At 43.5% G+C, this 144,179-nt stretch overlaps 3 protein-coding genes across 8 annotated transcripts; 2 read left to right on the plus strand and 1 right to left on the minus strand.

Annotated features, from left to right (window-relative positions):
* The first annotated feature begins 816 nt into the window (after positions 1-816).
* slc2a1a (solute carrier family 2 member 1a) lies at positions 817-39,452 on the plus strand. 6 transcript variants are annotated; one of them, XM_052039356.1, is made up of 14 exons: positions 817-1,012; positions 1,160-1,197; positions 2,519-2,656; positions 6,460-6,558; positions 12,035-12,195; positions 19,353-19,477; positions 21,971-22,123; positions 22,205-22,330; positions 25,767-25,954; positions 27,963-28,073; positions 28,186-28,287; positions 30,994-31,069; positions 38,301-38,428; positions 39,084-39,452. In XM_052039356.1, exons 3-14 carry the CDS (start codon positions 2,612-2,614, stop codon positions 39,312-39,314), a joined length of 1,545 nt encoding a protein of 514 aa, XP_051895316.1. In that variant the 5' UTR covers positions 817-1,012; positions 1,160-1,197; positions 2,519-2,611; the 3' UTR covers positions 39,315-39,452. The 6 variants fall into 6 exon arrangements, with proteins under 6 accessions (XP_051895316.1, XP_051895317.1, XP_051895318.1 ...); XM_052039354.1 differs by having other exon boundaries at positions 818-1,012; positions 2,516-2,656; XM_052039357.1 differs by lacking the exon at positions 1,160-1,197 and having other exon boundaries at positions 2,516-2,656.
* Positions 39,453-45,703: 6,251 nt separating this feature from the next.
* On the minus strand, positions 45,704-61,956 carry ca6 (carbonic anhydrase VI). The gene is made up of 9 exons (XM_052039009.1): positions 61,860-61,956; positions 61,132-61,314; positions 59,459-59,607; positions 57,792-57,887; positions 52,575-52,641; positions 51,520-51,677; positions 50,157-50,280; positions 49,990-50,070; positions 45,704-46,320 (listed from the first exon to the last, which is right to left on the minus strand). Exons 1-9 carry the CDS (start codon positions 61,954-61,956, stop codon positions 45,704-45,706), a joined length of 1,572 nt encoding a protein of 523 aa, XP_051894969.1.
* A 13,972-nt stretch (positions 61,957-75,928) lies between these two features.
* eno1a (enolase 1a, (alpha)) lies at positions 75,929-135,275 on the plus strand. The gene is made up of 12 exons (XM_052039307.1): positions 75,929-76,081; positions 84,366-84,460; positions 97,727-97,822; positions 103,652-103,710; positions 108,410-108,479; positions 109,675-109,808; positions 114,693-114,915; positions 120,663-120,860; positions 126,136-126,337; positions 131,767-131,875; positions 133,644-133,702; positions 135,013-135,275. Exons 2-12 carry the CDS (start codon positions 84,376-84,378, stop codon positions 135,080-135,082), a joined length of 1,305 nt encoding a protein of 434 aa, XP_051895267.1. The 5' UTR covers positions 75,929-76,081; positions 84,366-84,375; the 3' UTR covers positions 135,083-135,275.
* Positions 135,276-144,179: the final 8,904 nt, after the last annotated feature.

The raw sequence follows: 144,179 nt of genomic DNA on the forward strand, positions 1-144,179 counted from the left end.
CAGATATATATCCATAGAGGTAAAGGCTAATTTATAAGACAGCACATTTAGTATTCATCTGTTCAGTCTTAAACTGAATGCCTATGAAGATGTCACATTGTTTGATAGGCAGCCACAGCGCGTGACTTTGCTGCCCAATAGGATCACACTGCCCATGACCGAAAGAAACTGCAGAGAGTTGTGGACACAGCTCAGCGCATCACGGAAACCAGCCTCCCTTTCGTGGACTTCTCGCTGCCTCGGTAAAGCAGCCAGCAAAATCAAAGATCCCACCCACCCTGGACATTCTCTCTTCTCCCCTCTCCCATCCGACAGAAGATAAAAGAGCCTGAAAGCATGTACCACTAGGCTCAAGGACAGCTTCTATCCCGCTGTTATAAGACTATTGAATGGCTCCCTAGTATGATAAGGTGTACTCTTGACCTCACAATCTACCTGGTTATGACCTTGCATCTAACTGTGTACCTGTACTGCACTTTCTCTGTACTGCAACACTTTATTCTGCATTCTGTTATTGTTTTTACCCTGTACTACCTCAATGCACTGTGTAATGAATTGATCTGTATGAACAGTATGCAAGACAAGTTTTTCACTGTACCTTGGTACATTTGTCACTAATAAACCAATTTACCAATTTACGACATAGATATACATAGACACAGGGAAAACAGCATGCTTCATGTTTAAAGTACGCTATACTGGTGTGTTTTGTAACTGACACGTGCTGCAGTCTCTTCCTCTGGTGTTGGGGATAAAAGCACAAACCGTCCTTGCATTAACAACAGTGAGGTCAATGTCCCAAGGTAAAAGTGAAATTGCACATTCCTGCTCCTTCATACATTTGCACAGTTGACAGGATGTTCCGTCTCTATTTCAAAAAACCCCATTGTGAGCTTTTTTGCGATATGTCTCATTGAGACTCATCCAAATTTTGTAATTTTATTTATAAGTCGAACTTTGGTGGTCTCCCACAGAATCAGTTCTACACCAGGCAATGAAAAATTTGAGCACGGTCAGTAAACAGTGTTCTGCAGTTAATGGATTGCTAAATTAATGCAATGTTTACAGTCATTCTAAGTGGGTCAAACAGATCCGTGGAAATGTGGATAATGTTGCTTCCAGTGCCTCGAGAATAACAACTCCCATTGATATTGTCCAGGCTCAGCAAAAGGAGAGGTTCCTGTAATGCTGTGGAAGGTAGGGACTTTACTTATATAATTTTCCTGAGAGTAATAGAGCTCCTATTTAATTGTCTGGTCACCACAGTGGGCAGCTCTCGTCTCTGATTCAGAAGGCTGAGTATTCATGTCCAGCTACAGGGACTTGGACAGAAAAATCTCAGCTAATGGTCTGTTGTGATACTGAGGAAGTGCTACACTGCCGTTGGTGCCTTCTCTCACATTCAGTCATCAATCCAAGCCGCGTCTGCTCTCACAGATTGTGGGATTTCTCCCCAAAGTGTGGGATTTCTCCTGAGAGTGGAGGAATTCTCCCTTGATGTGTAAATTCTCCCAGAGTGAGGGAATTCTCCCCAGAGTCCCGAACAATTTTTATTCATTAACATCACTAAAAGAACTCGACTGGGTACGAACTTCCTGCTGTTTGTGGCAGCTTGCAGTGCACACAAGTTGACAACCAGGTACCAAATCCACTGGAAGAATAAACCCACCAATGTCCCAGACCAACGTGCCCAGCATTGAGGACCCAGTTGTATTCTGTCCAGCTTATTGCTCACATACCTGACACCAGATCCCCACAAGGCACATCCTATTCTGAGATCTGTCATGGAAAGGTGTTACCAGGCAGAACAGATTCAAGGATGTGCTCAGGACCTTCTTGAAGAAATGCAACGTCCCTTGGGAATTCCTTTGACCCCTCCCTTACTAATCAACCTCCGCTTTAAGTATACCCAATGACTTGGCCTCCATAGTCGTCTGTGGCAATGAATTCCGCAGATTCACCACCCTCTGGCTAAAGAAATTCCTCCTCATCTCTGTCCTAAAGGGATGTCCCTTTATTCTGAGGCTGTGCCTCTGGTCCTAGACTCTCCCACTACTGGAAACATCGTCTCCACGTCCGCTCTATCCAGGCCTTTCAGTATTCGGTAGGTTTCAATAAGATCCCCCCCCCCCCCCCAGAGCCATCAAGCGCTCCTCATATGTTAACCCTTTCGCACAGGGTGTGGTGGATATATGGAACGAGCTGCGGGAAGAAGTGGTAGAGGCGGGTACAATTACATTTAACAGATATTTGGACAGATTCATGGTTAAAAGGGTGCAGAGAGATATGGGCCAAGTGCAGGCAAGTAGGACTAACACAGGAAGACACCTTGGTTGGCATGGACGAGTTGGGCCGAAGGGCCTGTTTCCATTTTGTATAACTCTATGACTCTAGGAAATGCAGATTGCTTCATGTAAATCGTTGTCAGTGAAAGGAGTATTTACAGAGCTGTGATTGTTGGATTAACCTGTGATGTTCACCTAATACCTGGCTTGGAACCAATTTTACATATCAGCAGGTGATAATGCGGTCTTCTAGATAACATGTTCAAAGTGCAAGGTACCAACTCTCAAGACAGTTAATATCAGGATTGCTACAGAATCAAGAAATAATGGAGAAACCACAGGCCTTTCAACAGTCTGGGACGAGGAAAGGGGTGAGTTCTATTTCCTTCTGGTCATTTTCTGCCTCGTGTTCCTCAGAGAAGGCCGGATGCTTTTTCTATTCCTTACCTGTGATCAGTATTGCATCCCACAGAACCTCTGTACTACAAAAGCAAAACACTGTGGATGCTGGAAATCTGAAGTTAAAGCAGAATACGCTGGAAACACTTAGCAGGTCAGGCAGCATCTGTGGAGATAGAAGTGGAGATAATGTTTCAGGTCGACGTCCCTTCATCAGAGCCAGAGCATGTTAGAGATTTGACTGTTTTGAGTAAGTGCAGAAAGAATATTGTACACCGTTCCATTCAAGATACAAAGGGCCTCTAATGAGTCAGTTGGTAAACATAAACAGGTATTGTACTGGGCCACTTACACCGGAGAGTCTTGGATCAATACCTGATGTTTGAGTTGAGTGATAGAATGAAGCTGTGGTCGTATATCAGTTTCATTCTACTAGTTAACCAGCACAGGAGCTCTCAGATCCAACAAAGCACTTTTTGAAATGCTGTTTTTTTTTGTTGCTTTACAAAAAATAACTTCTTCATAAAATTTGCAAATATACAATACAGGGAACAATATGTCACATTCACAGCTCAAGACATCTCTTTCCACTTACTTACAAGGTTTAAACTACATCTGCATGATATCAATTATTCTTTTACACAAATTCCGTTAACAATAAGTCCAAGAGGTTTTTACAGGGTCCTTAAACTGTGGCCTTTGCCCCACAGAGTTCAAGTTCAAGTTTTAAGTTTACTGTTGTCAAAGGCACACGTGCACTGAGTATAAATGCCATGAAAGTTACTTTTTGCAGCAGCAGCACAGTGCATTATAGGACTAGGACAAACATAAGTTCACATAAACTTAAATCAACATAAATTATATGTGACTAACACATGTGCTAAATAAGCAACAAAGTAAACATAATGAGACTAATGCAAGTTGAGAGAGAGGAAACAAATTCAAGTCCGAGGTAGTATTAAGGTTTTTCAGGTGGGTTCAAGAACCTGACGGCAGTGGGGAAGAAGCTGTTGTTGAACCTTGAGGTGTGGGTCTTCAGGCTCCTGAATCTCCTGCCTGATGGGATGCAAGTCCATAGCTCCTTGAAAGTGACAAGCCAGGTGGAGAGGGGAGTGAGGAAGGCTTTTCGTATGCTTGCCTTCGTGGGCTGAGGCATTGGGTATGAGGGTTGGAATGTCTTGTTGCTGCTGTATGTAACATTGGCTAGATCGCAGTTAGATTATTCTGTACAGTTCTGATCACCACACTGCAGGAAAGATGTGGTAGCAATAGAGCGAAAGCAGAAGAGATTCATCAGGATGTTGCCTGGAATGGAGGGTTGTTGTTATAAGGAGCGGAGAGGCTGAGTTTATTCTCTCTGGAATGTAGGAGGCTAAGGCACATACCACCAGACTTAAGGACAGCTTCTACCCCACTGTGATAAGACTACTGAATGGTTTCCTTATACGATGAGCTGGACTATGACCTCATGATCTACATTGTTATGACCTTGCACCTTATTGCACTGCACTTTCTCTGTAGCTGTGACACTTTACTCTGTACTGTTATTGTTTTCACCTGTACTACATCAATGCACTCTGTACTAACTCAATGTAACTGCACTGTTTAATGAATTGACCTGTAGATTCAGTATGCAAGACAAGTTTTTCACTGTACCTCGGTACAAGTGATAATAATAAACCAATACCAATACCTAAGGGATCACCTTATAAAGATTTATAAAATTATGAGGGGCATAGATAGGCTAGATAGTCAGAATCTTTTTTTTCCAGAGCAGGAGATTCTAGAACTAGAGGACACAGATTCAAGAAGAGAGGGGGAAAATTTAAAGGAGATCTGAGGGGTAAGATTTCCACACAGAGGGTGGTGGATATCTGGAACAAGCTGCCAGAGGAGGTGGTGCAGGCAGATACAATAAAGGTGTTTGGACAGGTACTTGGATAGGAAATGTGTAGAGGGATATGGGCCTATTGCTGGTAATGGGATTAGAGGAGATAGGCACCACAGTCAGCATGGACAAGATGGGCTGAAGGGCCTATTTCTGTGCTGTACGATTCTACGATAAGTGGTGATGTCATTGAATATCATGGTAAACTAACAGGGAAAAAATAAATTGAATGCTCTCACTTCAGTGTTAAGAAATAATATGCATTTCCAAAGGAAAATGATGAAGGATTTGCTGATGAGTCAACCTTACAATTTTTTTTTCCAGTTTTGGGAGAGGTTTTTCTGACTTATTTAGTTAAAATGAGATTTAATTGAACCTTCAGAGCTTGAGTTGTACATGTACAGTACTGACAGGGTGTGTTCAAACATCCAACATTGCTGGGGTCTGATTACAGATAAATTAAATCAAGAGTTTCCATTTTTGAGATACTTCAATGAGTAGGGAATTGTTCAACTTAATTTCCTCTGTTTTTAAGATGGAGCGAAAGAATAGCTTATTTATTCATTCACTGGCAGAGTGCACCATTGCTCACTTACTGCTCATCCCTAATTACCCCTTAAAGGAGTGAGTAAAACTTCACTACTGGGGGTCTCATGTTATACATATAGGCCAGACTAGGCATTTGGAAGAAAATAGGCAGGTTTTTACAACACTCCAAAGTTTTATTACCATCTTACTGATTGATTGATTGATTCATTAATTAATTAAATTAGTCTCAGATTGGTTAATCCACTGAATTTAAAATTCCCCATGTGGCATGGTGGGATTTGAACTCAAGCTTCCTGATCATAAATCTAGGCTTGTGGATTACTGATTCATAACAACCACTTTGCTGTTTGTACCCTATCTGTCTTCTAGTTTAGGGCTGCATTGTCTAGTGTGGACAGAGCTAATTTGTGTCAATGCAGTTAAGGCAAAGCTGGATGAGCACTTGAGAGAGCCGAGATAGCTACTTGTAGAGTTAGATAAAAGAGGATGGTAGAGACATGTGTGGAGCATGCAATGAGCTAAAAATGTGTACCTTAGGGTAGTGTGGCATCATGGTTCAGTTACTGGATGAGTATTCAATTGATCCAGAGAAAAGAGTTCAACTCCCATGACTGCAGCTGAAGACTTTAACTTCAGTTAATTACATAAATCAGTAATCAATAGCAATTAGCTTAAAGCTGCCTGATTGTTGTAAAACTCCATTTGATGACAGGCTCTCTGATTCCAACCCACCAAGGTGTTTGACTCTTATCTGGTTGCTCTGGTTCTGTACAAGTACGCTTGAACAATGAATTCTGGCAATGCCAGTGATGATGAAATGAATACATTTGCATATTTAAACGTCAGTCATCAGTAAATCAACAGAGAGTTATCAAAACACAGGAAATACAAACTTTTCACCTGTTCCATTCCACTTCTTAGCATAGCCTTGGACTATATTTCTGCCCCCTCCCCGCCCCTCCCCAATCTTGCATGTGTGTAGTTCATTTTGCACACATGTAAGTTATGCATAATTTATGTTAGTTTAAGTTTATGTTAACTTATGTTTGTCCTTGTCTTGAAATGTACTGTGTTACTGCTGCAAAAAGCTAATTTTCATAGCATTTCTACTCTGTGCATGTGTGCCTGTGATGACAATAAACTTGATCTTGAACTTGAACATTGGTAGGGTACAGTACTTCAGATAATAAACTTGATATAATTAAAATAATTTACGTATCTATGCAAATAATTTACTTTAATCCTTCCAATATTTTCTGTCAATTTTTTTTTACCATTTAGTATTATTCTGTCACAAAATGTAGGATTTAATGGTAAGGTGACTCTGTTTTACTACAGCATTTGACCAGTGTCCTGGCTTTGGCTGCTCTTGTGTCAGTTTTTGGATCTTCCTTTCAATATGGCTATAACGTCGCAGTTATCAATTCTCCAAGTTTGGTAAGTTATAAAAAGACTTTATATTTTCCATTACTGCTTGCTGGGTTCTGAATGAAGACTATCTTTTATTAAGTTACAGGGCGTAAGCATGACTAGAAAGGACCTTGAGACGGTGGTGGTGACTTGCCGCCTTGAACCACTGTGGTCCTTCTGACGAAGATGCATTGGGCAGGGAGTTTCAGGATTTAAACCCAGCGAGAGTGAAGAAATGCAATATATTCCCAAGCTAACGTGGTGTGTGAGTTGGAGGGGAACCTACAGGTGGTGGTGTACCCATGGACCTACATTGGTAGAGTTGATAACTTTGAGAATTGCTGACAGTGCACAAACGTATAAGGTGAACTTAACAGACTGGGTATCTTGTGCAATGAAATAAATGACCTTGGCTAATGATAGGGGAGTTAGAAGAATACACGTAGATTTATGAAAGAGAAACAAAGGACTGCAGATGTTAGAATCTAGATGAAAAACACAATGATGCTGGAGGAACTCAGCATCAGAATTTATAAAAGGTTGCATACACTAACAACATTATAGTTAGCCAAAGTGGAAATGGTTGGATAAGTCCCTGTCAATTATTCTTGGCGACCACAATGCTGTATGTGAATGAGATGAATTTTTTAATTCATGCGTGACTGTCTTCTACTTACTGCATTGTTTTGGAGAAATGATCCTGCTTTTATTGGGAAAAGTTCCTGAAGTTTCTGATTCCACTGCTTTTTAAATTGACTGTTTCCTGAATAAATTGTACAACAGACTATCTGCTGTGAGTCACACAATCTGCCCTGCCTCCCGTTCATTGGTTGACCATAAATACAATGTTTTGTATGTTTTCATCTCATTCTTCCGGATAACCCAATCCACGAACAGTTCTAATGACAACTGAAGCAAACAGCAACAATGGAATAGCATAAATCAAACACAGGAAGAGCAGTGAACTAGATTAGAACACAAGTTTACATTCCCCAGAGACCACCGATCCTAGTTTTTAATAAATCCATATCTTGCACTGAGAAGCGGTCACATTATTTACCAAACTGTCTTAACTTTTACCTGACAATCTTTCGTCTTGCACCTCACTCCTCCCCTCCAGTTTTCTCTGAAAATTACATACCCTTTCCCTCTTCCCCCAGGTCTAAGGAAGTGTCCCTGATTCGAACTGTTAACTGGTTTCTCTTTCCACAGATGCTACTTGACTGACTGCTTTCCACCAGTATTTTCTGCTTTTGTTTCAGATTCCAGGACCTGCAGTTTTAGTTGATTTCCATTTTCTTTACCAAGTATTTCCCTTTATGATAAAGACATTACCTTATACTACTTCCATCTATTGTCCCAATATTTTTTTATAGCAGCCAAAATTTACCAGGGCGACATATTATAAATGGGGCCATAAAATCGAATGGACTAATCCCACTAATGGATGCTTTCAATAAATTACGAATTGAGTGAGTTACAGAGTCCTTGTGGGGCCCAGTGCTGATCTGTCATGGAGTATCAACGGCTCTAGCAGGTCCTGCAGAAGAGTGACACCAATCCCAAGTGAATGCCCCAGTGTCATCCGATGCGAAAGAACTAATTCACTGAAGAATATGTCGGATAACTGAATTCCAAAGTCCTCCTCATCTCTCACGATGTTTTCCAAACAACCTGCCCTTCAAAGTTCATAGTACATGCAGTGTTAGTGCAAAAAATATAAAAATCTTTGAGTTAGATAATGAGACTTCCAGGTCGTAAAACTATCTCTTGCAGCACATCTTGTGTGAAATTAATATTTGGCAATGCTCTCTCATTGTAACAAGGGTTTATGACAATGCACCTTTCTCGTTGCATTGAGTTTTGCTGTTCAAACTTCTTCAAGGCCAATAAGATATAGGCAAGAGAGTATTGGTGCTGCTTCTTACTCTTGGAACCGGACCGTTTGCTGCCAATTTCCACTCTGCCCATCTGATCCTTCCCTTCCCATTCTTGACTTAGTCACCTCCATCTCGGGGGATAGATTAGTGACCAGTGTCCCCCCCACGAGCCCGTGGACTCCCACAGCTAATGTGACCACACTCTCGCCCTCTGCTTCCTGTGAGGACTCTGAACCATTCTCCCTGTTTTTCTCTGCCTCCATCACATCTGTTCTGATGATGAATCAGTGCCTTGTAATCAGTGCTTCGGAAATGTCTACTTCAATTGTAGGTTCTCCACCACCATAAATGCCAGAGCATTCAACCATGATTGCTTCATCTCCTGCATTCTGTAATCGCACGATTCCACCCCCCCACCCCCACCCCCGCCCGCCACACACACTTCAGATCAAGGATAGAGTTTCCTTTGTCCTCACTTTCATCGCAAGCATCCGCCACATTGAATGGATCAGCCAACATCTCCACTGTAACGCAGTCACCAGACACTTCTTTCCCTTTCTGCCCCTTTCAGCATTCCCAACTAACTATTCCCTCTGGGAGTCTCTCGTCCATTTTTCCATCTCCACCATTCCCCATCTCACATCAATGCTCCGTCACCGGCTCTTTTACCTCCCTCCCCTCCTATCATCCAGCGACCCCAACACTTCTTCTGGGTGAAGCAGCCATTTGCCCGCACTTCTTCCAATTTGCATTCAGTCCCCACAATGTGGTCTCTGTGACACCGGGGAAACCGAACACCGACCGGGGGACTGCTCTTCCGAGCATCCCTGTTCAGTGTGGAAAAGTGACCCTAAGATTCCAGTTGACTGTCACTTCAATTCTGCATCCTAGCATTGCCTGACCTCTTTCTCTTCGCCCTCCAACACTGTTCCAAAGGAGTTCAACAAAAGCCCGAGGAACAACACTTCATCTTTCATTTGATATATTACCTTCTCCAGATTTCCGTTCAATGATTTCAGATAACCAGCCACTTTGGTCTTCTATCTCCCACTTCCAGTGTTTATCTGTCTCCTCCTCTGGTATTTCAGATTGTATTCATCTCCTATTTACACCTCCCTCAGACATAGTTAGTTCTTTACTTACCTTTACCCTTATGCCCCTCTCAGCCGGCACCACCACCACTTGTGTCAATCAGTTTCTCCTGCTCTGTCCCCTGTCCCCATGGTCCTCTCTGCCTCTCCTCCTTCCTCTGCAACTTAAATCTTGTTTTATTTCAAACTCTTCCCAATTCTGATGAAAGGCCATTGAAATGGAACATTACCTCTGTTTCTCTTTCCACAGATGCTGCCTGATCTACTGAGCATTTCCAGCACTTATATGTTTTTATTTCAGATTTTCAGCATCTGCAGGACTTTGCTTTTGGATACAAAGGTGGCATTGTATGAAAAGCTGGCAAAGAAATGTGATCCCTGTATAATGATGAGGTCTCAAAACTACACGGCATATTGTATATCGTCCAAGGCTTACCCTTGCGTGTGTACTTAACTGTTCTGGCTACAAACCCCACGATCCAAGTCACAATCTTCATTAATACCTCAGTGTAGGACTGATATAGCAGTCAGTAATTGGAGTCACTATCTTTATCATGAGACTGTGAAACTGTTGCCCTAGCTGATGTTTTTTAATCAAAGTGAAAAAAAATCTACAAGTGCAGGAAATTTTCCAAAATCTAATCTTCAGAATTCACTCTAATCACTTCCTCTTGAGGTTCCATGATAATCATTGAAGCCCCGACCACTAACTCTCCAGAGAGCATCATTGACCAGAAACTTTTCAAAAAGGGAGAGAGAGAGAAAGCAGGAAACTGAAGAACTTGGTTTAATATCTGTCATAATAAAAATGTTAGAAGCTATTATTGACGATGTTATAGCAGGGAACTTAGAAAAATTCATGGTAGTTGGGCAAAATCAGCAGAGTTTTGTGAGAAGGAAATCATGTTGGACCGATTTATTGGTGTTCTTTGATGAAGTAACATCTATTGTAAATAAAGTGGAACTGGTAGATGGACTGTACTTAGATTTCCAGAAGGCAAATCAAAGGTTCCTGACAGAAGGCAAAAGCTCATGGTGTTGTACGTAACATTTTGACATTGATAGAAAATTGGCTGGCTAACTGGAAACAGAAAGTATGCAAGAATGGGTCTTTTTCTGGTTGGCAAGACGTAACAAATGTTACGGTTGCTGTTGACAAAACCAAGTCAAAGTTGAGTTTATTGTCATATGCACAAGTACATGTGTGCACAGCTGCAATGAAAGACTTACCTGCAGCAGCATCACAGGCACATAGCATCGTTCACAAGAAAAGCATAAATTAAACACAATTTTTACAAGGATGGAGAGGATTAAATTGTGAAGAGCTTGTAAGGAGAATGCAAAGGGATATAAATAGGTTAATTAAATGGACAAAAGCCTGGCAAATGGAGTGTAATTCTGGAAAATGTGAAAATTGCCCACTTCAAATAAGTAACAAACATTTCACCTAAATGGTGAGAGATTGCAGAGCTCTGAGGTACTGGTGGTGTGCTGGTGTAGCAGGTAATTAGTAAAGCAAACAATTTTATCATTTATTGCCAGGGGAATTGTATACAAAACTCGGAAGGTTATGTTTCAGTTATATTGGGCATTGTGATACCACATCTAGACTATTATATGCAGTATTGTCAAGTCAAATCAAGCTTATTGTCATGTGCACAGGTACGGTGAGGTACAGGTACAATGAAAAACTTGCTTTCAGCAGCCTCACAGGCACATAGGTACGGACAACACACAGAACGTAAACTATACGTAAATTATACAACACAGTGAAGAGACAGAGAGAGATAAAAACTGTGCAAAAACAAGACCTGAGTGCAAAAAAACAAAGACACAATCAGAGATGGTCATTTAAGGGAGGAGGTTAATGTGTTGGAAGCAGGTTTACTCGACTAATACCTGGAATGAATGGTTTGTATTGTAAGGAAGGTTTGGACATTCTAGGCTTGTATCTACTGGAGTTTAGAAGAGAGAAAGGGGACTTGACTGACACAGATAAAATCCTGAGGGGAGCTGGCAAGGTGAATGTGGAGAGGGGGGTCTCGACCCAAAACGTCGACTGTTTATTTCCCTCCGTAGATGCTGCCTGACCTGCTGAGTTCCTCCAGCATTTTGTGTGTGTTGCTCCAGATTCCAGCATCTGCAGAATCTCTTGTGTCTTGAATTAGGGGTCACTGATTAAAAATAAACAGTCACCTATATAGTTCAGAGACAAGGCAATTGTTTCTCTCAGAAGATTGTGAGTCTTTGGAACGCTCTGTCTCAACGGCCAGATCAGCTCAGATCTTGTTATGTGGGGGAGCAGTTTTGAAGAACCAAAGTCTGCTCCTAATTCACCTGTTCCTCCAAAGGAAATAATTTGTCTTCTTCCGATAAGGATGGTACCTCCAGCTGCCCTCTAACCCCAAAAATTCTATTCCCCAACTGAACACTTCATTAGAGGTAGAACCAAATGCAACAGCTCACTCCTGTGTTTAGTGAAGTTGAATGGTCTGAATGTTCTTTGTACCTTGATGATATCTTGTTTTACAGTACATGCAGAGGTTTTACAACCAGTCTTACTTTGATCGATACGGGAAGTATATGGACAGTAGTTTCCAGACTCTGTTGTGGTCTCTCACTGTCTCCATGTATCCACTTGGAGGATTCTTTGGGTCCCTACTGGTTGCCCCATTGGTGAATAATTTGGGAAGGTGAGTAACTAATGATCAGCTGATCAAATACAGAATCCTAGAGCATCCGTAAGAGAGCCATCTGACTGAGGGCTTTAGGTGAAGCTGGCAATCTGTATGAATGTGGCATCGGTAAGCCCTAAATGTGGCCTGGAATAAGAGAGCATTCAACTTTAACTTCAACTGGCTCTCCTTCAGAAAGGCTCTCCAAAAGCCAAATAAAAGCCCGAAAGCAAGTACCTCCAGGCTCAAGGACAGCTTCTATCCCACTGTTATAAGACTATTGAATGGTTCCCTATTACAATAAGATGGACTCTTGACCTCATAATCTATCTCGTCATGGCCTTGCACCTTATTGTCTACCTACACTGCACTTTGTAACTGTAACATTTTAACCTGCATTCTGTTATTGCTTTTCCCTTGTACTACCTCAATGCACTGATATGATGAAATGATCCGTATGGATGGCATGCAAAACAAAGATTTTCACTGTACCTCGGTACATGTAACAATAATAAACCAATTTACCAATTTATCATTGATGAGCAGCTCCCTGCTTGGAGATTAAGAAAGACGAATTCAGCTCTTGTTGGATTGTTCCTAATTCAAGGACACCTAATGCAGCTGTTTACATGATGCCTTTGGCAGTGACATGTTAAGAAATTAGCCCTTTGAAGAGGTAATCAGCTCCCAATTTTCAGGAAATAATGATTACTTGGCTGGACTGATACCACATTCAACGCAGCAGGATCAACCATGGATGAGTCAGGGCTGAAGATCCTTGAATCACCATCGCATCCTTGGCTAAGATAAATGTCCCGGTTCCTGTTGAGTGGCTCTTGCACCTTCCTTAACTCTGTTGTACCCAATAAAGGAACTGTGTCCGAGGTCAGATGTGAAGGGGAAACCTGATCAGAGTAACCAAGGCCACAAGCACCTATAGAACAAGATGTACTGTATATGTTGTCTTTGTACTAATAGATTCATGGATTCATGATTGGCTCAGTGCTAGGAAGCAGAGGATGACGGTCAAGGGTTGTTTCTCAGACTGGAGGCCTGTGTTTAGTCGTGTGCCACAAGGGGTCAGTGCTGGGACCTTTGTTGTTTGTAATTTATATAAACGATTTGGATGTAAAGGCATTGATAGTAAGTTAGTGGATGATGCTAAAATAGCTGGCGTTATGGCATTAGAAGGTTATGAAAAATTACAAGGGGATCTTGATCAGCTGGGTATGTGGGCTGAGGATTGGCAAGTGGCTTTCAATCCTGATAAATGTGAGGTATTGCATTTTGGGGGATCAAACCAGGGTAGGACTTGTAAAGTGAATGGTAGGGCCCTGGGGAGTGTTATAGAACAGAGGGACCTGGGAGTGCAAGTGCATAGTTTGCTGAAAGCAGCATCTCAGGTAGACAGGGTGGTGAAGAAGGCATTTGGCACGTTGGCCTTCATCAGTCAGGGTACTGAGTATAGGAGTTGGAGAGTTATGTTGCAGTTCTATAAGATGTTGGTGAGGCCTCACTTGGAGTATTGTGTACAATTTTGGCTACCCTGTTGTAGAAAAGATGTTATTAAACTAGAAAGAGTGCAGAAAAGATTTACCAGGAAGTTGCCTGGACTTGGGGGCCTGAGTTACAAGGAGAGGTTGCATAGACTAGGACTTTATTCCCTGGAACGTAGGAGATTGAGGGGTGACCTGATAGAGGTGTATAAGATCATGAGGGGCATAGACAGAGTGAAAGCACATAGTCTTTTTCCCAGGGAGAAGGTCCTAAAAACAAAGAGGATAGGTTTAAGATCAGAGACGAGAGATTTAAAAGGGACATCAGGGGCGGCTTCTTCACACAAAGGCTGGTGCGTATTCAGAATGAGCAGCCAGAAATAGTGGTTGAGGCGGGCACATTAGCAGCATTTAAAAGCCATCTAGATAAGTAAATGGATAGGGGAGGTTTAGAGGGCTATGGGCCAAACACTGGCAGATGGGACTAGCTCGCTGGGCAACACAGTCAGCATGGACGAGTTGGGCTAGAGGGCCTGTTTCCGTGCTGTAAGACTCTAAGACTCTATTTAGTTGTACAACCTTAAAATATATATATAATCATATACAGCTCAGGAAGAATCCTTGGGCTAGAAATTCTTATTGCATGCAGCATTTTTTTTATGCACTAGATAATTCAAGGTGGAAAATCGATAACTGCACTCAATTGGCATTTCAACATGAAATGGAATCGCTTGCTCCATTATATGTGATCTGCCTTCTCACGGAAGCTGCTAAATGCTTAGCAATAATGTGAATCAATAATCCAGATATGACCGCAGTGCATAGCATACTCAAAGCCAGGAAATTAGATCCTCATGAAGCCCGGGTGAAGCATTATTCTTTACCTGAACAATTGTTAGAGAGTCTGCCATGGAATCCATAGTTTATTCTCCAGTGTGCAGACGGATGAGATTGCTCTGCACTTCACAAGAAAAGAGTATTGCTGTCTTAGAAGGGTGGTGCCAATCTCTCTGACCTGGCCCCAGTTGTCTACATCCACTGCCACGATGCCCAATCAGACATTGAGTGGGCATCTGAATGCCAACTCCCTGTCTACAGTTCCCTGTAAGCTACAGACTCTTATTGAAATTATGTAGGATGGTGGTGAGACAACACCTGGACTATAGTCTCCCTACCATGGAAAAGATATTCCTGAGAGAGGGAGTGGAATGAAGGTTCACCAGGTTAATTGCTAGGATGGGGTATTGTCCTATGAGGGGACGTTAAACAGATTGGGCCAGATAAATTGGATTGGATCAGACTTGAGAGTTTAGAAGAATGATGGGCGATCTCATTGAAACATTCTTACAGGGTTTGCCAAAGTAGATGTGGGGGAGAAGTATCTTCTGGCTGACGTATCTAGAACCAGGGGTCACAGTCTCAAAATGAGGGATCGTTCAGTCAAGTCTCACTCAGATGTAGTGGATCGTTGGAATTTATTCCGCAAAAGGGCTACGAAAGCTCAGTCACTGAGTATATTCAAGTTAAAGATCCATTGATTTTTGGATATTAAGGGAATCGGGAGATATAGAGTTAGTTCAGGAAGGTAGCATTGAAGTAAAAGATCAGGCATAGTCTCACGGAATGGGGAGCAAGTGTGGGGGACCACATGGCCTATTCGTTCTATTTCTTCCGTCCACATGTCCTTGTCGCTCCCAACGTATCATGCAAAATGCCTCCTACAGAGCTGCCATGCCAAAGGATAACCCATAGCCGCTGTGCGAAGCCACACCAGAAGTCCAGGATTCTCGCTGCCGCTGGGTCTGCATGTTGCATGTTACACACGCAAGAAAATCCCTCTGCTGTGATCCCAGCAAGAAAGTGGTGCATGTCCCCTTCATAGCACCGTTTCAACCTGTAGTTCCATGCACCAAATAATTTCTAACTCCATGTCTTCAGGGAGAAAATTAGGCAAAAGATGATCTGAATCATTTCTGAATGCAGGGACCATCATAGATGTGTGTTGGTATTGGTATTGGTTTATTATTGTCACTTATACTGAGGTACAGTGAAAAACTTATCTTGTATACCGCTCGTACAGGTCAATCCATTACACAGTGCAGTTACATTGAGTTAGTGCAGAGTGCATTGAGGTAGTACAGAGTGCATTGAGGTAGTACAGAGTGCATTGAGTTAGTACAGAGTGCATTGAGGTAGTACAGAGTGCATTGAGGTAGGACAGAGTGCATTGAGGTAGTACAGAGTGCATTGAGGTAGTACAGAGTGCATTGAGTTAGTACAGAGTGCATTGAGGTAGTACAGAGTGCATTGAGTTAGTACAGAGTGCATTGAGGTAGGACAGAGTGCATTGAGGTAGTACAGAGTGCATTGAGTTAGTACAGAGTGCATTGAGGTAGTACAGAGTGCATTGAGGTAGTACAGAGTGCATTGAGTTAGTACAGAGTGCATTGAGGTAGTACAGAGTGCATTGAGGTAGTACAGAGTGCATTGAGTTAGTACAGAGTGCATTGAGGTAGTACAGAGTGCATTGAGGTAGTACAGAGTGCATTGAGTTAGTACAGAGTGCATTGAGTTAGTACAGAGTGCATTGAGGTAGTACAGAGTGCATTGAGGTAGTACAGAGTGCATTGAGTTAGTACAGAGTGCATTGAGGTAGTACAGAGTGCATTGAGTTAGTACAGAGTGCATTGAGGTAGGACAGAGTGCATTGAGTTAGTACAGAGTGCATTGAGGTAGTACAGAGTGCATTGAGGTAGGACAGAGTGCATTGAGTTAGTACAGAGTGCATTGAGGTAGTACAGAGTGCATTGAGGTAGTACAGAGTGCATTGAGGTAGTACAGAGTGCATTGAGTTAGTACAGAGTGCATTGAGGTAGGACAGAGTGCATTGAGGTAGTACAGAGTGCATTGAGTTAGTACAGAGTGCATTGAGTTAGTACAGAGTGCATTGAGGTAGTACAGAGTGCATTGAGTTAGTACAGAGTGCATTGAGTTAGTACAGAGTCCATTGAGGTAGTACAGAGTGCATTGAGTTAGTACAGAGTGCATTGAGGTAGTACAGAGTGCATTGAGTTAGTACAGAGTGCATTGAGGTAGTACAGAGTGCATTGAGTTAGTACAGAGTGCATTGAGTTAGGACAGAGTGCATTGAGTTAGGACAGAGTGCATTGAGGTAGGACAGAGTGCATTGAGGTAGGACAGAGTGCATTGAGTTAGGACAGAGTGCATTGAGGTAGGACAGAGTGCATTGAGTTAGTACAGAGTGCATTGAGGTAGGACAGAGTGCATTGAGGTAGGACAGAGTGCATTGAGTTAGTACAGAGTGCATTGAGGTAGGACAGAGTGCATTGAGGTAGGACAGAGTGCATTGAGGTAGGACAGAGTGCATTGAGGTAGGACAGAGTGCATTGAGTTAGTACAGAGTGCATTGAGGTAGGACAGAGTGCATTGAGGTAGTACAGAGTGCATTGAGGTAGTACAGAGTGCATTGAGGTAGTACAGAGTGCATTGAGGTAGGACAGAGTGCATTGAGTTAGTACAGAGTGCATTGAGGTAGGACAGAGTGCATTGAGGTAGGACAGAGTGCATTGAGTTAGTACAGAGTGCATTGAGGTAGGACAGAGTGCATTGAGGTAGGACAGAGTGCATTGAGTTAGTACAGAGTGCATTGAGGTAGTACAGAGTGCATTGAGGTAGTACAGAGTGCATTGAGTTAGTACAGAGTGCATTGAGGTAGTACAGAGTGCATTGAGGTAGTACAGAGTGCATTGAGTTAGTACAGAGTGCATTGAGGTAGTACAGAGTGCATTGAGGTAGTACAGAGTGCATTGAGGTAGGACAGAGTGCATTGAGGTAGGACAGAGTGCATTGAGTTAGTACAGAGTGCATTGAGGTAGGACAGAGTGCATTGAGGTAGGACAGAGTGCATTGAGGTAGGACAGAGTGCATTGAGTTAGTACAGAGTGCATTGAGGTAGGACAGAGTGCATTGAGGTAGGACAGAGTGCATTGAGTTAGTACAGAGTGCATTGAGGTAGGACAGAGTGCATTGAGGTAGTACAGAGTGCATTGAGTTAGTACAGAGTGCATTGAGGTAGGACAGAGTGCATTGAGGTAGTACAGAGTGCATTGAGTTAGTACAGAGTGCATTGAGGTAGGACAGAGTGCATTGAGGTAGGACAGAGTGCATTGAGTTAGTACAGAGTGCATTGAGGTAGTACAGAGTGCATTGAGGTAGTACAGAGTGCATTGAGTTAGTACAGAGTGCATTGAGGTAGGACAGAGTGCATTGAGGTAGGACAGAGTGCATTGAGTTAGTACAGAGTGCATTGAGGTAGGACAGAGTGCATTGAGGTAGGACAGAGTGCATTGAGTTAGGACAGAGTGCATTGAGGTAGGACAGAGTGCATTGAGGTAGGACAGAGTGCATTGAGTTAGTACAGAGTGCATTGAGGTAGTACAGAGTGCATTGAGGTAGTACAGAGTGCATTGAGTTAGTACAGAGTGCATTGAGGTAGTACAGAGTGCATTGAGGTAGGACAGAGTGCATTGAGGTAGTACAGAGTGCATTGAGTTAGTACAGAGTGCATTGAGGTAGGACAGAGTGCATTGAGGTAGGACAGAGTGCATTGAGTTAGGACAGAGTGCATTGAGGTAGTACAGAGTGCATTGAGGTAGTACAGAGTGCATTGAGGTAGTACAGAGTGCATTGAGTTAGTACAGAGTGCATTGAGGTAGGACAGAGTGCATTGAGGTAGGACAGAGTGCATTGAGTTAGTACAGAGTGCATTGAGGTAGTACAGAGTGCATTGAGGTAGTACAGAGTGCATTGAGTTAGTACAGAGTGCATTGAGGTAGTACAGAGTGCATTGAGGTAGTACAGAGTGCATTGAGTTAGTACAGAGTGCATTGAGGTAGTACAGAGTGCATTGAGGTAGGACAGAGTGCATTGAGGTAGGACAGAGTGCATTGAGTTAGGACAGAGTGCATTGAGGTAGGACAGAGTGCATTGAGGTAGGACAGAGTGCATTGAGTTAGTACAGAGTGCATTGAGGTAGGACAGAGTGCATTGAGGTAGGACAGAGTGCATTGAGTTAGTACAGAGTGCATTGAGGTAGTACAGAGTGCATTGAGTTAGTACAGAGTGCATTGAGGTAGTACAGAGTGCATTGAGTTAGTACAGAGTGCATTGAGGTAGGACAGAGTGCATTGAGGTAGGACAGAGTGCATTGAGTTAGTACAGAGTGCATTGAGGTAGGACAGAGTGCATTGAGGTAGGACAGAGTGCATTGAGTTAGTACAGAGTGCATTGAGTTAGTACAGAGTGCATTGAGGTAGTACAGAGTGCATTGAGGTAGGACAGAGTGCATTGAGGTAGGACAGAGTGCATTGAGGTAGGACAGAGTGCATTGAGGTAGTACAGGTAAAAACAGTAACAGTGCAGAGTAAAGTGTCACAGCTACAGAGAAAGTGCAGCGCAATAAGCTGCAAGGTCACAACAAGGTAGATCATGAGGTCAGAGTCCACCTCATCGTATAAGGGAACCGTTCAATAGTCTTACAGTGATGGGATGTTGCTGAGATGTTCCATTCTTTCAAGTTTTGTGCTGCTGCTCTTTTGATGTGGTTTACATGACATTTGCCAAGTTTAAACCCGATTTCCTTTCCTTTTGGTTTCACAGGAAGGGCACCTTGTTGTTTAACAACATATTTTCTCTCATCCCAGCAATATTGATGGGAACAAGTAAAGCATCAAAGTCGTTTGAAATCATAATTATTGCCAGGATCATTGTTGGAGTGTGTGCTGGTAGGTATCTAACCCCCCCAGCTCCCTGCGGTCACGCCACATCATTTGGAGAACGTTTTTAATTACTCCTCAAGATGGTGATATATGTCAGGCTTGATGACAAGTAGATTAATAAGCCACATCGTGGCTCTGATTGCGTTACATCAGTCGCTCAGTGTGCGGCTTGCTGCGAATGAACTGATCACTGACGCAATCCACCCCCAAGTGAACCACTTCAGTGTGTGGTGAGGTTCAGTCTTGGAATAGTATGTAGCAAATATCTGTCCCTCAAGCTACACTGGGTGAACATTCCCCTACTCTGCACACATGTCCTCGCACTGCCTGGATGTCCTCCTTTCACTCTGGAGAAGTATCCCCTCACTCTGGGTGAATATCTGCTCCTAAAGTGGGTGAATATCCTTCCACTCTGGGTGAATATCCATCCTTTCCCCATTACTGGGTCAATTTACACCTCTTGCCCCAGAGCACCTATGAGCTTATTTATCTAAAGCAATGCAGCAGCTTGCCGCAAATGATCAGAATTCAATTTCACAGCAGTTAACTGTGCCAGGTAATTACATGCATCACAACTACTACATGACACTGTCCAGAGCTAATGAATGCAGTGTGGTCACCACATGGCCCTGGAGTCAGGTGTCTGTAAGGGAACTATCAACAGTTCACGTTTACAGAATTACCGACCCATCCAGTGGGTTCCTCCTTGTCAGTGAAGTGCTGCAGACATCGGAGATAAAACAAGGTGTAAGCCGTTCTGTTGGACGAAACTTGTTTGCCCGGAAATCGGATTTCATCTTTTTACGATGCATAAATCACATCTGGCCCAAATGGATCCCCCACAAATATTTGGAAGTTGACCAGAAATGTGTGAATGTCGGCAGTTTGTACTAAAGTGTGTCATGGGGTTCTCAATGAGAGCTGCACAAGGCATTGACAGAATGCTTTAAAGGAATTTGAGGCATTGAGTTCAAGAGTCAGGAAGTTATGTTGCAGCTTTATAAAACTCTGGTTAGGCCGCATCTGGAGTATTGCATCCAATTCTGGTCGCCCCGTTATAGGAAGGATGTCGAGGCTTTGGAGAGGGTGCAGAAGAGGTTTACCGGGATGCTGCCTGGATTAGAGGGCATGTGCTATGAGGAGAGGTTGGACACACTTGGGTTGTTTTCTCTGGAGCGGCAGAGGCTGAGGGGAGACCTGATAGAAGTTTATAAGATTATGAGAGGCATAGATACAGCCGATATCTTTTTCCCCAGAGTCGAATTCCCTAATACTAGAGGCCACGCATTTAAGGTGAGAGGGGGTAAGTATTTTAAACGGAGAGTGGTGGGTGCCTGGAATGTGCTGCCAGGGGTGGTGGTGGAGGCAGATATGATAGAGGTGTTTCAGTGGCTCTTGGATAGGCACATGAATTGGAGGGATATGGGTGTTATGTAGACAGAAGGGATAAGTTTAGTCAAGCATTTAATTAGTTCAGCACAACATCGTGGGCTGAAGGGCCTGCTCCTGTGCTGTATGTTCTATGTTCTAATTCCCCACAGCAGCCACAGGGCAGCTCCGTAAAGGACTGTCGTGGAGATGGAGGAAAGTAGAGGGAAACATGGAGAACTTCTGTGGGTGTAGGTAATCCTTCCTCTCAACCCACTCATTCACCCCAAGCGAGGTCCCCTGCCGCAAGCGGTCCACCCTATGGATGGATCACAAGGTCGAGGTGGTGGGACGTGACTGTGATGTACGTCAGGTGTGAGGGCAGCAGGGTCAACTAGTGGTGAGCTTTCCAATGTCCTGATCCTGGAAAACTGGCGCTGGCAAACGCTGTGTGCAAGCCATCAACGTCAGAATGCAAACCCTTTAATTGACGTCTCACCGTGCACTCCTATGGAAGGACATGGCTCGCAAGATCTTCTGGCCATAATGGAGCAAACTTACACTGCGGGATGTGTGACGTGACTAGTACACGCCTGGCGTTGGGGAAACGTTAGCCGTGCCGAGGTCAATTGTTCACAGGCCAATTACCCAAAGGACATGATTTTACCTGGAAATGATCCAAGGCACAATCCACCCCTGGTAACTCTCATCTGGCGTGACTTGCATGTTAAAAACCAGCTCCAATGGACCCAACTTGTAGGCTTGTATCTTCTTTAGGATCTTGGTCATGACAGGCAGATGCTGACCCACCATCCTTTTCTGTCGAACTTGGTGGGATCTAAAATAATCCCAATTGCATTCATAAACCTGCTGTCTGTGTTTCACTCTGAAACAGAAAAAGCAATGGCAACCCACCCAATATGCCAACAGTTGCAGGTGTAAATCCGCCTTACACAACCTGAAGGAAGGTTTTAAAAATCCTGCAGCTAGAGAGTTTTGATCGAGGTTACTGGTGGAAGATCCTCTCCCTCTCAGTACTGGGAAGTAAACTGTCTCCAAACACAGGTCATTCGTGATAATTGGGAACTGTGCTTGGTGCGCATTGTCTAGTGTCCTTGTTCTTTCGTCTAGGCCTCTCGTCCAACGTGGTCCCTATGTACCTGGGTGAGCTCTCACCAAAGAATCTTCGCGGTGCCATCGGTGTGGTGCCCCAACTGTTCATCACGATCGGAATCCTGATTGCTCAGACATTTGGATTAAGAAAAGTTCTCGCAAGTGACAGAGGTATTCCTCTCTGGCTTACATGCAACAGATTACAGACAAATGGACAAAGGTGCCTACTTTTTCTCTTGTTTTTCCTTTCAGGTTGGCCATTGCTCTTGGGACTGACTGGAGTCCCAGCCGTTGTGGAGCTAATCTTCTTGCCTTTCTTCCCCGAAAGTCCCAGATACATGTTGATCCAAAAGGGTGATGAAGTCGGAGCAAGAACAGGTAACTGCAATTCAGTAAAGCTAAACCCTGTGGAGATGAGTTCAAGGTCACAGGCACACTGCCACCTGTGCATCAATTTGAAATGGTTATGGCTCATCACTGGCATCGAAGTGGCAGCTGAACTAGACAATAGTTTTAAGGGGCACCTTAAAGGAGGGAGAAGAGGTAAAGAGGTGGAAATGTTTAGGAAGGAATTTCAGAGGTTCGGGTCCAGACAACTGAAGTCATGATCATCGGTGATGGGGTGATAAGTTCGGCAATATTTAAGATTCCAGAAATGGATGTGTGGAGGTAACTCTGAGGGCCTGAGGGCAGGGGAGGAGGTAGGAAAGAGTGACACTGTGGAGAGTCTTCAAAACAAGAGGGAGAATTTTAAAAGTTATGGTGAGGGTGTCTCACAGCCTGTGGATAATTCACATCCCACCAACATATTTCATTAAACTAAGTGTATGCCAATGCATTTATTGCTCCCTAACCTGGTGAAATGGCCAAAAAGGTTACATTAGAGTTTATCAGTCAAAATATTGTCTGTCAGAAGATCAGATAACACATAGCTTGGCTGAGATCAGTTTTAAAGGATTTCTTAAAAGATGTGGAGAATGGGAGAGGTTCAGGGAGGGAGTTAGAACATAGAACATAGAACACTACAACACAGTACAGGCCCTTCGGCCCACAATGTTGTTCCGACATTTTATCCTGCTCTAAGATCTATCTAACCCTTCCCTCCCACATAGCCCCCTATTTTTCTATCATTCATGTGTCTATCTAAGGGTCTCTTAAATGTCCCTAATGTATCTGCCCCCACAACCTCCGCAGGCAGTGCGTTCCACACACCCACCACTCTCTGTGTAAAAAAAACTTACCCCTGACATCCACCTTATATCTTCCTCCAATCGCCTCAAAATCATGTCCCCTCGTGTTAGCCATTCCAGAGCTTAGGACCTCGGCAATGGCCACCAGTGTTGAAGTGATTAAATTCAGGAATAATCAAAAGGCCAAAAATAAAGGAGAACGTATAATTTGTAGGATTTTGAACCAGCAGAGAGTATTGGCAGATGGAGGGATCTGAAAGCAGAGGTAAGAACCCTAGCATTAATGTTTTACTTATCCAGCAGCCAGTGTACGTTGGCAAGGACTGTGGTGATGCCTGAAGGGAACTAAGTGTGACTTAGGATGGGACAGCAGTGCTTTAGATTAAGTTTACACAAGGAGAGCATCCAGGAACACAAAGGGATAGTGGAATCTGAGGGAAAAATAGGAAATCTGGGCTGAAATCATTCTGGGCCTCCCACAAAGCTGTCAGACTCTGACTGAGTGTAACTTAACCGCAGTAACTTTTATAGTTGAATGGTGAGGGGATCATAAAAGTTTGACAAAGGAATTCTGATCACCGCTTTCTTGTTATCTTGTAAGTGGGACCAGGAATGTTGACATGTGGGAATCAGGGTTGCAAAGTCTGCATCTGGTGCACCTTGAGCGTCCTTTTTACAAGGGGAAACGAAACATAGTGCCAGCCACAGTCAGGAGACCATTTGGCAAGTGGCAGTGTGAGCTTCAATCCTCTCAGAGTCCGGTCCGGTCCCAACCTACTACCCGGGATGAGCTCCACCACTTCCGGAGGACATTTATTCTTGATTCCTTTGTCAGTCAAATTAGCAAGTATTGAGCATAAGAACATAGGATCAAGAAGCCATTCAGCCCCTCAAGCCTGCTCTACTATTCAACAAGATCATAGGTTGCTTTACCCATATTCCTTTTACATATATTCAGTGACTGAGCTCCGCAGCCCTATTGGGTGGAGAATTCACACCCCTCTCGATTAAGAAATTTCTTCCCACTTCTGGAGCAACAAGCAATCTGCTTGAGGAACTCAGCAGGTCGAGCAGCATCTGTAGGGGGAAAGGAACTGTCGGCAATTCGGGTCGAAACTCTGCATCAGGACTGTCTCAATTCCTTTCCCCCCACAGATGCTGCTCAACCTGCTGAGTTCCTCCAGCAGATTGTTTGTTTGCTCAAGAGAGTATAGGCCCAGTCTGCTAATACTGTCCTTGTACAACAACCTTCCATCCAGGGAATCTAGGACCAAGGAAACCCTGTGTCCTACACAGATTCCTGGAAATGTTTGAGTATATATTCTTCAATTTACCCAAAGTCCATATAATCTGCAGGGAGAGACAGAAAAACATTTTGTGTTTCTCTAATTATCCCGATCTAAATCCCAGGCTAATTAGGGGAAAACAGAGGGAAATTGCTCTCCAACACTACTTCCCAAACCTCTTAGGTGATTGAGATTAGTTTAGGTGGAATCTGGAGGGAGTTAATGGGGAATGTGGGATTAGTGTAAATGGGTGCTTGATTTTTGGTGTGGACTTGGGTAAGACTCACATAGAGAAGTCCAAAGATGTGCTCATCTTCACGAGCTCATCGGGGAATGTTGCCAGGTCGATGAAGTGGCTTTGTTCAGTTTTCTTCATCAGAGTTAGGGGGAAATGATGCCCTGAAAATGGCTCTCTTATGAGCTTTCTAGGGATCAAGAGATTTAAGACCTTCTCCTCCCTGGTTTCCAGATTCTGCCTTGCCTGGGACTATTGAAATTATACATGTCTTTTTGGACCAATTATTTTTTTGTGTTTTATGGTGTGGTGTCGTACATAGTTTTTCTTACCATATGTTGTCTAAATTACGTAATAAAATTTGCTTTAATTTTTGACCTTGTCTCAACACATCAGATGACACTGCCAGTACTAACTTGACTGTTTTGCCCATTATACTACCTTTGTGGATGGCTTTGTTTGGGTCTTTTTTTGTTATAACTTTTTTTTTCTCACCTGTTTTAACATCTTGTGGATAGTGGTTAGATATGCTATGTAGATGACCTACATTAAAGTTGAAACAGCAACATCGGCGAGATGGGTCTTTTTCCATGCTGTATGACTCCAGGAGAAGATTAATAATGTGCAGTGCCTGCCCCAGAATTCAACAGATACTTCTCCCTCATGGAAAATCTAGAACTAGCAGGCATAGAGAGAGTTGACAGCTGGTATCTTTTCCTCAGGGCTGAAATGTCTAATACCAGAGAGCATGCATTTAAGATGAGAGCAGGTAAGTTCAAAGGAGATGTGCGGGGCAAATTTTTTACACAGAGTGGTGGGTGCCTGGAATGTGTTGCCAGGGGTGGTGGTGGAGGTAGATATGATAAAGGTGTACAAGAGACTCTGAGATAGGTACATGAATGTGCAGAGAATGGAGGGATGTGGACATTGTGTAGGCAGAAGGGATTAGTTTAGTTGAGCATTTGATTACTAATTTAATTCGGCATAACATTGTGGGCCAAAGGGCCTGTTCCTGTGCTGTACTGTTTTATGTTCCAACTATAAACAGAGAAAAGTTAAAATCCAATGTTAAAACAGCAGAGATCAAATATCTTGTGTTCAAGCTTTAAGGCGTCTAAGAGGATCGGATGACGTCGATAACGAAATCGAGGAAATGCGCTTGGAAGATCAGTCCGAGAAAGCTGAAGGTCGCTTGTCTGTACTCAACCTGTGCTCATTCCGATCACTACGTTGGCAGCTGATAACTGTCATTGTTCTGAATATGGGACAGCAGCTCTCTGGAGTTAATGCAGTAAGTAACACAAACAATATACTTATGAACAAATAGTGGATAAAAAGTATGAAGCTGTATTTACAAAATAATAATTTCCATTTATTCAATGGCTTTAGCGTAGTAGATCATGCCAACATGCTGCATAGGAGTGTTATCAAATAAATATTCACACTGAGCCACAAGGAGATATCAGTGACCAGGTATAGGTAGGGTGAATGCACTCAGTGTTTCCCCAGGGATGGGGAAAACAAGAACCAGAGGGCACAGGTTTAAGGTGAGAGGGGAGAGATTTAATAGAAACTCCAGGAACAACTTTTTTTTACACAAAGTGTGGCAGGTATATGGAACAAGCTGCCAGAAGAAGTGGTTGAGGCAGGTACAATAACAACTTTTAAAAGACAGTTGGACAGGTACATGGATTGGAAAGATTTAGAAGGTTATGGGCCAAATGCTGGCAAATGGGACTAACTTGGATGGGCATCTTGGTCAGCGTGGACCAGTTGGGCCGAAGGGCCATTTCCCGTGTTATATGACTCTATGACCAGATTCGTGTCCAAAAGAGGTCAAGGAGTGTTTTAAGGAGGTTTAGTTAGGGAGGGAGTTTCAGAGCTTGCCATTTGGAAGCACAATTTCTATTGCTGGAGCAAATTAGAGTCTAGATTTGGAGGACTGCAACGATCTTGGAGTGAGCACGGCTGGTAGAGTCTGCAGAGATCGGGAGAGATGGGGCTGTGAGAGGTTCGAAAACAAAGATGAGAGCTTCAAATTCAAGATATTGCCAGATTGGGAGCAAACAGAATGGTCAGCAAGTGAGGGCATTGGTCTAGGTACTGGTTGGTTACCAACTGCTGGGTTTGATTGAACCCAACTTTATGTGAGGTGGAAGGTGAGTGGCCAGACACAAGGTCAAGTTCAGGGCCAGTGAGGACATGAATGTGGTTTCAGCAACAGATGATCTGAGGTGGGTTTGGATTCAGCCATTGAAGTGGAGGCAAAAGAGACAGTCCTGGGGATATTCTAGGTTCAGCTATGGACAGTCACCAGGAAGAGCTGTGGAGTTAATGGCTGCCAATGATTGTCATGAAGATAATGGCCTCATTCTTCCAAAAATCTACTTGGTGGAAATTGACAATGACTGACAAGATTCCAGTTGTCACCAGGGTTAAATCATGTATTTGTGGTTGTCAGAGGTCAATCATCCCAGCCGCAGGACGTGACAGCAAAAGTCTCGCAGAGCCTTGTCCCAGACCCAACCCTCTCCCACTGCATCATTAATGACCGTCCTTTCCTCAGCAGGTTGGAAGTGGGGATATTCACTAATGATTACATAATGTTCAATTCCATTCACAACACCTCAGCAGATGTAGCGGCCCATGCCTGCATGCAGCAAGACCTGTACAATGTTCAGACAGGTGCTGATAAGTGGCAAGTAGTAGCAGCACCTCAGAAAGGGGAGAGAGGCTAACTACCCACCCTTGACATTAAATGCTATTACCGCTACCACCACTACCACCAAGAAAGACAAGGGCTTCAGGCACATGGGAACACCATTGTCCACAGTTGTTGCGTGCTTGGAAATATATCGCTGGTTGAAATATTAGAATTCCCTCCCCAACAGCACTATGAGAGCTCTTTCACCACATGGACAGCAGTGGATCGAGAAGGTCATTCACCACCAAGGCCAATTATGGATGGACATTAAATACAGGCCTTGCCAATGATGCCCAGATCCTGGAAATGTATTTAAAACAATGCAGTCAGCTGTTACCTTCTTTTTGAAATGGCCAAATGAGCTATTCAGTTCAAAGGCAGTTAGGGACATGTATTAAATGCTGTCCTTGCCATTGATGTTTGCATTTTGTGAATCAATAAAAGATACACAAATCTTTTATAAATGGAATCAAAATTTCAGAAGTTGGAGATAAGATCTCTGATAGCAGTTTCTAAAGCGAGGACATATTGTAATATTTAATAATAAATAAAGCTGAGAAATCTCATTCAGTATTTACTCATTTTCTGTTTACAGATATATTACTATGCAGACAACATATATCGATCAGCGGGGGTAAAAGAGAATGATATTCAGTATGTGACTGTTGGCACAGGATCAGTTAATGTGTTCATGACCATAGCAGCAGTAAGTCCTAACTAGGATCTCCTGTAATCACCCTTTACCAGATGTTAATACAGTTCGATGTGACTGTGTTGCTTTAACAGGGCTAAACTCATACTGCCATTGTGTTCTACAGACGGCTATAATCGAAAAGGCAGGACGCAGGCTGCTTCTCCTAGTGGGATTTGCCACTTGCTGCATTTCCTGTATGATCTTAACAATGAGTCTGAACCTTCAGGTTGGTAGAAAGCCTCGTCCTCTGTGAATGGCGGTGAATTATTAGGAAATAAGCCAAATTGCAAATAGGGTCTTAAAGTCCAGAATAATAAGCTGCTATTGACCCTGAAATTATGCTGCACAACTAATTTACTTCCACTTTAGCAGAGTTTCCAAGCAGTTTTATTTGAAGCAGACAAACAATACAGCACGCTAACACAATGGGCAAAGCAATCTTATAAGCACAGGAAAATCATATGCTGGTACCACATCACGTAGTTGAAAAGTCTTTGTAATTTTGCCCTTGATTGCGTATTTGTAATAATTATTGGTACTTACTTTTTAATAGTCCAACATTCTTGCATCACTTGCACTTTAGGATGGGTTGACAGACCCCAATCAGGAAGTAAATTGGAAGATGGAGGAGGTAGGGACAAGGTTAAACATGGACTCATCCAGACAATTTGCAAAAGGATTTGAAAACACACGGTCAACTCTTAACTGCCCTTTGCAGTGGTCTATCTATTCAGTTCAAGGGCACTTTGGGATGAGGATTAAATTCTGCCCTTCACAGTGATGCTTACATTCTGTGAATGAATAAATTAAAAATACACAAAGCTTTTCTAAATGAAATCAAAATTTCAGATCATAGATGTAAGCTCTGCAATGGCAACTTCTAAGAAAGGGAACATTGCAACAGCTAATAACAAAATAATGCTGAGAAACTTCATTCTGGTGGCAGGATCGTTGCATTTTAAGATTCCATTGCTTAGGTGAGCTCGGCTGCTTATTCATTTAATTGAAAAGCAAAAAAATCCTGGAAATCTAAAATAAAAAACAGAAAATGCTTGAGATACACAACAGCTTCTGTGGAGAGAGTTCAAGCTTCTCCAACCAGAAACATTAACTTGGTTTCTCTCTCCGTAAAGTTAATTCCAGCACTGCCCTTGAGTTAATTTCCCATTGAAAATAATAAAACTACGCAGATGTGCAAGAAGCTTTTCTTGCTTGTGCTCAAATCATCCCAGTTGCTGTGCTCCCAATGTTTGTTTGACAATGAGAAGAAGAATAAAAGCCAGCTATATTTTATATTTTACCTTTAATACAGCACAGACATCTCATTTCACAGGAGCTATGTAAAACAGAGCCACATAAAGAGATATTAGGACATATGACTAAAAGCTTGGTCATAGTCACAGGGTTTAACGCACATCTTAAAAGAAGTAAGAGGTTTAGGGAGAAAATTCCCGAGGTCAGAGATCAACATTTGAAGGTACGCCCACCGATGATGGAATAAATGCATCGTGGGATACTCTGAAATCTGGATACTTCAAGCTGAAGATGATTACAATGAGGTAAAGTAAGAGTGAAAATGTTTAAACTATGTTTAACTGGAAGCGAATATAGGTCAGGAAGCACAGCGTTAGTGGATGAACTGGACTTGGTGCAAAGCAGGACACACACAGCAGATGCCTGCATTAAGTTTATGGAAAGTGGATGATAGGACATAGAACAGTACAGCACAGGAAGAGGCCCTTCAGCCCACGATATCTGTGCCAAGCATGGTGCCAAATTAAACTAGTCCCTTCTGCCTGCACATGATCTATACACCCCCCCCCCCCCACCCCCATTCCCTGCGTATTCAAGCCTCTTAAACACCACTATTGTATCTGCTTTCACCACTGCCCCTGGAGTGTGCTCCAGGCCCCTACCATTCTCTGGGTAAAAAACTTGCCCTGCACATCCCCTTCAATCTTTCCCCACTCACCTTGAATCTATGCCCTCTATTATTTGTCATTTCCACCCCAGGGGATAAACAGATTTCGACTGTCTCCTCTATCTATGCCTCTCATAATTTTATGAACTTCTAATGAGATGATGGAGGCTGGTCAGGAGAGTGTCGGAATACTCGGGTCTGCGGTCCAGCTCAATCAGTTTCCCAACAATCCCATGTCAATCATCCCCCTGGGCAGGATATCTGGGATTGCCGTTACAGGCACTGCACAGACCGGGTGGTCTGGGATATTTGACTGGGGAGGAGGAGCAGAATTTCTCTGGACCCTGCAACACAGGAAGAAAGTTGAGATGCAGGTCAGCCATCGTCTAACGGAACGACAGAACAGGTTTGAGGGGCTGCAGGGCCCTGAAAGTCATTGTAATCTTTTAATATAGGAAGGATGTCAAGCTGTTCATGCACAGCAAGATCCCAGAGGCATGAATATGATAATGCCTGGTTTTTTTTAGGGATGTTGAGTGAGCATTAAATATTTGACATTCTTCAGTACTTTAACAAGGACAATTACTCCCTTACTGTGGGCACCTGGGAGCAAATTGCAGTGAGAATGACAGACAAATGAAGAAAGTCTACCTTAGCTTTGGAATAGTTTTCAAATGCCGTGATCCAGTGGTACCCACATATCTGGAATGCTCTCCCAATGCTAACGCTAACCCTACCCTCCAACTCCCTCCTGTGAGTTGCTTACTTCCTCGAGTTTGATAAACCTGCCTCAGACTGAGGAAGGTACATCAGAGTTTGGGTCTCCTCGCTGATAGCCCATCAGCCCAGGTCTATACCCAGAAACTCATCTACTATTTAATAAAATGAAGAAGATATCCCAAAGGTTCACAGCTAAACTACATGGGATGCAAGAACACAATAACAATGCAATAAGAATGATTTCAGCATTTTGTGTGAGTTGCTAAAGGAATAAATATGTTTTCTCCATAGGACTCTATTAATGGGATGTCATATCTCAGCATTGTCTGTATAATCGTTTATGTTATTGGGCATGCAATAGGACCCAGTAAGTACAAAAACCGTCCAGTTATTCACTCAGTTTGAATTTTCATCTGTAGCTTTTTTAGTACACCATTGATACAGTTACAGAATGTGAAAATCAATTCAACCTCTTTACAGTTTGTGACCTACACTGGTAAGTTCTTCCTGCAATCAGTGTGCTTCACCTGCTATAGCGAATACTTTGATTTGACCTGCTTGAATGTTGGAGATGGTTTCTGATGTAACTGGGGTAGTGAACATTTGTGTCGGGATATTGGCTGTCCCAGATGATATTAGTAGGGGTAGTCCTTTTCCTTGCATATTTATCCCAATCCACAAAGATCAAATCCCCATTGCATCCCCATCCCAATTCTGGTCGCCCCATTACAGGAAGGATGTGGAGGCTTTGGAAAGGGTGCAGAAGAGGTTTACCAGGATGCTGCCTGGATTAGAGGGCATGTGCTATAAGGAGAGGTTGGACAAACTTGTTTTCTCTGGAGCAGCAGAGGCTGAGGGGAGATCGAAAGAGGTTTATAAGATTATGAGAGGTACGGGTAGAGTAGACAGCCGGTATCTTTTTCCCAGGGTCAAGATGTCTAATACTGGAGGGCATGCATTTACGGCGAGAGGGGTAAATTCAAAGGAGATGTGTGGGGCATGTTTTTTACACAGAGAGTGGTGGGTGCCTGGAACGTGTTGCCAGGGGTGGTGGTGGAACCAAACACAAGAGAGGTGTTTAAGAGGTTCTTAGATAGGCACATGAATGTGTAGAGAATGGGGGGATATTGACATCATGTAGGCAGTAGGGATTAGTTTATTCAGGCATTTAATTGTTAGTTTAATTAGTTTGGCACAACATCAAAGGCTGAAGGGCCTGTTCCTGTGTTATACTGTCCTATGTTTTATAGCCTGACTTATCCTAGAGTCAGCCAGTAGACTCAATTAGCTCAGGATTCTGGGTCAGCAAGAGCACTGTCTACTCACTGCTTATTTCCGAAATAAATTGAAACTTATCTCAAAGTGATCCTTCTCATTTCAATGAACCACTGAAGACATTGGGGGTTGATGTGGATGGAATTTTCCCTATGAGGCAAAACATAGAACCATAGAACCATAGAACACTACAGCACTGAAAACAGGCCATTCGGCCCTTCTAGTCTGTGCCAAAACTTTATTCCGCTAGTCCCATTGTCCTGCACCCAGTCCATAACCCTCCAGACCTCTCCCATCCATGTATCTATCCAATTTATTCTTAAAACTTATGAGTGAGTCCGCATTTACCACGTCAGATGGCAGCTCGCTCCACACTCCCACCACTCCCTGAGTGAAGAAGTTCCCCCTAATGTTCCCCCTAAATCTTTCCCCTTTCACCCTAAAGCCATGTCTTCTCGTACTTATCTCTCCTAATCTAGGTGGAAAGAGCCTACTCGCATTTACTCTGTCTATACCCCTCAGAATTTTGTAAACCTCTATCAAATCTCCTCTCATTCTTCTGCGCTCCAAGGAATAAAGTCCTAACCTGTTCAATCTTTCCCTCTAATTCAACTCTTGAAGACCCAGCAACATTCCAGTAAATCTTCCCTGATGATGTCCTGGCCATATCAAGTCCTAACCACAATAAGCCTTGCCTATATTCTACACCTTATTTTTGAACTACTCTGTTGGCAAACCCATACATAAGTAGTGCTGAGTTACTGCCCCAGCGTTGCTGGATTAACAGCAACACTCTGATGTGATACCAGGATTCTCAGCAAACTGCAGGTTTGTCTCCATCTATATAAGGAATGCATTCCTGGAAAATGTTTCATAGAACATAGAACACTACAGCACAGTACAGGCCCTTCGGCCCACAATGTTGTGCCAACATTTTATCCTGCTCTAAGATCTATCTAACCCTTCCCTCCCACATCGGCCCCCCAGTTCTCTATCATTCATATGTCTATCTAAGAGTCTCTTAGATGTCCCTAAATGTCCCTTAAATGTCATTAAGGCCAAATTTTGCAACTGGAAAAGGCGAGGTGAAATAAATTATGGACATTTGTATTCCTGAAATTGGAAGGTAGCTTACTATCTGTTATAGCATGGAATAAGTTCATAAATTAAGGACACGTACCAGAGAGTTAATGATACTACAGCAAAAATTGGTAAGCCAAACATTTCCAAATTGAGGAATACCTGTACACCACTGCAATGTTAATAAAGAAAAAAACAGTTTTGATATAATACCTTCTCACATCTCAGAATATCCCCATAGACTTGCATCCAATTAACTCAGTTACGAGAGTACTCTATGACCACCATTGTAATATAGAAGTCTAGCTGAAGGTTAAACATCAGTAGTCATGGATTCCCTGCACTTTCAAGTTGTGGTTGAGATTTAGTCTCATTATTTCCATGCACAATTATCCTCCACTCATCCTAGCAAACCGCTAACATTTATCGAGGCAGCATTAGCCTGGAAAAGAAGAGCTTCCATTTACAGAGCACGATTCAAAACCTCAGTCCCTCATCCACAAAGCATTTCACAGCCGAAGCCGTACTTCTGAGGGGTGGTTACTATTGTTATGAAGGAAATTGTGGGCAGCTCACAGCACCAAAGCATGGCATTAATTCCTGCTCCCTGCCCAGTTGATTGAAGTACCCCTAACCCTTGCAATGTAGACAGGGCCTGGTGCAGTAGGTGCAACTCCTGCCCTGCTGCAAATGTGATGGTTGATCAGGAACAGTGTCACAATGCAGCACTTCCTCAGTGTTGTGTAGATTGCATGCTTAAATCTAAGTGTAAGGCTTGGATCCATAACCTTCTGGAGTGGCAGAGAATGTTCAGACAGCATAGAGTCATAGCATGAAAAACAGGCCCTTCGGCCCAACTCATCCATGCCGAGCAAGTTGCCTAACTGAGCTAGTCCCACTTGCCTGCATTTGGCCCATATCCTTCTAAACCTTTCCTATCCCTATACCTGTCCAAATGCCACAATTGTACCCACCTCTACCACTTCCTCTGGCAGCTCAATCCGTAAATGCGCCACCCTCTGTGTGAAATATTTGCCCCTCAGCTCCCTTTTATATCTTTCCCCTCTCACTTTAAACCTGTCCCCTCTGGCTTAGGATTCCCCTACCTCGGGGAAAGGTCTGTGGCTATTCACCTTCTCCATTCCCCTCATGATCTTATAAGGTCACCCCCCCCCCCCCCCCCCCCCGCATCCTACGCTCCAGGGAAAAAATTCCCAGCCTATCCAGTCTCTCCTTATAACACAAACCCTCCAGTCCCGGTAACATCCTCGTAAATCTGTTTGCCCCCTTTCCGGTTAAATGACATCCTTTCTATAGCAGGGTGACAAGAACTGTACACTTATTGTGGAACTGTGCTAAACAATGCTGTTAAATTGGGTCCCACAGTAAAAACAAAATATATTTTACAAAATGAATGTATTTATATATTTATTTCATTTTTCCACCCCTATGAGTAGCAGCCTGTGAGTTTGGACAGTACTTGCAACATGGCCTGGCTGCTCATGAACTTGTCACCAGTGTGCTTTGAGGTTGACTGAGTTTCTAAATAGAGCATCACATTGTTAGCATGTGAAGGACTCTCCACTGATTCCTTGTCAGAGGATCACTGGAATGTGCAGAGAGGAAACAGAGCCACAGCTTCAAAACAGCAGAGAAAATGTTGGAAACAAAATGTCAGACAGATTCTATGATGAAACACTGCATATCAGCGACCTTCCATCAGAACTGAGCGGTGTTAGAGGAAGAGAGAGCCTAGAAATATGTAACCTATGCATGAAAGCAGTTGGATTGTGCAAATGATCATTTAGCACCCATTGGGGAAAATGGTCTGGGCATAAGGCGCAATTCTTTTTACCAGGGATGACATTTGCCCCATGTCCATCAGGCAGGTTACGGCATCACCACATACTCTGTTGTCTCTTCTACGATAACTGAACCAAACTGATACATTAAGGTGCATCTTGCAATCTTTTTAACTGAGCACAAGAAAACAAGGAGCAAACTCCACAAGAATTGTGAATTACCGGTCCCCAGTTCAACATTGATATCTCACCCACCGCCTCTGCAAGGCTCCTTTGTCTTTGCCTGGTGTACCTCCAGCAGCCTCACTGTTTTCTCCCTCGATGAACACAGCATTGCTACATAATGCCCCTCAGTGCAAGATGCTGTGACGTTTGCTGGACTGATCGCTCTGTACCTGGAGGTGGTGTGGGACCAGTCACATCACAAGGTTCGACCGATGCATTGGATTACATTGAGGGTGTCCATGCACACCTTGTAGATCGCTGCCTCCATCCATCCCTCTGTTTTCCCTCGCCTCCATGCCAACCTGTTCTGCAGCTGCTCAGTGGCTGCCAAAGGGAGGTTTGTTGAGGTGGGACACCCCTCCGAGTGGCAATAACCTGGCAGCTCTGACAAGTGCACATGGATTGAACTGAACTCATCCTGCTGTGGCGCATTAATCAGTGCATGAAACACAATGGCACTAATTTAGTAATTTTGCCCAGTTTTGCAAAATCCTTCTGGAGATCCATGTGACATTAGTGCTCTATACTGCACCTGGTTAACACACCAAAGATGGACAAACTCTAATTTCTAGAAATAGCTTTAGAGGAATACAGAGCCAGGGGTAAAGTGAAGTGGTGGGAAATTGTAAAGAAAAAGTATATTAAGCTTTGGTTGGGCTGCACTTGCAGTATCATGTGCAATTCTGGTCACTGCATTACAGGAAGGATGTGGAGGCTTTGGAAAGGGTGCAGAAGAGGTTCAGCAGGATGCCGCCTGAATTGGACGGGATGAGCTATGAGGAGAGGTTGGACAAACTTGGGTTGTTTTCTCTGGAGTGTCAGAGGCTGAGGGGAGACCTGATAGAAGTTTATAAGATTATGAGAAGCATAGATAGGGTGGACAGTCAGAATCTTTCTCCCAGGGTAGAAATGTCAAGTACTAGAGGACATGCATTTAAGGTGACAGGAGGAAATTTCAAAGAAGATGAGTGGGGAAAGGTTTTTTTTTTACACAGAGAGTGGTGGGTACCTGGAACGGGCTGCCGGGGGTGGTGACAGAATCAGCTACAATAGGGACGTTTAAGAGACTGTTAGACAGACACATGAATATGCAGGGACTGGAGGGATATGGATCATGTGCAGGCAGAAGAGATTTAATTTGGCATCGTTTTCGGTGCAGACATTATGGGCCGAAGGGCCTGTTCCTGTGCTGTACTGTTCTATGTTGGTGTAGCGTGAGGGAACGGATAAAGAGTAAATGACACACTTTCTGGAGCTTCGAGGCTGTGCGGCAGTCAGTGCTGCTGCCGCACACCTCCAGTGAGTTAGATTCTGTCCTGACCTCCGGTGCTGCCTGTGTGGAGTTTGTAAGTTTTCCCTATCCAACACACTTGGGACTTTGGTGATGGATCAGCAGATTTTCTGGACCACTGGACGTGACTCCTGTTAATACTTGAACACTATTATTTCACTTTTTAATAACTGGAAGTGTTATTCTGCTACCATATAACATGGGAAAAAAGTGGAATAAATTGTGATAGAGTCGTATGTCTCTGCAACACATTTATTTCACCTTTTTACATGTTGTGTGGTAGCATAATAAATCTTCCAGTGAACCCTGTGAGTTGAAAGGCAGCAGGAGATGCGCAAGCACTGAGGGCCCCAGCTCTGGCCACAAAGCCCGCTTGCAGTCTGGACCCACAGCACCCATTCCGGATTAATGAGTGAGCCGGGTAAAAGCTAGCGGGATTTCCAAACAACAAGACGCTGGATAATCGAAGGTTTACTGTGCTCAATGCAAGTGGGTAGAGTGCAGTGAAAAGTGCGTACACCCGAGGGTTGCAAGCTGCTCTCTGCAGATCTACTCATTACTTCTATTGTAATCGTTCTCCTCTTTTAAATCTAAATTCTATGACTACCTCGATGCCCTGATGTAATGAAATGATCTGTACAGACGGCATGCAAAACAAAGTTTTTCATTGTACCTCGGTACGTGTGACAATAATAAACTAATTTACCAATTTACCATGCTGGTAAGAAATGTAAGTTACTTTCCCAACTGGCCTCGAGCCCATGGATTCCAAACTGGATAAGGATGGCAGATTTCAGATTAGTGAATCTGATGGGTTTTTAAAATGATCCAGTGATTTCATGGTTGCCAATACAGATAAATGCTCTTTAATTTTATGATTTATTTAAGTACTTGAACAAGTTCCCCACCTGCCACGGTGGAACAGAGAGGGAAAACCAAAGAGAGAAAAAATAGATGCCTTCCTTAAATACAGAAGTGTCTCCTCAGACCTGGCAATGAGGTGCTCACCTCCAGATAACAAGCCTTTGTTCAACCATAACTTAGTACCTTTAACGTGGCAGAAGTGTTTCACAGGAGTACGATCAAACAGATATATTGGGAGGTACAACAGAGGGAGGCTGTGGAGAGGTAATGGGGCAGCAGATTTGGGTGTCAGGTGGGGGAAGGTGATCACGACAGATCGTCCAATAAAAGAGGATCCTACCTTTAGGAAAACCAATTCCTCACGCTCCTCCTAGAGAGGGACTAAAGCTGGAGTAGGCTTCACCCTGGGGTTAATAATTGTTCTGGGGTTTGAGGCTATGAACAGATAGTATTCAAGTTGTACATCACTTGATGCCATATAATGTGCTCTGCCACCTCCATGCTTATGGACACCATATTCACAGAGGAGCTGGATCGAATTTACAGATGTACATTTTACACCTTACTTAATATTCGCTCACATAATGCACGGGATTGTTGCACAACCTGAGGGAATTTCTAAGCCAAGGTCTTCAGACACAAAAAGAAAGGGAAAAGCCTTCTCCATCTGTCCTGCTGATAAAGGCTGGCGGGAGAGCACTGGATCAGTACGTTGTGCTGTCCGTATTGAGAAGTATTATTATTGCACTGCACTTTCTCTGTAGCTGTGACACTTTACTCTGTACCGTTATTGTTTTTACCTGTACTACATCAATGCACTCTGTACTAACTCAATGTATACGCACTGTGTAATGAATTGACCTGCACAATCAGTATGCAAGACAAGTTTTTCACTGTTCCTCGGTACAAGTGACAATAATATACCAATACCAAGAGGTAGAAAAAGAGGGAAGATATTCCAACACAGTCTGCTGCATGTGACGGGGTTTGGAATAATCTTGGAGGAGCTTTGCTGGAGATATTGTTACTAAGGCACTTCTCCTGTTTTTCTCCATTATCAGGCCCCATTCCATATGTGATAACAACAGAGATATTCCGTCAGTCCTCCAGACCAGCAGCCTTCACGGTGGCAGGATCGGTTCACTGGATCTCCAACTTCCTCGTGGGTCTCATTTTCCCTTTTCTCGAGGTGCATTTTGTTTAAGTTTCATTTATTTAACAGTTGGATACACCCCTCCGCATCCTGTCCACACTGCGTTTTCACTAGGGTGAAACTGGCAAATGTAGAGAAAGTCGAGCTGTGGTTCTGAGATTTTGGGTTTGGATCAACGGTCCAATTCAATGATGTGGGGCTCGAGACCTTGGCCGGCGCGGTGAGTGTGTGGACTGGCACCACCCACTTGCCCGCCTGATCCAAGGTCTCTCCCACCACCTCCTGTTACACGTGAAGGAAGCTGCTGCCTCCCCAACTCTTCATTTGGCTGCACAGCTCTCCCCAGCTACAGTAACAAGTTAAACAGTCGGTACTGACTCCTGAACAGCTTAAAGGACCAGATGGTCAACTCCTGCTCCTCGTTCTCTTGTTATTTTATGTTCCCTGAGGTTAAGTTGAGCTTCATTGGAAATCAAAGACAGAGAGAGTGGGGCTGGGAGTAAGATTTAAAGTGACAGGCAACTGGAAGTTCAGGGTCACCTTGCAGACTGCACAGAAGTGTTCTGCAAAGTGAACACCCATTTTATTCCCTATCATTTTGATACCATCAGAGGTAAGTAATCATTATCAGCATTAAAGATACAAGCTCATTGTCCCCCTGTCTAAATTTTTGTCCCGATTCTCCTTGCAGAAAGGGATCGGTGAGTACAGCTTCATCATTTTTGGGATCATCTGCCTGGCCACCTTTGCCTACATTTTCGTTATTATTCCCGAAACAAAAAACAAGACGTTCCTGGAGATCAGTCAGATCCTGGCCAAGAGGAACAAAGTGGAAATCCGGGTGGAAAAAGAGCAGCTGGATCTGAGTCTGAGGGAAGTAGATCACGAACAATGGAAGGCAGAGAAGAACACAAAGCTCTAACCGACCCCTGTGTGTCCCTGGGGTTGGAAACGTTTGATGCAGTATTAACCACACACATGTTAACGTTTGTAGGACGCTCCTTTGCCTCCTGGTCTAACAAGGGTGCTAACACATTTACAATAAATAGATGCGTCATTATCATGGCTGGAAGAATTTCATCCCTTAAACCTCCCTAAATCTCTCACATCTAAAAGAAATTCCTGAAAGCCTATATCTCTGCCTAAGCTTTTGGTAATGTCCAAACGTTAAAGATCTTAAATAGTGTTTATTGACATCAATTAATGAGGTCATAGAGTAATACAGCATGGAAACAGGCCCTTCGGCCCAAATCATCCATGCCGACCGTGGTGCTAGTCCCAAACTAGTCCCATTTGCCTGTGTTTGGCCAATATTCCTCTAAACCCCTCCTATCCATGTACTTATCCAAATGCCTTTTGAATGTTGTTATTGTACCTGCCTCAACCACTCTCTCTGGCAGCTCGTTCCATATATGCACCACCCTCTGCATGAAGAAGTTGCCCCTCAGGTCTTTTTTATATCTTTCACCTCTCACCTTAAACCTATGCCCTCTAGTTTTGAGTTCCCCTTAACTGGGAGAAAGACTAAGTGTGTTCACCCTTTTGCATTCCCCTCATGATTTTAAACACCTCTACAAGGTCACCCCTCAACCTCCTACATTCCAAGGAATAAAGTCCTAGTCTGCCCAACATCTCCCTATAACTCAATCCCTCGAGTCCTGGAAGCATCCTCGTGAATTTTCTCCGCACCCTTTCCAGTTTATCGGTGCCTTTTCCGTAACAGAGCAACCAAAACTGTACACAGTACTCTAAGTGCAGTCTCACCATTATCTTGTCCAACTGCATCATAATGTCCCAACACCTATACTCAATGTCCTGACTGATGAAGGCCAGCAAGCCAAAAGCCTTCTTCACCGCCCTGTCTACCTGTGACGCTGCTTTCAGTGAACTGTGTACTTGGACTCCTAGGACCCTCTGTTCCTCAACACTCCCCAGGTATAGTAGTGTTGGTCTTGTGACTCATAGCGAACAGTCAATGCTGAAGTAAATATACCCAATTCCAGTTAAAGTGACCAGAGTCCAGTTAAAGTGAGGTGGAAATAGAAACTCTTCCCAATAAAAGCATTTCACAAGACCATCACAAGATCACAAGACAAAGAAGCAGAAGTAGGCCATTCAGCCCATCGAGTCTGCTCCATGAGCTAAACTAAAACTGTTCCCATCTAGCCCCAATTTCCGGCCATCCCCATATACCTTGATACCTTGACTAATTAGATACCTATCAATCTCCTCCTTAAACGCCCCCAATGATTGGGCCTCCACAGCTGTACGTGGCAAAGAATTCCATAATTTCACTCCCCTCTGGCTAAAGAAATTTCTCCTCATTTCTGTTTTAAACCGGTACTCTCTAATTCTAAGATTGTGCCCTCTAGTCCTCCCTAAAAAGTGCTGTGGCTGGAGGATAATTAAATATAAATTAAATCAATCTCAGCCTTAGCAGAATGGTGACCAAACTCAATAGGGAGGGAAAAGACCCAATCAGCTCCAAAAGCACTGCAGGTGAGTGAAATCTGAAATAAAAGCTGCAAATGCTGGAAATACCCAGCAGGTCGGGCAGCATCTGATGGTGAATGACCTTTCATCTGAGCTGGAAAACATGAGAAAAGAAGACTTCAGGTGCAAAGAAAATGGGTCAGAGGAGAGTAACCAAGGCAAGGTCGGTGATGGGATGGTGACCGGGGAGAGATTAAGTGACACAACTGGTTGTGGTGCCAGCTGTGAGAACATGGCAGAGAAGTGGAACCTGAGTTCTGATGAATGGTCATCAACCTCCGACGTTAACTTGTCTCTCTCTATAAATAATTCCTCACCTGCTCATGTATTTGCAATATTCTCTGCTTTAATCACCCAATCATTCTATTCTAGCTAGCCAATAAGTGCCCCCATGAATTTATAAAGGTGCTATTTAAATGCAAATTGCTATTGTTGAAATGCAGCTGCCAAAATGTTGGTAATTTATCTTAATCTGAGCCTAATTGAAGTTATTAGTAAATACTTAGCCTTGACTATCTAGTGGCTGGGGATGAGATGATTCTTTAAAAACAGAAATATAGGTCCCTGCTGTGCTAATTCCAATATTCCAAATTGTGGGTCTAATATGTTTAGAACAGTCAGTACAGTAACATAGCGAGTACATTACTGGATCAGTGGCCAGAGCTCTGAACTAGTGATTTGGAGATAAGGGTTCAAATCCCATGGCCAACTGAGAATTTAAATTTGGGTAATTAAATAAAAATCTGAGAACTCAGGCCTGGTGAGCATGGGATAGTTGTAAGGACCCAACTGGTGAACCTTTATCTCTCAAGGAAGCCAATCTGTTGCCCCGACCCACTCTGGTCCATATGTGACTCCAGGCACAGAACAAAGCAGCTGTCTCTTAACCTCCCTCTGGAATGGATCAAAAAGTCACCCAGTTCAACGTATTGGTGATAAGTACAACACTGCCGACTTTCTGTCCATAAATTAAAAAAGAGCTCCCTAATATCCTTCACAGGTGGATTTAGAACATAGAACATTGAACAGTGCAGCACAGGAACAGGGCCTTCGGCCCACAATGTCTGTGCTGATCATGATGCCAAATTGAACTAAAATTCTTCTGTCTGCACGTGATCCATATCCCTCCATTCCCTGCATATCCATGTGTCTGTCTAAACATCTCTTAACGCCACTATTGTATCTGCTTCCACCACCACCCCTGGCGACACATTCCAGGCACCCACCACTCTCTGTGTAAAAAAAACCCTGCCCTGCACACCTCCTTTGAACTTTCCACCCCCTCCTTCACCATAAATGCATGTCCTCCAGTACTTGATCATTTCGACCCTGGGAAAAAGATTCTGGCTGCCTACTCTATCTATGCCTCTCATAAACTCCTATCAGGTCTCCACTCAGCCTCCGACGCCCCAGAGAAAACAACCCAAGTTTGTCCAAACTCATACTCTCTAATCCAGGCAGCATCTTGGTAAACCTCTTCTGTACCCTTTCCAACTTCTCCACATCCTTCCAGTAAGGAATTGATTTCCTGATTTAGGCCATAAGACATAGGAGCAGAATTAGGCCATTCAGCCCATCAAGTCTGCTCTGCCATTCGATCATGGCTGATTTATTTTTCCCTCTCAACCCCAGTCTCCTACCTCCTCCCCGTAACCTTTGACGACCTTACTAATCAAGAACCTATCAACCTCCGCTTTAAATGTACCCAATGACTTGGCCTCCGCAGCCGTCTGTGGCAATAAATTCCACAGATTCACCGCCCTCTGGCTGAAGAAATTCCTCCTCATCTCTGTTTTAAAGGGACATCCTTCTATTCCGAGGCTGTGCCCTCTGGTCCTAGACTCTCCCGCTACTGGAAACATCCTCTCCACGTCCACTCTATCCAGGCCTTTCAATATTTGGTAGGTTTCATTAAGATCCCCCCTCATCCTTCTAAACTCCAGTGAGTACAGGCCCAGAGCCATCAAGTGCTCCTCATACATTAACCCTTTCATTCCCAGGATCATTCTTGTAAACGTCCTCTGGAACCTCTCCAATGCCAGCACATCCTTCCTTACATACGGGGCCCAAAACTGCTCACAATACTCCAAATGTGGTCTGACCAACGCCTTATAAAGTCTAGGCATTACATCCTTGCTTTTCCATTCTAGTCCTCTTGAAATGAATGCTAACATTGCACTTGCCTTCCTTACTACCGACTCAACCTGCAAGTTAACCTTCAGGGAATCCTGCACTAGGACTCCTGTACCATATGTATTTCTACATACGTGTTCTGTTTGTACCCATATGTGACTCCTGACCTACAGGAGGACCAATCAATATTTGACCGGTCCTAGCAAGCCACTCAGTTGTACGAAAATGCCACAAAGGGTCATAATAAATACAAATCCAGCCAGACAACCTGGAAGTCCCTGAATGCGGGCGTTATGAGGGTGCTCTCAGCAGATGACATACCTCAGCTCGAGATGCTGAACACACCACCAACTTCTCAAGGACGAGGAGAGATGGTCTCGCCAACATTGTCCACATTCCATGAATGAACTAAAACCAATAACCAGCTAATTCAGGTAATTGTAATTGGTAGCTGGTTTAATATTGTTATGTGTACTGAGGTACAGTGAAAATCTTTGTTTTGCATGCCACCTATAATGGATCATTTTTCAACACCAGTACATTGAGGTAGTGCAAGGGAAAAGCAATAACAGAATGCAGGATAAAGTGTTACAGTTACAGAGAAAGTGCAGTGCAGGCAGACAATAATGTGCAAAGGCCATGACGAGGTAGATTGTGAGGTCAAGAATTCACCTTTATCGTGCAAGAGGTCCGTTCAAGAGTCTTATAACAGCGGGACAGAAGCTGTTCTTGAGCCTGGTGATGCACGTTTTCAGGCTTTTGTATCTTCCGTCTGATGGGAGGGGGGGGAGAAGAGAGAATGTCCAGGGTGGGTGGGGTCTTTGATTATATTGGCTGCTTTCCCGAGCAGTGGGAAGTGTAGGCAGAGTCCATGGAGGAGAGGCTGGTTTTCTTGATGGGTTGAGCTGTGTCCACAACTCTCTTCAATTTCTTGCGGTCTTGGGCTGAGCAGTTGCCGTACCAAGCTGCGATACATCTGAGTAGGACGCATTCTATGGCGCATCTATAAAAATTGGTGAGGTCAATGGCGACATGCCAAATTTCCTTAGCCTATTACAACTGTAAATATCCAAAATGCTGCATTCCTGGTGGGCTTGAGTGGGATTCACAAGCTGGTTATCTTCCAATGCCTTCCACTCACCCCCAACCCCTGGAGTAGATGGGTTCACTTGATGCACCATGATAAACTAACATGAGACCAGATTGAGCATGTATGTACCTGAGACCCTAGGTCCAGTCCGAATAACAAGCTTACAAATTACAACAGCTGTTACCCTCCACACTAGAAGCCCACCACAGCCTCCCAGCTCATTATCCTTGGCAAACTCCCACCCTGAACCCCAATCTGACCCCCACTGCTGAGTTACAGTGCAAGCCTAACCCCACCTCCCCTTACAGAACTCTCGACCTGGTCCTTGATCTAACCAATCCTCCCGCCCCTTCCCCGGCTGCCAATCACACCCCCACCTCAAAGATTCCAGGTCCCCATCCCTCCCCAACGCTCCTATAATCATAACTCCGTTCTCCCATCTCCACCACTCCACCCAGACTGTCCTGATTTCTGTTGTGCCCTGACTCTCACTAGTTTTTATAGATGCACCATAGAAAGCATCCTATCTGGATGCATTACGATTTGGTACAGCAACTACTCTGCCCAGGACTGCAAGAAACTGCAGAGTTGTAGACACAGCTCAGTCCATCACTCAAACCAGCCTCTCCTCCGTCTACACTTCCCACTGCCTCGGGAAAGCGGCCAACATAAACAAGGACCCCTCCCACCCCAGTCATTCTCTCTGCTCCCCCCTTCCATCGGGCAGAAGATACAGAAGTTTGAGGTCATGTACCACCAGACTCAAGGACAGCTTCTATCCCACTGTTATCAGACATTTGAACAGACCTCTCATCCGCTAAAAGATGAACTCTTGAACTCTTGATCTCCCAATCTACCTCGTCGTGGCCCTTGAACCTTATTGTCTACCTGCACTGCACTTTCTCTGTAATTTTAACACTATAATCTGCATTTTGTTTGCCTTTTTACCACCTCAGTGTACTTATGTATGGAATGACCTGTCTGCATGCACCTTTTCACTGGATCTCAGTACATGTGGCAAGACTAAACCAATTCCAATTTCAAATGTGAAAGCACATTGAAGGGTTGAGTCCCCGGCACTACTGTAGCAGCGACCCCTCAAGCAATGTGATCATCAGCTTGCCCTGCACCACTCCATCAAGGGACCTTGACTTGTACCATCCAAATTTCAGGCTCACCTCTTTCCCCAGGCCTGACGCTCTCATGCCACAAAGGTTCCTACGTTACAGTACTGGACCATTGAACAGGACACACATTCGAATTCCACCACATTCAAGGAATTAAACAAATCTGGAGTTAAACGTGGTCTTGCTCACCATGAAATTATTGGATCTTTGCTAAAAATCTGGTTGATTCACCAACGTCCAAACGTCTCTACTTTGACCTACTGAATATGTGACTCTAGACATAGGGATGGACAATCAATGCAGATATCCCATGAATGAGTAAATAAATATACAGTATATAACATACCTGCACTCCAAAAAGGGATATCCTGGGAAGGATGTGAGACTTGCTGGAGAAATGCAAGTCTTTCTTGGAGAAGTGCAACTGGGGACACAAGTGCCAAGGGTCGCCCCTCCAGCCTGCATTAACTACCCAAAGCAACTGCTGTCCTCCTCAAGGGTCACACCGCCAAACAGTGCCACCAAGCTCACCCCCCAACCCACCACATTGCCCTTCTTCCATCCGTACCTGCACTCCATTAAATGTCGAATCTCTGAAGGACTGAGCACATGATCCCACATATTGAGAGTAGTCACATCACCCACAAAAGCATCAGAGTACATGCCCTCAATGCCATCATGGTCTTTCCCCAGGATCAGGGTCCCGCCTGCTTTAATAACATACCCTTTCTTCATGTACCTCGCCCTGGCCGATAGCCCATTGTTCCACATTTCAACAGCTCCTGACTGAGACTTCCACGTTGCACAATAGTGCACCCATTCATTTGTCCGAAAGCTCAAAGGCACATTCACAAACTGGCCTCCAATCCACAACCCCCAGTCGAGCCCCACAGAAATAACAAGTTCGTTGTCACTCTCCTTTGTTGCATATGACAGCAGGATCCTTGGCCGGGAATCCCTTGTCCTAATCCACATACACGTAGTAAATGAAGTGAGGTTCATGCTGCGAAGGGTTCGGATCTCCACATAACTCGAAAGGCTTTCCTTGGAGAAGTGAAAAGCAGGATACGAAGACAACTCGCTGCCTTTGAAATCAATTGAAAAGAGATGTCAATGGTCATTATGTTCAACTTCTAAAATATCTCCTAGCCTCTTTAATGTTAATCTTTGCTTGTTGAAGCAGACCGATATTCGGAAATAGAGCAGTTTCAACTTCTTACACTCTGTGCCAACTTAAAAGTCAGTTAAATACAGAATAAATTCTCTGAACTTTTGCCACAATGAATAGCATCTCCCTCAAGTACAATTCTACAACCTAGAAGGACAAAGGCAACAATATATAGGAATGCTGGAACCTACAACATCCAGGTCTTCCCCAACCTGTATTGGACAATTTCACCATTCCTTCATAGTCCGTGGCATGACCCCCAATGTTTTCCTCAACCTTGAAGACACAAGAGACTGCAGAGATGCTGGAATCTGGAGCAAAAAATAAGCTGCTGGAAGAACTCAGCGAGTCAGGCAGCATCTGTGGAGGCAAAGGGATGGTCAACATTTCGGGTCAGGACCCTGCATCGGGAGAGAATGTAGAGGGGAGATAGACAGTATAAAGAGGTGAGAGGGAGGGGTGAGACAGGGGCTGGTAGGTTATAGATAGAACCAGATGACTGGGTGGGGGGGGAGGGAGATGATGGGCAGATGGAGCCAGGTGGGGCTTGGGGAGGGGGAGCGTTGAGATCGAGACTGGGAGGAGATGGGTGGAAACGTAAGAAAAGACTTTACTCAACCTTTCATGGACAATACTGCACCTTTCCTGCCATCGAGCTTTCCCCTGGAGAGGGGTAATCTCCAGGACTAAGGGAGGACTGTTAGATTTTTGTTGAGGGAGAATAATACTTGGGAATAGAGCAGTTTCAACTTCTTACACTCTGTGCCAACTGAAGTCAAGTTAAATACAGAATAACTTCTCTGAATTTTTGCCACAGTGAATAGACCAAGACCTCAAACCCCACACAAGGTCTACTCGGCAGTAGTGATCCCTCGCGCCCCCCCACCACCCCCCCCCCCCGGACAATTCTGAGACGTGGATTACCCGCAGCAGACAAAATACTGGAGCAATACTGGAGTTACTCAGCGGATCTGGACAGATGAAGGGTCTCGACCCGAAATGTCAACTGTCCATTTCCCTCCACAGATGCTGTTCAACCCACTGGGTTCGTCCAGCAGATTGTTTTTTGCTCCAGATTCCAGCATCTGCAGTCTCTTGTGTCTCCACCTCCAATCATGGGAGATATACACCAACATAGACCGGAAAGATCCTCCAAATCTATCGGCAGGGTCAGTGCACTCTCCCAGGCCAGCATCTCCATCATTGAGGCCCTAACAACACTCATTTGGCTCCAATGGGAAAGCCATGTCCTTCACAATCCCAACATGACATTCCAAAAATAGACACTGTATTCCGAGCTCAGTCAGGGCAAAAGATTACTCAATGGACAGCACAAAGATTCGAGGACATCCTCAAAACCTCCTTGAGACCACTGTCTCTTGTAAATCGGTGTCCTGTGATCACTCAAAATAGAGAAGGAACATTTGGTGTGCCACTGAGAACCTGGAGTCCACGCTTGGGCTGTGCAAGTAGCTGAAAGAGTGCGGCACCTCCTAAACCATCCATCCACCTGCCTTTGTCAAGGACCTCCTGCCCAACCTGTTACAGAGTCTGTGGAGCCCATGACAGCGTCAACAACCACCTCAGGACCCACAGGCTGGAGTGGAAGCAGGACGTCCTCATCACCAACGGACAGCTTTGTCAGAAGAAAATGAAATATTGAATAACTGACGGCTATATTGTTTCAAGGACTGTGGTCTGGTCTTGAGGGACGATGCGGAGAGGAAGGGTGAGTGAGGCTTTGCTGCCACCTTCAGGAGGAGGTGAAGAATTGCTTCATGTTAGCTCAGCTGCTTCAGAAACCAGCCCTATTCCCAACACCACTGATGGGCTAGAAATTAGACTACAGTAGATCACTGTACAGGTAGTCTACATCTCGGTTGTTGGCTCAACACTGCAAACATCAGTAGTGTTTGGGATCTACTGACTTCCTGGGATCTGGGGACAGCTGAGTGTCACTGGGTAGAAGGAGCCACAATCGCAGGCTTGGAGTCATCTATCAGGCAAGTGGCCCAGTTGGGGCTGGTTAGGGGATATCGGTGGAGGGGGTAGGTGATGACTGTGAGGATATCCTGCACGAGGAGCACGCAGGGAACATCAGTTTTTATCAGGTACTGTGGCTGTTCATCTTTTCTTGGAGTTTGTGGGCTCAGGATCCACCCCAGAGACGGTAGTGTAGTGGTTAGCGTAACGCTATTACAGCACCAGCGACCCGGGTTCAATTACCGCCGTTGTCTGTAAGGAGTTTGTGCGTTCTCCCCATGTCTGCGTGGGTTTCCTCCGGGTACTCCGGTTTCTTCCCACATCCCAAAGACATACAGGTTAGGAAGTTGTGGGCATGCTATGTTGGCGCCAGAAGCGTGGCGACACTTGCGGGCTGCCCCCAGAACACTCTATGTAAAAGATGTATTTCACTGTGTGTTTTGATGTACATGTGACTAATAAAGATATCATAGCAAATCAAATCAAAAGTCTGGACTGCCAATCCTGGTACAAGTGCTGAAGAAATGCTACAGTGTCAAAGGTGGCTCAGTTGTGAAATCAGTCTCTATCTTTCTTTCAGGTGGACAGAAAACAACCTTAGAAGAAAATGCACTGCAATTTCTCACCCAAGCTGCTCCGACACCAACTCCCAGCCTCGTGACCTCCACCACCCAGCAGAACATGTGCAGTGGGCGCATGAGGTCACCACTGACTGCAGGTTTCCCTCCAAGTCTCACCATCCTGACTTGGTAGTATATCACTGGGCTTTTTGTGGCTGGGTCTCGACCCTGGAACGCCCTACCCAACAGCACTGTGGCTGCCTCTTCACCCAGAAAGGCTGCGGTGGCTGAAGCAGGAGACTCATCACCTCCTTCCAAAGGGCAATTAGGAATGGGCAATAAACACTGATCTTGGTGGCAATGCCCAGATTTCAGTAAGTGCACCAAGTTGAATGGGTTTACGTAATTCACATCAGTGGAATGAGCAGCACTGTGAACATGCAGCTGTCCCACAGCACCAGTGACTGGGTTCCCATTCTGACCTCGGGCACTGTCGGTGTGGAGTTTGCACATCCTCCCTGTGACCACATGGATGCTCCGATTTCCTGCCACATCCCACAGGCATCCAAAACGTAAGGTTAATTAGCTGCTGCAGGAGGGGGGTGAGCGAGGGAAGAAGTTATAGGGAAAAAAGTGGTGGAGTGGGATTGAGCTGGCACAGACTCAGTGGGCTGAATAGCCTATATTTATGGATATGTACATGTATTTTTTTACTTTTTAAAATTTTAAACAATTTAATTTTATAAATGTGTTTCAAATGCTTCTGATCAAAGGCTTATGATGGGATGAGAAAATCATCAGATCAGTCTAGGGATGTGGTTTCAGATTCCACCTCCTGAGCCCATGTCACCACCTAGAGACCCTTCCATGTCATAGGATCCCCACCTCAGCAAGGGGTTAACACTGGGAGTGAGGTCATTCCGCAAGAGTCAAACAAGAGGCGTAGAACAGATCGAGCACAATCCTGTTGTGGGAGCTTGCTATGCATATTTTAGCTGCCATGTTCACTCTGACGGTAACAATTCCGTGTTCATCATTCCTACCTGATTCCCAATTTTGTAATTTATTCAAAATTCCTTCAATTCTATCCAACTTTCCTTGAAGTGTATCAAGGTGGCAAGAACCTATTAGGAATAAAATTAAATCATCGTGTCAATGGGTTATGAGACACACAGTTAAAAAATGCATTGCTTGTGCTAAGGCGTTATACCTTTCTCCAGGAGAGGTTGAAATGAGGCTTCCACAACTCTGTCGTTGATTGGCTGTGCGTGCCGATAATCATTCCTCAGGGTTTTGTTCTCCCAGTCCATCACAGAGTTTTCCAATAACCGGATCTCCGGAAAGATATCAAAAAAGAAAGGTAACTTATGAACTGTGGTGAACACAAAACAAAAGAGCTGGTCATTGGCTTCAGGAAAGGGGGAGGTGTACATGCACCTGTCTACATCAATGGTGCTGAGATCGAGAGGGTTGAGAGCTTCAAGTTCCTGGGAGTGAACATCACCAACAGCCTGTCCTGGTCAAATCACATAGATGCTACGGCCAAGAAAGCTCACCAGCACCTCTACTTCCTCAGGAGGCTAAAGAAATTTGGCATGTCCCCTTTGACACTCACCAACTTTTATTGATGCACCATAGAAAGCATCCTATCTGGATGCATCACGTCTTGGTACGGCAACTGCTCTGCCCAGTACTGCAAGAAACTGCAGAGTTGTGGACACAGCCCAGCGCGTCACGGAAACCAACCTCCCTCTTTACCTCTCGTTGTCTTGGTGAAGCAGCCAGCATAATCAAAGACCCCACCCACCCGGGGTCATTCTCTCTTCTCTCCTCTTCCATCAGGCAGAAGATACAGGAGCCTGAGGGCACGTACCACCAGGCTCAAGGACAGCTTCTACCCCACTGTGATAAGACTATTGATCCGTTCCGTTATATGATGAGATGGACTCTGACCTCACAATCTAGCTTGTTGTGACCTTGCACCTTATTGTCTACCTGCACTGCATTTTCTCTGTAGCTGTGACACTTTGTACTGTTATTGTTTTTACCTGTACTACCTCAATGCACTCTGTACTAACTCAATGTAACTGCACTGTATAATAAATTGACCTGTACAATCAGTATGCAAGACAAGTTTTTCACTGGACCTCGGTACAAGTGACAATAATAAACCAATACCAATACAAATCCCACAAATTCCCAGGTACACTGCTTTCTTATCAAGTGATCTTAACTGAGGGGTGAATATTGTCCAGGAAAACTCCTTCAAAGCAGCGATGGGGATCTTTTACATCCACCGAGAGAGGTTCAAGTTAAGGTCTCCTCTGAATGAAGGTAGCTCTGTGGAAGTGGTTGACCAGTTGCCAAAGGGCCTGTTTTCGTGCTGTGTGGCTCTAACTGTCATTCTTCTGAACTCTAACAGATCGAGGCCTGGTCTGCTCAATCTCTCTTTGCAAGCCAAATCTTCAATCCCAGTAACCAGTCCAGTGAATCCTCATTGTATATCCTATTTGTGCCTACTGTTATAGATATTAGACTGATCTTTATGAAAACATAATTGGGATCACCATTACCTGATTTGACGAGAGCACTATTGGTGTGTCAAAGATTGTCCAGGTGATAGTCTCAAAGCAAGGTGGAGTTGTCAGGGACCCTCTGTATCTGTAGAAGTTCGAGAGGTTATTTGGCAGCATTGTGCTGATGTCAATTGGTTGTATTTCAGTAAATTGGCCTGAAATAAAAAGGAGAAAGTTGCAAGTTTTCTGAATGATACAGAATAATGTAAAAATCTTTTGAAAATGAATTTCCAAACGTTCATTTTTTGATAACAGGTGACCTGCTCTAATCTACCTTAAAGTATTTAGGTACACATTTACAGAATATAAGCCTCTCCTTATTTAGAGTCAGAATCGTAGAGAGATACAGCACAGAAACTGATATTTCAGTCCACACTGGACATCAACCACCCATTTGCACTAATCCAACATTAATCCTTCTCCTATTCTCCACACATTCTCATCAGCTGCTCCAGATCCTACCCTTCACCTACACACAAGGAGCAACTTAAGGCGGCCAATTAACTTATCAACCCGCACATCTTTGGGACGTGAGAGGAAACCGGAGCACCCAGGGGAAACCCAGGCAGTCACAGGGAGAACGTGCAAGCTCCACACAGACAGGACCCGAGGTCAAGATTGAACCCAGGACTCTGGCGTTGTGAGACAGCGGCTCTACCCGCTGTGCCACTGTGCTGCCTAAACCTTTATCACAACCAGTTTATCTCAACTGCTCCAAATGGGAGCAAGTTGCAAGTTCCCATCACCCTTTAGGTAAAGAAGTTCTTTCTGAATTTGTTAGTAGGTTACTTGGTGACTATCTTATATTGATGGCTTCTGGTTATGCTCTTTTCCAAAAGTGGGTATGTTCTCGTTATAACCCCTATATCAAAACCTTTCATCATTTAAGGACATCTATTGGGTCTTCCATTCCTTAAGAGCAATGAGACCTGGTCAGTTCATCATTTCCTGATATCTATTATCTTCAGTCTCTGGAATCACCCTTGTAAACCATCTCTGGATCCTCTACAGTACCCTTGCATCTATTTTATATAGGACAGAGGACCATGTACCTGCATAGCGGATTTTACTTAGGCTGGATATAAAGTCGCTGTAGTATGTGTTTTCCAAATGTCCATCCTAGAAAAGGGCCATGGAATAAATAGTCAGTCACAAAACCACAACATCATGTCTCCACCATAAGTTCATGACTAATATATTGTAACTTTTCAACATGAACCATGTTCCATTGCTGATAACATGTTGATATCTCACAATACTTTTCAGGGTAGGGGGTTAGTAAACACTGAGCAGAAGGGAATGGCGTTTGGGAGTGAGGGAAGGTTGAGGGAATAACACAGAAGAGAAAGAGTTCAAGGGACATTAAGGAATTTTCCAGGGATATCATCAACATCACAACATTTGGGACATTGTGAACAGTTTTAGGCCCCAAATCTAAAGAAAAGATGTGCTGGCTCTGGAGAGGGTCCAGAGGAGGTTCACAAGAATGATCCTGGGAATGGAAGGCTTAATACATACCGAGCGTTTGATGGCTCTGGGCCTGTACTCAGTGGAGTTCAGAAGGATGAGGGGGGATCTCATTGAAACCTACCGGATACTGAAAGGCCTGGATGGAGTGGACGTGAAGAGGATGTTTCCATTAGTAGGAGAGTCTAGGATCCGAGGGCACAACCTCTGAATAAAGGGATGTCAGTTAAAACTGAGGTGGGGAGGAATTTCTTCAGTCAGAGGGTGGCGAATCAGTGGAATTTATTGCCACGGAGGGCTGTGGAGTCCGAGTTATTGGATATATTTAAGGGAGAGATTGATAGATTCTTGATTGGTAAGGGGGTTGAGGATTACAGTGAGAAGACAGGAGAATAGGGTTGAGAAGAAAAATCAGCCATGATTGAATGGTGGAACAGACTCAATGGGCTGAATGGCCTAATTCTGCTCCTACAGCTTATGGTCTATTCGTTTTTGGCTTAATCACAACCTCATTTATTGTAGATTCGTTTGAGCTGTTGCTTTATTAGTTATTCAGCCTGCTTTCTTTTTCTTGCAGATTCACTTCAAATCATATAGTTCATGTACAATTATCTTGTTATCTGTCCTCCTATCAGCCACACTTTCAGTTATCCACCAGAATCAGAGCCATGAGAATTTTTGCAGGAACCAGGATCTTTGGGCCCAGATAACCAGGGGAACAAGCATTTTATTAAAGAAATGAAGCACCTGAGATACAGAAGTAGCACCTTTCATTGGTACAGCACCTTTTGGTACAGGTGGTGAAAGATCTCACAAGAGTTACCAGGCAACAATTTACACAGGTCCACATAAAGAGATGCATTAAATAAAACAGCCAGAAGTTTACTCAAAGCTGCCTTTAAAGGAGCATCTTAAGCAAAATAAAAGATGGGGGGGGGGGTTTAGGGAGGGAATCCAGAGGGTTGGAGCCACAATGCAGAAAGGGCAGAGGTGGGGAAAGGACTCATAAGGTGGACAATGGGCCAGAGTTGGAGTTTCTCACAGGGTTCAAGAATGGAGAAGCTGTGGAGATAAGGGTGAAGTGAGACAACAAAAGGATCTGCAAATGTGGAGGAGAATTGGCAGGGGGACAGACACATGGCTGATGAATGAGTGAGACTTGGGGAGGGTCAGCATACCGGCAGTTGAATTTGGCATTAAGAACCTTTGCAGTTCCCAGTGCCCAGTGAAAGTTGACACGTATAATTTCTCTGCTAAAGAGGAGAATGATAAGGAACATTTCCCTGTGAATGATCAGACAGAATTCAAGTCCCTTTAAATGAGAAAACATTGTCTTATTGACCACTTGCACGGTGGCAGGTGAATCAACAATAATTTCCTTTTCCATCCTGTTTGGCCACGATTTCTCTGTGGTTCATCTGTCTGAAGGGCAATGATATGAAACTCAGCAAACCAACCATGCAATACTTATTTCATTTGATTGCTGCATTAAATTAAAAATAAACTATTTCTAACTGACAGCTGGTTCAGATGAAGAAAAATGAAAACTGAATGGAAACCCAGCTCAACCCGCTCTCTCTAAGTCCAATCCAAAGGAAGGAATCCTGATCGAAGTTCACTGATGCCGGATCTTCCAAATGGCACAAAGTAACTTCCAGCACTTGGCAGAAAGAGCTCATTTATCATTCACTAATTTAGTTTGTGGTAAGCTTTGGGGAAAACCATCCCCCAAGATCAGTATGAAGCTGCCAGAGGATATGTCCGCAACCCTGCAATTTCCCAAGTGAAGGCTTTACCGCAGCATCCTGCTCAGTACAGCACTGGCTGCAGATTACCTGTGCTGAACTCTTCACACAGCTCAACAAGGCAGTGGCAGCACCTGCCGATAGCTCAGCTCCCAGGCCAAAGAATCCACCTGCTTCTTCCCCCACAGGTTAACCAGCTACATGGACAGGAAGCCCACTGAAATTAATGGAAGAAGTCAGCAGTCGGACAGGAGTAAAGCCTTTTATCCAATTTAATTGTTAATTTAAAAGTTTTCAATTGCTTTTAGCTGTGTGTGTGTGTGTGTGTGTGTGTGTGTGTGTGTGTGTGTGTGTGTTTGCGTGCGTGTTTGCATGCACATTTGTGTGCACACATGTGTGTGTGCATATGTGTGCATGTGTGTGCATGTGCATATGTGTGTGTGGGTGTCTGTGTGTTTGTGGGTGTGTGTGTTTGTGTGCATGTGTGTGTATGTGTGCATGTGTGTATGTGTGTGTGTACGTGTGTGTGTGTGTGTGTGTGTGTGTGTGTGTGTGTGAGACAGAGATAGAGTCATAAAGTTAAACAGCACAGAAAGGAGCCCTTCACCCCATCAAATCCATGCCGACCTTATTTCCCAACTACACCAATCCCATTTGCCTGCATTAGTCTGTATCCTTCTAGACCTGGATTATTTAAGTGTCTGTCTAAATGCCTCTTAAACGTAGTGATTATATTTGATTCCACCATCTCCTCTGGCAGCCCGTTCCATATATTAACCACTCTCTGTTAAAAATACTTACCCCTCAGATCCCCTTTAAAGCTCCTTCCTCTCACCTTAAGCCTATGGCCTTTTATGTTTGATACACCTACTATGGGAAAAATATTTGACTATCTACCCTGTCTAGGCCTCTCATAATCTTATATACCTCTATCAGGACACCTTTGCTCCAGAGAAAACAAACTGAGCTTATCCAATCCCTCCCCGTAACTACAAAGTCCGGAAGTTGATACCCATTTGTAATGAACATTGATAAAAAATTACAAAGCACCCCCAAACTAAACCAGAAATCAAAGAACCAAATAGTTAAAATATAACACCAAGCCTCCTCTGTAATTAATCAAGGTGCTTAATGTAATGGGACCCACATGGAGAATATATTTCTGCAATATAAATTTGACATTGCTCTTACATTTGGAGACAACATGGATTGTTTGCCAAAATGAGGTTTATCATGCTAGGTTTCTGGGGCTCATATTTATTATTGCTTCGAACTATTTATGAACAGCCATGTGATTTGCCACCACTGTTCTTGAATGAGCTGCTCGGCTTGGCTTAACTCAGTTTGCATCTGTGAGATGACTTTCCTCTGCTTTACCATGTCCACTGATAGAAGTGACTCACAGACATATTAATGATGAGCCACAGCATTGAGGAATGACCCACGTTCCTCCCTCAAACAACACCTGAAGAACAACAAGGCATTTCTATATGATCAGGTGTTACATGATTCTATTTAGGCGCTGTATATTTCCAAGAATTATATCATAATCAGATGGTATCTCGGTGCAAACCTTTCTTCCTTTCAATAAGTGACATCGACCAGGAGAATACTACATTTCTCTGCTGAGTGAACAATGATTGCACCAGTTATTATGTGCTCCTCTCTACGTCCATTTATTAAATCAGAGCATCCAATCCTGTAATAGCAATTAGGTCTAAATATTCTGAAGAATTAGTCACATGACTCTGTCTACACTTCCTGCTGTCTCAGTAAAGCAGCCAACATAATCAAAGACCCACTCACCCCAGATAGTCTCTCTTCTCCCCCCTCCCATCAGGCAGAAGATATAAAAGCCTGAAAGCACGTACCACCAGGCTCAAGGACAGCTTATAAGGTTATTAAACGATCCCCTAGTACAATAAGATGGACTCTGACCTCACACTCCACCTTGTTGTGGCCTTGCACCTTATTGTCTGCCTGCACTGCACTCTCTCTATAATCATGTCACTTTATTCTGCATTCTGTTATTGTTTTCCCTTGTACGACCTCAATGCACTGTTGTAATGAAATGATCTGTATGGATGGCATGCAAAACAAAGTTTTTCACTGTACCTCAGTACACGTGACAATAATGATCCAATTTACCAATGTGACCACCCAGTTGGGAGACTCATAGCCTGTGTTGTGGCCAACTGGAGAATCCATAACCATGAGGCGTAATCTCAGGACAAAGGAAGTCAGGCAGTGAGGATTGAAAGAAGGAGAAATTTTTTGATTCATGAAGTTGTGAATCTTAGTAAACCTCCGATAATCCGGCACTCTTGGGACTTTGATGGTGCTAGACAAGCAGGTTTTCCGGACCATTGGATGCCACTCCCATTAATACCTCAGCAAACTTTTATTTCAGTTTTTTACATACTACATGGTAGAATATAAGTTTTCCAGTAAACTCATTGAGGTTAAAGGGAGCAGGAAATATACAAGCCCTGTGGAGCCCTGGTTCAGGTCACAAACCTACCCATGTTCCTGACCCATGGTGTTCTGGACACCAAGCCTAACTCCAGCTGCACACTGTGGTCCACAGTCTGGACCATAAGCCCAGCCACAGTCCAGACTATATACCTCTCTCGCACTCTGGACCACCACCTCACTTTCTGGACCGATGAGTGAACCAGATGCCAAACTATCAGGATTTCCAAACAATCAGATGCCGGATTATCGGAATATTACTGTATATCTATACCTCAGAGAATAGGAGTCATTGAGAATACTAAGGCTGTGACTGAAAGGGAACAAGAGATGAGGAGACACAAGAGAGTGCAGATGCTGTAATCTGGAGCAAAAAAACAAATTGCTGGAGGAACTCAGCAGGTCAGGCAGCATCTGTGGAGGCAAAGGGATGGTTGATGTTTCAGGGAATAAAGCAAGGGCCAACTTACTGGCTAGGTGGACCTTGTGCCTTGTTGCATTGTCTACTAGTTATGCATCTTTCATTATCTCATCAGTGTAGCTTTTGCAAAACAATTGTATTTCCAAAGAAGCCTTGAGCCATACCTCATACAAAAACGCAAGCACAGCCAATCCGTCTGGTTTGGTAGAAGCTTCAGAGAAACTGCTGTATTTATCAGAATTGTAATGAACAATGTGTAACTGGAAAACAAAATGTGAAGTAATGACTTTAGTCCAGCATTGTCCAGGCTGTGTGGTATCTTGGTATCTAGAATACACCACACAAAGTCTGGTACAAAAGCAGAACATGGAACTCAAAGAGAAAATGTTGGAAATATTCAGCAGGTCAGGGAGTGCCTGTGGAGAAAGCAACAGAGTTAATGCTTCAGTCCAACAACCTTTCATCGGAAAAAGGACACGCTTTAGACGTAAACAGGTTTTAAGATGAAGGGAAATAGAGGAAGGAAAGAAAAGAACAAACATGAAGGTGTGTGAGAAACCGAATAACGAAATGGATGATGGTACAAGGCAAGGAAGTGATAGGACAAGTAAAGGAGCAAAGAGCGTGTCAAGAGGAGATGCAAATGGGAACAGCAGAATCATTGTCTGAAATTGTTGAACTCATGGCTGAATCTGGAAGGCTGTCTGGCGCCTGGTCAGAAGGTAAGGTGCTATTCCTTGAGCTTGCAATAAGCTTCATTGAAACAATGTTGGAAGGTGAAGACAGAGGGGTCAATGTGGGAATGGGATGGAGGATTAAAGTGACAGGCCACTGGAATTTGCTTGCAGACTGAACAAAAGTGTTTTGCAGAGAGGTCACCCAATCTGCTTTTGGGTCAGTGTGCAGAGACCACATTTTGAGCAATGAATACTATTTACAAAAGTACAAATAAGTCATTGTTTCACCTGGAAAGAGTGCCTGAAGCTCTGGACAGTGGCACTGAGTCCCACAGACAAGCTTGAACCCAGGTTAATTCTGACCTCAGTGACCTGGGATAGTCGAGACGCTGTGATGTCCCTGGGCTGGGGATGTGAGCACTGTAGAAGGACAGGTTTAGACTCCACTGATTAAGAAAGCTGCTGCTTACTCACACAGGAAACTTGGGTGATATCTGGAGGCATCATCAGCGGAACTGATCCTTAGCATAAATCACCGTGTTGAGGAAAGAAATGAAGAGAATTAAAATGGAAAATGTCAGCATGGTAACAGCTAAGATGTTGGTAAATGGAAGCAAGATGTGGTGGAGGATTCTGCAGAATCCCAATGGTAAATCCATGGATTCAGAAAACAAATTAAACGGAGAAGGTCATTGGTCAGAGGAATGAAGCACAAACACCTGATGACATACTGTAAGCCAAGGTTACAAATCAGATGCTTTATTGGCAAAGTATTCAATACTAAGTGTAAAATTGCCCATTTTATTACATCAGTAGTATTACTTAATCTCATTGTAATTACTTGTAGTGATGCTAAAGTTATCTTGGTTCTCAGTGAGCTCAACATGAGCCAATTAGATCAGCAAGAGCCCACGATCAGCACTGATATAATTGATTTCATCTGGGGTACTGGTATAGGTTGTATTGTCCCAGGGTTTCAAAACGCACTGGTTTATATTAAAATTGCATTACAATCAGGTTATGTTGTCAATTCTACTTAACAATTACCTGACAGGAACCTGAAACTTGTGAGGAGTTTGTTCCAATTGTTATTGGATTCCATCAATTTTCCTTAACTTATATTCTCGATATGAATTAAAGGTATTTTACTGTACCTCTGCCACGTATCGTATGCCGTCAATCGTGTGCTCTGAGCCACTACTCTCCAGGTCAAGTCCACCCCAGTGAAAGTGCATCTGAACAGCCGTATAGCGATTCATCAGCCCTTTGCTGATAGACATAGAGGAAGGCAAGTTTATGGCAACTGTGAAAGCAAATTGCGTGAGATTACCGGCTAAGCAGATGCATTTCTCATGTGAATGCTTTATGAGTGTGTGTGTGTGTGTGTGTGGGGGGGGGGGGGATATATGTATACATCACATAGCAATACATATTTTAATATCTAGAACGAAACATTCTCTTCCACCATAGTATATACATTACTGAAACAGCTCTGATCAAAACCATTCATGATATTCCACATATTTTCCATATGATTTTGACCAAGGAGTGTCAGATTCCATCTTCTTCAGACCTTTGTGACTTCCACCTATCACCTCCCAGCTTCTTACTTCATTCCCACTCTCCCCCCCACTTCCCCATCTGCCTATCACCCCCTCTCACCTGGATCCCCCCATCACCTGCCAGATCTTGTTCCACGCCTTCCCCCCACCCCAGCTTTTTATACCGGCTATCTCCTCTCTTTCTTCCCAGTCCTGACATAGGATCTCAAATCGAAACGTTGACTGTCCTCTTCCCTCCACAGACGCTGCCTGACCCACTGAGCTCCTCCAGCGTTTTGTGTGTTGATCCAGATTTCCAGCATCTGCAGTCTCACTTGCGTCCGAAATCAAACTTTCTTTGTCTTTATCAGCTTTTGCCCAGGTTTCCCATACCATCTTCCTCCAGATCCCAACACTGTCCAACGAGGTGAAACCCTACTCCCTGAATTCTATATTATGTATTAGGCCTGAGTCATCATATCAACAACAATGACTTCTCTTACTTCACCTGCATTGTTACTTTGGTGTCCCCTGAGGATGTATCCCTGGCCCCTTCCTGCTTCTCATCCACAAAATGGGTCTCATCAACATCACTGGAAACACACCATCAGTTTCCTTGTACAGAGAGCCCACCCTCTGACTCTGCATCACCATCTCACCTACCTCTTGGCCCCTTTGCACTTCTAAATTCAGACTGCTTGTATGTCCAACCATAGAATTTAGCCAACTAAATAATTGGAAGACTAAGGTGTGTCAGTCAGAGAGGCCATTATGGAGCCCCTGGACTCAGAAGGGGAAAGCTCTTTATCATTAAGATGTTAGCTTTTCCTCTTCCCTCTCCACTATCATCCTCCATGTACCCCCACTTCACCACCGTTGGGGAAATGAGTAAGGAAGCACTGAGCGCTTGATTATCCTGTTCTACACGATTGAAAAGCCAGTTAGTGTTCATTATCCAAACTCATCCAAGTAAAGAATTGGATGCCTTGGCTGAGGCACAATTGCCCCATTTCTGGAACTGTCATGTCTTCGGACTAGATTCATAGAGCATGGACATAGCCCCTTCAGCCCAACTCGTCCATGCCAACCAAGGTGCCCACCTAAGCTAGTTCTCTAAACCTTTCCTATCCATGTACTTATCCAAATATCTTTTAAATGTTGATATTGTACCTGCCTACCAGAAAGCAAAAAAAAAGGAATAGATTTCTCAGATGGAGTTCTACAAATACATTTTTAATAAGATGTTTAATTTTATTGTTGGAACGTAAAGCAAAGGAATGCCAGACCTGAGTGCCCATTATTTAACATCAGGAACGTTCCTTCATGCGGTCCGTCATATCCACTTAACTCTAGGTTGGGTAGGGTAGGGTTGTACAGAACCTTTCTTCTCTGAATGTCAATGGGAGATTGGTGCTTGCCAGTGCAGGCTGGATATTTTGAACCCCAGTGAGCTTCATTCAAGTCTCCTTCTGGGAAGCAGCAATAAATAACAGACACAAAAAGTCAATAAATACACTCAGAACAATTCCCTGTTCAATTTATCAACTGCACGCTGCATTATTTCATTCAGGTAAACTTCTGAGAGTTTTATATTTAAACATTAAATTAATCAAAGTCAAGGTCAAGTTTATTGTCATGTGCACAAGTACACGTGTTGCCAGGTGCAATGACAAACTTACTTGCAGCAGCACCACAGGCACGTAGCATCTGATACACAACATTCCCAAGAAAAAGATATAAGTTAAACATATATTAAACAAAATTATACAAGAAAAAAACACAATTAGAACAAGAAAAAACAAATTTAAAAGATCGATAATTGGTAATTGCTTTATTATTGTCACTTGTACCGAGATACAGTAAAGAACATTGTTTTGCATACCATCCACACAGATCATTTCACCACATCAGTGCACTTACAATTTTCCTCCTTATAATATTGACACTCCATTTGAAAGAGAGAAGGCAATTATTTTATTTGTGTTAAATCATACGAGATAAATGTCTTACTTACCTTGATATGTCCAATGTTCTTTGTTACCAACGGCTGACTGAACACAAAGCAGAATAAAAACTCCTGAAGCAAACGTTTCCAAATCCAGACTTTCCATGTTAATGAATGGAGGTGCTATCTCGTGCTTGTCTATTGAAGTCAGTCACACACAGAGTGTGACAGTAAGGAGCTCCCCAGCTTTTGACACAGCAGAGTACAATACTGATGCTCCAATTAAAGTTGAGAGCATGTAGTCTGGGTGTGGTGAATCATTTGTTCAAATTATAAATCTTGGGCTTGTTTGAGAAATCAGCAGGAAGCTATCAAGATTGCTGTTTATTGAACAAGCTCTGCATGAAAGCTCAGTCACAATGCCAGCAGAAATGAAAAGGGATAACGCCACAAATAAAACAATCCCATTGTCTGTCTCTATTTCACTTAATCTGGGGCTTCGGTGGGGTTGCTCAGGAAGCATCCTGATTGTAGAAGCACCATTTGAAGTCTGGTTTTATTTATTCACTCTGCATTTGCCAGATAATGCAGCCTTAGCTGATAGCCTTCAGTGACGGACAGCTGCAGATTTGAAACTCATTGGCTTTGCCACATTTGAAATTGTCTGCAGTGGGTTGTTTGAAATACGTCAACAAAAGAAAGGCTACAGTGTGGAGACTGCCAAAGACTGTATCTGAAAGAGGTGCCATTAACTGCTGAACCTCATGTAAAGAGAAGTGATCCCTTCGAACTTGAACAATTGTGTAAATCTGAAATGGATCTGCACCAAGTCTTTGAGCATCTGTAAAGAGGAAAGACATGTCCAGTTTAGATCTTTCACTGGAACTGGATGAAAAGTGAACCTCTCAATGAAATTGATGGAGAGATGTATCATGAGGACTGACTCCAAACTAAGAAACTGAATCATGGACTAGTTGTCCTTTTCAAAGCCTTTTATATGACTTTCAGAGGTATGATGTTTATAATCTTTATCATCCTGAAGTCTGGGCTAATGATTAAAGTCATGAGTTCAAATCCCACCACAGCAATTAGTGAAATCAAGAGAATTCAACAACCTTGATTTCAATACAAATATAACTTTGCTGCAAAATCAGGAAACTGATCCACATTGATAACTCAAAGGAGAGCAGTGGAGATTTCTCCTGTGTCCTGGCAAATCTTTATTCCTTGAACAATACCACAAAAATAGATTATCTGTTCCATATCATGTTGTTGGTTGTGGGAGCTTGCTGTGTACTCATTGACTGCCACGTTTTCTACCCTGTTCTACCCCATTGTAGTGAATTGATCTGTATGAACAGTATGCAAGACAAGTTTTTCACTGTACCTCGGTACATGTGACAATAATAAACCAACTTATCATTTACCATTGATCAGGCAAGTATATCCTCCTGAGATACGAAGCACATAGTGCATGGTCTTCATGTATATATACACATAGTCTTCCGATTGTTGTCTCACCAAGATCTTAATAATTGCAATATCCTTCTTCACTCTTATGCATTTGTAACAAGGACTGTAATACAATTTGCCTTCCTAATTGCCTGCTAAACCTGGACGTTGACCACATGTGCTTCATACGCAGGGTTATCCAGGTCCCCCTGTACACCATTTCCAGTCTCCCATCCACAGAAAGTATGTTCTGATCTTTGCACTATCCCTCTATCCTGTAAACCAGTAAGTGACCTGTTTATTCCTGGTCTGCTCTTTGTCCTATCTCAATCTCAACTAGCATGCTGCCCTCAATCCAATAAATCCTAATTTTGTATAATAATCTCTGAGAGGACTGCGGCTATATTCCCTTGAGTTTTAACATGTGAAAGGTTCATTGGAAGGACACTGTAGGTTTGAATAGAGGACGTTCATTTAATTCAACAGCTATAGCAACACAGCTGTGAACTGGATTCAATCCATTCTATCTGTCCATTCTTATCTGTTTTGTCGAACAAAATCAATATTGGTTTTTGTCGATGGGAGGACTACTTGCTTCAGGGTTCAAACAAACTGTCTATTGAGGTAATGATTAGTAAGAGTAAAATTCCAGCTCACAGAAAATGAACTTGATGAAGGGCATTCAATACAAGCCTACAGCTTGCATGGTAAATTATATTATGTTCGATGATATAGTGTCAGTGATGGGTGGACAGGTATTGGAATGTCGCATTGCATTCAGCAGATGAATATTCTGTTGTTTTCTCTTATAGAGACTATTCCAAATTAATAATGACGCTAAGCATATTTAGGAATTATGTAGGAATACAAATTCACTCTTCCAGGGTCTGATAGAGAGAACTTTGGCTTATCCAGGAATTGTTCGTTGTCGGACCATTGCTGCAAAACAAAATATTGTAGCAACATTTGCACTTATCTAGCACCTTTAACAGGGGATAAGAAAACCCGACGATGGTTCACAGGGAGTTATCAAACAAAACAAGTGACACCGAGGCACATAAAAGATATTTGGACAAAGACTTTTTAACATAGATGGGTTAATGTACCATCTAGGTCTAAAGAGGAATTGTGGCAGAGAGTAGGGTGGAGGGAGGGAAGTGGAGGGGAGGAGCAATGTGATGTGCTTCAGATTTTATGATCAGTGCTTCACATAACTGAGAAGCAGTTCAGTCAGCAAGGACCAGAGTGACAAGTGGACAGGACAGTGCAGGTTCAGAGCTTCAGAGTTTTGGGTACACTCAAGTTTACAGAAAGTTGGAGGTAGGAGGCTGGCCTAAGTTAAGTTCCTGGGGTACTTAGGTCTGGAAGGATTGTGGGTCTCAGCAGCAGATGAGGTGTGGTGAGGTAAAGTCCAGCAATGTTACAGGGCTGAAGATAGTCTTTATTAGAAATAGCACAGATATCTACAAAGATTTAAGCCTGCACATGGCACAAGAGACCAAAGGATCTAAGCTTAGATTTTCCCCAGAGGCAGAATCCATACCAGGAGGGTAATGGGGAGAACTTGTAACCACATTAGTGCTGTTCCTGGTTAGTCCAGTTATCATGGAACATACAGCACAGTACAGGCCCTTCGGCCCGCAATGTTGTGCCAACATTTTATCCTGCTCTAAGATCTATCTAAGCCTTCCCTTCCACATAGCCCTCCATTTTTCTATCATTCACGTGCCTATCTAAGAATCTCTTCAAGGCCCCTAACGTATCTGCCTCCACCACCTCTGCTGGCAGTGGGTTCCAGGCACCCACCACGCTCTGTGTAAAAACTTACCCGTCACATTCCCCCCTATACCTTCCTCCAATCACCTTAAAATTATGCCCCCTCGTGTTAGCCATTTTTGCCCTGGGAAAAAGTCTCTGACTGTCCATTCGATCTATGCCTCTTATCATCTTGTACACCTCTATCAAGTCACATCTCATCCTCCTTCGCTCCAAAGAGAAAAGCCCTAGTTCGCTCGACCTATCCTCATAAGATATGCTCTCCAATCCAGGCAGCATCCTGGTAAATCTCCTCGGCACCCTCTTTAAAACTTCCACATCCTTCCTATAATGAGGTGACCAGAACTGAACACAATACTCCAAGTGTGGTCTAACCAGAGTTTTATAGAGCTGCAACATTACTTTGCAGCTGAACACTGCTGGTTTGTGGGTTGGATATTGTATGCCTTAAATGGCTGCCACAGTTTAAAAGGCCAAGTATATCGAATTACTTTTTATCTTCAAACAAGAAAATTGTTTTTATGGAAACTGTCCTAAAGTTATGTAGCAAGGGTGGGAGATCTATACTTGCTACTGGGCCAACTAGGTCAAGTGAAGCTTTGTGTGGGACTAAAAGGAGAAGGTCCCAGAAGCAGCCTGTTCAAATACAATGAGAGGAGATGGCCAGATCAGTTAAAGGGACTTGGATTTATATAGCACCTTTCAGAACACTCCATTGTGTTTTACAGCCCGTGAAGTACTTCTGAAGTGTAGTCACTGCTGTATTGTCAAACATGACAGCCTATTTGCACAACAAGGCTCCCACAATCAGCGATATAATATCAAAGAAAAAAAGTTTTCAGAAGGTTGCTTGGGGTGATGAATGTTGGTTAAGTTGTTGTGGAGAACCCCTCTTCCTAAAATAGTGCCATGGATTCTTTTACATCTGTATCATGTGGCTTCACTTTAATGTCTCATGGAAACAGAGGGCAACTTACAAACCACCTACAAGCATCCCCATTGTGTTAAATTCTTTGGTGTCAACTGTCCACACTGAGGTAGTGATATAGTATCCTTTGCCTCAACATTTATCTAGAAATGTTCCATTGATTCGAGCCAAGTTTACCTGGAGTCCACGAAAGGCCTTTCATAATATGTGATCCTTTGGATCATGAATCTGTTGTCAACCACATGATATCCTGCCAGCTAATAGTTGGCTTTCATGACATCTTCTTGCAATCGGAGAGCAGAGTTATATTTAGTCTGCTTTTCGAAGGAGAAGATCACCAATGGAAGCACTAACATGGGAATGGGGAGTAAATCCTCAATGATCTCTGCACTAGCTCATAGAGGAAGCCTTGAAGCGGCTGGGGAGGAAGGGGGTGGAAGATACAAGGAAGATGGAGTTATAGTTTCACTGTTATAGTTTCTGACCAAGATTTCACTTTCCACTTACTTAACATACTCACCAAGATTGATGTACAGCCATTTCAACATTTTCATATTTCTTACAACATAGAAAGAGATCATTCAGCCTATCAGGTCTATGCTGGCTCTCAGAAAAAGCCGATTAATCCCACCCCCCCGCCATTTATTTCCCTGTAACCCATTCTCTCTCATCTGTCCATTAACTCCACCCTGATTCTCCTATCACCCCTCTACACTAGGGATAATCTACAGTAGCCGGTTAATCTACCATCAGCGTATCTCTGAGATCTTTTAGAAGAAACTCAAAGTGGGAAGAAACTGAAGCATCCAGGGGAAACCCCTACTGTCACACAGCCAATGTGCAGACTCCACGCATACAATATCTGAGGTCAGAATCAAATCCAGATCCTGATCTGCAGGTCTGTCAAACAGACCCTAATCTATTGATGGATTAATAATATCAATAAATTCTAGAAATTAAGTCAATAACTGTGCTAATAAACCTTGTAATTGTCAAACATCAGTGGGTTTTCTAACGATGAAACTTGAGGGTGATTTCTCCTCTGACTCATTTGTTGAAGGTTCATAGTCCAGAAAATTGCAGATTCAATTAATTAGTAAGAACTAATCTCAACCAGGCAGCAGTAGGGGTGCTGCTGCTGGAAGAGAAAATTAGCCAGAGTTCCCATCCCTAAACACCAGTCAATGACTTATGCAGCAAAGGATGCATGTACAGATTCTGGACTTGCCTGTTCCTCTTCTTCCATAGACTGATCGCTTGTTAACACTTGGCTGCAAAGCCAGAGGGTGATCAGTGCTGATGAAGAGAGAAGTGGAAAGTATATGAATCTTGACATATTGTAATATCTTCACTTCCTGCTGTGATCCGAAGAAACGAGGGTTTAACCTTCCCGTCCTATTAGTTCTCACTCTCAGTTGGATCTTCAAATGGAGGAAAGACATATTAATTGAGTCTAGGAGTAATTAAAGGGTTTGAAGGTTATCTTCAGGAATTAAAAAAAATCAAAGGCAATTTTGTACACTATTAGGGTGACCTTAGAAATAAAAATAGAAAGTGCTGGAAATGCCTGTCAGAGAGAGAAACAGTTAAATTTCTCGGTCAACGCATCTCAGGAGAGTTATTGTTTCAGGTCAATGATTTTTCAGTTTGATTAGTGAAATTCATATGCATGACTTTAATTTGTTTAATGTTGCACACATTTAGATTGAATTGAATGCTTCTCTCCTGATGTAGTAGTGAGGAGGGTTACAGCATGTGGTTGGCTTCATCTTGGCTTTAGACTACCTAGCAACAGCTTAGATCGGTGGAGAATGCCTTCTGGCTTGAGTTGTCCATTCTTGCTGTGGATTTTCAATTAATGAAATTGAGCTATTCTGCACAGTTTGAAATACAAAGGAAACAGAATTTGGCATTACTAGTCCTCTTCCTGATAGTAATGTAAGCATACTATTTAAAGAGGGGATGCTTGACATGTTTCTAGGACAGGAAGGGTTATTATTTGAATCTGAGTGTTGAAATTATGTTAACTGTTCATTACAGCGGCAGGATTTGCCCCACTAAAAGATTCAATATGGTTTCAACCAAAACTTACTATGCATTCCCAAATCTGACCACAGGTTCAGAGGTGGCTTTGGAAAGTAACACATTTGCCTGTGCTTAAAGGTGAAAAACTGTGGGTCAGAATGATCTGCAATTCTCATAGTACCTCTGAGGAGTTAATTGCAAAGCACCATTGGCAGAATAGCTGCTATGGTACTCAAGAAGGTGACAGAAAATGTTTTAAATGGGGTGGTGAGGAGCAGGATTAAATGGTTAAAAGGTACGACAGAAGGAGAATATGCAACAAAATCTGCAGAACCTGCAATAAAAACGTTCTGTTATTTACTCTAAAGAATAAATTCTGTTGGTATATTTAACAAAGGAAATTTAAATCAATCAATGTCTCTGTGACTCTGTCCATTTGTATTTGTTGACACACTTATTCCACCGGTCTACGGATGGGAAAAGTTGTAAAATACTTTTGAAACCACAATGGTGTCAGTGAAACAAAATAGAATGGATACAAAGGAATTATGTTAACTAATATAAAATTAATTTTTAGGCATTTAATCGAGACACAATCTTCAATTGTATAAGATCTTAAATAAGATTTATAAGATCTTTTATAAGATCTTTTATACGATCTAGTCTCCATTAGTAACTCTATGATGGCCAATGAATTAGATGATGACAGTATATAGCTCCATATCATTGTACATCTAACAAAGGCAATTAATCTGAAAATAATCTATTTAAAAAGCAGAGAAAGAGAATTTATTTAAAATACTAGAGCAACCTCTTCCAATCCTGGCATGGTATTTTTGTCAGAAGTACAATGAGTGGAGAATACTTGTGTGTGATTTCGATGCTTCGACTCAATCTCAGTCATTTACAGCAGTGCAAAGTGATTGGTTTGATTGACAGGGAAATTACCTAATCATTCCATTCTGTCTTGGAAATAACAATGTTTGTGAATTCAGCCTTCAAAATTTTGACTGTTAAGTTTAAAGTGCATTGAATCATGTTTTGATTTGTTCGATTTAAAATCACAAATTTTATTCTTGCAGTTCAAAAGGGCACAAATGAATCAGGAAGATTTTTCATTATATAGTAATTTATCATATTTACTGAATTTTCCAAATCATTTCACAGCCAATAAATTGTTTGGCATTGTCTAGGAAAATGCAGCAACTCAGTTCCACATAAATCTCAGCAACAAGATAAAATGAATCTGTTGGAACAAGAACAAACTGTGACAGATGCTGCAAATCTGAAGCGTAAATAGAAAATTGTGGGATAACCTTTGAAGAAGGAGTGATATCAAAACTGGTCTCTCCCTAGATACTCTCTGACATTCCGAATGATACACTCTGATCTTCTGAGTGTCTTCAGCATTTCTGCTTTTGGTTGTATTATGCTGTATGGCTTTGTCCTGTCATGTTCCTTTACGCCTCTTCTGCAACCACACAAGAACACACAAGAAAGTAGGAGCAGATGTAGTCCACCTGGCCCCTCAAGCCTACCCTGCCTTTTGATATAATCATAGTTGATTGCTCCAGGCCTCAAATCCTCTCCTCTGGACAAGGTAAATGTTGAGATGTTTCCACTGGTGGGAGAGTCTCGATCGAGGGGGACAAAGATATAACATAAGGGGACAGTCATTTAAAACTAAGATGCCTGGGGATTTCTTCTCCCAAACGGTGGTGAATCTTTGGAGTAGCAGAGGGTAAATCAGTGGGAGTATTTAAAGAGGAAGTAGAAGTATTTTTGAAAGGTCAGGGAATTGAATGCTATGTGGAACCGCACAGAAGAAGAGTTGAGGCCTGGAGTAGATCAGCCATGATCAAATCATTAAATGGTGGGGGTAGGCTTGAGGAGCCTGATAGCCTATTCCTGCTCGGTTTTCTTGTGTGGCTCTTGCAGAAGGCAGCTCAAGGGAATACAGGCACACGAGGAAACCGTTTTGTCCCTCTGGCCTATCCTAGCATTCGGTCTGGTGACAGAGATCTGTGCCCCTCACTCCATCTGTCTGTTTTGGTTTCATGATCCATTGCCAAAATAAAAAGTTCTGACATACTCAGTGTTAAGACCTAATCTTACTGTTTTGGAATGGAAATTCCAGATTTCCACCAGTCTTCGTGAGGAGGAGATTCTGTACACATCCCCCAGTAACCCAGCTCGAATTTTGTCCTGGACAGTACTATCAATAGAAATAGTTTCTCTGTAACAACACTATCAAATTATTTAATTAGGTCATCCCTTAATCTTCTCTGCAGTAAAATTAAGATAATTCACTGTCTCATTGTTCAGAAATCCCAATGGTTTGGCATCTGACATGATTTTAAACTTACTGGGGTTCTGTTCCTACATTCCCTTTAAGCTCACTGGGGTCCCATTCCCTTTAAACTTACCTGGTTCTCTGGAAAGTTTATTATACTCTGTTTAACAGCAAAGAAGAGGTGGATTAAACATGTCTTGGGCTATTTATACGAATAATATCTGGAAAATCTGCCAGTCTAACATTACCAAAATCCTAAGGGTCCTGGATTATCAAGGGTTTCCCATATGTAAGGAAGTACAAATCTCGTCAGTGAAAATATCCACTAGCTATAACCATTTAAGCTCTTTTAAGCTTCATTTTTGAAATTTGTGGGCTCAAATCTCACTGCAAAGACCTGAGCACATAAATGTACACTGCTACTGAGGTGCAGCCCTTAGAAAGTGATGCAGTATTGAAGGCACCAGTTTTAGGATCAGATGTTAAACTGACGCCCACTCTGTTCTCTCAGCTGAATGTAAAAGCTCCTGGGGGATTACTCTGAAGAGGAGCAGAGAAGTTATTCATGACGTCATGCCATCGTGTATCTCTTCAAGCAAGCTATCCGGTTGATATCACATTGCTATTTGTGGGAGCTTACCCCACTCAAATTGTTCCAGTGTTTCCTGCATTACCACAGAGATTATATTTTAAATGTACTGCAGTAGTAGTAGACTGCTTTGAGAAGTCTTAAAATAAATGTGAAAGTTGTAATATAAATGCAAGCTATTTCATTATAATTCTGGCTATTATGTGCTACATGTACTCCGAGGCTAAGATATCCTTTTGATATTCTTTAGATCCTTTAAACAGTTTCCTTTTGATGTCTAGCCTTAGCTCTCCACTAAAATTTACGACCCTGTTCTACCTCAAAAGATGCAATGAGATCTTGCCGCAACTTAACGTCCCAGGCAAGACCTGACACCCCTAACAATACAGCATTGCCAAGGCTCAGATCCACCCTGATTTTTGAAGTGGGGGAAATCAAGAACCCGCAGATGCTGGAAATCTGAAATAAAAACAGAAAATGTTAGAAACACACACAAAATGCTGGAGGAACTCAGCAGGTCAGGCAGCATCTATGGAGGGAAACGAACTGCTGACATTTCAGGTCGAGTCCCTTCATCAGGACTGGTGAAGGGTCTCGGCCTGAAACGTCGACCGTTTATTTCCCTCCGTAGATGCTGCCTAACCTGCAGAGCTCCTCCAGCATTTTGTGTGTGTTGCTCCAGATTCCAGTACCTGCAGAATCTCTTGTGTCAATGTTAGAAACACTCAGCAGGTTAGGCAGCATCTGTGGAAAGAGAAACAGAGTTAACGTTTCAGGTCCGGCACTCTTCATCAGAACATTATGAAGGATACAGGACCTGAAACATTAACTGTTTTTCTCTCTCCACAGATGCTGCTTGACCTGCTGAGTGTTCCCAGCATTTTCTGTTTTCATTTTTGAAGTAGGATCTCGACATCATTTTGCTTCAGAGGTAAGGGAGTCACGCTGGTAGTTCATTGGCTGTTAAATGATCAGTAAAGCTAAACAACCAGAGATTCTCAGCAGTAAAAAGAAATGCCAAAGGTTTCCCTGTTGTAGATATATTTGGTACCTAGTAAGGAAACGGTATATCTTTTTGTTGGGAAATGTACCTTCATGTCAGATTTTTTTTAAGAGAAACTACATTTGTTAAACCAAGTTATGACAGCTTGTACTAAACCATTTGCTCTTTTTGGCTGTCAGTCAGGATAATAATATCACCAGATCGTGTAAACAATGCTGGAAATACCCAGACAGCATCTATAGACAGACGAAGAGTTCATGTTTCAGGTTGATAGATGAACCTTTTTCAGAGATGGAAAGATTTAGCAATAAAACAAGTTTTAAGATGTGGATAGAAGGGAGCAGAGAAGCAGATATGGGGGTGAATGTGTGTGGTAGGGGAGAAGCCAGGAGGTATTATATAGCAATGGGGATGGTAATGGACGGTGAATACGGGTGGGAACTGAACAAGAAAAGAAACAGAAGGTGGATATCAACGACGCATAAATAAGAAAAGCAGAATCACATTTTCTGGCTGCTTTAATGAGCTAAATTTCCCCTTCAAGACCTAAGCTTCAACAAAGAAGACAACACAGGCTTGATGGGTGGTTCCAAAATGCCAATACCGGTGAGCAGCACAGTGTCTCTCTAATTGTAAAACCCACTGAAATGCTTTGTCAGCCGTTGAAGGCATCCCCACCCCCAGTCTAAACCAGCTGTCAAAAGATTGAATGTCAGTGATTAAAAATTAAACATGTTATTAAATCAATGAATCATTCAAAAATGTAGTAAAATTTTTTTAGCACTTAAAAGCAATAAAATAATTTTACATTAATTTGGTTAAGTTGATAAAATGTAAATTATCTACAACTTACCTCTCTTCCTCACAGCCGCTCTTCTTCATTAAAATGAATGGAGTGAATCAACCTGAGCCAGACCTGACCTGCCAGAGGTTCTGCAGGCTGCCTCCTGTTTCACCACTGGGTTCCATATGGTCTCTATGAGTAATCAGAATGTAAGCAACAATCAGATGGGTGGAATTATATTTTCTGGTGATTCTAAGCAAGGAGGCAATGTGATATGTGAGAAGGATGAGAGAAACTTCTGGGGGACATAAACAGAATGGGGGAATGAGCAAGGCTATGGCAGATGGAAAAAATATGGGAAAATGTAAGATCATCTATTTTGAAAGGTCAACATGCCATTTCCCTTCCTAATTGTTTCGTGTACAGGTACAGCAAATAATTAGGAAGGGAAATGGTATGTTGACCTTTACTGCAAGAGAATTTGAGTACTAGAGTACAGACATCTTGCTGCAATTATATGGGGTCTTAGAATGGGCTGGTATCCATACACTTAGAATGTGCTGGTATCTATACCTAAGGAAGGATATATTTGAAACAGTGGGAGTTCAACAAAGATAGATAGAGTGGACGGCCAGTGCCTCTTTCCCAGGGCGCCAATGCTCAAAACAAGAGGACATGGCTTTAAGGTAATGGGTGGGAAGTTCAAGGGTGATGTCAGAGGGAGGTTTTTCACCCAGAGAGTGGTTGGTGCATGGAATGCGCTGCCTGGGGTGGTGGTGGAGGCTGATACGTTGGACAAGTTCAAAAGATTGTTAGATAAGCATATGGAGGAATTTAAGTTAGAGGGATATGTGGCAGGAAAGGGTTAGATAGTCTTAGGTGTGGTTTGAAGAGCGGCACAACGTGGTGGGCCGAAGGGCCTGTATTGTGCCGTATTGTTCTGTGGTTCTATGGTTCTATTCACCGGACTGATTTTGGGTGACGTGGTGTTGCAGTTAGTAGAACTGCTGCCTCACAGCACCCAAGATCTGGTTCAATCTTGGCCTCGGGTACTGTCTGTGTGGAGTTTGGTAAATTGGTAAATTGGTTTATTATTGTCACTTGTACTGATGTGCAGTGAAAAACTTGTCTTGCATACCATTCATACAGATCAATTAATTACATAGTGCATTGAGGTAGTACAAGATAAAACAATAACAGAATGCAGAATAAAGTGTTACGGTTACAGAGAAAGTGCAGTGCAGGCAGACAATAAGGTGCAAGGCCATAATGAGGTAATGTGAGGTCAAGAGTCCATCTTATCATACTAGGGGACTGTTCAATAGTCTTACTTCCATGTGGACAGGCCTGTCCTAGGCCTCGCTGGTCGCTTCCATGTGGGTTCAGATGCCGGGTCGGTATATCAAGAGTTTGCATGTTCTCCCTGTGTTTCCTATGGTTGCTCTGGTTTCCTCCCACACCCTAAAGACATGCAGGTTGTTGGGCTAATTGGTCACTGTAAATTGCCTCTAATGTGTAGGTAAATTGCTGGTCCATGGTGTCTTTTCTGGGCTGTATGTCTCTCTGACTGTTTGATTACTAGGATGCCAGGAGTTGACTGATATGATGACATTCTCTTGAGTTTAGAAGAATGAATGATAATCTGAGTGAAAAATGCAAAGTTCTTACAGCACTTGACAAAGTTGATGCAGGGATGATGTTTTCCCTGGTTAGGGGTTTAGAACCAGGAGTCACAGACTCAAAATAAAGGATTGCATATTCAGGAATGAGATTGAGAAAAATCAAAAAAAAACCTGCAGATGCTGGGAATCTAAAATGAAAACAGAAAATGCTGGAAATACTCATCTGGTCAGTCCGCAATCTGTGGGAAGAGAAACGGTGGACTGTGGGATTTATCTGAAATGAGAAGAAATTTCTTCACCAGGAAAGTAGTCAATCTTTGGAAGAGGGCTGTGGAGGCTCATTCATTGAGTATATTCAAAAAATAAAGATTGCTGGAATTTTGGATATTAAAGGAACTGTCTTTGCTGACATTATCAACCTCTCACTTCAAAAGTCTACTGTCCCCATCTGCTTCAAGGAAACCTCCATCTCCATCTTCACGGTGTGTTGCTTCAGGACGGCTAACAGTATCATCAAGGATGCCTGCCACCCTGGTCATTCCTTTTTCTCTCTTCTACGTTCTGGGAGAAGACACAGGAGCTTGGAAGCCCGGACATCCAGCATCAAGAAAACTTCTTCCCCACTGCTGTCAGACTCCTGAACCAATCACCTCTTTCACATCCCCTTCCCAGTGGTGCTGCCATGTTTTCATATCCTTAATTCTACCTCTTTCAGTTATTCTGTTTTGTCTTTTTGCACTACTTCAGATTGTCCAGATGAAGGGTCTCGACCCGAAACATCGACTGTCCATTTCCCTCCACAGATGCTGCCTGACCCACTGAGTTCCTCCAGCGCATCTTGTTTGTTGCTTCAGGTTGCTTTCCATCGGGAGCATCTACAGGAGGTGCTGCCTCAAAAAGGCAACGTCCATCATCAAAGATCCCCACCATCCGGGCCGTGCCATCTTCTCGCAGCTACCGTCGGGCAGGAGGTACAAGAAGCCTGAAGTCCCACACCACCAGGTTCAGGAACAGCTACTTCCCTTCAACCATTCAGTTCTTGAACCAACCTGCACAACCCTAATCACTACCTCAGTATAGCAACAGTATGATCACTCTGATCACTTTGCATTACAACCGACTTTGTTTTTTTTTCTAATTGTATTCTTTCTCGTAAAAATTGTGCATAATTTATGTTTAATTTGTTTTTCTCGTGAATGCTGCTTATATGGTGCTATGTGCCCGTGATGCTGCTGCAAGTAAGTTTTTCATTGCACCTGTGCACACATATGACAAACTCGACATTGACTTTTCCTACCTTTGCGACATTTTCTTTTTGTTTTGTGATAGCTGTAGTTATTGTCTCATTTATTGTTGTATACTGTCTACTCTGTGAGTTTCATGCCAACAAGGAATTTCATTGCACATGAAAATAAACATAATAGAACTTAATGGACTTGGAGCTTGTTCAGTGAAGTGGCTGTGATAAAAGGAGTGGGTGACCCGACGCCCTACGATTTTATTCAAGGAGTGAGACTTGCATCAAATTACTCTTTGCTCCTTGCGCGCACCCGGCGCATTCCTCGGGCCGGGTGCGCGCCGACAGAGTTGACTGTGACAGATGTCGCTGTTTCCCGGGAGACACATTGTTACGTGCGGGAACGAGCCAATAAGAACCGCCGCTGCAGCAAAGGCGGTCTCTTTGTTGGCCACCGGCTCGCTGGCTGCGGGGGCTCGGCTGTGCGCTTGTGTCCTTGCGGTGCCCTGCCCTGCCCTGCCCTGCCTGGCTGCTCTCTGCCCCCCCCCCGCCCTTCTTCCTCTCGCTCTCCGCATGCCACAGGTAAGAGCCCACTTCTTTCTCCGTTTTATTTCTTTGTTTGTATTTGTGACACTTCTCACCGAAGTTGCAGTTTTAACGGACTAACCCCGTCAGTCGTGAGCCCAGAAGCATTTGACTGACACACAGGGCGACTATTCGGCCCGTCGGACTTGTTGCAGCGCCATAAAGGTTGCAAAATTGCCCTCCCCCCCCCCCCCCCAACTTGTTCAAGCAATTTATTGCAAAATAAAACCCCAATGATGTTGTCATTGTTTTTATTTTGGAAAGGGGTTCAATAGTTTGGACTCTTCAACATCTGGCAATTCATTTTAATGGGTAAAAATGCATGGATCAGATGAGAATGCTTTCCCAATTTTGCCCTGTGAGCCATGCGTTGTTTCCTGTGTCTGGGCTTGAAGGGATTTTATCCGAATTATGCAAGTGTTGCTCTTTTAGGATTTTCTATTTAGCATCAAACTCAGTGAGAAGGGGTGAAAAGAGTTGATTATTGTTCGAAATAGGAAAAGAATCTCCTCTAAGGTTGCATTATGACTCCAGACTAGAAATAGGGAAATCCTAGATAACTTCATGCGTCTGCATTAGGTCGTTGGGGGATTTCTACAGGCGAAGTTACGTATAGTTTTTATTTGTTGTACCTGGAATGTTTGGCATAAACGCATTTCCCCTTGGAATTTAAATAATTAAAAATGTTACTGAATTTTTCGTCGCTGCAGTTTGAGTTGCTGATGGGCTTTGAGGTTTTCCAGTTCCCTGGCTTGGCAGCACCAGTGGACTGGCTGAAAGAATTAGTAACTGTCCAAATATTTTCAGCTTAACTGTAAATTACGAGACCTTCTTCCCTGGTCTGCAGTTGAATTTACCCGGCGACTCTAAAATGGTGAATGGTTGCACTAATTCTCACCCGGTAATCTGTGGGAAAGGCTCTCTCAATTCATTGTATTATTCGTTTCGCTTACAGTCCCAGACATACCTTGGTAATGAAATGAATGGCATAACAACTCGTGTATTGTTACTTATAAATGGTTTCCTAAGTGTGAACTTGTGATAAATCAGCATTACCTGTTTCAACCCTAGCCTAGTGCCCATCTTGTAACTTTAGTAAACACTCGTTTATCAGGTATTTATTGTCATGTCACCAGTAAAAATAAGAATATCTCAAGGTGAATTTTATTTCAAGTGTTATGCAAAATAAATGTGCAAAGACGTTTTCATTTTATTGCATTTATACATAAGGGCAGTGTAGCTGTAAGCTGATAGCAGGAATATCTTTTGATGGTATGTAAGTCGTTCATTTAATTTTTTGCAGTATTTATTAAGTATTTATGCAGTTTAGCATTAAAATTGCAGTGTAAAACATTTTTATTTACAAGGGTGAGGAGATGGAAGATAGTTCAGAGTTCCCCTCTGCTGTCAGATTTCTGAACGGTCCATGAACACACCCCTCGTTATTCCTTTTTGTTTGCACTATTTATTTTTTGTAATTTATAGTAACTTTGTCTTTGCGCTGTACTACTGCTACAGAACAACAAATTTCACATCATACAAGTCAGTGATAATTCTGATTTCCGAATTTATGTAAAGGTTTATGCATAGAATGCAAGTCTATATTGGACAGTAATTTCTGGAGCAGTTCTGCTGCATGGGCACCCCTCATTCCCCATGGACGTTGGAGAGCTGTGCACAAATTGTACGTGGTTTTGTCCACTTGAGTGATGCTGCATCTTTGCTGATTCCCATTCACTGCACTTCCTGAATTCAAAGTTCTCCTGCACATTCTGCCTTGCTGTTAGTGTCTGTCATCTATCATTCTCTCTCCTACATTCATTCCCAATTCCTCAATTTCCATGGGCTTCCCCATCTTTCCAGTCTCTACCAGCCTGTTATCCCCTCCCGAGAACCTGCCTGTGTTCCCCATTGCCCTAGCATTGAGGCCCTGACTATACTGTTGGCTCTCTTGGGCAGGCCCATGTCCGACACCAGATTACTCACACACACACACACACACACACACACACACACACACACACACACACACACACACACACACACACACACACCGAAGTTTCAGTCATGGGAAGGGATTGAAGGATGTGGAGGCTTTGGAGAGGGTGCAGAAGAGGTTTACCTGGATTAGAGGGCATGTGCTATAAGGAGAAGTTGGACAAACTTGGGTTGTTTTCTCTGGAGCAGCTAAGGGGAGACCTGAGAAGTTTGAGAGGCATAGATAGAGTAAACAGCCGGTATCTTTTTCCCAGGGTTGAAATGTCTAATGCTAGAGGGCATGCATTTAAGGTGAAAGAGGGGTAAGTTCAAAGGAGATGTGTGGGGCACATAGTGGTAGGTGCCAGGAATGTGCTGTCAGGGGTGGTGGTGGAGGCAGACACAATAGAGGCATTTAAAAGGCTCTTGGATAGTCCCACGAATATGCAGAGAATGGAGGGATACGGACATTGTGCAGGCAGAAGGGATTAGTTTAGTTACTAGTTTAATTAGTTCAGCACAACATCGTGGGCCGAAGAGCCTGTTCCTGTGCTGTACTGTTCTATGATATGTGCAAAGCTGCCTCAAAAAACAAAAATGCAACATCCCCATGACTCCGGGAATCTTTGGCCCTTGACCTGCCCAAAGGCTGGCATTAAGAAGTGTAAACCCACACATTAAGAGCACATGGCAGCCTTGGAAGGAGTAAACTACTTCCCAAATTATCCATCTGCCAGATGAGGCACTGCCTGCCCTGTCTGCAGAAGGGCCTTCAGTTCCCATGTTGACTTCATCGTTCACCTTGGAACACTCAAATCCAGAGGGGAAGTGAGTCACCTTAATTCCTGAAGGACTGCGGGAAGAGTAGCTTTGTGAACATCCCTGAGTGCCTTGAACTGCATATTTGGATAGCAATGATAGGATTGGGTCGAGTCAACATGGATTTACCGAGGGCAAATCATGCTTGACTAATCTACTGGAGTTTTTTTGAGGATGTAACCAGGAAAATAGATGAGGGAGATTCAGTGGATGTTGTATACCTCGACTTTCAGAAGGCATTTGATAAAGTGCCGCACAGGAGATTGGTGGGTAAAATTAGGGCTCATGGAATTGGGGGGCGGGTATTAACATGGATAGAAAACTGGTTGGCGGATAGGAAACAAAGGGTAGGGGTGAATGGATGTTTCTCAGAATGGCAGGCCGTGACTAGTGGGGTGCCACAGGGCTCGGTGTTGGGACCGCAGCTGTTTACGATCTATGTTGATGATTTAGATGAAGGCATTGTGAATAACATTAGCAAGTTTGCTGATGATACAAAGTTGGGTGGCAGTGCGACGTGTAGAGGAAGTTAGGAGAATTCAAGGTGATTTGGATAGGTTGGGTAAGTGGGCAGATACTTGGCAGATGAAGTTTAATGTGGATAAGTGTGAGGTTATCCACTTTGGGAGCAGGAACAGGAAGGCGGATTATTATCTGAATGGTGTGGAGTTAGGTAAGGGGGGAATACAAAGGGATCTAGGAGTCCTTGTTCATCAGTCACTGAAAGTGAATGAGCAAGTGCAGCAGGCAGTGATGAAGGCTAATGGAATGTTGGCCTGTATTACAAGGGGAATTGAGTACAAAAGCAAAGAGATTCTTTTGCATTTGTACAGGGCCCTGATGAGACCACTCCTGGAGTATTGTGTACAGTTTTGGTCTCCAGGGTTAAGGAAGGATATCCTGGCTATAGAGGGCGTGCAGCGTAAGTTTACGAGGTTAATTCCGGGGATGTCAGGACTGTTTTATGCTGAGAGGTTGGAGAGACTGGGATTGTACACGCTGGAATTGAGAAGATTGAGAGGGGATCTGATTGAAACATACAGGATTATTAAGGGATTGGACAAGACAGAGACAGGAAATATGTTCCAGATGTTGGGGAAGTCCAGGACCAGGGGGCATGATTTAAGAATAAGGGCTAGGCCATTTAGGACAGAGGTGAGGAAAAACTTCTTCTCCCAGAGGGTTGTGAATTTGTGGAATGCACTGCCTCAGAGGGCAGTGGAGGCCAATTCTCTGGGCACTTTCAAGAAGGAGCTAGATAGGTTTCCTATAGATAGGGGAATCAAGGGATATGGGGACAAGGCAGGAACAGGATATTGATTGTTGAGGATCAGCCATGATCTCAAAATGGCGGTGCAGACTTGAAGGGCTGAATGGTCTACTTCTGCTCCTATTGTCTATTGAAGGAGCCTTTCAAGGTGAGTGATCCCACAGAACATCTGCCAACCCATGAAAATGTGGATTTTGTAATATTGCGGGGAGTTGTGTGGTGTGAAAGTTTAATATGCTGAATCTGTCAAGAAGAAATTAACTTAGCAGCTCTGACTTAATGTCACAAGTATCTATTGACACCTGTGAAGTAAAAGCCTACAGTATTGGTTTACAAACTTGGGGTTGAGGAGGGGACAATATTAGAAAGGGGTGTCGTGTGAAAATAAGCAGCAGGGAGAATGGGACTGCTGGGTGCATAAAGAACAGATCCCTCCGAAATGGGGCTCAGAAAAAACAGCTGGGGAACTACTGGCCCCGGGTGGAAGCCAAAGGAAGATGTGAGAAGCTGCTTTGGAATATGATCTGTTTGTAATATAAATGATCACTTTTCTGGTTCATTCGTTTACCTCTTTTTCCACGTATGGAGACTAATTGTCTGCAGTTTGGTCTCATTTAAGGTGTACAAGATGATAAGAGGCATAGATCGAGCGGACAGTCAGACTTTTTCCCAGGGTGACAATGGCTAATACAAGGGGACATAATTTTAAGGTGATTGGAGTAAGATATAAGGCAGATGTCAGGGGTAAGTTTTTTACACAGAGGGTGGTGCGGCGTGGAAAGGACTGCCAGCAGAGGTGGTGGGGCCAGATGCATTAGGGACATTTAAGAGACTCTTAGACACACGAATGATAGAGAAATGGGGGGGGGGGGGTGCAATGTGGGAGAGAAGGATTAGATAGATCTTGGAGCAGGATAAAATGTCGGCACAACATTGTGGGCCGAAGGGCCTGTGCTGTAATGTTCTATAACCCCTACACACTACCTCATTATTCTGTTTTTATTTTGCTTTATTTATTTTTGTGATTTATAGTAATTTTATGTCTTTGCACTGTGCTGCTGCCGCAAAACAACACATTTCATGACTTGTACGTCAGTGATAATAAACCTGACTGATTTTTAAAAAATGACATCCTTTAGAAATGTGAAGGTCGGAAAAATTGCAGATGCTGGCAGAAAGCAGGGCAGATGCATAAAAAGCTGAAGGAACTCAGTGGATCAGGCAGCATCCAGGGAGGTAGGTTGAGGTTTGGGGTCAAAACCCTTCATCTGGACATTCAGAAATGCAGACTGTCCAGTTCCCTCCACGGATGCTGCCTGACCTGCGGAGTTCAGCTTTTTGTGTGTTGCTCCAGATTCCAGTAACTGCAGTCTCTTGTGTCCCCAAAGTGGAAAGAAAGATGTGTTTATACAGTGGCATATCTGGCTCCATGCTTTGCTTAGGGAGATATGAGCAAGACTTGAACGCTATCACTCCATTGCTGTGCTGAGGGAATGCTAACCTGTTTGTGGTGCTGTCTGCCAGAGAAGATGTCAAACCAAGGCTTGATTACCTTTCTGCCATGTGGAGGGATGGGGTGGGGGGTGGGTTGGGAGAGGGACAGGGGAACTGTTCTTTCAGGTATGTGAAAGATTCCACAGCATAATTTAAAATAAAAGACCACACTTCTACTTGGTGTCCTTACTGTTGTTTAACCCTCTCTCAGAAGTGCTGAAAGAGGATCTGAATGTTAGCCAAATTACTATTTGGGATCTTGCTATGCACAGATTCACTGCTCTGTGTTACACATTACTACAATAGCCTCGCTTGTAAATTAATTCATTGGCTGGAAAGCATCTTGTGATGTCCTGAAAGGCATCTGATGCTGCGATAGAAATGTGAATCTCCTTTTTTTGTTCTTGCGTGAAAGGATTGATGATATTTCAGTAGCTATGGGAGATCCTCAATAAAGTCTAGTCAGAAACTTAGCACATTGCCGCAGAACTACGTTGATGAATTCAAAGACGAGCTCCTTTTCTAGTTTTCTACATAGTCTGTTTTGTCAAACTGCTTTTAAAATAATGCCGAGTATTTATATCTGACCTCTCTTTGAGTGGTGTACAATTCCAGGTATTGGTTCAGATTTCAATTCCTTACAAAACCAGTGAGGAAAGTGCTTTAAAATGGAAGGCTGTCCTTGTCAAAGACCTGGTTTGTCAGCTACCTGGCACTACAGGGCAGCTTCCTCGGGGAACAGTCAGTGTCACAGCTAATAGAGCTGCTGCCTCTCAACTCCAGCGACCCAGGTTCAACCCTGAGCTTTGGTGCTCTCTGTGTGGAGTTTGCATGTTCTCCTTGTGACTGTGTGGGTTTCCTCCTGTATCCCAAAGAGAGGCAGATTGGTGGGGTGAGTTGTGTAAATTGCCCCCAATGTATAAATAAGTGGTAGAATCTGGGGAGAGTTGATGGAAACAACACAAAGCTGGAGGAACTCAGCGGGTCAGGCAGCATCTGTGGAGGGAAATGGACAGTGGACGTTTCAAGTCGAGACCCTTCAACTGGACTGGAACAGCCTGACCCGAGGAACTGTTCTAACTGCTGACGGGACATCAACCGTCTTGACTTCTCCACTCCCCTCACCCACTCCAAAAATAGTCCAGGTGAAGCGTCGAGCGGAAACATCAACTGTCCATTTCCCTCCACAGATGCTGCCTGACCTGCCGAGTTCCTCCAGCTTTTTGTGCGTCGCTCGATTCCAGCATTTGCAGTCTTTTGTGTCTCCGGAGTTGATGGGAACATGGGCCAATAAAATAGGGTTAGTGTAGGTTTAGTATAAATGGGTGGTGGGCATTCCGTGGACCAAATGGCCACTTCCGTGATGTATGACTCTGACCTCTATTTTTAATTTAGTGTTAAGGAGAAACCTGAATAAGTAAATGGAACACATCAATCCAAGGAATTTCTCCTGTGTATTTAGCCTTCAGTATTGGTTTATTATTGTCACTTGTACAGAGGTTCAGTGAAAAACTTGTCTTGCATACTGTTCATACAGATCAATTCATTACACTGCATTCAAGTGTAAGCCCACTGTGTAAAGGAATCAAAAACAACCAATTTGATAGCACAAGAGTTGATGAGCAAGCCCAGTAATTTAAAAACAAATCTGCTGACTTATTTGATGATTGAGGTGTAACTGGAGAGCTGCAGTTCAATGTATGGGCATCATGTTGCAGCAGCTTCCAAACACAGAGGAGCAGCACCCATGGGATGCATTGAAGTTTTTAAAATCAAAACTTGCTAGTTACAGCAAACTTGGTTCCAAGGTGCTGCTGCTGCTGCTTTGAACCTAGTGTCAGGGCTAACCTAATTCCTGCTCGAGATAACCCTTTAAGAGTTCAGTGGTTTGACTCTGGGTGCTGACCTTTGTCCAGTTTGTGTTTTAATGCCTGCACCATAAAATAAACCAGCCCCCCCTTCCACAGACTCTGTCTACACTTCTCGCTGCTTCGGAAAAGCAGCCAACATAATCAAAGACCCCACCCATCCCAGACATTCTCTCTTCTCCCCGCTCCTATTGGGCAGAAGATACAAAAGCCTGAAAGCACGTACCACCAGGCTCAAGAACAGCTTCAATCCCACTGTTATAAGGCTATTGAGTGAAAAGATGGACTCTTGACCTCTCAACCTACTTCATCATTGGCCCTTGCACCTTGTGTGGCTGCACTGCAGTTTCTCTGCAACTGTAACACTATATCATGAGTTATTGCTTTTCCCTCGTACTACCTCAATGCACTGATGTAATGAAATGATCTGTATGGACAGCATGCAATACAAAGGTTTTCACTGTACTTCGGTACATGTGACAATAATAAACCAATTTACCAAGTTAAGCAGTTCTGATATCCACCACAGTCAAATTTCTCAGGAGTATATTAACAAAACAGATGCAATCCACCAAAACACAATTTCACACAAATGCAATGCTGAAGTACAGCTTTAAATGTTGAAACTCTAAAGAAGGCAGACTGAGTTATCCTTGCCCATGTTGGGGAGAATTTCCAACACACACAACCTTGTCCATCATGAACACAGCCTTATCCAGGATCTTTCAGCCACCTTTGCTTCATAGAGGCTGATCACACTACCTACAATTTGTTGGAATGGAACCATAGTGTAATTGCTTTGTGTGCTGGTGGTTTATTGTTTAAAGTGATCATGTTGTTTCTTTCCTCACAGAACCACCACGATGTCCATCTTGAAGATCCATGCCCGTGAAATTTTCGATTCGCGTGGAAACCCCACAGTGGAAGTTGATCTGTACACTGGGAAAGGTCAGCTTTAACCACATCACTGTGTGTAACCACATAGTGTGTTAGTGTGTGTCTGTGTGGTGTTGTATTGAGTCTGGAAAGTTACAATGTGCCCAGAGGGTAAATGAAGTGCTGTGCCTCATCGAGTCGATGATAGAGGTGTACAAGATGATAAGAGGCAGTCTCTTATCATCATGTACACCTCTATCATCGACTTGATGAGGACAGTCGGAGACTTTTTCCCAGGGTGAAAATGGCTAACACGAGGGGTCATAATTTTAAGGTGTTTGGAGGAAGATATAAGGGGGATATCAGAGGTAAGATTTTTTTTTAGAGTGGTGGGTGCATGGAACGCACTGCCGGCAGAGGTTGTGGGGGCAGATACATTAGGGACATTTAAGAGACTCTTAGATAGACACATGAATGATAGAAAAATGGGGAGGCTATGTGGGAGGGAAGGATCAGATAGACCTTAGAGCAGGATAAAATGTCGGCACAACATTGTGGGCTGAAGGGCCTGTACAGTGCTGTAATGTTCTGAGTCTCACTGTAACAGTGCATGGGGCCTCAGACGAGAAAGTGGAAATGAGGATGGATAGTTAAAATAACAGGCAATTTGAAGCTCAGGGTCACTCCTACAGACTGAATGCAGGTGCTCCACAAAGTAGTCACCCAGTCTGTGCTTGGTTTCTCTCCAGTGTGGTGGAGACTACATTGTGAGCACTGAATGCAAACACTAGATTGGGAGAAATGCAAGTGAACCTAGAAGTGCTTCCTCCATCCAACATTTTTTTTTTGACAAATAAAGTTCTGAAGCAACAAACAAGATGCTAGAGGAACTCAGGAGGTCAGGCAGCATCCGTGGGGTGAAATGGGCAGTCGATATTTTGGGTCAAGACCCTTCATCAGGATGCATGTAGATATTTCAGAGTAATGGGTTTTAATTTGATTCACACCAAGGCTCTACCACAGGCAAATGGGATTAATGTAGGTGAGCAAAATGTTCAGCCTATATATGATGGGCCGAAGGTCCTGTTTCTGTGCTGTATGAGTCTGAATCTATGGTCATTTTAATCAAATTTAAGCATTTAAATATTCAATCCTTGGGTTTATTGACTAAAAGATAAATTTGTACCTACCACAGTAATTCCCCTAAAAAGATGTTACCTTTTTAAAATAACCCTTGGGCACTGCTCTGTACACAGGAGAAACAACTGTGCACGTATTATAAATAAAGTCTGCTTCACGTTGCCTAAAATGACTGGGGAGCTTGGATGGGTTACTGCAAAGAGCACTGTTTGGCCAAAAGCCTTCTGGCACACATGTGGGTCTCTCCATGGTCATCCAATGGAAGTTCCGAATCTGACTAATCCTTGTGTTGCCAGCATACAGTTTTTCCATATTTATCTGGGTCAGCAGTTTAGCTATGTGTTTGCGGCTTGTGTGAGTAGTGAATTTCATTAACCTGAATCAGTTTGGGTTATTATCTCCTGGTGTGTCATCTTGAATGATGTTCTGAACAGTTTGCTATCTGGTGTAGGACTGAGTCCAATGTAACTGGTACAGTGTTGTCTCCCTGAAGCCACACCTACTGTTATATGTATTGGTGTCCCCTGAGTTCAGAGCCTATTTACTGTACAGTTGTTGAAGGGAGTTGCATTGGAAGGAATGTAAATGAGTCTCTTGCTGATTGATGCATTTGCTGAGGCTGAAATTACTCCAGAGAATAATCAGTGGCATTCCCTGTGTGAGCAATCTGAAACTTAATTCAAAGATAAATATAGCACCCAGATCAGTCAGTCAAAGTGTTGTACTGGAACTCTCCGACTATATATTTTGGAGTGGATATTTTTTCTGATTTGTTTACACAACCTGGATATTGTTGGCAAGCACTGACCTGAAGTGAGTGGCTTGCTTGGCGTTTGAGAGTCGAAGATGCACAGTACCAATTGGGGAAGGATAACAAATTTCCTTTCTCAAAGGACGTTAGCGAACCAGATGAGTTTTCACAATTCTTTCATTTTCGTAGTTGCATGTTATTCCTGAAAGACTGACGTATTTGAAATTAAATTCCCCAGAGTTTTGAATGTGTCTCCAGATCAAGAAAATGTGCTGTAACTTAGCACCATGTTACTGTACCCTCAGTTCTTTGTGTTAGTAAAATGCTATGGTGGGTTTAAATCACTAGACTAGCATGCAGAGAACTGGACCATTGATTCTGAGATGGTGGTGTCGCTGGGTTAATCCAGAGACCCTGAATTCAAATCCCAAGGTGGTAGCTGTGAAATTTGAACTTTATCTCCACTGTGCGGTGGTCACTTCTACCAACGTCGGAGACAGATGGGTGAAGATGATGTCGAGTACGTTTATCCCTGATGTTGTTCAGTCGTTTCCTGTCGCTGATCCAGACTGGCATCGATGTCCTTCTGCCGGCCAGTTGGGTCAGTAGGGATGCTACCAATCCACTCTCAGTGATGGGCATTGAAGCCCCTGCCCAGATCAGATCAAAGTCAGCCTGGAATGGTGGTGGACAATTGAATAATTAGTTGGAGCAGGATTCTCCATCTCAGAATCCATAGTCCAGTTCTCTGAATGCTGGTCTAGTGATTTAACCACCATGACACTGCACTAACATAATGAACAGTACAGTAACCAGCTTCCCTCTACCTACCAGGTGTGCACATGTCCATTGAATCTCCCCTCAGCATTGAGCAAGATACTGCAGACTCTGGAAATGTGACATTCAAACAGAAGGTGCTGGAGATACTCAGTGGGTCGGGCAGCATCTGCAGAGAATCAGTTAACATTTCAGAAGCATGTGAGTGTTGAAGAAAAGGCTGAAGCATTCAGAACCATGTTCAGTCAGCAGTGCCAAATAGACAATCTTGGTTTCCTCCTGAGGTCTCCACCATCACAGAAACCAGTCTCCAATTCGGTCCGTTCCACACAATATCAAGAAACAGCTGAGAACACTGGATTGTCCTACACCAGACAACATCCCAGCTTTAGGATGGAAGATCTACACTCTGAAACTAGCTGGTCCTCTGGCCAAGCTGTTCCGGTGCAGTTTTAACACTGGTATCTCACCAGCAATATGATGACTTGTCCAGGTATGTCCTATTCACAGAAAGCAGAACAAAGCCAACGTGGTTAATTATTCCCAGTTGGTCTACTGTCATCAGCAAACTGATGAAAGCTGCTGTTAACTGTGCTATCAAGTTGCCCTTGCTCACCAATAGCCTACTCACTAATGCTTGGTTTGGCTACTGCCAAGACCACGTAGTTCCAGACATTATCACAGCCTTGATCCAAACATGGATCAGAGAGGTAAGCTGAGAGTGATTGCCCTGGTCAGCAAGGCAGTGTTTGACCAAGTATGGGGCCATACTTGTAAAGTTGAAGTCATTTCCAAAGGGAAAACTCTCCAATGGCTGGAGTCATGTCTCTCAAAGGTTGTGGTTATCAGGAGTCACGTATCAGAGTCGCAAGACATTACTGCAGGAATTTGTCAGGGCAGTGTCTCAGGCCCAACTATCTTCAGCTGCTGCTTCAATAAATTTCCTTCCATCATAAGGCAAGAAGGGGGGGAATTTCCCAATGAGTACACAATTCCAATCCCTTTTGCTTTTGAAAGCCCCATTGATTCTGACCTTCCTTCTACCACCTTTGTAGATCTTTCCCACTCACTGTGTGTTTGTATATAACATAGCGTGTTTATCCTTGAATCTCCCTGAATTTTCTTTTTGCTCGTTTTAAATCCATGTCCCCTAGTCTGTGAAGCATCCGTTAATGAGGAGCCAGATTCTCCCTCCCTACTAAATGTGTGCATGTCCATGGAATCTCCCCTCAACATTGGAGGTAAAACAAGGAACTGCAGATTCTGGAAATATGAAATTCAAATGGAAAATGTTGGAGATACTTGTCAGGTCAAGCAACATCTGCAAAGAACATAGAACAGTACAGCACCGGACTGTGCCAATCTTGATGCCTATTTGTACTAAATGTCCTCTTCCTGTGCAACATCCATATCCCTCCCTTCATATTCATGTGTCTATCTAAAAGCCTCTTAAACTCCTCCAAACTGCCTGCTTCTGCTACTACCCCGGTAACCCATTCAAAAGACGCCTACCAGTTTGTTTTTTTTTAAAAGTAAAATGCCCCTCACACCACCTTTAAGCTTTGCCTCTCTAACCTTAAAAACATTAGTGTTAACTTTTCAGGTTGATGTCCTTTCATCAGAACCTTAGTCTGCTGGAATGTCAAACAACCTGAAATGTTAACTTTTTCTCTTTGGATGCTGCCTACCCTGCTGAATATCTCTACACAGAAGGAAGCCATTCAGTCCATCAGGTCTATGCTAGCTCCCAGCAGAGCAATCCTCTCGGTTCCATTTCCACACCTTATTTCCCTTGTGTATGGCTGTCAACTCCCTCCAATTCTCCTATCACCCACCTACATGAGGGGTAATTTACAGTGACTGATTCACCTAGTAACCTGCTTGCATTTTGGATGTGGGAGGAAACTGGAGCACCCAGAGGAAACCCACAGTCACAAGAAGAACATGCAAACTCCACGCAGACAGCACTAACGGTCAGGACTGGCCCAGGTGACTGGAGCTATGAGGCAGCAGCACTAACTGCTGTGCTGCTTGGGACAATTTCTATTTATCTGCATCACCTCTCAACGTCTTGCTTCAAGGAGGACAATTCCCAGCGTCTCTGGTCTAACCCTGGAGCTACAATTCCCAGCGTCTCTGGTCTAACCCTGGAGCTACAATCCTTCCTCCCTGGAACAGTTCTGGTAAATCTTTTCTGTCCCCTCTCTCGGACCTTCAAATCCTTCCTGAAGGGTGGACCCATGCTCTATTTGTGGCCTGATTATGGAGACCTGCAACACAAAAATAGGTTATTCGGCCCACTGAGTCCATGCTGACTACCAAGCACCCTTTTACATTAATCTCAATTTATTCTCCCACCTTCTCATTAACTCCTACCACTCATCGATACACAAAGGGCAATTTAAAGTGGCCAACTGACTGACCAACCTGCACACCTTTGGGATATGGGAGGAAGCTGGAGCATCTGGAGGAAACCTGCATGGTCACGGAGTGCAAACTCCAGACAGGCAGCACTGGAGGTCAGGACTGAACTGGGTCACTGGAGCTCTCCCAGTTGAGCCACTGTGCTGTCATCATAACCTCCACAGTCTTATAGTCCCCATTTTGATGAAGTCCAGGATCCCAAATTCTCAGTCCTAACTTTGAAGGATTTTGGGGAGAAATTATTTCTCCATTACTGAGTCAGTGGCCAGAGTCTAGAAATTGTCAAAGGAGCAAGGATAGGAATTTATACCAATGTGTTGTTAAATTGACCACCCTGTAAGAAACACATTGGAGAAAATAATATAAATAACAACCTTTGAAAGTCAAGTGAACTGATTCTTGAACAAGAACGACAAATTGGAAGGTTGTGGGAAACAGCAGGAGGGTAGAACTAAAAAGAGCTTGTGCTGTCCAAACGGAATAGATGAAATCATCTCACTGCTGTAAATTCCGATCTCATGACTTTACATGAAGGGAGGGATTGTTTGCACAACGTGTTATCAGCCACCTGTGAGACTTGTGGTCGTCTAACGCGGAAGAAAGGATTGCTTTGAGTACAATTTTACAAGTTGAAGGAATGAATTACTGGGTTTGCAAGGGCAACTTTCTCAAACATGCCCACCTCTTAAAGATGGGAAAAATATTAATGTCTTCTCTGAATTATAGTGTTGTAAACTTGGATTACACTTGCTGAACATAACATAGTATTACAGTCTCGAATTCTGTCTCCATTTGTTCATTAATCTTTAATTTATGACCAACCAGTTCAAATTGGCAGTTACCTTAAATTTTATCCAAGACATTTGAGTACATACCACATGTCCTATCACAGACTCATAAACAACACCATGTTAAGCTCATAACTATGGGGAAACACCAAGTCCCCTTGTAATCTTTTCTTTGCCTCATGGCTGCTGCCTTTAAAATATTTGACCAGAGTAATAAAGGATTCAGTTGAATGGGACTGTGTTCTCTGGAGTTCAGAAGACTGAGAGGAGGTTCACGAAAGGAAAATCATGTTTAACTATCCTGCTGCAGTTCTTTGGGAACAAGAACTCGAGTAAATAGGAGCAGGTCATAAGGCCCTTCAAGCCTGCCCTGCCATTCACTATAATTGTGGCCAATCGATGCTGGTCTCAACTCCTCTGCCAGTTCCCTCAATCACTTCAGTGTTCAGGTTTGGCACGTCACTGAACACTCTAACACACTTCTACAGTAGCACTGTTGAAAGTGTCCTGACTGGTTCCATCGTGGTCTGGTACAGTAATTTGAATGTGCAGGGACGTAAGAAGTTGCAGGAAGTAGTGGACTCTGCCCAATACATCATGGGCACATCCCTCCCCACCATTGGTAGTGTCTACAGGAGATGCTGCCTCAATAAGGCAACATCTATCATCAAAGGTCGATCCCCACCATCCGGGCCATGCCATCTTCTCACAGCTACCATTAAGCAGGAGGTACAGAAGCCTGAAGTCCCACACCACCAGGTTCAAGAACAGCTACTTCCCTTCAACTTGAACCAACTGACACAACCCTAATCACTACAGTTTAGCAACACTATGACCACCTTGATCACTTTGCACAAAACTGACGTTGCTTTTTTTTTGTTCTAATTGTGTTCTTTCTTGTAAAAACTTGTGTATAATTTGTGTTTTTTTGAATACTGCTTATATGATGCTCTGTGCCTGTGATGCTGCTGCAAGCAGGTTTTCCATTGCACCTGTGCATACGTGTACCTGTGGATATGGCAATAAACTTGACCTTGACTTTGATTTATACCATTTGGGTCACTTTCCCAGCTTTCACTTGGAAGTCAGTAAGAACATCTTGTGCTCGTCTGTTAGGTTGTAGTTGTGTTCCAGGATTGGGACTCATTACTGCTTGCACTGCCCATCCTCCTTAAAAATCAAACGGTATTTATTTATTGGAAATGTGTAGTACATGAATACCCTTTAGGTAGTCTTAATGAAAGGCTTCTGAACTGAGCCTTCAGATGTTACCTTTTCGTTTTGAAATTACTCGAGATTCTGTTTAAGCCTCTTAAATATTAATCCTTATCCCACAGGCAGAATGGGGTCTTGTTTAACCAATAGATCGGATTTGATTTTGCCATTTTAAAAATTGTTTGATGCTATCAGCAAAATGACAATCTACAATGCTTAAGCTATTTTATGGTATGAATTTCAAATGACAGCTCACCAATGTTTAAGAGCATGAAATAACTTTCCTGTTGTAGGAAGGCGCTTTGATTGGGAAAGACTTGAACGGGGCATAAAAAATTGAATTTTTTTGTTTGGTTACAGGGTCTAATGAGAGCAGGGATTTAAATAAGTCTTGGATGTCTTGATAAGTCTTGGAAAATAGTCTTGGATGGTTTGACTCCCAGACTGGACAGCGCTTACATTTGAAGGATGAACTTTATAAAACCTCTCACCTCTCATTCTTTTAAATAGTGATGCAGTGACACAGCAGGTAGTGTGGCTGCTGCACAGCTCCAGTGATCCAGGTTCGATCCTGACCTCAGGTGCTGTCTGTGTGGAGTTTCCACACTCCCTCTGTGATCAAGTGGGTTTTCCTTGGGTGCTCCAGTTTCCTCCTGTATCTCAAAGATATGCTGGTGAGTAGGTTAATTGGCAGTTGCAAAATATCCCTATTCCAGGTGGGTAACAAGGGAATTAGGGGTGTTGGTGGGCATGAGAGAGAATAGGTTAGAGGGGGAAAAAGTGCGGAAATAGGACTGATGAGAGTGCTGACGAGGGAGACTACAGATCCTGGAAATCTGGAGGCAGACACTATGCTGGAGGAACTCAGCAAGTCGGGCAGCATGTGTGGAGGGAAATAAACAGTCGATGTTTTGGGCTGAGAACCTTCATCAGGACTCATGATGAAAATGCTCTGAGGCAGTATAGACATCTGTTGTCAGAAAATATGAAATGTTCCTAAACTTCCCTCTTCTATTATAGTCACACAGCAGGGAAACAGGCCCTTCGGCCCAACACAAGCATGCCGACTGTGTTGCCCAGCGAGCGAGTCCCATCTGCCCACGTTTGGCCCAGAGCCCTCTAAATCTCTCTTATCCATGGACTTATCTAGATGGCTTTTAAATGTTGCTGACGTGTCCACCTCAACCACTATTTCTGGCAGTTCATTCCAAATATGCACCACCCTCTGTGTGAAGAAGCTGCCCCTGATGTCCCTTTTAAATCTCTCGCTTCTGATCTTAAACCTGTGCCCTCTTGTTTTTAACACCCCGTCCCTGGGAAAAAGACTGTGTGCTTTCACCCTGTCTATGCCCCTCATGATCTTGTACTGTACACCTCTATCAGGTCACCCCTCAATCTCTATTTCCTCTGCCTCGGCATCAATTTTTAATTATCCACATGGAAACCTTTGAAATATTTTCCTGTATTAAAGCGTCTAGACAAATTCAAGATTTTGATTTGGTGTAAAATCAATGGTATAACGTGGATGAAGGGTACCTTTTTATACTGGGATCTGCAGACACGATGTACAAACTCAGCAGTTTGTATTGTATGTGTATGGTGATTGTTGCTTGCTCAGTTTGGTAGCCTTTTATGTAATACAGTTTGATCTTTCCAAGCAAAAGCAACTTGTCTGGGCAGACACGTCACAATGTATTATATATCTTTGACGAGTTCTATTCAACAGATCCTTTCATTTAATAAGCTTGGGGGAGGAAAAGCCTGCAAAGTGTTGGCTGCATACTTTGAAAAGGGTGATAATTAATATTAACAGAATGTAGTTGAAGTGTTTATTTGGAGTCTGGGAGTGTTCCCCTCATTTGGGAGGATATTTGCATAGCTCTGATTTTTCAAATGCAAAATGGTGATTAGTTGTATCTAGGGAACTTTAGGGGTGTTAATTATAAGTAAGATTTTTCTCTGCACTCAACACCATTTCTGGAAAGGGTCATGGAACAACGATGCTAGTTAGGCCATAAGATAGACCATAAGACACACAAGCAGAATTAGGCCATTCAGCCCATCGAATCTACACTGCCATTTGATCGTGACTGATTTATTTTTTCCCTCTCCACCCCCATTCTTCTGCCTTTTCTCCATAATCTTTGATTGCCCTTGCTAATCAAGAACCTATCAACCTCCGCTTTAAATATACCCAATGACTTGGCCTTCACAGTCATCTGTAGCAATGAATTCCACAGATTCACCACCCTCCTCCTCATCTCAGTTCTAAAGGGACATCCTTCTATTCTGAGGCTGTGCCTTCTGGTCCCAGACTCTCCCACTCCTCGAAACATCCTCTCCACGTCCACTCTATCCAGGCCTTTCAATATTCGGTAGGTTTCAATGAGATCCCCCTCTCATCCTTCTAAACTCCAGTGAGTACAGGCCCAGAACCATCAAACACTCCTCATACTTTAATCCTTTAATCTCTGAGATTATTCTCATAAACCTCTGGACCCTTTCCAATGCCAGCATGTTCTTCCTTAGATATGGGGCCCAAAACTGCTCACAATATTCCAAATGTGGTCTGACCAACGTCATATAAAGCCTCAGCTTTAATCCTTGCTTTTATATTCTAGTCGTCTAGCAATGGATGCTAACATTGCATTTGCCTTCCTTACTATCAACACAACCTGCAAGTTAACCTTTAGGGAATCCTGCACTGGGACTTCTGAGTTGAATTGCACCTTTAGTACCAGCGTTTTTAGCACCAGAAGCCATTCAGCCCACTGAGATTACACTCACTCCAACTAGAGCAATTCCCCCTTCTGTACAAATTATTTTCCCCAGGCAACTATCCAAATCATGATGATCGTACCTTATTATCACTGAGTGTTTTGTTTTGGAGGACAAGGGTATTTGGAAATTTGTACACTAACCAAGTAAGTATTTGCACTTTAAGGAAATTTTATAAAGTTAAATCTAAATTTCTTTGAGATGCACATATACAGTGTACCTAATAATTCAATTGCGTGATGCCTTATATGTTGCAGTTTTGAAAATTACCCAGACTGCAACACCACCACTTCTAGATAGTTTTGTTTGCCTCCATCTATCATTCACCTTTCACTGTCTCCCACCTCCACCCCTGACTCCCCTCCCCTACGTGGCAGAACCTACCCATCGTCTTTCAACCTCTTCTCAGTCCACCAATCACCTCAGACTCCTGTCACGCCACTCTCCTTCTCTATACCCTGTCCATCTCCCCTCTCCACTCAGTCCCGATGCAGGGTTTCGACCCGAAACGTCAACAATTTCTTCCCCCACCACAGATGTTGCTTGACCCACTGAGTTCCTCGAGCTGATTGTTGCTCTGGATTGTTTTGCTTCATTCCTAAAATTCAACAGAGCACTTGAGTGATTCGTGCTTGCACAACTAACGTAGTTTCTGGGATGTTGACATTTACTGTAGCCACTCTCCAATTAGACCATTCTCAGGAAATATAGACCACATTTTCCCAGGAGATTTAAGAGCAATTGGGTATTAAGGTTGCAGTGCTGCATCACAATCTCTTTACTCTCAACGACCTCTCACCCCTGAATGTTATGGGCTCCTCTGTTTTTGCCATACTCCCAACTCCCAACTGATTTTCCACTGCCCCCCACCCCCACCCCCCCCCCCCCCCAGTGGAATCTGTGTGATGTTGCTGCATTGCTTTAAGAACACCATTTCTGAAGGTAAATTTTGTCATCAACAACTGTGGTTCTGCTTGAAAACACAGTACCATCAGGGTTAATGTTGGGTTTTAATTAAATTCCAATTTCCCAGATAACAACTTTTGGTGAATTGTCTTGAGTTGGTAGATAGGATTATGGAGAGGCATCTCTGCAAGCAAATTCAGATGTTTTGAGAATTACTCTGAACTCTGAACATCAGGTAATTAATCTTGGTCCAGGTGTGTTTGTGTGTGGAACCAGCAACAGAGTTTCTGCACATATTCTACTGTGTTCACTTCTGTTTTGTGGAAAGAATCTTGGTGTTCTAGTTTTTAATGTTTTTAAAAAATAGTGACCAATACCATGAAGCCTCAGTATAGATGTTCAAAATTGCATTTTTTTAAATTAAAAAATAGGCTATATTCTCTGGCAAGCAAGTTGGTAACCGGTGGGCCAAGTTTTAAATAACTGGCAAAAAATTCAGGAGGAGTGAGTGAGTAGCACAGGTGTGCAGCTCGTAGAGTGGCTGCCTCACATCTGGTGACCCAGGTTCAGTCTCGACCTCTGCTGTCTGTGGAGTTTGCATGTCCTCCCTGTGACCATGTCTTCGATATGCTCTGGTTTCCTCCCACATCCCAAAGATTTGAGTTTGTAAATTAATTTGACCACTTACTGTGTAAATGAGGTGTAGAATCTAGGGAGAGTTGATGGGAACGTGGGGAGAATAAAACTAGTTAGGGTAGGATTAGTGTTTAAAAAAAATAGGTGCTTGATTTTCAGTGCAGACTCGATGGGCTGAAGGGCTTGTTTCCGTGCCCTCTCTGTAAAGTGTCGCTCCGTTCAGTGGGCTTCGAGGACGTTGGACACAGACGCAGTACTTGCCTTCAGCCGGGGAGTGTCACAATCAATTGACTGGTGGCTAAAGCCACACATTCATGCCAACTTTGATCTTTACCATTTAGTTTGCTTGATAGTAGACTTCCAAAACATTGCTGCTAATTAAATGTTTTTCTGTGCTGTTTTTTAAAAAATAAATAAATTTTCAACTCATTTCATTATTCATGTGCAATACAAAGGAAACGTAGCACAGGACCCAGCCAGTTGACCCAACCAATCCCTGCCTGCAAAACAAAACCGCTGCTGGAGGAACTCAGCAGATCAGGCAGCATCTATGAAGGGAAAGGGATGGATGATCAATGTTTTAGGGCTGAGTGCGAGTGATTTATGTTTCCCCACCACCCCCACCCCCCTTCATACTTCTCCCATCTAACTGCTTAACTGCTCTTCTCCCTCAAAGGTTTCTCCAGCCTCCCCTTAAATATACTATTCACCTTAACCACTCCCTGTGGGAGTGAGGTCCACATTCTCATGCTCTGGGTAAAGCAATTAACTTGCCTACGTCAACAAAGGAGGTCTTTTGGTCCATCTGGTTCATACCTGCTCTCAGCAGAGCAATCCCATCAATATTTGGCCTCTTCTTTCCCAGTAGCTGATACTGTCTCATGCCCATTGATTTTCTTGCCCCCTCACTTACTTTGAAGGGTAATTTACAGCAGCCATTTGGCCTACCAGTGTGCCTTTGGGATGCAGGAGGAAACCGGAGCACCTGGTGGAAATCCATGCAGACTGCACCAGAGGTTGGGACTGAACCCAGCTCACTGCAGTAGTGCGGCAGCTGCACTACCTGCTGCACAATCTAGCTGCCCCAGTTCCCACTTCTACTGGGAAATGTGGCTTCTAAAGCTACAAAAGTCAGTTCTTTAAAACAAAAATAGAGGAGCAATGGGGATAAATTTAAAATAACACAAAGAAAATGAAAGTCAAAAGGTAACAAAATGAAAAGTACAATACTGCAGATGCTGTAAATCTGAAATAAAAGCAAAATGTTGGAAATACTCAACCAGTCAGGCAGCATGAAACTGACTTCATTTTCTCTTGGGCAGCTAAAAATCTGATTGCTATGTTGCAGAGAGTGAGCCAAGCTTCATGTAAATAAATTTGAAGATCATTCCTTTCATCTACACATTGCTGAAGTAGCAAACATGAAGTATGTTTTGATATTTGAGTGTTTAAATATTAAACTTGTTTGCTACTTCAGCAATAGATACAAGAAATCTCGTGGCTTTTAAAGTACTTGGTCATAGAGAGAAACAGCACAGATACAGGCCCTTTTGGTCCATCGAATCCGGACCAACCACCCATTTACACTAATCCTTCCCTTAACCAATTTATTCTCCCCACATTCCCATTAATGGTCTCAGATGCTACCACTCATCTACACACTAGGGGCAATTTACAATGGCCGCACTACTTTGGGATATGGGAGGAAACCACTTGAATAAGGTTATCGAGGAAATACTGATTTTGATTTAACACAAGTCCTAGATGCCTCAAAATGCTTTGCAGACAATGAATCGCGTTGAAGTCCCACAGCTTATTTTGTAGGTAAATAATGGCAGCAATCGTTAATGCCAGAGATTGTATAAAGTTTGACAGAACTAGAAATGGCTCAGTTAACACTTTGTTTTATGTATTTGATTATAGGAATGTTCCGAGCAGCTGTTCCCAGTGGGGCCTCCACTGGTATTTATGAAGCATTAGAACTTAGAGATGGAGACAAGACACGATTCTTGGGCAAAGGCAAGTGATCGGCTTTGCTTCATAAATTTGTGTTGTAATTCTGCTCTGGTCTATTTTTCAAGCATTGCTCAATTTTGTATTTGCATTACTCATTTGTTGCATCTGAATTTTCAATTAAATATTCTCTCTATCATAAAATCACAGTTTACTGTACAGCGAGAGGCTTTTCAGTCCATTGTGCCCACACAGACAAAAAAGCGTTCCAGCATCGTTCTGCTTCCCAGCTCTTGGATCTTGCAGATTACAACACTTCGCAATTCATCCAAAAACTTTGAAGTGATTCACAGTTTCTGTCTCTGACTCTTTTGGCCAGTAGTTCCAGGTCTCCACCTTACTGGGTGTGAATAAAAATCTCCTCAATTCCTCCCAATTTGGTAATTGAGATACAGTGAAAAAATTTGTTTGTGTGCCCTCCTATCTGGATGCATCACGGCTTGGTATGACAACTGCTCTGCTCGGGACCGCAAGAAACTGCAGAGAGTTGTGGACGCAGCTCAGCACATCACAGAAACCAGACTCCCCTCCATGGACTCCTGTCTATACCTCTCACTGCCTTGGTAAAGCAGCCAGCATAATCAAAGACCCCACTCACCATGGACATTCTCTCTTCTCACATCTTCCATCAGGCAGAAGATGCAAAAGCCTGAAAGCATGTACCACTAGGCTCAAGGACAGCTTCTATCCTGCTGCTGTAAGACTATTGAACAATTCCCTAGTACAATAAGATGGGCTCTTGACCTCACTATCTACCTCGTTATGACCTCGCACCTTATTTGTCTACCTTCACTGCACTTCTTCTGTAGCTGTTACACTTTACGCTGCATTCTGTATTGTTTTACTTTGTACTACCTCAATGCACTGTGTAATGAATTGATCTGTATGAACAGTATGCAAGTTAAGTTTTTCACTGTACCTCGGTACAAGTGACAATAATAAACCAATTTGCCAAAACAATAACCGAATGCAGAACGTAGTGTTACAGTAACAGAGAAAGTGTAATGCAGGCAGACAAATAAGGTGCAAGGGCCATAACAAGGTAGATTGAGAGATCATGAGTTCAGCTTTATCATACAAGAAATCCATTAGAGTCTTCTAACAGTGGGATAGAAGCTGTCCTTAAGCCTGTGACCAAACCATAAGATCCATGTTCCTGTCTTTGACAGAAATTGATCTGCTCTATCCCAGAACTTCCATTTTAAATACCTCAATTCCCCCTTCTGCCTCTGTTCCACAGAAGATAACCCCAGCCGATCCAATCTTTTCCCCACAGCTAAAGCTTCCTCTAGTTGGACAGAAGGCTGCGCTCCCTTTTATTCCCGACCGTTTTGAGTTGGGTCGGTTGAGGAAATTGATGCTTGGATGCAGTAAAGCTATTGGTGTGTACAGCAAATGGCAGGTGCATGCTATCAAAATAAGATAGCCAATGAACTGGAATTTTTCCCTGTTAATAGCAAAGTGCATATGGCTCCTGGTCCCATTATAGAGGTTAAAACATGGTAACTGCAAATAAGGTTAGCTCCTGAGCCCAAGGATGAGGGAACTATTCGACAAGTTTCAATCAAATGGATGAATAGATTTCCATTTCAAATTCTGTTGGATGCTTTTGTTAACCTGTAGCAACAGCTCAACTTTGGGAATGGGAGAAATGCTTCAAAATGGCAGCTTGTAATGTGCTCAGGATGTTCCCCGTTTGGGATTTGCCCTTTGAAAAACTGGCTAATTTAATTGGCTTACTTTAACAGTACCATTTACAGTTGGCAACCTCTGCTTGCAATCTTAATGCAGAAGATCAGCAGTAATTTATCACTTCTGTTGCATATGCAGAATGTTGTTCCAAATCGTGTGTGTTCACCGTGCATAACACGATGCTTTTGTGATTTTTTTTGCACCAACACAAATCTTTTTAAAGCAAATGTCTGCTGGCAATCCTGTTGGGTGCTAATGGCAGCCAATTTATCATTAGTGAGCTGTGTGCTTAGTGTTAGATGCTCTATATAGCACTGGCATAGCTCTCTGCTGTTGACGGAATGCTAATATTCCAAAACCAATGATCTGCCAAATGTTTAATTGGATTGCTGTTCAATTGGAGGCACTAGTTTGGATACAGGAGGGACTCGCTCAGTGGAGCTTTGGCAACAGCTCCATGTGTACAGCGCTTTAAACAAGTAGACAGGCCAGCAGGTCAGTGGTGTGCTTGGATGTAAATTGGAACCTGATCTGACCACAGCCAGTCTGAACCCATCCCAAGATTGAGGTCCCAACAGTGGCAGATCTCCCCTTGGCTTAATATCATTTAATAAGGTGCTCCTGTGCCAGATTAGACCTTCATGAGCCAGCACAGTCTTCCCCATGAAGTCTAGTTCCCAGCACCTGGTCACAGCCCAGAACAGCCAGTGCACTGTTTCATTAAAGGCATCTCCAGGGTTTCAGGCTGTGCATGTGATAGGGCAATGATGTGTGTGACAGCTTTAGATAGTCTCAAACTTTCAGTGGCACGTAAGACTGGCTTTTGTTTTTTTTTAAAAAAAAACAAAATTGTTAAAGAAACTTAAATTATTTTTTTCTCTACATTTAAAAAGCACACCCCCACACTAAAATCAAACTAATTTTAATAAATAAATAAAAAGACAATTACAGTGCTTGTCCTCCACCCCCCACCCCCACCACCAGGAGAAGGTGGGAGGTATGGAGAAGTTTAAAGAAGGAATTCCAAAGTGTGACCCAAAAAATTTCCAAGTGGGATTGAGGAAATTGTTGGGCAGGTACACACAGGAGCAGAACTGGGGGAATGTCAAATTCTCAGGTTGTAGGAATGGACAGTGGGAGAGGTCTAGGAAGTGATCTGCTTTTGTCTTCTGCCAGACACTGAGGCTAATTGTACGACTGTTTCTCTGTGGTGTTGTGAACCACTAACTCCACACAGTGGCAATCAAACCTGGAATCAGTCACTTGCTACTGTCTTCCCACACTTTTCCCCCACCCCCCCCTCCACTCCCCTCCCCTACCTGCCTGTCATCTTGCACCCCTCCTCAGTCCACCAATCACCTCTGAATCCTTTCTCGCCACTCCCCTTCTCTTTATACTTGCCTCTCCCCTCTGTCTTGACCTGAAACGTCAACAATCCCTTTCCTCCCACAGCTGCTGCTTGACCCGCTGAGTTCCTCCAGCACATTGATTGTTGCTCTGGAATATTCCTTACTCCCTCCGACTGTGATTCAAGCCAAGCTTGTTAACACAGTAGGTAATACCCATTCAGGGTCTAATCCTTTCCCATGCAATCATTGATCACCACAGTTGGCTTGTTGGAACAGTTTAGTGTGGGATTATTCTTCATAAACTGAGTTCTGCAGCAATGTTGTTGCTGGGTAGTTTAGGCAGACAGATGCATTATAAGATAAGATATCTTTATTAGTCACGTGTACATCAAAGCACATAGTGAAATACATCTTTTTGCATAGTGATTTGGGGGGCAGCCCGCAAGTGTCGCCGTGCTTCTGGCGCCAACGTAGCATGCCCACAGCTCCTAACCTGTATGTCTTTGGAATGTGGGAGGAAACTGGAGCACCCGGAGGAAACCCACGCAGACACTGGGAGAACGTACAAACTCCTTAAAGACAGCGGCAGGACTCGAACCCAGGTCACTGGAATAGTGTTGCGCTAACCACTACACTACCGTGCGTACTGTGATCTGGGAAAAATTGAAGTGGTTCTCAATAATTGAACTGTACGACTGAGACATCATCACACTTTCTTCCTTGAGCTGTCTCAATAAGTTTTAATATTGCCTAACCTGACCATCTGGTTCCCTAAGGGTCTTGGTATGTTCAGTTCAAATAGGGAGTGTGCGTGTGTGTCCTGTGGAAAATATGAAATAAAGAAGCTACTGAAGGAACCTCATGGTGCACATTATCATCCTTTCTTACTACATTGGGCCAGATTTTGCAAGGAAGTGCTGACATTTCTCTGTGAATACCAAGAATTTTGGGAGTTCCACACTGGTATCTGTGGAGGCAGAAGTCCTGAACTTGGTGACTGTTGTTTGCCAATAGATCTACAACCAGGCATCTCCTGGACTTCGGAAGCAAAACTCTGCAATTCCCTATCTCTTAAAGTGGGGGATCTGCTTTAGCAACCAATGCCAAGTTAGGGCTAGTACAACAGGTTCCTTTCCATTGACTCTGGTAAGTTGGATTGCTTCCAGATATTTTAATTAAGTTCATTTGAATATTTTTGCATTTTTTTGTTTTCAACCATTTTAGTTGTTCAATGTTTTATAATATCTTTGAATGTCAGAAACGCCCAAGTATTAAGAAGCATTTGACAGATGGCCAAGTTTTATTAAGCAGTTTTGCTACTTGTGAGGGGGATTGGATTTTATCCAAAAGAAAGGGTAAAATCTGGGCAAAATGAATAAAGAATAACAGTTCAGAGAATAACAGGCTGAGAATCGGAGGGCACAGATTCAAGGTGATTGGCCAAATAACCAAGGGTGTCATGAGAGAGAACGTGTATGTGTAGTATGTGAGATTTTCCAGATGCTGGAATCTGGAGCAACAACACAGCATTTTGTGTGTATTGATGTGTAGTACGCGGTCAAGATTTGGAATTCACTGCCTGAAAGGGTGTTGAAAATGGATTTAATCATTTGGTTGTCAACGGGGAATTGGCATGGGGGAGGAGAAAAAATCGCAGGGCTGTACAAGGAGAGCTGTGGAGTAGACTGACTGTTGCTCATGGAGAGTCAGAGCATGTGTGACGGCCAAATGTTCTCCTCCTTGCTGTAACAAGTCTATGATTCTGTTCTATTACTGTTATCAGGATTCTGGAGTCTTAAATAAGGCCACTTTTTAACTAGGTGCAGACCTGACCTATTAATAAGGATTAGACCCTCTACAACTGGGTGGGTTTTAGAATCTATTCTTAATACCCAAATTTTTGTCCCTCAGCAGACTCGCTGCTAATAATAAATGACATTTGCTTAAACTGAAATATTTGCCAGGTTCTTTCCCTCTAAAGCTGTGACTGCTGTTACACACTTTAGTTTATCACCTCAGTTTTGAAGAAAAACTGCTAACAGAATTCATTAACCAAGCAATCTTCTTGCCAGCACTTCTCAGTGCAGTAGTTATGCCATAAATTATGGTTCCACCTGGCAGCAGTAAAGTAGACAAGGTGCCACAAGAGGTATACATACGTAAGTTGGGTTTCCATTGGATCACGGGAGTAAGATTGCTGCAATGTAGATGTCAGCCTCGAGCAGTGCAAAACATTACAAGTGGTTCAAGGCCAATAATTCGGTTATTAAGCATAACTTTTAACGGCTGCATTGTCTTGGGGATACATTGTATTTCTTCAGCTGATTTTAGAGTTATGGTTACCTTATCAAATTGCAATGTATCAGAGTAACTCCTGAGTTTTGTTTTTTTTAAACTTTAGACTGTCATTTTGCATCTATTGATCTGTCCATCATGCATGGACCAAGTTACTTTATGACGTTTTCTGTTCAATTGAGCTATGTTTCCACTTCTACCAGGTGTGTCGAGACCGGTTAAGTATATTAATGAATTCCTTGGACCTGCTTTGTGTAGTCAGGTAACCAGTGCACCTGTGATGGTTAATTTGCTGAGCATGCATTTTGCAAACTAACACTTCAAGCAGGCATCTGTTGATTTGTCTGCTGATCTACTCTTCCCCATTTCATCCACTGACAACATCAAGCCAAATTAAAATCTGAAATCTGTGCAGTAAGAATTCTAGCAGATGATCCACTAATGCCTGTAAAGCATGAGTGTGGGCTTGAACAATGATTAATTTGCTTGTTTATTCCAGGTGTTACAAAAGCTGTTGATAACATCAATTCAATAATTGCACCTGAGCTGATTAAGAAGGTAGGTCTATGTTACCCTTGACTTGCTCTGTTGAATGTTCTTGTCCACATTACCTTGTCAATAAGCTGGACAGAGTATGTGTTCAGTATTTTGAATTGTGACAGTGCTTCCACGTTGTGGCCCATTGACCCTGCGTGTACAGTAGGGCAGAATTGGCAGTGAAATGCTACGTGAATGGATCTCCTTTAAGCTCTTGTTCTCGTGTCCTTCTGAGCAACATGTATGGATAGATCCATCTGCCAGCAGATGGATTCAAGGTGGAAGTTGCTACAGTGTGTGTTGCAGGAAACTAGCCTCTTAGTTTAGTACCTCTGGTTCTAGAGATGGAGACGAATACTCTGCTTCCAGAGGTGATTATGCTGAGATGTTTACACCAAATGGTTGAATTGCAAACTTTCCATTGAAGCTGTGTACCTCAAAGTAATTAAGGTATTACTATGATTTCAAATTGTTTTCTGGTCTAGCCAAAGCAGCCCATCTGGAATAGTCTGCAAGTAAGTTTTTCATTGCACCTGTGCATCCATGTATTTGTGCATCTGGCAATAAATTCTACTTTGACTTACGAATATTATTAGAGAGAGAGCAAAGTGGTGAAATGGTGTGTGTAATCAGCCATGTGTCTGTAGCTTAGTTGGTGGCTTCCTTGTTGAGTTAAAAGGTCACAGTTAAAAGGTCCCTCAGGCTTGTACGGAATCTAGGTTGAAACTCTGGGATAGTACTGCACTGTTGAAACTGTTGTTGAGTGAGATGTTAAATGGGTATTGTCTACCCTTCAATTGGATCTAATATCAGAAGAGCAGGGCAGTTATCCTTGACATCCAGGCCAGCATCATCCTGGGTCAGCATTTCTTAAAAAGAAAATCTGGTTGTTATCCTTTTGCCTTTTGTGGGATCTTGCGATGTACACATTGACCTTGCTTCAGAAAGTACCTCACTGGCTGTAAAGTTCTTTGGAGTGTTCTGATAGATGCTATAGAAATGCCAGTTTGTCTTGAACTGAAGTAATTGTTAATTCAGCAGCAAAACTGCTTTGGTTACTTGGCGAAGTATAACGTGGAGATTCGTCTCTGGTTCTTGTTTGCTAAACTGCAGTTGGTGGTGAATTGAATTAAAATACCAAAGTGCAGGGCATGCACTGCACATCTGCAATTTTGTAATGGGAAATTAATGTTTCCATTATAAATCAGTTAATGAAGGACTGTATTTTCCCTCTAATGAGATTGATATACTTGTTCAAGATGTCCAGAAATTCCAGATTTAATCAGGCAATAGACTGCAGGCAGACTTGATGCTAAAATCCCACAAACGCCTCACTATAGTCAAACTCATTCAACACTCTGCTCATTCTTCATCCAGCGATGACCTGTGCCAAGTATTCTGCTCTGACAAGGTTGGCAATTTCATAGAGAAAATAGATTAAATGCATCAGCAACTTAGGTTCATGTAGAATCTTTGAAACACCCCAGGATTTTTCATATTAGCATGATCAATGTCTTGTTAAATGATTATCTTCCTTCACATCCACAGTCCAGGCGTTGGTCACTGCAGCAGAAATTTGGTGTTCAGTATTTTGAATTGTGACAGCGGTACAGAAATACTTTCAAACGTCTTTTCTTGCTGTCACTCTCAGAGCAGTTGTGTTCCTTGACTCCCTCCTGCAAGACACCCTGGGTGGGATTGTTCCTCCCGAGTGAGCTCGCTGGATAAACATCTGCTTCCGTTGATTCTTTAATTTCAAATGTAAACTTTATTCATAAAAATTGCAAATGTACATAATGCAGAACATTTGGGTTAGCATTCTCCACATACCATGTTATTTTCAATTATTACTCTGTAGGCAACCCTCAGGATGAAGGATGACTTGCTTCCCCTCTGGTTTTGTGGGTTCTGAGGCCCGTGTGGGAATTGCAGACTCTTCCACCGTTGGGGCAGGAAGTGCCTGACGGGACAGTTGTTTGTGAGGTGGTGTACTCCTTCCACCATCTATGCACTGCTTCTGGGTGCTCCCAATGCTGGAGCTCTTAGTACCATCCTCGTACCATCTCCTCCTCCACTTTGAGCAGTTATGGGCCAGAGTTTCCCAAGAGTCGGTGGTGATTTTGCATTTTATCAAAGAGGCTCTGAGCACGTGCTTAATTTTTTTTCCCTCTGTCTCTTCCCGTGACAAAGCTCGCAAGAGGGTGTCTGTTTTGAGAGTCTGGTGTCAGGTACTCAAACAGCATGACCTTACTGTAACTAGAGCCCCAGTGCTGGAGATGTTGGCCTGGGAGAGAACACTGAAGTTATGATTGTGAGCACTGCTTTTTGTGGCTTAAGATTTACAGAAATATTTTGTCCAAACTTGATCCAAGACAAATTTAATAAGTAGACAAGGTATCATGAATAGAGTTCAGTTTGAAGGATTCTTCATTGTAAGATGTTACAATTGATGAAATACACCAACTTTTAAAGATCATTTGCAGCTGAAGTTCATTCTTTGTTGGAAAGAACCTTCAACATAGCTTAGTACTAACAACACGCTTCTGTCTGCATAAACTTTGTGCTGCATTTCTAGACTGTTCATTCGTTTTACTTTTATCTGATTGAACCTGGATGTGGCAGTAACATCTCCAGCAGCTGGATCAGATCCATTTATATTTTATTGGTAACTTTAACTTTGGCTTAATAAATCAGTTCTTGTAATGCAGTGTGGCTGATTTATTTGTGTTTATTCTGATTTGATTTAATTTTAAAAATTAAGTTGCAACTCAACAAAATTATTCTTGTGGAAATATGCATGTCAAAGCATTGCATTTTTTTCTTGGTGTTCCTTGAACCACAACCATTTTGGACAATATGAACTTGGGACTGTGGAAGTAGGAAATATTAAGCAGAGAATATTTCTCTTATTTGCTTCATAAATTGCTTCACTCACTCATTCTGCTTGGAATCGGTTTTGGGACAATCTAATTCAGACAACATTCAGGATTTGTCACAACTCTTACTTTGCATCTTAACTTTATTTTGATGGCATTTGCAATGAATTCTACAGGTTAGAAATTGTTTGGTTGGAAATGGCAGAATAATACCTGTGTGCCCATGTTTTAGTGAACATGCTTACCTTTGGTTAATGTCTGCCATTCTCTAGCCTCTCGTCTGCTGCCATTAACAGACCTGTGTGGAGACATGTGCTTGTGTAATACTGTAATTTTAATTTTAAAACCAAATTGCTTTCAGTTGGAAAAATCAATTTGATGATGCTTAATTGAGAACCATGTAATTGTGAGGATTTGCCAGCATTGCAGTTAATGTGCTGCTGCATTTGGGTTAATAAATGTGGAATTTTTCCTAAAATTCTTTTCATCTTGCTTTTGTTCCTGGTTAATGAATATTATCACTATTTGGCATGCTTCAGTTATTCCTCCATTTGTACCACAGTCTGCCTTGTTCATTAATTCATCTGAATGCATGTTGCTCTGATTCTAATTTATTGCTTGACTGAAGAAAAAATCCAGATACAATAACACATATTTGCACGAGTGGTAGTCTTTTGCTTTTCTATTCTTTGCTGGTAAGTACTGGATAAGTATGTGGGATAAGGACGAGGTCCACGTGAATGGTGGTTGTGAACAGCAGTGAGCAGTCCCTGCTGATGTAACCATTTCTTGGGTGTAACTTTATCCTAGAACTATATTGGTTTTATGTTTTCAAAGTAAATGTTTGTTATAACTTGCATGACTTCACTTCACCCCCTGTCCAAACAAGTTTTTGATCATCAAGCGTTGTCCTACAAGAAAGCCCTAGGAAGCAGCTGATCTGTCTGAGGACATAGTAAGAAAAATGCACAAGAAGGGCATCTAGTTAAACACTCTCCTACTTAAAACTGAAGTACCTACTCGTAACTGTGATCCAAATCTTGGCAAAAAAACCACTGACTCAGCCAGAGAGCGTTTAAAGATTTGAAACCGGCACCTATCCCTTGCTTTCCATTATCCCAAGCACTGAAGGTCAACCCTCTTTTTGTTTGTATCAGGAAAGAAAAAGAAAAATTTACAGGCCCTCTGGGTTACAAACACACTTATGGACACCTGTACCTTTGAGTTCCTGTAAATATCATTAAGTTCAAACAAAAGTTAGTCTGGGGAAAAAACCTATTTACATGTAGCCTCCCCACGGTAAGCAGGCTCAAGGCTGCCAGTTTCACCGCAGGAGGCCACATGAGAGAGTTGCTTTGGAAATTGACAAGCAATCACTTCTATTGATATTTGGAACACTACAGCACAGGAACAGTCCCCTTGGCCCAACATGTCTTTGCCAAACACGACGCCAAATTAGATTAAACCTCTTCTGCCTACACATGATTCATATTCCTTCATTCCCTGCATATTCATGTGTCTCACTAAAAGCCTCTTAAATGCAACTATCGTATCTGCTTCCACCACCACCCCTGGCAGCCTGTTCCAGGCACCCGTCACTCTGTTTTGTAAAGAAAAACTTGCCACCCTGCTCCCTTCCCTCCCAGTTGTAATCCCAGGGGACGTATTTCAGCACCATCACAAACAGTGCCTATATTCTGAATTTAAGTATCGCTGTAGGTAAATGCAGTGATAACGCTGCTTATTACGTTACTACTTGAAATGAGAGAACTGTTGTCTTCTAAAAGATCATCCACAAAATCGATATTGCCCATTGTCTGATGCTTCTTTGTCTCCCCACACAGAATTTAAATGTTTGCGAGCAGGAAAAAATTGACAAGCTGATGCTGGCGATGGACGGCACGTTGAACAAATGTGGGTGTGCATTCTTCAGACGCGATGAAACTTTCCTGGAACGCCCCAAGAAAACTGTAAACTGTCTCAATGGAAGCTTAATTCACCAATAGATTGGCTCTGCCTTCAGCTGCCACTGAGCTTCTCAGAGATGGCTTCTTCCTACCAACCTTGGTGGCAAGTGGTCTTCTGGCATTTGTGCTCTTCACCACAGGGGCCAGATCAATTTTGCTTCTCGCCCTGAATAAATTCCGATATTACTGGGAGTCTCGAAGGCTCACCACATTGTACCCTGTCCAGGTGCCATCTAGACAGTATCTTGATGATCAACAGCATTGATGGCAGTTTGAGGCTGGATGGTGGCAACAGTCAAATCGGATTTGTGCATTTCCCCTCTTGCTCTTGAAGAGTATTGTCAATTGGAAACTGTCTTGGGAATTCCCATAGGTTCCCCTCCTGGTGGCTGAGAATGAGGACAAATGAAGCCATGCCTGCCTTCCACATGTCTGGTATTTGGGGTCCACGTGAAATGTTATTATAGTTTTAAATGTACCCAACTAGGTAAACCAGTAAACCCTTAATAATTAGCAACAAACAATCTGCTGGAAAAACTCAGCAGGTCGAGCAGCATCTGTTTGGTGGGGGAGGAATTGTCGACGTTTCGAGCTGAAACCCTGCATCATTGTGTGTCCAACCCCTAATAATTTTCAATGTCCAGAGGTGTCCATCTCATTCCCATGTTGTAATTTCACGGATGCACAATTCCTCCTTTCCCATGGCTAACAGCTTACTTGAGGGTAGGGTACATCTCCTCTGAGCTGATCGTTCTCCCATTTTGCACATTGTGAGATGGTAGATGCAAGCAGCAGTTGGGAGTGGTAGTTCACACAGACTCGAATTCTATTTTGACCTTGAAACCGAGTTCTAACAGCTGTAGCAACACAAAGCACTGGAGGAACTCGGCGAGTCAGGCAGCATCTATGGACGGAAAGGGACAGTTGACGTTTCAGGTCGAGACCCAACACCTACAGCCTGCTTCCTCCTGGGCTGGTTGCTTTACAGCCCAATATTGAGCCCAAATCTTCTATAGGTCATGGAACATGAACACTGCTGTCAGCCAGGACATTGGGGGAAGCTTTTGTTTAATTGCATTGAGATGATATGAACTGGTTCATTGTATTTGTGGTAATGTTTTGTACTTGATTTGCATTTTCAGCTAAATTTGGTGCCAACGCCATTCTGGGCATTTCATTGGCTGTGTGCAAGGCAGGAGCTGCAGAGAAAGGGGTCCCCCTGTATCGGCACATCTCCCATCTTGCAGGCAATACACAAGTTATCCTGCCGGTCCCGGTAAGTTTGTACTTCGGGAACATTTGAGCAATTAGAAAATGTATTCTGAGTGAAAGGCACAGGTATAGGGATAAGGTGAGGGGGGAAATTGTGAGGCAAGTTGGTTTTTTCTCCCCCCCAGAGTGCTCAGTGCCTGGAACACACTACCAGGGGAGGTGGTAGAAGCTGATTCCAACAGCAATGTTTAAGATGCATTTAGACAGATGAACAGGCAGGGAACAGAGGGATACAGATCTTGTGCAGGCAGATAGGATTAGTTTGGAGTGGCATCGTGGTCTGTACAGATATGGTGGGCCGAAGGGCCTGTTCCTGTGCTGTAAATTTGGCATGTCCCCCATGACCCTCACCAATTTTTGACAGATGCACCATAGAAAACATCCTATCCGGATGCATCACGGCTTGGTATGGTAACTGCTTTACCCATGTCCACAAGAAACTGTAAAGAGTTGTGAACAGAGCTCAGCACATCATGAAAACTAGCCTCCCCTCCATGGACTCTGTCTACACTTCCCGCTGACGTAATCAAAGACCCCTCCCACGCTGGTCATTCTTCTCCATCCCCCATCTCATTCCATTGAACAGAAGATAGAAAAGTTTGAAAACAGGTACCACCAGGCTTGAGCACAGCTTCTGTCCCGCTGTTATAAGACACTTGAATGGACCTCTTGTACGATAAAGATGAGCTCTTGGTCTCTCGATCCACCTCGTCATAAACCCTTGCACTTTATTTGTCCACCTGCCCTGTGCTTTCTCTGTAACTGTGAGCCCATATTCTGCATTCTATTCTGTTTTTCTTTTGTGCTACCTCTATGTACTTGGTCTATGGAATGATCTGTCTGGATGGCACACAGACAAAAGCTTTTCACTGTATCTTGGTACATGTGACAATAATAAAACAATTACCTATGTAATTTTGAAGGAATACGTGTGTGTGTGAATGAGTGCAGCTTCTGCAATACTCCACTTTCATCACCATTTGTCACAAAGCAGGCTGCTTGATCAGAACCCCACCTCCACGCTGACCATTTATTCCGTCCACTACTTTGGCTGCAATTCAGAGCTTCTACAAAATGCACTTGCCTAGAATGCTCTGACAGCATCTCCTAAACCTGCGACCTCTAGCACCAAGAGAAAGGAAGGCAGTAGATATCACCTGCATGTTCCTCTCTGAACAGTACACCTTCTTGTCTTGGAAACCTAACACCATCCCTTCAGCACGAGTGGGTCTAATCCTGGAACACAACCTGACATTACACTGGGAGTACCTCCACCAGAAGGAATGCAATAGTTCAAGAAAGGCTCACCACCACCTTCCCAAAGAATGACCATGGACGGGCAATGGATGCTGGTTGTGTCAGCAACGGGCGCATCCCATTTTTGTTTTTAAAAGACTTGTTTTCTTTCATTGTTTAGTTTAATTGAAGTCCTAGTCTATAACCTGCTCTGTCCCATCAACTGCAAACACTAGTTGACATTTCCTTCCCTTTGGGCCAAATGTTGCTAAATTCTGATCGGTACTGAGTGCCATACTCAGTCTGTCAATGGTCTACCAACACCTTGAATTTAGTCAGTGCCTTTAATGCACCGAGGAGATTTACAGGGGTGCTATCAATCAAAACACAGCACTGAGCAACAGAGGTATCAGAGCTTATTCAGAGAGATGGGTGTTCAGAAGGAAGGAGTTTTAGCAAAGAAATTCAGAGTTTAGGGCCTCGGTAATTGGAGTCCTAGGTGCCAGTCGTGGAGTGGTTAGAATCGTGAATGACTCAGATTTGTTTACTTTCCCCATTGCCAAACTTTAGCACACCATTACGTGGTGGTTAAATTGCTCCTCGTATCCAAAGACAGATTGGTAACAGTGACGCAAGTTGACATCCCGCCAAGGCCGTAGAAGAAACTTTAGATTGTTGTTAGAAGCCCATCTTCATTTGGCCCATGTATGACTCCAGACCACCTAATGTTTTTGATTCTTAACTGCCTCTCAGTTGTTGGGGGAAGGGGGGGGGGGTTGCAGATAGGGATGGACAATGAATGCAATGACCTTCGTGAATGAATACATTTTATAAAAGTAATTTGCTGAGCATGGACTTTGGACTTGATTTTCCTTAATGATTTACTAATAGTGGATTTCCTTTGTGCTCTGCTGAAAGGATAATCGATACCATTTGCTGTTAAGTGCTTATCTGTTGAGAACTTCCAGATCTTGTCTAATGTTACAAATCCCCATTGGTGCAGCTCATTAACATGTTAGGGAGTCTCTGAGGCCATTTTCAAATGCAGTACTCTCTGCATGTATCCTACTTGGGCACTTACACAGACTAAAGTAAACAACTACTACTGTTTCAATTAGGGTTTCAGATTGTTCCCATCAGTCATGAAATATGATCTCCATTTGCCAAAATTAACTTTGAATCAATTCATTTGGGTTGTGTTCGGATGTTGCTGATGCACTTGACTTGAGGATGGGGTTAAATACCGGGTTCTCCAATTCTTTCTCCCCTGGAGAATAATTGCACGATTCCCGATGAATGGGATCTGAGGGCTTGTGGTACTACAGTAGTGCTGTATATAACATGTCAGGATTAGACTTGGGTTGCAGTGTTACTTGTGGGGGAGGAATGGGTAACCAATATTAAAAATATAACTTTCTGCCTTTCACAGGGACTGCTCCCTGTGACTTCCTAGTTCACTCCTCGACCCTCGAACCCCCCCCACCCTGGGGACTTTCCACTGCCCCCGCCATATGTGCAACACCTGCCCCAACATCACCTCCATCCAGGGACCCAAACAGTCCTTTCAGGTGAGACAGAGATTCACTGCACCTTCCTTAATATCATCTGTTGCATTTGGTGCTCCAAGTGTGGCCTCCTCTACACTGCTGAGACCGAACGCAGACTAGGTGACTGTTCTGCAGAACACCTGCGCTCTCTCCGTAACCATGATCTGCATCTCCCCGTTGCCGGTCACTTCAACTCCCCCTCCCACACTATCACAGATATGTCAGTCCTCGGCCTCCTCCACTGCCGGGAGAATTCCAAGCACAAACTGGAGGAACAGCTCCTCACTTTCTGTCTTGGAACCTTGCAGCCTAACAGCATGAACATTGAATTCTCCCACTTTAGGTAATCCCCACCCCTCTTCCCCACCAACACCACGCCCCCCCCCGGCAACCATGCTTCTTCTTTTCTTCCCTTTCCTTGCCTATTTTTTTTCTACCCCACCTTTTTTCCTCTCTCCTTACCTTTGACCCATCCCCCAGTGGATCTGGTCTCCCCTCTTCCCCTGCACCATCTTGTACCTGCATCTACCTATCATCACCCTGTGCCCACCCCACCTCTCCTCTTTTGTCCACCTATCACTGCTCTGCTTTTCCCTCCTATATATTGGGCTTCCCCTTTTCCTATCTTCAGTCCTAAAGAAAGCTCCTGACCCAAAATGTTGACCGCCTGCTTTTCTCCGCATGGAGAATGCTGCCTGGCCTGCTGAGTTCCTCCAGCATCATCGTGTTTTTCATCTAGATTCCAGCATCTGCAGTCCTTTGTTTCTCTAGCGTTCTGATCTCTTTAGTTGAACACTTCATATTCATAAAGGAAGAAAGATGATGCACATAGATCACTCTGGGGAGTGTGTCCTTGACCAGGGCTGAGGAAGCCAAAGATGAGATTTTAAGATTGAGGTAACTTGGTTTGAAAGGAAATTGAAAATAAACAACTTTAGCCACAGTGTGCCTGCACTCCTCGGGATAGCCCCCAACCTCAAAAGCAGTGATTTACAATGTCATCGGGTATTTATTTGCGGAGGGGCTGGGGTTTGGTATGTACTTTATAAATGAGCATGTGGAGCTTTCATTTAAGTCCTTGAGCCGCTGACGTGGATTGTGGCCACTTCTAGGGAAATGGGAGCCACATTTCAAGCCGTGAAGGTATTGCACTTACCAGGCCTCTGATATGGTAAAGATCTAAGCCAGTCTCTCCCAGTACCAATTATTGTGAATGGTGATTGGTTCAGGAGCTAAATCCCAAGTCTTGAAAATCATAGGGGTGTGTACCACAGAAACAGGCCCTTCGGCCCACTTTTTTCCCCCCAGGGAAAGGGAACCAAGAACTAGAGGGCATGGGTTTAAGGTGAGAGGTGAAAGACTTAAAAGGGACCTGAGGGGTAACTTGTTCATGCAGAGGGTGATGCGTTTATGGAACAAGCTGCCAGAGAAAGTAATTAAGGCAGGTACAATAATGATGTTTTAAAAAGTAATTGGACAGGTTCATGGATAGGAAAAGGTGAGCAATTATGGACCAAACATAGGCAAATGGGACTAGTTTAGTTGAGCACCTCTGTCAGTATGGACGAGTTGGGCTGGAGAGTCTATTTCTGTGTTGTATTACTTGATGTCCATGCTGACCATCAAGAACCCATCTATACTAATCCCAAACTAATACTTGTTTGATCCATAGCCTTCTATGCATTGGCTATTCAAGTGCTTTACTAGGTACTTACTAAATATGAGAGTTCTTGCCTCCCACGTGGGCAGTGTGGTAAATCGGTTTATCATTGTCATGAGTTCCGAGAGGGGGAGAGAATGCAAGTTCATTTTCCTCTTTCAGGCAGGTAGCTTGCAATATGGACCATATCATGGCTACAACTGCACTGTGGTCTTTAATTTTCCATATTTGGAGGTGATACTGTCGACCCACTCAATGTGGTTAATGCTCTGATGTAATTAATAACAGTGTGTATTTCCAGAATATCTCATACAAGTTGTTTCTATGGACTGTATGTGAAAGGCAATAAGTGTATTTCATTTTCAACCACGTGCACTCTGATTTTTATTTTAATGTATTAATGATTCTACCATCTGGTTTAGCATTTTTCTGGTTGCCTCTCCAGGCATTTAATGTGATCAATGGTGGCTCTCATGCTGGTAATAAGTTGGCCATGCAAGAGTTCATGATCTTGCCAGTTGGTGCTGCCAACTTCAAGGAAGCAATGCGCATTGGTGCTGAGGTGTACCACAACCTGAAGAATGTTATCAAGAACAAGTACGGGCAGGATGCCATCAACGTTGGCGATGAAGGTGGATTTGCACCAAATATCCTGGAAAACAAAGAAGGTAGGAAATCTCGAATACAAAGATAAAATGCTGCAGATGCTGGAAATCTGAAACCTGAACAAAATTTTGGGAATAGTCAGTATCCGTGGAGAGAGAAGCAATCCTCTGGTTAATCCATTCCACTTAACTGATGAATGGTTAAAAGGCAGCAGAAATGTTATCTTGACCAGTATAAACGCGATTTTAGAAGTGACTTTATTTATATAAATTAATCATTTCTTGTAAATATCTCAGGCATTTCTTTTAACCAGTCTTGGATCTGTTCTTAAATGCAATACTCTACAGCAGAAAAGTATTTATGGGTGGGGAGAGGATAGCTTTGACATTTTAATTGCTCCTTAAATTGTAGGAAGCACTTTCAGGAATTAAATGCATATATTTATGAAAATATCACTAAGGTTGTGCATGTTTGACAAATGTATTTGATCTATCATAATATAAGAAACCTATCCTGACGATGTACATGATCAACAAGGTAAATTTATTTCCAAGTGCAGTTACTGTGATACTTTGGGGAAATGTAGAAGATAAAGTGGTGCATATCAAAGGGTCAAGATACAATAATGAGATAAATGGATAACTTTTAAGTTTTGGGCCCTTAAATACATAATGGGAATTTTAACTTTCACTCTTGTGGTTTGGAAAAACTGCATTTCCAACAATGCAGCATTGCCTTTGTACTGATTGATGTGTCAGACCAGATTAAGGGTCCTGTCTCTGGAATGGAGTATAAAGTCAGCCATCTGAGTCTGAAGCAAGAGTGCTTCAATTTTTGAACAAGTACACTTTGCAATTGCTATCAACATATCAAGCCTGAGACTTTAATCTTTTCTTATAGCCATAGTTATACAGTACGGAAACAGGCCCTTCGGCCCAACTCGTCCATGCTGGCCAAAATATCTATCCGAGCTAGTCCCAGTTGCCTGCACTTGGCCCATATTTCATCTAAACCTTTTTACATCCGTGTACCTGTCTAAATGTCTTAGACATTGTAATTGCACCTGTCTCTGCAGCTCCCTCTGGCAGCTCGTTCCATATACACACCACCCTCTGTGTGGGGGACGAATGCTTCCCTTCTAGTCCATTTTAAATCTTTCCCTTCTACTTCAAAATTGGGGACAGTCAGAACTGATTTAGTATTGGAAGCCTTCAATTCAGTTTTATTCTAATAGTTACAAGGATAAGTTTATTGGCATGTATTTTTCTAGTACATTTTTGTAACTGGTGTTGAAGTGCAGCTGCTCAAACTGAACTTGGCTGAGCCCAGCACTGTAAATGTGGCATCCTGCAAGAATGCTGAACTGTTGACCCAGTAGCTCATCCCAGTTGCTGAATCTGCAAGACTTCAAGCAGCTGTCAACTAATCGTTGCTTGCTGCTGTATGGGTCACAATTTGTGGAATGAATGCTCCACACTGGTCTACCTGCAAATAAATAAATTTCTGTGGACAGTTTCTCATAGTACAGGTAGTGGCAAATGCCAAGTTATGACTGATTGGTGATTTTTTTTGGGAAGTCCACCATTCAAAGTTTAGAAAGATAAACTGCCCAAACATGGCAAAATGCTGTTAAATTAGCAACCTGTTTGTGGAGCTGAAGTTTTTAACATTAAGGATTTGTAACAGACCCCCCACCAGGCAAGAGTGTGCCCCAGACAGCCTTCCAGATCTTGGGTTGCTTATCTCAACTTGTGGAAACTGTTGAAATATTTGATATTTGGGCAGTTTATCATTCTAAATTTTGAATGGTAGACTTCCCAAAAACATTTTTTTGGATTATACATGTATGCATGTGTGTATATATTTATGTATAATCCAAAATACCTTTAGTAAATTACTACTTCCATTTAATACCCAAAAGATCAAGTAGAACATAGAACATTACAGCTCAGGAACAGGCCCTTCCGCCCACGATGTTGTGACAAATTAATTAAACTAGTAACTAAACGCCTAACTAAACTAATCCCTTCTGCCTACACGATGTCCATATCCTTCCATTCTCTGCACATTCATGTGCCTAACTGAGTGCATCTCTAGTATTTGTCTTCACCACCACCCTGGCAGCACATTGCAGGCACCCACCACTCTGTGCTTTTTTAAAAAAAGCAAAATTGCCCCCACACACCACCTTTGAACTCACTTTCTCCCCCCCCCCCCCCCCCCCCCCCCACCCAACCTCAAATGCATGCCCTCTAGTATTAGACATTTCGACCCTAGGAGAAAGATAGTCTGTCTACTCTGTCTGTGTCTCATACTCTTAAACTTCTATCAGGTCTCCTCTCAGTGTCTGCTGCTCCAGAGAAAACAACCCACGTTTGTCCAACTTTTCCTTGTATGGCCAAGCATTATTTTTTTTTAAATGGCAATAACAGATTTAATAATTAAATCATGTTACAGGAAGTGTCTGTGCATTGAGTCAGATGCATATAAAAAAGATTAACAGTTGTACATTTCTTTTTGCAGTTACACTTTTCCCTTGAATTTACACTTCCAAGTTGATCTATCTATTCAAATGTGGAAATATCAGACTATTGGCCAATCTCATATTTTAACATTTATCATCTGTACAAGGATTTTAGCAAGCAGGCAGTATGACAGCTACAAGGTATTATTACATATGGAATCCATTACAAAGCATCAGGTGCTGTGATTGACATTTCTTTTGACAATTTAAAAAGTAACACTCAATACTTCCAAAATTTCCACCTCTTTTTCTTAAAAAAAAATTTCTAAAGTGCCATGATTGGGTCAATGAGAATGACCCAGATAGGCAGCAATGAACCAGTGATGGTGTCTCTATATTACATTGTAGCATACTATAAACTAGCAGGTTTTCAGGACCATTATGTTACTGCTATTAATACCCAAACACATTTTATTTCACTTTTTTTTATATGATACACTGTAGTTTAATACATTTTCCAGTGAACCTGTGAGCTGTGAGGGAGTGGGGAAATGTACAAGCACTCTGGAACCCCAGCCCTGGCTATACATACCGCTTGCATTGTGGACCTGAGTAAGTCAAATGTGGGCCATCAGGATTTCCAAACAATCAGATGCCAGATTATCGGAGTTTTATTGTTAATATTTTATAACCTGTACAAGGTCATAGAGTAATACAGCAAAGAAACAAGTCCCCTTCGATCCAACTCAACCATGCTGACCAAGATGCCCATCTAAGCCAGTTCCAATTACCTGCGTTTGGCCCATATTCCTCTAAACCTTTCCTATCCATGTACCTGTCCAAGTGTCTTTTAAATGTTATTATTGTACCTGCCTCAACCACTTCCTCTGGCAGCTCATTCCATGTATGCGCCACCCTCTGTGTGAAGTTGTCCCTCTGGTTCCTTTTAAATCTTTTCCCTCTCACCTTAAATCTCCGCCCTTTAGTTTTGGATTCTTTCCCTGGGGTAAAAAGGCTATGTGTGCATTCACCCTATCTGTGCCCCTCATGATTTTATTACACCTCTATAAGGTCTCTTGCTCTCCAAGGAATAAAGTCCAAGCCTGCCCAACCTCTCCCTATAGTTCAGGCCCTCAAGTCCCGGCAACGTTCTCGTACATCTTCTTTGCAGTTTTTTCAGCTTAATGACGTCTTTCCTAGATGTTGTTAATCCATAATTTTGGCAATTCTACACAGGATCTGGATCTGTATTCCACCTCAATACCTTGGGCTTCAGCAGTATTAACTGATGTAACCCTATTGCCTTTTGGTCATCTTGTACATGTGGAAACATTTCCTAACTTAACTCCAAAAAGACCTGACTCTGACCGTCTCCCCTAGGCATACACTCCCCAACCAACAGAAATATCATCAGCAGTTTCACGAGCCCTCACCAACCCTGAACAATAAGCTTTGCTTGGCAGGATCAGATTACTGTAAACTCTTATTGCAACCACTCACCTGCGAGCTGGCTTGTGTTAAAGTGTGTGAAATGTATATTTCAGTGATGGATTATTCACATAAACTGATTTTTTTTTTGGATTGGCAGTTTCCAGAGGGTTACAGTTTATAGAACAGTGCGAGTGCAATGACAAATGTCTACAATCTAGTTTTCTCCTCTGTTTAAGTCATGTGGAGAAGGCTCGAGTCAGACTTGTAGTTTGTAAACTGGAGACCATTTCTGCAGTGGTTTAAGCTTGGATTTGGGCAGGAAACAGTAGCTGATGTTTATGGAAATGGATTAAACTTGGCAGTAACAAATAACCTGCTGGAGGAACTCAGCGGGTTGAGCAGCATCTGTGGAGGGGAAGGGATTGACATTTTGGGTCGAAACCCTGCATCAGAACTGAGAGGAGAGGGGAGATGGCCAATATAAAGAAAAGGGGAGTGCCGAGAAAGGAGTCAGAGGTGACTGGTGGACTGAGGAAGGGGTGAAAGATGATGGGCAGGTTGCACCAAGGAGGGGAGGGTGGATCTGGGAGACGCAGGCAGGTGGATGATAGATGGAGGCAGACAGAGGGGGGAGGAAACGAAGGGCAGATGGAGTGAGGTGAAGGTTGGGGACAGCTACTGGAGGATGGTAAAAGGACTACCTGGGTGTGTGGCCCTTGCCTCCTTGAGGGTTGGGAGAGATTTGAGGAAAACTGGTGGGGGGAGAGAAAGGACTGATTGGCAGCTGAGGAATGTATAGCATTCTGAAGTCAAATACTTTGCAAATGAAAGACTAGATATTTTTACCCTAAAGGTCAGCAAGGTTCCCTTTCTCTACCAAAGATGTTGCCCCCCACGTCACAGAAGCTGGAGGTCAATTGAAATTTTAAGCAGTTCTAATTCCAGGAGAGAGAAGTAATTAATTTGGTCTGACTTTACAATGAAGCAGCAGTGACAAGTGTGAGAAAGCAGGTGACTATTTTGCACTGACTTACAGGACAATGGGGATCTCAAGTGTTGAATCTGCAGCTTTGCCCTTCCTAATGCTGGTGTTTCAACATCACGACTCGGTGCGTACAACCTCCCAGTCTGAGATGTGAACAGACTGGCGTGTTACTGATTGTGAATACAAGTCCGGCTAATGTTGAACTAAACCCAGTGTTATCTGTAATGGCAGGAGGAGCTGGAGCATGACTACTTTGGAGTTGGTGTAATGCGGAGCTTTTGTTTCCACACTTGGTCCTCATTAGTGTCCAGTGCCATTGGTCTCGGATAAATGCTAATTCATAAGCATGCAACAAAATAAAAAGAGTAGTAGGCCATTTGGCCCATCACATCTGCTTCATCATTTGCTAAGATCATGGCCGATCTGTTATCTCAGTGCCGCTTCCCTGCACTAACCCAAATTCTCTGATTAATTTCCAAAAAATGTCTATCTACAGGCTTGACTATACTCACCAGCTAAGCCTTGTGGGCAGAGAATTCCAAAGAATTCTGGAATTCAGCACCCTCTGGGTAGGGGAGAAAAAAATTCCACTCACCTCTGTCCTGAATGGCCAATCCCTTATTTTGACACTGACCCCCAGTTCTAGACCAGTCAGGGCAAGCGGCAAGTGTGAGTTGCAATTTGACTACAAGAAGGGAAGCAAGACTCATCATGCAGCATTCCAGACATGCTTATTGGATGATCTTCAGTGGAAAGGCACCTCCAGAGGAGGCTGTAAGTTGGTGACCAAGATTAGGAACTCCAGCCATCTTTCCTCCCTCCCATGGACATTTTTTTTTGCCCCCAATCCAGTTGTGACTTCGCAAAGTTGAGTTATAACAATTTCTCTTAAGAGTATGGAAACTTGCATTTTGACTGTTCTCTTTCAGCCTTGGAACTGTTGAAGACTGCCATCGACAAGGCTGGCTACTCAGACAAGATTGTGATCGGCATGGATATAGCAGCTTCCGAGTTCTTTCGTGACGGGAAGTATGACCTGGATTTCAAATCCCCACCTAATCCTGAGCGTAACGTCAGTTATGAAAAACTCATTGAACTTTACACAAATTTCACGAAAAATTACCCTGGTAAGAACATGCCTCAATAATTCCTGGAGTGATTGCCATGTTGCTGAATTAAATTTATATGGTGTCAGTGGAAGTGGTGACAATATTAAACCTGCCGTGTGAGCTGGGAAGAGGCTCCACTTCTCTCCATTATAATCAAGTATGAACTATCTCTCCCAGCAACAATGAAGCAGTGGTGATGTATTTCCAAATCTGGAGAGTGGGAAGAATAAAAATGGGGTTGCTGTAAATGGGTGCTTGATGGTCAGCACAGACTTGGTGGGTTGAAGGGCCTGTTTCTGTGCTGTTCAACTCTGACTCTTTACTGTCCTTTGCATGAAGAAGCAGGTCTTGTCTTGAAAGACTTAGACCATCCATTTGAGTCCCAGACCCCAACCAGCACAAATAGTTTTCTTTCTCTTGTATTAAAATTTTACGAAGTCACAGAGGTACAGACCCTTCAGCCCATCAAGTCTGCACCAACTATCATCCATCCATTTGGCACTATCCCATTTTATCTTTTCCAACACTTCCATCAACTCCCTCCACTTTCTATCCCTCACCTACACTAGGGGCAACCCAACCTGCACATCTTTGAGATGTGGGAGGAAACCAGAGTAGGTGGGGGAGGGGGGGGCGGACAATCCATGCGGTCATAGGGAGAGCGTGCAAACTCTACACAGACAGCGCCCGTCAGGATTGAACCCGGGTCTCTGGTGCTGTGAGGCAGCAGCTCTACTGGCTGCACCACAAATGCAAACAAATTCACCCTTAACCCTCTAAATTCCAAGGAATGCATCCTCTGTTTGGGGAACATCTCATTGTAATTTAATCTTTGGGGTAGAGAGGTTTTTTACTACTTCAGGATCTGGATGTCACCAGTAGGCCCAGCATTTTTCACCCATCCCCATTTGCCCTTGGGAAGGTGCTGGTGAGCCACCATCTTGAACTGGTGCAGTCCTCCTGGTGAAGGGCCTCCCACAGCACTGCTGGGGAGGGAGTTCCAGATCTTGGACCCAGTGACGATGACCAGCGATATATTTCCAAGTCATGATGATGTTTGACCCAGTGGGGAACTGATGGGTGAGTGGTCCCTTGCCCCCACTGCCCTTGTCCTTTACTCAAGTAAATCCACACTGAACTTTGTCCAAATCTGTCGTATCTTTCCCAGAACTCCTCACAGCAGTCCAAGCATGGTGGAAACAGATGGTTTAGTGCTGCCCAGTAATACTTGACCTAGTGTACTCCTGCTAATTGCTAATTTACAACACCCGTAGCAATGAAATGTCATAACCATTCATGGGTGATTTACACTATGGCAAGTGTTACTCTGATATCTGCTTTGTAAACTTGATTTTATAATCCTTTACAGTTGGCGGTTCAGTCTTAAGGTTCACAATAATGTGATGGGAGTCATTTTGCTTTTATAAGTTCTTAATTATAGCGGGCTAGGGTGTTTAGGAACATTTAGAGTTAATTAAGTAACTCTTAAATTTTCTACAAGCAAAGTATTTGAAGCATGTATATCAAATATGAACAATGGCTATAATCAATGTTTTTTGAACAATCAAAAGCCTTTTGTTTATAGGTTAGAGTCACCATGCGACCTCACTGTAACCAGGGAGTGTAGGGTGAGGAAATCTTGCTTACTGCATTACTTAACTGATCCAAAACATGATCTTGATCATCTGGCTTGAGGCACATTATTTTATTAAACTGCTGAAGAGAGGGGTTGAAATACATGACCCAGTAATGTGAGAAACGTTGAAGATAACTCTGGCTGTGGTTCAGCTTGTTCAGTGCAGAGTTAAATTACCGCAGTGGAGTCCTAGAGAGAGAGACAACACAGAAACAGGTGCTGTGGCCCACTGACCATTAACCACCCATTTACAGTAATCCCACCCCAACCCTTGTTCTCCAACTCCCCCAGCAGCTCCCCTCGGATTCCACCACTCACCTCCACACTGGGGCAATTCACGGGGGTCATTTCACCTACCAACCCACACGTCTTTGGGATGTGAGGGGGATACCAGAGCACCCGGAGCAAACCCACACAGCTACAGGGAGAACGTGCAAACTCCACACAGGCAGCACTGGAGGTCAGGATCGAACTCTGGTCTCGAGCTGAGAGGCTGCAGCTGTGCTAGCTGTGGCACCGTGCCACTCCCAAATATCTCGGTACCTTTGTGAGGGGAAGGAAGAAGATTGACGAGGCCATTGGAAAGGGCAGGCAAGGAAGGTGGGAACAATGGAGTTAATTCTTTGCAGGTTATGGTATGAGAGGAGGGAAAGAAAGGGAGAGATGAGACTGCAGATGCTGAAATCTGGAGCAACAAACTGCTGATCGAACTCAGCAGGTCAGGCAGCATCTGTGAGGGCAAAGATGACAGTTAAAGAGTTAACTTGCTAATGGTGGCGATGTAGTGTTGTAGTTCAAAATAATGCAGGATGTCATTGATGGAAAAGTCTAAGAATCTGAATTATGTATTTTCCCTCCTGTACAAGACACATTAATTGAACATTTACCATCTTTAGCCAGAAGTGATCCATCTTGGCTTACTCCTCAGGCTAATGAGATAAGAGCACAACAGTATTGGGGGAAATGTGTTGATATGGATTGAAGATTGGTTGTCACATAGAAGTCAGAATAAATGGGTCTTTTACAGATTGGAAAGATGTAACTCGCAGAATGCCCCACGGATCAGGTCTTGACTGTGAGTTATTTACTATTTTTGTTAATGACTTGGGTGCAAGAGGTCAGCTATCTGACACATTGCCCCCCCTCCAAGGTTGCTGCAGACACACAAATAGCTGCAATAAAGATGTTTAGACTCTGCAACAGAATATGGATAGATAGTGAGTGGGCAAGAACTTGGCAAATGCAGTTCAATGTAGCAATGTAACATGATCATGTACTTTGGGAGGAATCGAAAGGCGGACTGTTGTTTAAATGGAGTGCTACTGCAAACGATTAGAATACAGAAGGATCCAGGTGTTCTGCATTTAACACAAAATGCAGCAAGTAATTGAGAAGGCAAATGACATGTCTGTTATTGCTGTGGCGGGGTCGGGGGGGGGGGGGGTGCGGTGGGGTGCTGAGTTTAAAAATGAGTATTGTTGCAACCGTACAGGCTACTGGTGAGGCTGCACCTGAAGTACTGTGTATAGTTTTGGTCCCATTATTTAAGAAAGGATATACTACACTGAACATGATCCATATCCATAGTTTCCTGGGATGAAAGGTTCGCCCCATCACGAATGACTTAAGTTAGATCTATATTCTTTGGAGCTTAGAATGAAGAATCGGTTTATTATTGTCACGTGTACTGAGGTACAGTGGAAAACTTGTCTTGCATACTGATCGTACAGATCAATTCACTACGTGGTGCATCAAGGTAGTAGAAGGGAAAACAATGAAATGCAGAATGAAGTGTAACAGCCACAGAGAGAGTGCAGTGCAGGTTGACAATAAGGTGCAAGGTCATAACAAGGTAGACTGTGAGGTCAAGGGTGATCTTACTGAAACACAAGGTCCTAAGGGAACATGTCAGGGTAGATGTGATGTTTCCACATGTAGGAGAGTCCCAATGAGATGACGTAGTTACAATGCAAGGAGGTGGTCATTTGAAACTGAGGAGTGTAGGAATTATTGCAGAGGGTGGTGAATCTCTGGAATTCTCTACATCCAAGGGTTGCAGAGGCTGGAGGTAGTAAAGTGGTGGGGGTGGGGGGGAGAATAAATCTTTAAAAGATCAGGGAATAGAGGATTATGCAGAACTGACACGAGGAGATCTGTCAGGGCAGGTTTTAGGGGCTCAGTGGCTTACTCCTGCTCTCGTGTCCCCACCATACACAAACCAATCTTCAGACAACTCTCTACGCAATGCCAAGTAAAGGCTATAGAGCCGGACAAAACCATAACTGAAGTCTCACTCTGGCCCAAGCTGCATCTCCAGCCAAGTTCCAGTGTGTCCAATGATGCAACACAGACACCTCCCCAATAATGAGGAAATTTGCCCAGAGACGAGTTGTCCACAAAAAGCAGGGCAAATCCAATCTGGTGAGTTTCCAATCTGCTCCAGCTAAGTGTTGGACGGATACTTGCTCGCTAATACTCTGGGGTTTCCACAAGGACAACTCTGCTCCAGTCCTCTTCCAATATAAAGAGCTGAATTCCAGGGGTGAAGCAAGAGTGACTGCTCTTGACATCAAGATATTTGATTGAGTGTAGCTTCAAGTTGCCCTGATACCTGTAACTGGGCATTGTGGGGGAAGTCTTCATTTGCTGGAATTATGTTTGCACAAAGATTTTTAAAAATGTGGTTGTTAAACGTCATCCACTTCAGCCCTAGGACAACACTACAGAAGTTCCTTGGGGTGGTATCCTAGACTCAGCCATTTTAAGCTGCTCACAAGGTGGGAAATTTGACATGATCTCTAATAACTGCACAATTTTCAACTCCTGAAGCAGTCCACACCTGCTTAAAGCAAGATGAACAACATTCAGGCATGGGCTAATGAATTGTAGGAATATTTGTGGTACACAAATGAGGCAATGGCCCCTACAACAAGGGAGTCTGTCTATCCTTGGCATTCAAAGGCATTACAACTACTCTGCTTTCCTCCACTATCAACAGTGACCAGCAACTAAACTGGAACAGGTCAGAAGCTGGACATCCTTGGCCTCCTGTTTCTCCAACTCCTGCAACCACCACAACCTCTACCAATAAGAACAACAGACAGTAGGCACACGAGAACACCATTGAATTATAAACTAAACTTGGAAATGTATATTGTTTCTTCATTGTCACTGGCTGTCAATCTTTAACCCCTTCCCCAACAGCCCTAAGAAAGCATCTTCACCAAAAAGGTGACTCAAAGCTTTTCTTTCTTGGCCAGTTGCCAACAACGCCCAGAACCTATAACAGGATTTTTTTTTGTTTGTTCCAAAGTGTTGGTGTATGAGGTAGAAATTTCCCCTCGCACAATAATAAACTCAGTGAAATGCAATTGGTAGAGATTTGTTTGAGGTAATTTGGATGTTTTCTTTCTTGTACTGGTTAAGCAGCCGGATCGAAGATGATGGTGATTGCAAAAATCAAGTATCATTTCATAACCCTCCCTCGTGCTCTGTTTTCCCCCAAGGAATGGGTGAGGAGATCCTTTTGAACCAGTAATTGAGAACCAGTAATTGAACTGGAGGGAAGTCGACCAATGAGGAAAACTGGAAGCTGGACTTCGGGGGTTTGAAAGGAATCATATTTCTTGCTACTTTTCTTGCTCTTCATCCTTCTAGTTGTCTCCATTGAGGATCCTTTCGACCAAGATGATTGGGAAGCCTGGAAGAAGTTTACAGCAAATACAGATATCCAAGTGGTTGGCGATGACCTGACTGTGACAAACCCCACTCGCATTGCCAAAGCAGTGCAGGAGAGAGCCTGCAACTGTCTGCTGCTGAAGGTGAACCAGATTGGTACAGTGACCGAGTCCATTGAAGCGTAAGTCTGTCCTTTTGTATGTGAAAGTGTTGTGCACTTATATAAAGATTTTTAAATAGGACAACCACCCAGGGCCTTTGAGGCATAATTGGGCCAAAATTGATGTGTATGGTAGCATAGTAGATAAATCACAGGATCGGGAGCCAGCATTCAGGACCGTGATACCAGAGTTCAAATCCCACCACAGCTCATCATCGCAAGAAACAACATGGAAACAGGCCCTTCAGCCCACTGAGTCTGTGCCAACCATCAAACACCCATTTACACCAGTCCGACAGTAACCACCTTTTAGTGTACCTATGTTTTCATCGACTACCCTCCAGTTTCTACCACTCACCCACACATGAGGAGCAATTTACGGCGGCCAATTAATCTACCAACCTGCATGTCTTTAGGATGTGGGAGGAAGCCAGAGCACCCAAGGGAAACCCATGGACAGTAGGGAGAAGGTGCAAATGGACATCAGTATTACAGGGAGAACTTGCAAACAGCCATCAGTAGAGGGTAGTATTGAATCCGGGTCTCTGGCACTGAGGCAGTGGCTCTACCAGCTGTGCCATGGCCACCCTGGGGATTTAAAATCAATTATTGGTTTATTATTGTCACCTGTACCGAGGTCCAGTGGAAAAACTTGTCTTGCATACCGTTCATACAAATCAATTCATTACACAGTGCACTGAGGTAGTACAGGGTAAAAACGGTAACAGAATACAGAGTAAAGTGTCACAGCTACGGGGAAGTGTGTTGCAGGTAGACAATAAGGTGCAAGGTCACAACAAGGTAGATTGTGAGGTCAAGAGTCCATCTCATCGTATAAGGGAACCATTCAATAGTCCTATCACAGCGGGATAGAAGCTGTCCTAGACCTGGTAGTATGTGCCCTCAGTACCTTCTGCCTGATGCGAGAGGGGAGAAGAGAGTGACCCGGGTGGGTGGGGTCTTTGATTATGCTGGCTGCTTCACCAAGGCAGCGAGAGGTATAGACAGAGTCCATGGAGGGGAGGCTGTTTTCTGTGATGCGCCGGGGTGTGTCCACAACTCCCCTGCAGTTTCTTGCGGTCCTGGGCAGAGCAGTTGCCATACCAAGCTGTGATGCATCCAGATAAGATGCTTTCTGTGGTGCATTGATAAAAGTTAGTGAGTGTCAAAAAGGACATGCCAAATTTCTTTAGCCTCCTGAGGAAGTAGAGGTGTTGGTGAGCTTTCTTGGCTGTGGCGTTTACGTAGTTGGACCAGGACAGGCTATTGCTGATGATCACTCCTAGGAACTTGAAGCTCTCAACCCTCTTGACCTCAGCACCATTGATGTAGACAGGTGCATGTACACCACCCCCTTTCCTGAAGTCAATGTGAAATTTAAAAAAAGCTAATACAAATCTGAAACTACTAAGACTCATCGAGTTCACTAACATTTCTCTGGAGACAGAATCTGTTGTCCTTGCCCAGTTTGACCTACATGAGACTTTTGACCCACAATGCAGAGTCGTACAGCACTGAAACAGGCCCTTCGGGCCAACTGGTCCATGCCAACCAAGCTGACCTTCTGAAGAGCAAAGGCTTCTTTTATACCAGCCATCCATCCTCAGAAGGATGGCCAAGCAACCTTCAAGCATCGGCATTCCACCAACATCCCACCACTGGCTCTGAATACTCTCAGTTTTAGGATGAATTGAGATGTGCGATTAAATGCTGGCATTGCCAGTGATGTTTTTCCCACTAATGGAATAATTATAAGAATCCACAATACTTCCATTAAAAATTACACCATTGCCACCTAACGTCAATGAACTACATTGGAAAAGACCCCACTGCTTTCGTTTGCTTCATTGAGTTAGTTTGTCAGGACTTAATTTTGTCCTCCAGTGGCCTTTTTTAAATGGAGGAAAGATAACGTTTGTCAGCATTGGGCACTGATGGTAGGTGGAGAGGTTGTAGGAGCAATTACTGGAAAAGCTGAATTCCGATATTCACCTAATACTTCATATTAAATGTACAGAAAAAATTTCTTTGAATCTCTGAACTTCTGATGAAGATGGAGCCCATTTATCCCATTGTGACTATTGAACCTTTTAGTCCGTAGACTCATGGAGTTGTACAGCACAAAAACAGGCCCTTCGGTCCAACTTGTCCATGCGGACCAAGGTGCCTTCCTGAGCTAGTCCCGTTTCGCCCATGTCTCTCTAGACTTTTCCTATCCATGAACCTGTCCAAATGTCTCAAATGTTGTAATTATACCTGCCTCTACCACTTCCTCTGGCAGCTCGTTCTATGTACCCAGTGGAAAAACATACCCCACACACCCCCTTTAAATCTTTCCCCTCTCACCTTAAACCTATGCCTTCTAGTTTTGGAGACCTCGACCACCGAGCAGGTAAAGGATAAAAATCTGTGGATGCTGTAAATCTAAAACAAAAACAGAAAATGGTGGAAATGCTCTGTGGAAAGAGAGATGGCTCGTGTATGAGGTCCGGACCCCTACATCAAAACAAGATGGTGGAATGTCTCAGCAGTTTGAAAATTTACCTTGTGAACTACGTCAGTGTGAAATTCTCCAAGGAATGACTTTAATAATTAACTGTCATTGTGATACATTCTGGGCAAATGGTTCCATTACCGGGAATTGACTGTATATTGGCAGCCTATTCCATTTACCTCAATCCGGTGTGGTTCGCTAAATGTTTGATGTTAATCCTGCTGAACAGTTTCTATTGACCTGTCTTGTCCCCTTGTGCTTCAGACATTTGCAACCACTAAATGTGAACCTCCCACGGTTGGCTCAGAGCAATCTAAATATTTGAACAAGAATTAACCAACTTAGCCTCATTTTGTCTGCTTCCCATGTACAGTATCACGGGGTAAGTTGCAATTTATGTGCAGCCTGACCCTGCCTGTGTATCCATAGCAGCCCAAGGTTAGAAATAAACTCCAGGCAGGAGCCAGACATATCAGATGTTGAGAGTCTGTCAGATCTCTGTCCACTCCATAAATTGCAGCACTGCTTAACTGAGCTGGGAGAGCATTGGAGCAGTGATAGATGTAGCTAGGGTATATTGGTCATTCTAGGAGATCAGTTTTCCTGCCTGTTTCTGTAACTGAGTTACCGTGCAAGCACTTGCTGCTGGTGAAGTGTGCGCTGGCACCATCTGGTGGTTGCATTGGTGTCTGCAGGCCAGATGCCCAGTGGCTGCTGTACTTGGGCTGGGGAAAGTGATGGGGTGGGGTGTCAATTCGAGTTTTTTTGTTACGTACACAACTATGGTGAGGTCCAGGTACAACGAAAAACTGAAGCAGCATCACAGGCAGGTAGATTCGGACAACGCATAGATCGTAAATTGTACAAGACGGTGAAGAAAAAGATGTCAGTGCAAAAGACACAATCTGAAATGAGTCCATGGTAGTGGGATGGTCCGTAGTGTTCCGTTGCTGAGGTAGGGTTAGGCTTGTGTCGGTCGGTAGGGAAGTAGCTGTTCCTGAACCTGGTGGGGATCCTTTGATAGATGCTGCCACCTTGAGGCAGTGCCTCCTGTAGCTGCTGTCAGTGGTGGGGAGGGCTGTGACCGTGATGGACCGGGCTGTGTCCGCTACTCCCTGCAGACTCCTGCGTTCCTATGGGTTGGAATTCCCATACCAGGTCAGGATGCTATTGTGGATGATCAGGTGAAAAAGAAAATCTTGCTTCTAGTTACTGTTGACAACATTTAAAGTGAATTTTTGGCCTACTGAGAAAAAGACGTGGGAGTTGATGTCTTCTGCAGCTCAGTAAAATACTTCAGACTTGGAAAGAACTTGGGCAAGGTATTTGAGTAATCTGGTGCCCTATGATCTGAGTTGATGCCTTTTGTACAGCAGGGAAAACTTGAGTGTTCCATCATTCTCTGACTTTACAAAGCAGAAGGAAGCCATTTGGCCCATTCTTCCTATGATGCCCAACCTAAACCCACCTTCCAACACTTACTCTGCAGGTCACAGCTCTTCAAGTACCAGTGGTGAGGGGTTTCTGAGGCAGAGAGATCCAGACTCCCACCACCACCCAAAATGATTTTCTTCATCTCTCCCTAAACCTGCTTTATATCCATGCCCCCAGTTTTGGAGCCTACCAAGGGAAATGAGTCAAAAGAATATATTATCAGGAGAGGTCCACTTGGCCAATGGTATCTGCTCCACCATTCAATGAGATCATGGTTGATCTTTTACCTCAGCACCACTTACCTGCACTGGTCCCTCAAAAAAAAATCTATCAACTTTCTCAGTCCTTCCTATTTACTTCATGTCGGCCTTTCTCAACTTTGTACACCTCAATCAAGTCTCCCTTCAGAACCCCAACTTATACAGTCTTTACTGGTAACTAAAGTTTTCCAGTCCTGACAGCAGCATCCTTGTAAATCTCCTCTGCACCCTCGCCAATGCATCTTTCCCCACAGACTTCAGCTGGGCACCTGGGCTGAGAGGTGTGGTTCCTTGGTTGCACCTATAATTACAGGATGGTGGAGAGTCACTTAAGCAAAACTTCCGTATGGTTTTTTTTAAAAAGGAGCATCAGTATGGAACAAAATCAAAAATGGCTTCCATTTCAGGATGGCAGGGCAAGTACAGGCAATTAAGGTTAGTGTAGATGGGCATCATGGTTGGCTTGGATGAGTTGGGTCAAAGGGCCTGTTTCTGGGCTGCACAACTGACTCTATGGCAAAAATAAGAGCTTGATTTTGTTACTCTGAATATACATATAACTTGGTATCATGGTCAGCACAGACATCGCGGGCCAAAGAGCCCTCTGTGATAAGACTATTGAACAGTTCCTTTATGTGATGTGATGGACTCTGACCTCACAATCTACCTTGTTATGACCTTGCACCTTATTGTCTACCTGCAATGCACTTCCCTGCAGCTGTGACACTTTACTCTGTATTCTGTTATTGTTTTTACCCTGTACTACCTCAATACACTGTGTAATGAATTGATCTGGATGAACAGTGTGCAAGACAAGTTTTTCACTGTAACTCGGTACATGACAATAATAATATTCCAATATCATTCCATGCTGTACTTTTCTATGTTGAAACGTGTTTTCTGTGAGCAACATTGCAAGGCAATGAGTAACCTGTGTGTGTGTTTGAGAGAAGTTGCATGTCATTAGATAGTTTTCCCTGAATTACACCAGTGAATCACTTTGGAATTTTATAATGATTTTTATTTTGTTCTTGGGACCACCCCATCAAACTTCCCTGATTTACTGTCAGTGGGATTTGAACTCATGATTTCTGGTTTGCTTGTCCAGCTGCTGAACCAATGGACAATTTTATCCCTAATCCACTCTTGCCCACCAGCACCACCTTCCGGATGTCTGCACAGTAAATGCGAGAGTAAATAATTGCTGAGGAATCCTTGCACAGCTGTGTTATTTACCTCAAATCTTTATTTCTATTTCTCAGTTGTAAGTTAGCCCAGAGTAATGGATGGGGCGTGATGGTGAGTCATCGTTCTGGGGAGACTGAAGACACTTTCATTGCGGACTTGGTTGTGGGGCTGTGCACCGGTCAGGTAAGTGAAAGGTAGCAGCTAGTCTTAAATCTGCCCATGGATTTTAATCGAGATTTAAGCCGGCAAAATCTAAAAGCAGTGTTGACTTGATATGAAACTCCCAAAAGTGGTGGCTGAGATCATTATGATTTGATTCTCTGATGCAACCTGCATTCAAGTCTGTAGACTTACATAGTTAAAGATCACAGCATGGGAAACGGATTAGGTTTTTAAGTGTAGATAGCACTTTTGCACATTTTGGGTATATGCATCCACTTCCTCTGAGGGCCCATCCACTGGGCTCTTCCTGTTGTGAGTCACCTCAGCAAATGTGGCATTCTTTCATCATACATGATTTTCATTTTCCTTTTTCAAAGGAGGTTTATGCAGTGATTACAGCATTACATTACTACAATGCTTCATGAATCAATCACATTTATTATCACTGATTTGTGTTGTGAAATGTATTTTGCAGTACAGTGTAAAGACATAAAAATTACTATAAATTACAAAATAGTGCAAAAAAAGTAATGAAGTAGTGTTCATGGACCATTCATAAATCTGATGGCAGAGGGGAAGAAGCTGTTCCTGAATCATTGAGTGTGGGTCTTCAGGCTCCTGTACCTCCTCCCCGATAGTAGTAACAAGAAGAGGGCATGTCTTGGATGGTGAGGGTCCTCAGTGATGGATGCCACCTTGAGGCACTGCCTCTTGAAGGTGTCCTCTGGCGGGAAGAGTTGTGCCTGAGATGGAGCTGGCTGAGTCTACAACACTCTGCAGCCTCTTGCGATCCTGTGCATTGGAGCCTCCACAACAGGCAGTGATGCAACCAGTCAGAATGCTGGTGAATCAGAACGTTTCACACTATTTACAGTCAATAGCTTCAAATCACAACAGTCATCTTCTATCCAGAATGCACTCAAGCCCCTGTGGAGCCACCAGTCCCGGAAGGCTCCCAATGTGCCTGTGGATACCGGGTGCTCCTTCTCCAGGGACACGTGCTATCATACATGATGGCAGCATCCAACAGTTAAAGGTCACAGTCCAATGAATGTGTAGAGAATGGAGGGATACGGACCATATGCAGGCAGAAGGGATTAGGTGTCATGAGCTTAATTAGTTGGGCACAACATCGTGGGCCGAGAGGCCTGTTCCTGTGCTGTACTGTTCTATGTTCTATACTTCAGCAAGACTATATCGCATTGAAGGTAGTGAAATCGGAGTGATTTTAAAGTACCCCCCCCCCCCCATATCAATTTTGTGCATAAATTTTAATTATCTGAAAATTGGTTGCCAGCAGCCCTCAGATCAGGGGGTCTGTCAGCTGATAACTGCAGCTCCCAGACCCCTTGATTTACGCCCTAACGTTGCTGCTAAATCATGGGGCAGGGAGGGGGTGGGACACCCTGGACCATTACCAACTCTTGTTCTACCACTGACTTCCCCACCTTGCCCTTCCCTCTGTTCGTTCTAATCTCCGCAGCTGCCCTGGAGAGTTCCCTTTGATAGCACTGTCCCTTGGATCAGTGTGTGTTACTCCTGCTCCTGTCCAGCAGGTAGTGGTGTGTGCGGAAAATCACAGGGCACTTCCTTAAAGGGAGCACATCCTTAAAGCAAGAATGTCCCAATGTCGCAGAGTTTTCTCGTACTTGTGATTTATCATTAGTACTGCAGATTGTGCCAGTTTAGTGTACCAGTCAATTTCTGGGTACACTTTTTAGGAATTAATCTGTGCAGGTGTAATGTGCTTCAAAAATAAGTCTAAACGTTCACTCTTATCTCTTCTCAGATTAAGACTGGAGCTCCTTGCAGATCTGAACGCTTGGCCAAATACAACCAGCTAATGAGGTAAACAATTTATAAACTTGCAGTTTATTGGGATAATTTATCCTCTGAAACCAGTCTGTTTAGTTCATTGGATGTGGACTCTGCAGGCACAGCCAAGAGTTACTGCCCACCCTTGCTCCTTGTGGTTTACCATTCCCGAGGGTGGTGAGCTATGTTGGTGGGTCTGGAGTCACATGTAGGCTTGAAGAGTTTGGGGTGGCAGCTTGTCTTCCCTGAAGTGAACGAGTTATGTTTCCCCACCATTACTGAGATGAGCATTTTAATTCTAGATTCATTTAATTTGAATTACTTGAACTTGTATTCTGCAGCTGGCATGGTGGGCTTTGAACTTGTGTATCTGGGTCAATAGTCCAGATCATTCAACTTAATCACCATGTGACTACTCTGTATTGAAGCGTCAATAGCCAGATATTTGCAATTGAAGCTAATCGAGTTAAATTCAGTTGTTCTGGGTGGGGAATGGATGACAGTATAACAGCTCCCTGTGCTGTACTCCGCTGTTGTTGAAAGTATGAAGTCTAAGACACTCTTGCTGCAACTAATTCCTTGTCCACTGGGGACAAGTTACAATCGCTCTTGCTTTTCTGTAAATGAATCACCTGTGGCATTTTTGTGTGTATTTAAGTACTCCATGTGTTAAAATGCTGTGGCCTTTTAATGTAGGCAAAACCTCTGCCCGTTCTGTGCCCTTTAGCTACCAACTTGGTCTTATGGGGGATGTCTGTGCAAATGTTTAACAGGTACTGACTGGTCATTCCAGGCCCACTCTTCCTGCATCTCCACTGCTGGAGAATGCAGACGAACAAAGGTAAAAGACTGCCACCCTTCAATAGAAAGTTCTGAGTTTTTCTAGAGTCTTAGCCCTAATGTCTCGAGTCATAAAAATCTAATGTTTGAATCTATCAGGAATGATATTGACCCATTGCAGGATATCTAAAGAGCTATTTATTCAGTGGAGGTTGGCAAGGCTAATGTGTATTGCCCATCCCCAATGCCTCACAATTTTGGGATTGGTTGTACCATCTCAAAGGATAGTCAAGAGTCAATCATGGTGTATTGGTCTGAAGACCATATAGCTAAAGACATGAAGGGCATTTATGAGCCTAAGACATTTTATAAAAGATCATAGTGACCTTTACTGATGCTAGTTAATTACCACTTGATTAGTGAATGGGCTTTATTGAGGATTTGTAATGACCATTGGTCTTTAACAGTGTGAGCACCTTCCCAGTGTGTCTGGGCAATGGTGACTGGACTGCCAGGGTTTGATGTGAAGCACTAAGACCTTGTTTTAAAATTTCTCCCCACAGAATTGAAGAGGAGCTTGGGCAGAAGGCTTGTTTCGCTGGCAGGAAGTTCAGGAACCCCCTCGGCAAATAGACGGGGCAGCGTGTTTTCAGTTTAGTCCAGTGCTAAGAGCAGCTTTTACTTCCTCCTGAACCAGCAGAATTGCTATTCACCTTTGTACTGTCAGTGTTGCAGAATGATGATTTGTACCAGAGGACAGGTAATGTCAGGCCATGATGCATCTTCCTTCCTCTGGAGAATAATAAATGCAAGGCTTAACTCATCACGTCTGTTTGCCCGAATGATTATTCATCCTTTAAGACCATAACAACATTTCCGATATCTTGAGTATTATGTATTCTCCTTGTGATGTTGTGAGATTGTGTGGCTCCATTAATGAGCCATCAAATTGCTATCCTAATTCAACCCAAATTCACAATCTGGGCAGTAGATAGTCTAAATGAGGAAAATTGAAAGATGCAGTCAACTGGGCTTGTTCCATGGTCAGTGCTGGGCTGTCCAATTTCAGCTGCTGCTTGGAGTTGGATCTCTGACCTGATTTGATCGCCAGAAGTCAAGAGATGTGGATCTTGGGAGCTGAGTTGGGCTCCACTCTTGTGGGGTCCCCCCCCCACCCCCCAGCAGAACTGTCCATCTAAACTCGTGTAAGGAGTGGCAGATGCCCAGTGTGAAGCCTGTATCCCAAACGTCTTCTGCCGAGAGGAAATGAATAATGAAATAGTGGCAGAGGGTGAGGCCATTCAGTCCATTCGAGTCTGTGCCATCCTTCCACTTTTTTTCTCTCTCTCCCCCCCCCCCCCCCCCCCCCCCCATGGCCCTTTAAACCAGCTTCCTTCAAGTGCTTATCCAGTTTCCTCTTGACTCTGTTCTGCCAGTGTTCCAGGCAATGAGCTTCAGATCATCACCACTCGTGCAGAGTGGTTGGATTCTGGAGCACTGCCTGAAGACGTGGTGGAGGCAGGTACTTCACAACATTTAAGAAGTACTTGAATCACCAAGGCACAGAAGGCTACAGACTAAATGTGGATTAAATAGGACTAAATATAAAGTAGTACAAGGGTTAGTATGGATATGATGGACTGAAAGGCCTGCTTCTGAGCTGAACAGCTCTATGGCTCTGATGCTTTTTTAGAAGTCTTTCTTGGCTTTTTCCCTTTAATTCTGTGCCCAGGTCCTTGAACCATTCACTGCTGACAACAGCTTTAATCTCTAAGTTTCTTTCATCCTTGTTTACTGCAAGGAGAACCACAGACCACTACAGCACAGAAAACAGGCCATTTGGCCCTTCTAGTCTGCGCCAAAACTTTATTCTGCTAGTCCCATTAACCTGCACCCAGTCCATAACCCTCCAGACCTCTCCCATCCATGTATCTGTCCAATTTATTCTTAAAACTTGTGAGCCCGCATTTACTACGTCAGATGGCAGCTCGTTCCACACTCCCACCACTCTGAGTGAAGAAGTTGCCCCTAATGTTCCCCATAAACCTTCCCCCTTTCACCCTAAAGCCATGTCCTCTCGTACTTATCTCTCCTAATCTAGGTGGAAAGAGCCTACTCGCATTTACTCTGTCTATACCCCTCAGAATTTTTAATGGTCCCAACTTCTCCAGTCAAACGTTGCAGCTGACATCCCTCATCGGGAAGGTTTAGTTATTAAGTAAAACAGCCCTTCTGCCCACTGAACATCTACCACCCTTAAGTGATTCTGCACTAACCACATTTAACTCTCCCCACGATGCCGTTAACTCCCTCCAGATTTCTGACTCCCCGAACTGTTTTGGGCAAAGTCTCCAGTGTCAGATAACTGTCCCAGTAAAGGGTTAATAGAATTGTAAAAGGACAAGCTCATAAACTTCAGCACATCCAGAGATGTGGGCAGAATTTTTATCCAAGGTAACAAGGAGAAAAAGGCGAGTCCTGGAATCTGGAAATAAAAACGTTGATTATCTGAAATTATTGAACTCGAGGAGAGGACAGTGGTGCCAAAACACCTTCTAACCTTTCTGTAGCTGCCTGTGCTGTCCAGTGAAGGTCAATGCAAACCTGAAAAACAACATCTCTGCCTCCTGACAAGGAACTGGACCACTCGAAAGATGGAAAGACTGTGTTTCATCTGGAATGTGTCTGGGGCTTTGGATGGTGAGGGAAGGAGGGCAGATCCTACACAGCAAGCTGCCATGGTGGAGCTGAAGGAGAGGATGAGAGCTGGTTTATATTGAAATCTTCAGTCCTTATCTTTCACCTTTTGCCATGAGAATGGAGATGTAGGTCATGAATACCACATGTATTGGTCTCGTCTGTCCTGCTAGACATGCACCACAGCCTTGCTATTAGCAACACATTACACAGATGAAGAAACAATCTGCCACTGAACTGCCCCATTAAGTCATTTGGTCTCGCCCTATCTGAAGTATTGCCTGAGATCTACCCACCCCGTCCCCCACCTTCTTTGCTACTAAAACTAACTTTTCTCTTTCCAGGTCTGATAGTATTCTGGACATGAAACATTGACTGTTTTCCCCTTCCACACATGCTGCCTGACCTACTGAGTATTTCTGGCATTTTCTGTTTTTATCTTGGATTTCCAACATCTGCAGTTTGGTTTTGTTTTACTTTTTGCTCTGTAGCTAGTATGGCCTTGATGGATTGAATGGCCTCCTTTGTGCTGTAACCTTTGATTCCAACTACTCACTCATCCTTGATGTGATGGGATGATTTTTCTTCTGTTTGCCTTGATTGTTGATCCATGCTGCCCGTGATTCGGACTGCCTGTGTCCATTCTGTAAACTCCCAGAACAAACCCTTGGAAACCTTGGTCTTTCCGTGGAAGATGAGGTGACAAATGTAGAGGAAGATTGTGGAGTGAGATTCTGAATTTCAGGTTTTCATCTGTCTTGAAACATTCCTTTTGGAGGAAGGGCAGGGTATGTGGCACACCAAACAATCAGTTGTACGGCAAACAAAGGTAAATTACTTAAACCAAAGTCTAAAATATGGAGAAATCTGAATCATTGAATACAGGGTTTAGCCCATGTCCGCACCAACTTCTACCAAACCAACTCCAGCTCCATCCATCAGCCCTTTGTCTGAGGTCTTGCAAATCTTTCTCCACCATATTTATCTCAACAAAAGCAGGGCTATTTCTGCATGAAACTGCAAAATGCTGAGGTTGGTCATAAACATACAATCTCAGTCAGTTCCAGGTGTCTGCTCATCAAGCTTGATTGACAGGCAAATTACCCAATCGTCTCTGCTCTCATGCTTGATACAGCATTGGTAGTGTATTCCGCCTTGTTGAAACGCTGGCAGTGGCAGCTTGCTTCGTTAACCCAGCTTCATACAAACAGGTTCTTGAGGACCCGTGCTCCCAGTTAAATTTTCCATATTCCTACTAGTCTCAGGGTTGGGGGAGGGGGTGTTAATATTTCCCTCCTTGATGTTAACTTGAACTGGGAGATGTGAGGCTACTGCTTATGCCAAGAGCGTCAGTTTAACCAACACAAAGGAACGGGAGCACAGACAGAAGAGACTGCAGATGCTGCAATCTGGAGCAACAGACAATCTGCTGGAGCAACTCAGTGGGTCGAGCAGCGTCTGTGGGGTCGACCTGAAACGTCAACAATTCCTTCCTCCCCACAGATGCTGATCGACCTGCTGAGTTCCTCCAGCAGATTGTTTCCTGCTGTAGGAACAGGAGTAGTTCACCCAGCCCCAGGCCTCATTTACCTGCCAGTTCAGAAATTTATCTACTAATCTAAGGAAAATGATTTATTTTCTCTCCGGCTTGTATGGCCCTTGTGCAGTTCTGGTTGCCATGTTACGGGAAAGGTGTAATCAAGCCAGAGTGTGCAGAAAATATTCACAAGGATGTTGTCGGGACTGGGGGGCTTTAGTTACAAGGAGAGATGGGGAAAAGCTGGGATGTACTTCCTGGAGCAAAGGAGGCTGAGGTGACATTGATAGAGGTGTATATCATTGAGAGGCACAGAGTAGATAGCAATGTTTCCCAGGGTAGGGGTGTCTAAAACTAGAGTGCATGGGTTTAAGGTGAGAGGGAGGAGGTTTACAGTGGATCTGAGGAGTAACTTTTTCACACAAAATAGTTGGTGTCTGGAATGAGCTGCCAGAGGAGGAGGAGGAGGCAGGAATAGTAACAACATGTGAGAGGCACCTGGACAAGTCCTTGAATGAGCAGGGCACAGAGGGATAGGGAATTAATGCAGGCAAGTGGGGCATGATGGTTGGCCCCACTCTGAGGGATAAAGTCCTAGCCTCCCCAACCTCTCCCTATAACATTGCTCCTGCAGGAGCATTGATTAGAAAGTGCTTCTCATATTTTTCTTATTTTTTCCTATGATGTAGGAAGAGGACATTCGGCCTATTGGATCTATGGCAGCTCTCAGAAAAATCCCATTCCCCCACTTATTTCCACATACACATCAACTGCACCCCACAGTAATGTACAGAAAGCAATTAACCACAAGGTATGGGAGCACAGTTAGGCCATTCAATCATAGCTGATAATTTTTCAACCCCCCCCATTCTCCTGCCTTCTCCCTGTAACCCTTAACCCCCTACCAATCAATAACCTATCGATCTCTGCCTTAAATACACCCAATGACTTGACCTCCATAGCCCTCTGTGGCAACAAATTCCACCGATTCACCACCCTCTGGCTGAAGAAATTCCTCTTCTCAGCTTTAACCTACCAACGAGCACGTATTCGGGATGTGAGAGGAAACTGGAGCACCCCAGGGAAAGCCTGTGGTGTCAATGGGAGAACATGCAAACTCCACACAGACATCACCTGTGGTCAGGATTGAACCTGGGTCGCTGGAGCTGTGACGCAGCGGCTCTACCAGTTATGACACTGCGCCGTGGCCCTCAGTGAAGCCTGGACGGAGATGGGTTTTTGGTACCAACTCATCTTTTCCTCATTTTTAATTTGAATATTTTTTTTGTTTCTATTGGCATTTCTGGCAATTAAAGGACTACCTGATTGTCCAAGGAGCTAATCGAGATAGGATATCTTTATTAGTTACATGTACAAGCAAACACACAGTGAAATGCATCTTTCGCGTAGTGTTCTGGGAGCAGCCCGCAAGTGTCACCACGCTTCTGGCGCCAACATAGCATACCCACAACTTCCCAACCCATATGTCTTTGGAAACCCACGCAGACACAGGGAGAACGTACAAACTCCTTAAGACAGCGGCCGGAATTGAACCCGGGTCGCTGGTGCTGTAATAGCGTTACGCTAACTGCTACACTACCGTGCCTGCCCTAATGAATTGTCATTGTACCAGGTATATCAGTTTTGAGGTTCTTGGACCAAACCATGATCACAATTCCTTTCCCATCTTCTCTGATCCAAAATTAGGGCAAATCAGCAAATATAACTGAGGATATCAGCAAACTATTTCAAACTGCTGCAAGAAACAACCTGCTGGAGGAAGTCAGCGGGTCGAGCAGCATTTGTGGCGCGAAAAGGAATTGAAACCCTGTCAAAATCTGATGCAGGGTCTCAACCCAAAACATTAACTATCCTTTTGCCTCTGATGCTGCTCGACCCACAGCGTTCCTCCAGCAGTATTTTTGTTTGCTCCAGATTCCAGCATCTCCAGTCTCCATCTCAAACTGTTGGAAGTTGTACTATCCTCCTGAAAGGGGGTTTGAGCTCCCTCCAGTGGCTGCGAGCAATATTGCAATGTCTGAAAATAGCTAAACCAGGTGACTAATGATGATTCATAATTATTGTGTTCAGTGGTTAAATTATATTATCTGATTACACTTAACAACCCAGGTGAAACAAATGGCATAAATTTGGAAGAGTACCAGAGGTGTGGCAAGAAATATTACACCAGAACAGAGCAATGAGCAATCTGAGCAATCCTTTCAGTATTTTAACTGACTCAGGTTTGCATTATACAAAGGTACACCATAGTTAAATAAAACATTAAACAGATTATCTGATTGTTAACATGTTGTTTGTGGTGCAAATTAACTGCTGATTTCCCTACATTATAACAATGACCAAACTTTAAAAATTTTTAACTGGCTACCATGTGCTTTGGGGCATTGTGAAACGTGCTAAGGAAATGCACGCCTCTATTTATTCATTCTGCAGGAACTTAGACAGTGGAAGTTCTCTGGCTGGCTGGAGAGATATGGTAATCTTTTTTCAACAGTGCATTAACTAACACTGAAGGTTACTGCTTGGGAGAGCAAAATTGAATTCAGTTCACGTTCCTATGACAGGAGCAGATAAATCTCACTCCTGAACCAGATGAGATTTTCACAGCATGAAAAATCATACAGAACAGAAGGAGGCCATTTGGCCCATTGAACTTGCGTGTATCAGCTCTCTCTGAAGGAAGTATGGTTTAGCCATAACACAGCAAGTGTTTTCATTTTTAAGTAGAATTCTGATCCCCTTTGATAGTTAAGAATGAATCAATTTCCACTGGTGAATGATTTAATCATGGAACTTTATACCATGAGGGAGGTTATTTAATCCTGTTTCTGAGAGCTAAGAAAATACACTCTAAGATCTCTCTCTTCTACACTTATAGATATTCACTATTTATCATGTATTCTATTGCCTTGTTTACAAGTCTCAAACACACTCCCTCCCATTTCTCCACGCTAGTGTAGCGGTTAGCACAAAGCTATTACAGCGATCAGGGTTCGATTCCCGTCGCTGTCTGTAAGGAGTTTGTACGTTCTCCCGTGTCCGCGTGGGTTTCCTCCGGGTGCTCCGGTTTCCTCCCACATTGCAAAGACGTACGGGTAGGTTAATTTGGGTTTAAAATGGGCAGCACAGACTCGTTGGGCCGGAAGGGCCTGTTACCACGCTGTAAATGAAATTTAAAAACTTAAATTAAAAAAAATTTAAATTAAAAAAAAAATTAATTTAAAAATTTAATTCTCCACTCTCACCCACCCAGCCTGTTTTTGTGTCACCTGTGTTGTGAAACAGATTCAGGGTCTCAGAGGCAAGAACTCTGTACACAGTCTTAGAGAGAGATGATTTATTTACAAAAGACGAACGTGAGGAAAGGGTAACGAGAATAACACACAGGCACAGTTGATAGAGAGCGTGGGAAAATCGCAACAGGGGTGAAATACACACACACACACACACACACACACACACACTGAACTGGGTACAGACAATCAAGGAAAAATAATACGATACCCACCACCCCTTGACTCAGTGCAGGCACAGCTCTATGCTACCAGGGATACTAACTAGAATGCTCCCAACCCTATTAATAGTGCACACCTCACCAATGATTTCTCCAGCACCATTCCACGGTCCTTGGCCTGGGATAAAGCAGGGTGATCCCTCAGGGCAGGCAGAAGAGAGTGAGCCGAGCACATGTGGCACTCTTTATAATTGTAAATCTGAATCGCACCACCAGAAGCAAGAAACTAGCATTCTTCTCCCAGTTCTGATGAAGGATCCTGGATGTTAAACATTAACTGTTTTCCTCTCTCCACGGATGCTGCCCGGCCTGCTGAGCAGTCCCTGCTTTGATTTGATTTTCAGCAGCTGCAATTTTATTTTGATTTTTCAACCATCACAGAGACATGGAACCCACTGCAGACAGCTCTCCACTTACTACAGCACGCTCCAAGCATTAACATTTGCTTCGAGCCAATAAGCTAACTTTGGATCCAACTTTTTGTTGGATCTCCAAGGCACTTTTCTGGTAGTTTACCACGTGAGACTTTGCTATCAAAAGTTATGCTGAAGTTCATGGAGAGCTCATCAAATTCATTAACCTCAAAGCAAGTTTCCCCTTCGATTCCTTCCGTGAAGTTCTTGGCATTCCTCTGAGATCCAGAGGTAGAGCCTTGCAGTGCAGTGCAGCAGTGAAGGACTCTGTCTCCTCTTGTCGGTGGAAGTTGAACATTGAATTCTCCCACTTTGGGTAATCCCCACAACCACCCCCCACCCCCAACAAACATGCATCTTCTATTCTTCCCTTTCCAAGCCTCTCTCTTTTTCTACCCTTTTTCCCTCCTTACCTTTGACACATCCGCCGGTGGATCTGCTCTCCCCTCCTCCCCCACACCTGCCCATCACCATCTCTCACCTGTATCTACCTATCACCACCCTGTGCCTGCCCCGCCTCCCCTCTTTTGTCCACCTATCACTGCTCTGCTTTTCCCTCCTATATATCGGGCTTCCCCTTTTCCTATCTTCGGTCCTGAAGAAGGTTCCTGACGTGAAACGTCGACCGCCTGCTTTTCTCCACAGATGCTGCCTGGCCTGCTGAGTTCCTCCAGCGTCGTCGTGTTTTCATGTAGATTCCAGCACCTGCAGTCCTTGGTTTCTGAAGGATCCAATGATATTATTTCAAAGAAGAGCAGTGGACCTCTTCCTGACGTCCTGCCCACTTCCCTCAGTTCGAGGATGACTTGCTTCCAATCCAGTTCTTTGGATTCTGAGGTGGCTGATGAGGTTAATGTGGGAACTGCAGACTCTCCCATGGGTAGGACAGCAGGTATTGAATGGGGAAGGAGAGTAGTTTGGGAGGTGGAGCTCTCCTTCCATGATCTACCCTTGGTTTCTGCTTGATCCTGACCAAAGAATTTGTGGTTTCCAACACCATCCTGGATGCCTCTTCGTGTTGAGCGGTCAGGCATCTCCACAAATTGGTGTGTTTGTTTCAACTTTCTGCACAAGTTTTGACCCATATCCTCTGGTTATCTCTTGCCTTGACAGAGCTCACGATAAGGTGCCTATTTTGAGACACATGAGTTAGACACACAAGCATTGTGGCCTGCCCATTGGATCCGATAATGTGTAACTGGGATACAACCTGCTGGAGAAACTCAGCAGGTCAGGCAGCATCTGAGGAGGAAATAGACGGTCAGCGTTTTGGGTCAAGATGAAGGGTTGTGACCTGAAACGTCAACTGTCCATTTCCCTCCACAGATGCTGCCTGACCTCCTGAGTTCCTCCAGCAGGTTGTGTATTGCTCCAGATTCCAGTGTCTGCAATCTCCTGTGTCTCCAATGTGTAACTAGAGGTTGTCCTGGGAGAGGATGATAACATTGTTTCACTTATCCTGCCAGTGGATTTGGAGAATTTTGCAGACATTGGGTTGGTGGTATCTCCTGGTGCTTTGAGGACCCTGATGTAGGTTGTTGATCAGGT

This window comes from Pristis pectinata, chromosome 26 (genome assembly GCF_009764475.1).
Source record: "Pristis pectinata isolate sPriPec2 chromosome 26, sPriPec2.1.pri, whole genome shotgun sequence".
Taxonomy (NCBI): domain Eukaryota; kingdom Metazoa; phylum Chordata; class Chondrichthyes; order Rhinopristiformes; family Pristidae; genus Pristis; species Pristis pectinata.

What these genes read in the sequence shown, in the direction of transcription:
- ca6 (XM_052039009.1), bottom strand. Translation starts at nt 61,956, where the DNA reads ATGGAAAGTCTGGATTTGGAAACGTTTGCTTCAGGAGTTTTTATTCTG. An exon ending in GCATACGATACGTGGCAGAG is followed by an intron (nt 57,888 to 59,458) that starts GTACAGTAAAAT and finishes TTTGTTTTCCAG; the next exon opens with TTACACATTGTTCATTACAA. An exon ending in TGCTTGCGTTTTTGTATGAG is followed by an intron (nt 52,642 to 57,791) that starts GTATGGCTCAAG and finishes GCCCTTTTCTAG; the next exon opens with GATGGACATTTGGAAAACAC.
- slc2a1a (XM_052039356.1), top strand. Translation starts at nt 2,612, where the DNA reads ATGGAGAAACCACAGGCCTTTCAACAGTCTGGGACGAGGAAAGGG. An exon ending in CATTGTTGGAGTGTGTGCTG is followed by an intron (nt 19,478 to 21,970) that starts GTAGGTATCTAA and finishes TCTTTCGTCTAG; the next exon opens with GCCTCTCGTCCAACGTGGTC. An exon ending in AGTTCTCGCAAGTGACAGAG is followed by an intron (nt 22,124 to 22,204) that starts GTATTCCTCTCT and finishes TTTTCCTTTCAG; the next exon opens with GTTGGCCATTGCTCTTGGGA.
- eno1a (XM_052039307.1), top strand. Translation starts at nt 84,376, where the DNA reads ATGTCCATCTTGAAGATCCATGCCCGTGAAATTTTCGATTCGCGTGGA. An exon ending in TTTCACGAAAAATTACCCTG is followed by an intron (nt 120,861 to 126,135) that starts GTAAGAACATGC and finishes TCATCCTTCTAG; the next exon opens with TTGTCTCCATTGAGGATCCT. An exon ending in GTGACCGAGTCCATTGAAGC is followed by an intron (nt 126,338 to 131,766) that starts GTAAGTCTGTCC and finishes TCTATTTCTCAG; the next exon opens with TTGTAAGTTAGCCCAGAGTA.